We start from the raw sequence: 118,595 nt of genomic DNA, 5'->3' as shown, positions 1-118,595 counted from the left end.
TCAAAAAGGGATATATGAAATTTTAAAAATGCTTTGATTTTCATTTTATATTCAGAATAACAAAAACATAAAATCAGGAAGAGGCCCCGCCGGCCGCCTGTCTGTGGGTGTTTGAGTGCTGAGAGGTTTGTGGATTCATGTGAACATGTTTGTGTTGAAACGGCAGCTTTTGACTCAGTGAATCCAAGAGCTCCTTTATTTGTGACTTACACGCCATAGTATAGGATGTTGAAAAAATTGCCATTTGTTCAAGATGTCGTAAAAACATGCCATATGATGAAATAATGTAGACTGTGAAAAACACTATGGTAAGGTTTCCTTTGAAAAAAAAATCATCATGAATTTTGTCCAAAAAAAAACACCATAGTATAGTATGTCGGACAAAAATGCCATTTTTTCAAGATGTCATAGAAACATGCCATATGATGAAATAATGTAAGGTAGGCTGTGAAAAACACTATGTTAAGGTTTTCTTTGAAAAAAAATCATCATGAATTTTATCCAAAAAAATGCTGTCGAAAAAAAATGCCATTTTTTCAACATGTCGTAAAAACATGCCATATGATGAAATAATGTAAGGTAGGCCGTGAAAATCACTATAGAGCAGTTTTCTTTGATAAAAAAAAATTATCATGAATTTTGTCCAAAAAAAACACCATAGTATATAGCATGTCGGAAAAAAATGCCATTTTTTCAAGATGTCATAGAAACATGCCATATGATTAAATAATGTAAGGTAGGGCGTGAAAAACACTATAGAGCAGTGTTCTTTGATAAAAAGATCATCACTAATTTGGTCCAAAAAAACGCCATGGTATATGTCGAAAAAAAATGCCATTTTTTTCAAGATGTCATAGAGACATGCCATATGATTAAATAATGTAAGGTAGGGCGTGAAAAACACTATAGAGCAGTGTTCTTTGATAAAAAGATCATCACTAATTTGGTCCAAAAAAACGCCATAGTATATGTCGAAAAAAAATGCCATTTTTTCAAGATGTCATAGAAACATGCCATATGATGAAATAATGTAAAGTACATTGTGAAAAACACTATGGTAAGGTTTTCTTTGAAAAAAAAAAATCATCATGAATTTTGTCCAAAAAAATGCCATACCATAGTATGTTGAAAAAAAAATTGCCATTTTTTTCAAGATGTCGTAAAAACATGCCATATGATGAAATAATGTAGACTGTGACAAACACTATAGAGCAGTTTTCTTTGAAAAAAAAAATCATCATGTATTTTGTCCAAAAAAAAAAAACCACCATAGTATAGTATGTCGGAAAAAAATGCCATTTTTTTCAAGATGTCATAGAAACATGCCATATGATGAAATAATGTAAGGAAGGCCGTGAAAAACACTATGTTAAGGTTTTCTTTGAAAAAAAAATCATCATGAACTTTATCCAAAAAAATGCTGTCGAAAAAAAATGCCATTTTTTCAACATGTCGTAAAAACATGCCATATGATGAAATAATGTAAGGTAGGCCGTGAAAATCCCTATAGAGCAGTTTTCTTTGATAAAAAAATCATCATGAATTTTGTCCAAAAAAAATGCCATAGTATAGTATGTCGAAAAAAATGGCATTTTTTCAAGATGTCATAGAAACATGCCATATGATGAAATAATGTAAAGTACATTGTGAAAAACACTATGGTAAGGCTTTCTTTGAAAAAAAAAATTATCATGAATTTTGTCCAAAAAAAACACCATAGTATAGTATGTCGAAAAAAAATGCCATTTTTTCAAGATGTCATAAAAACATGCCATATGATGAAATAATGTAAGGTAGGGCGTGAAAAACACTATAGAGCAGTGTTCTTTGATAAAAAGGTCATCACTAATTTGGTCCAAAAAAACGCCATGGTATATGTCGAAAAAAAATGCCATTTTTTTCAAGATGTCATAGAAACATGCCATATGATGAAATAATGTAAGGTAGGGCGTGAAAAACACTATAGAGCAGTGTTCTTTGATAAAAAGATCATCACTAATTTGGTCCAAAAAAACGCCATAGTATATGTCGAAAAAAAATGCCATTTTTTCAAGATGTCATAGAAACATGCCATATGATTAAATAATGTAAGGTAGGGCGTGAAAAACACTATAGAGCAGTGTTCTTTGATAAAAAGGTCATCACTAATTTGGTCCAAAAAAACGCCATGGTATATGTCGAAAAAAAATGCCATTTTTTCAAGATGTCATAGAAACATGCCATATGATGAAATAATGTAGACTGTGAAAAACACTATGGTAAGGTTTCCTTTGAAAAAAAAATCATCATGAATTTTGTCCAAAAAAAAACACCATAGTATAGTATGTCGGAAAAAAATGCCATTTTTTCAAGATGTCATAGAAACATGCCATATGATGAAATAATGTAAGGTAGGCTGTGAAAAACACTATGTTAAGGTTTTCTTTGAAAAAAAAATCATCATGAATTTTATCCAAAAAAATGCTGTCGAAAAAAAATGCCATTTTTTCAACATGTCGTAAAAACATGCCATATGATGAAATAATGTAAGGTAGGCCGTGAAAATCACTATAGAGCAGTTTTCTTTGATAAAAAAATCATCATGAATTTTGTCCAAAAAAAATGCCATAGTATAGTATGTCGAAAAAAATGGCATTTTTTCAAGATGTCATAGAAACATGCCATATGATTAAATAATGTAAAGTACATTGTGAAAAACACTATGGTAAGGCTTTCTTTGAAAAAAAAAATTATCATGAATTTTGTCCAAAAAAAACACCATAGTATAGTATGTCGAAAAAAAATGCCATTTTTTCAAGATGTCATAAAAACATGCCATATGATGAAATAATGTAAGGTAGGGCGTGACAAACACTATAGAGCAGTGTTCTTTGATAAAAAGATCATCACTAATTTGGTCCAAAAAAACGCCATGGTATATGTCGAAAAAAAATGCCATTTTTTTCAAGATGTCATAGAAACATGCCATATGATGAAATAATGTAGACTGTGAAAAACACTATGGTAAGGTTCTCTTTAGAAAAAAAAATCATCATGAATTTTGTCCAAAAAAAACGCCATAGTATGTCGAAAAAAAATGCCATTTTTTCAAGATGTCATAGAAACATGTATGATTAAATAATGTAAAGTACATTGTGAAAAACACTATGGTAAGGTTTTCTTTGAAAAAAAAAATCATCATGAATTTCGTCCAAAAAAAAACTCCATAGTATGTCGAAAAAAAATGCCATTTTTTCAAGATGTCATAAAAGCATGCCATATGATGAAATAATGTAAGGTCGGGCGTGAAAAACACTATAGAGCAGTGTTCTTTGATAAAAAGATCATCACTAATTTGGTCCAAAAAAACGCCATGGTATATGTCGAAAAAAAATGCCATTTTTTCAAGGTGTCATAGAAACATGCCATATGATGAAATAATGTAGACTGTGACAAACACTATAGAGCAGTTTTCTTTGAAAAAAAAATCATCATGTATTTTGTCCAAAAAAAACACCATAGTATAGTATGTCGGAAAAAAATGCCATTTTTTCAAGATGTCATAGAAACATGCCATATGATGAAATAATGTAAGGTAGGCCGTGAAAAACACTATGTTAAGGTTTTCTTTGAAAAAAAAATCATCATGAATTTTATCCAAAAAAATGCTGTCGAAAAAAAATGCCATTTTTTCAACATGTCGTAAAAACATGCCATATGATGAAATAATGTAAGGTAGGCCGTGAAAATCCCTATAGAGCAGTTTTCTTTGATAAAAAAATCATCATGAATTTTGTCCAAAAAAAATGCCATCGTATAGTATGTCGAAAAAAATGGCATTTTTTCAAGATGTCATAGAAACATGCCATATGATGAAATAATGTAAAGTACATTGTGAAAAACACTATGGTAAGGTTTTCTTTGAAAAAAAAATCATCATGAACTTTATCCAAAAAAATGCTGTCGAAAAAAAATGCCATTTTTTCAACATGTCGTAAAAACATGCCATATGATGAAATAATGTAAGGTAGGCCGTGAAAATCCCTATAGAGCAGTTTTCTTTGATAAAAAAATCATCATGAATTTTGTCCAAAAAAAATGCCATAGTATAGTATGTCGAAAAAAATGGCATTTTTTCAAGATGTCATAGAAACATGCCATATGATGAAATAATGTAAAGTACATTGTGAAAAACACTATGGTAAGGCTTTCTTTGAAAAAAAAAATTATCATGAATTTTGTCCAAAAAAAACACCATAGTATAGTATGTCGAAAAAAAATGCCATTTTTTCAAGATGTCATAAAAACATGCCATATGATGAAATAATGTAAGGTAGGGCGTGAAAAACACTATAGAGCAGTGTTCTTTGATAAAAAGGTCATCACTAATTTGGTCCAAAAAAACGCCATGGTATATGTCGAAAAAAATGCCATTTTTTTCAAGATGTCATAGAAACATGCCATATGATGAAATAATGTAAGGTAGGGCGTGAAAAACACTATAGAGCAGTGTTCTTTGATAAAAAGATCATCACTAATTTGGTCCAAAAAAACGCCATAGTATATGTCGAAAAAAAATGCCATTTTTTCAAGATGTCATAGAAACATGCCATATGATTAAATAATGTAAGGTAGGGCGTGAAAAACACTATAGAGCAGTGTTCTTTGATAAAAAGGTCATCACTAATTTGGTCCAAAAAAACGCCATGGTATATGTCGAAAAAAATGCCATTTTTTCAAGATGTCATAGAAACATGCCATATGATGAAATAATGTAGACTGTGACAAACACTATAGAGCAGTTTTCTTTGAAAAAAAAATCATCATGTATTTTGTCCAAAAAAAAACACCATAGTATAGTATGTCGGAAAAAAATGCCATTTTTTCAAGATGTCATAGAAACATGCCATATGATTAAATAATGTAAGGTAGGGCGTGAAAAACACTATAGAGCAGTGTTCTTTGATAAAAAGATCATCACTAATTTGGTCCAAAAAAACGCCATAGTATATGTCGAAAAAAAATGCCATTTTTTCAAGATGTCATAGAAACATGCCATATGATTAAATAATGTAAGGTAGGGCGTGAAAAACACTATAGAGCAGTGTTCTTTGATAAAAAGGTCATCACTAATTTGGTCCAAAAAAACGCCATGGTATATGTCGAAAAAAAATGCCATTTTTTCAAGATGTCATAGAAACATGCCATATGATGAAATAATGTAGACTGTGAAAAACACTATGGTAAGGTTTCCTTTGAAAAAAAAATCATCATGAATTTTGTCCAAAAAAAAACACCATAGTATAGTATGTCGGAAAAAAATGCCATTTTTTCAAGATGTCATAGAAACATGCCATATGATGAAATAATGTAAGGTAGGCCGTGAAAAACACTATGTTAAGGTTTTCTTTGAAAAAAAAATCATCATGAATTTTATCCAAAAAAATGCTGTCGAAAAAAAATGCCATATGATGAAATAATGTAAGGTAGGCCGTGAAAATCACTATAGAGCAGTTTTCTTTGATAAAAAAATCATCATGAATTTTGTCCAAAAAAAATGCCATAGTATAGTATGTCGAAAAAAATGGCATTTTTTCAAGATGTCATAGAAACATGCCATATGATTAAATAATGTAAAGTACATTGTGAAAAACACTATGGTAAGGCTTTCTTTGAAAAAAAAAATTATCATGAATTTTGTCCAAAAAAAACACCATAGTATAGTATGTCGAAAAAAAATGCCATTTTTTCAAGATGTCATAAAAACATGCCATATGATGAAATAATGTAAGGTAGGGCGTGACAAACACTATAGAGCAGTGTTCTTTGATAAAAAGATCATCACTAATTTGGTCCAAAAAAACGCCATGGTATATGTCGAAAAAAAATGCCATTTTTTCAAGATGTCATAGAAACATGCCATATGATGAAATAATGTAGACTGTGAAAAACACTATGGTAAGGTTCTCTTTAGAAAAAAAAATCATCATGAATTTTGTCCAAAAAAAACGCCATAGTATGTCGAAAAAAAATGCCATTTTTTCAAGATGTCATAGAAACATGTATGATTAAATAATGTAAAGTACATTGTGAAAAACACTATGGTAAGGTTTTCTTTGAAAAAAAAAATCATCATGAATTTCGTCCAAAAAAAAACTCCATAGTATGTCGAAAAAAAATGCCATTTTTTCAAGATGTCATAAAAGCATGCCATATGATGAAATAATGTAAGGTCGGGCGTGAAAAACACTATAGAGCAGTGTTCTTTGATAAAAAGATCATCACTAATTTGGTCCAAAAAAACGCCATGGTATATGTCGAAAAAAAATGCCATTTTTTCAAGGTGTCATAGAAACATGCCATATGATGAAATAATGTAGACTGTGACAAACACTATAGAGCAGTTTTCTTTGAAAAAAAAATCATCATGTATTTTGTCCAAAAAAAACACCATAGTATAGTATGTCGGAAAAAAATGCCATTTTTTCAAGATGTCATAGAAACATGCCATATGATGAAATAATGTAAGGTAGGCCGTGAAAAACACTATGTTAAGGTTTTCTTTGAAAAAAAATCATCATGAATTTTATCCAAAAAAATGCTGTCGAAAAAAAATGCCATTTTTTCAACATGTCGTAAAAACATGCCATATGATGAAATAATGTAAGGTAGGCCGTGAAAATCCCTATAGAGCAGTTTTCTTTGATAAAAAAATCATCATGAATTTTGTCCAAAAAAATGCCATCGTATAGTATGTCGAAAAAAATGGCATTTTTTCAAGATGTCATAGAAACATGCCATATGATGAAATAATGTAAAGTACATTGTGAAAAACACTATGGTAAGGTTTTCTTTGAAAAAAAAATCATCATGAACTTTATCCAAAAAAATGCTGTCGAAAAAAAATGCCATTTTTTCAACATGTCGTAAAAACATGCCATATGATGAAATAATGTAAGGTAGGCCGTGAAAATCCCTATAGAGCAGTTTTCTTTGATAAAAAAATCATCATGAATTTTGTCCAAAAAAAATGCCATAGTATAGTATGTCGAAAAAAATGGCATTTTTCAAGATGTCATAGAAACATGCCATATGATGAAATAATGTAAAGTACATTGTGAAAAACACTATGGTAAGGCTTTCTTTGAAAAAAAAAATTATCATGAATTTTGTCCAAAAAAAACACCATAGTATAGTATGTCGAAAAAAAATGCCATTTTTTCAAGATGTCATAAAAACATGCCATATGATGAAATAATGTAAGGTAGGGCGTGAAAAACACTATAGAGCAGTGTTCTTTGATAAAAAGGTCATCACTAATTTGGTCCAAAAAAACGCCATGGTATATGTCGAAAAAAAATGCCATTTTTTTCAAGATGTCATAGAAACATGCCATATGATGAAATAATGTAAGGTAGGGCGTGAAAAACACTATAGAGCAGTGTTCTTTGATAAAAAGATCATCACTAATTTGGTCCAAAAAAACGCCATAGTATATGTCGAAAAAAAATGCCATTTTTTCAAGATGTCATAGAAACATGCCATATGATTAAATAATGTAAGGTAGGGCGTGAAAAACACTATAGAGCAGTGTTCTTTGATAAAAAGGTCATCACTAATTTGGTCCAAAAAACGCCATGGTATATGTCGAAAAAAAATGCCATTTTTTCAAGATGTCATAGAAACATGCCATATGATGAAATAATGTAGACTGTGACAAACACTATAGAGCAGTTTTCTTTGAAAAAAAAATCATCATGTATTTTGTCCAAAAAAAACACCATAGTATAGTATGTCGGAAAAAAATGCCATTTTTTCAAGATGTCATAGAAACATGCCATATGATTAAATAATGTAAGGTAGGGCGTGAAAAACACTATAGAGCAGTGTTCTTTGATAAAAAGATCATCACTAATTTGGTCCAAAAAAACGCCATAGTATATGTCGAAAAAAAATGCCATTTTTTCAAGATGTCATAGAAACATGCCATATGATTAAATAATGTAAGGTAGGGCGTGAAAAACACTATAGAGCAGTGTTCTTTGATAAAAAGGTCATCACTAATTTGGTCCAAAAAAACGCCATGGTATATGTCGAAAAAAAATGCCATTTTTTCAAGATGTCATAGAAACATGCCATATGATGAAATAATGTAGACTGTGACAAACACTATAGAGCAGTTTTCTTTGAAAAAAAAATCATCATGTATTTTGTCCAAAAAAAAACACCATAGTATAGTATGTCGGAAAAAAATGCCATTTTTTCAAGATGTCATAGAAACATGCCATATGATGAAATAATGTAAGGTAGGCCGTGAAAAACACTATGTTAAGGTTTTCTTTGAAAAAAAAATCATCATGAATTTTATCCAAAAAAATGCTGTCGAAAAAAAATGCCATTTTTTCAACATGTCGTAAAAACATGCCATATGATGAAATAATGTAAGGTAGGCCGTGAAAATCCCTATAGAGCAGTTTTCTTTGATAAAAAAATCATCATGAATTTTGTCCAAAAAAAATGCCATCGTATAGTATGTCGAAAAAAATGGCATTTTTTCAAGATGTCATAGAAACATGCCATATGATGAAATAATGTAAAGTACATTGTGAAAAACACTATGGTAAGGCTTTCTTTGAAAAAAAAAATTATCATGAATTTTGTCCAAAAAAAACACCATAGTATAGTATGTCGAAAAAAAATGCCATTTTTTCAAGATGTCATAAAAACATGCCATATGATGAAATAATGTAAGGTAGGGCGTGACAAACACTATAGAGCAGTGTTCTTTGATAAAAAGATCATCACTAATTTGGTCCAAAAAAACGCCATGGTATATGTCGAAAAAAAATGCCATTTTTTTCAAGATGTCATAGAAACATGCCATATGATGAAATAATGTAGACTGTGAAAAACACTATGGTAAGGTTCTCTTTAGAAAAAAAAATCATCATGAATTTTGTCCAAAAAAAACGCCATAGTATGTCGAAAAAAAATGCCATTTTTTCAAGATGTCATAGAAACATGTATGATTAAATAATGTAAAGTACATTGTGAAAAACACTATGGTAAGGTTTTCTTTGAAAAAAAAAATCATCATGAATTTCGTCCAAAAAAAAACTCCATAGTATGTCGAAAAAAAATGCCATTTTTTCAAGATGTCATAAAAGCATGCCATATGATGAAATAATGTAAGGTCGGGCGTGAAAAACACTATAGAGCAGTGTTCTTTGATAAAAAGATCATCACTAATTTGGTCCAAAAAAACGCCATGGTATATGTCGAAAAAAAATGCCATTTTTTCAAGGTGTCATAGAAACATGCCATATGATGAAATAATGTAGACTGTGACAAACACTATAGAGCAGTTTTCTTTGAAAAAAAATCATCATGTATTTTGTCCAAAAAAAAACACCATAGTATAGTATGTCGGAAAAAAATGCCATTTTTTCAAGATGTCATAGAAACATGCCATATGATGAAATAATGTAAGGTAGGCCGTGAAAAACACTATGTTAAGGTTTTCTTTGAAAAAAAAATCATCATGAATTTTATCCAAAAAAATGCTGTCGAAAAAAAATGCCATTTTTTCAACATGTCGTAAAAACATGCCATATGATGAAATAATGTAAGGTAGGCCGTGAAAATCCCTATAGAGCAGTTTTCTTTGATAAAAAAATCATCATGAATTTTGTCCAAAAAAAATGCCATCGTATAGTATGTCGAAAAAAATGGCATTTTTTCAAGATGTCATAGAAACATGCCATATGATGAAATAATGTAAAGTACATTGTGAAAAACACTATGGTAAGGTTTTCTTTGAAAAAAAAAAATCATCATGAATTTCGTCCAAAAAAAACGCCATAGTATGTCGAAAAAAAATGCCATTTTTTCAAGATGTCATAGAAACATGTATGATTAAATAATGTAAAGTACATTGTGAAAAACACTATGGTAAGGTTTTCTTTGAAAAAAAAAATCATCATGAATTTCGTCCAAAAAAAAACTCCATAGTATGTCGAAAAAAAATGCCACTTTTTCAAGATGGCATAAAAACATGCCATATAATGAAATAATGTAAGGTCGGGCGTGAAAAACACTATAGAGCAGTGTTCTTTGATAAAAAGATCATCACTAATTTGGTCCAAAAAAACGCCATGGTATATGTCGAAAAAAAATGCCATTTTTTCAAGATGTCATAGAAACATGCCATATGATGAAATAATGTAAGGTAGGCTGTGAAAAACACTATGGTAAGGTTTTCTTTGAAAAAAAATCATCATGAATTTTGTCCAAAAAAACGCCATATAAAAACCTTAAAAAAATGGGTATTAGAACACCAAAATGTCAAAAACCTGGATATGAACATGCCAAAAAAAGTTGAAAGCCCACAGATTCACATATCAAAATGTCAAAAACCTGGCTACTAACCCACCAAAGCCTCAAAAACCTGGAACACTGAAAACTGAAAGAAAAAAACTTTTCCCTGGACGAAGACAAGTGAAAACTTTCCTCTGTGTTTGTGAGCTGAGTCAGTCGGTGTCATCTGTTCTGCAAAGGCTTTACAGATTGTCGATGTGTCAGCGAAGCTCGGGACAGATGGACAGAATAAATACGAAATCCACGGATCCACCGTGGCTGCTGTTGACGCCAGGATTCATTTTTCCATTCCGGCTTCCAGCAAACACACCGACTGATCTGATCACGGGTGATGTGCTCTTAATATTATATTAAAATCAGCCAACATGTGTTTTAGAAATTTTAGAAAACGGGTAAGAGAAGTAGTTCAGATCAACAGAACATAAGGGATTTTCAAATTGAAAAGGATTATTTGATGTACAAACAACATTCTCCCAAAATATTGGATATTTATGGCAGCAGACTGAAGTGTTTTGACAATAAGGGACTGTGGGTAAAATATATGCAGCGAGAAAAATATCCTGAGATACAGACTTTTAAGCTCATTATTCAACATTTTTAATTAACATTTTTTGAACAACATACTATACTATGACACTGGATAGAAGTGTACCAACAGATGAAAAACCTAGACATAAATGTACAAATGCATAAAAAACCTAGATAGTAGTGTACCAATACATGAAAATCCTGGATATTAGCATAACAAAGCATCATGAATCTTGATATTACTGTACTAAGACTTTAAAACCTGGATATTAGTCTATTAAAAAAGCAAAAACCTGGATATTAACATACTAGAACATCAAAAACCTGGATATGAATGTACCAAAACATCAAGAACCTTAATGTTATTGTACCAAAACTTTAAAACCTGGATATTAGTTTCATAAAAAAAGCAACCTGGATAGTAACATACCAAACATAAACCCCAGACATTAACAAGATAAAACATTAAAAAAAAAAACTTGGATAAAAATGTACCAATACATGAAAATCCTGGCTATTAGCATAACAAAGCATGAAGAACCCTGATATTCTTGTCCCAGGACTTTAACACCTGGATATTACCAGATTAGAACACCATAAACTTCGATATTAAAGTACCAAACCATAAAAATCTCAATATTAACATACAAAAACATCAAAAAACCTGGATAGCAATGTAACAATACATGAAAATCCTGGATATTAGCATAAAAAACATCAAGAACCTTGACATTATTGTACCAAGACTTTAAAACCTGCATGTTAGTCTAATAAAAAAGCAAAAACCTGGATTTTGTTATATCAAAACATAAAAATCTGAACATTAACATACAAACGCATAAAAAAACTTGAATATTAACGTACCAAAACATAAACAAAACTAGATATTAACAAGCCAAGATGTTGAGTCTAAAGTCTTCATAATAAAGTACAAGTTTCTTCACAAACAAGCTTCATCATAAAAGAATAAAACATGTAAATTCCATGGACCCATGTGTCGGTTAATAAGTTCATTCTGTTGCTCTGAAAGAACTTCAATATTCCGTCTTTTCTCTGAGCTTCCCTCCGGGCCGCTCGTCTGATTCGGCTCTGATCCGTTTCTTCACATCAAAGCCTCCACACAGTTCCTCTTCAAGTCTTCCTGAGATCACACGCCTCCAAATCTGCTTAACCGCACTTCATTTGCACCGAGGAACTGAGCGAGATGTCTCCTGGAAGACCTTCCTCAGCTCCGTGCAGCAGGTTAATCTCCAGCGAGGACCTGAGGGAAGCAGAGGAACTGGATCAGGAGGATCATTCTGAGATTCCTGCTTTTATAGAACGTCAAAAAGAAGCTACTTTGAGGAGTCGGAAGCTTCGTTTTTGGCCTTAATGGAGAGAAAACTTCAACTAGAATGGTTGTAATTTGAAGCCGCGTTGGTCTGAACGCTCTCCAGCATCTTATTTTACCGCACAGATGCTTCCGGAGAACAAATGCAGAGGCTTCGGCATGTTTTATTAGAGGTGTGTATGCAAAACACCGTTGTCTAATGCGTCTTCCTGATGGCTCTCGGTGGGCCTAATTCTGACCGATGAATAATTCAGCAGATCAAGTCGAGGAGTTTGAATAATCCACTGAGCACAGAACACAGTCTGCGGTCTATTACCTCCACACCGGACCGCCGTGTTTATTAAAAGAACAGAAGAACCGGCCCGTTTCCCCAGCAGACTTATCTTGTTCCGGCTGCCGCTCACCTCTGCAGCAGCAGTGAGGGGAGATAACGGAGGTTTATCTCTGCAGCAGCACAGCTCACCCTCTGAGATCCTCTGGTTTCCATGTGGAGTCACTCTTCTTCAGCTTTTCTGTGACAAGCTCTTCAAGTAGTCCTGCAACAGACTTCACAGTTAAAAAGCACTAATTAGTTTGAGTAAGGTTTCAAGACCTTCAGTAAGGTTTGAGAAGCGTGATATCTTTAGAAAATTATATATTGACACCAGAAGCTACTATAACACAATCAGTTATTGGATTTTTAGCTTGCTTAGCTGGGTTGTGCAGTTTCCATCAGGAGAAAATCGAATCTAAGCTTGAAATCGTCACATTTGATCAAAATCTCGTCATTCGACATGTTGCATTCAAATATTCAAAGAAATAAAATGTTTGTGTGAAACAAATTCTATAAAAACAAAAACAAAAGAAGTCTGCACTTCCAAAACTGTGAAGCTATAAATGACTCAGTTGTGACCAACAGTCAATTGACAAAAAAAAAAAAAAAAAAGTTTTCGGCTGAACTGCAGGATGTGTTTACACGGAGCGGATAGGAAACATGTCAGCAGTAAAATATCAGGAGCCAGTATTTGTTGTTGGTAACACAAGTTATTTTTTTTCCCTATTTTTATGATTAGTAGCATTACAACTGTGTCATGCTGCCCACAGGACATTTGTGAGTTCTTCATCATGGTTGTTCTGTTTCCATAGAGGTGCAGAACTTTTCATAGCAGTGAAAAATGAACCCACACTGATTAAAATGTGACCGGACACAACAAATACCCAGAAACATCCAAATATTCAAAACAGCACAAATATACGACATGTTGTCCCTTTGGGGTGTGAACTACACCATTACACTCAACTGTTGGTGCAAATGGTTCCCAATAGTTATGTCAACTCTTATTTTTCATTTACAAAACTCAAACTGTCAAATGAAAACTTCAATATGGACAAGAGCAATAATAAAATTGTAGGAGTTGCAGGACCCCAAAAACACCCAGGACCTGCTTGAGGTTCAGAGTTAATAAAATATTCTCTACATTATCCGCTATCTCTGGTGTGTCCCTATGTTGTTGTGTCCATTTTAACCAGATCTTGACAAATAGAGGTTCCTCCATTGATGTTATTTTCTTAGGCTTGTTGTTTGGTGTCTTTGGAGTCATTGATTAAATGGTTTGGTCCAGCTGACTTTTAGTTTTGGTGCTAGGTTTGTTGTGGTCGTTGGTCTTGTTCTGACCTGGGTTTTTTTTTTTTTTTTAGGATGCACTCACCTCTTCTTGATCTTTAAAAGAATTGTTGATTGCCATCCAGTGTTGGACTTTTATAGGTTGTTCAGAAAGTGTTTGTTTCTGTTGTTTCTCTTTTAGGTTGTGGTGTCAAAACTACAGAGTTTCTAAAATATCCAGTTCAGTGGACAAAACAGTTCTTCAAAAAAACATTTCATTATTAAGACGGTATCGACTTACATGTCTGTTCTGTTCTTTTACACCGTCTTCATCAGCAGATAGACTTTGCTCAGGGTGCACCTTCAAGGTTTCTTGTCCATGACCTTCCAAACAGCAGCTGGTACAACACAAACACAAACTCAAGGTCCACTTACTGACACGTGGAGCTTTGCTCTGTTTCACTCAGAAAGAAGCTGGATGTTAAAGGAACCCTGTGGAGTTTGGTTTAGAGCCAGAGAGGACAGGTGTGTCCTTGGGCAAAGATGCACGAGTCTTCAACTCGTCAACAAAAGGCAGTAGAGAAACAAACTGCAACACAGTAAACAGCACGATTCAAAAATCTAATTACTAAAAGCTTTATGAGGAAGGAAAGTGTCTTCCTTTTTTTTTTTAAAGATTGGAGGATTAGGATTTATTGTTCCAACACAGCATCTCTACAACGTGGACGTCATTAAATGACCAAGAGTGTTGGAAATTATAATTTATACGGCCCAGAAATCTCACGTCAGTAACGAGAGGCTCCATAGTTTGCATCGCCATATATTTACAACGCTGAGAGTTGATGAAATGGTCGATGCTGCTTGAGAAATGCTGTCCCACTCTTCCTGAAGGACTGGGTGAAGTTGGACATTTCAGAGGAATGGGATCATGTTGTCAGACATCCAGATGTTTGACATGTCTGGAGAAACGTTTCCAGCTGTTAGACAAGGACAATACAAATTCATGTTGTCTTGTGAAACAGGACAAGATGGTGGCGAATGAACAGGATAACAATGGGAACAACGGGTGTGAGGATTTCATCTTGAAATCGTTGGGGATTGAGATTGCCATCGATGAAATGAAGACATCTTTTTCTGCAGCATACCTCTGGACAGCTGAAAATAAGATTCAAAAATGGAAGGGGCCATCCTCTGTCTTACCAGCGTCCATCCAATGTGAGTAGTCGACCACTGGACCTGATTCGGACGCCATTCTGCTCTTAGACTGAGGTCTAAGTAAGAACATGGCAAACGAACTTCCCTCAGAAGATTCTTCACGTTAAGCAGATATTCTCTGGCTGCTCAAACCAACAACTTCAACATCTCTGCAGCTGAACGCAAACAAAATTGGCAGATGGACGAACCAGGTGTAACGAACCAGATGCGATGAACCTGGCCTTCGAGGTTTCTCCAGACATGCTTGACATGTCCTTACACAAGGACAAAGCAAAATCTGGAGACATGAAGGTTCATGTTGCCTTGTGAAACATCAAATGACGGTGGCGAATGAACTGGATAACAATGGATGTGAGGATTTCATCTCAAAATCGTTTGACATCGAGATCGCCATCGATGAAATGGAGATGTCTTCTTTGTCTATAGCATACGTCCACCTCTGGAAATAAGACATGGCAAATGAACTTCCTCCAGAAGATTGCTCAGCATGACCAGACGTTCTCTGGTTACTCAAACCAACGACTTCATCAACATCTCAGCAGCCAAACAAATTTCGCAGATGGATGAGCCAGATGTGACGAACCTGGGCTTAATCTTTTAACCGAAACGCAGCATCCAGCACTTGGCAGCTCGTTTTCGCCTTTTTCTTGTCATCTCTGGCATCATGTCAGCTGGAAAAAAAAAGCTGCATTTTAAGATGGATTTTAACAGTCACTGGCTGAAGGAGTGTCTGTGTGCTGGTCACACTGTCTGATCTTTGTCCTTTTCTGCCACACCTGACCAGAATGTTGAATCACTCAGACCTCAAGAACTTGTCACAACTCAAAACTTTTGTCTAAAAGGTAAAAAAAAAAAAAAAAAGTTTTCTAACCAAAACAAAAGAAATTTCTATCTTTGGTTTTGTTTGGTTTCTCTGTTTAAAATTGAACTTTTTCTCCGATTTAGATAAGAACATTTGCTTGGTGCGCTAACATCTTTGTTCAGTGGTATTTTAAATGTTCAAATGTCAGCACATCATAAAATAAACAAGCTAAAATCATAAAGAACGTCTTGCTACAGAGTTAATAAAAGAAAATGTCAAGTTCATGCAGAAATCACCACTCTCCTGGAATAGTTCTGTAAACTTTTTCACCTTTATTTTCTACATTTGGATCAGCTCAGTGTGGAAGCCTGGACATGTCAGTTACTTTCAAGCCCCGTCGCCCACCTCCCCCCCCCCCCCCAAAAAAAAAAAAACCCCAAACAAAACAACAAAATAAACCCAGAACAAGCAATACACTCCCTTTGTCTCACAATAAAAAAACAAACAAAAAAACGCTCACACCTTCACCAGTCACTCGCTCAGACATGAAAAGTCCTCTCACTACCACGTCCACCACGAAGATGAACCAATGACGTGTCCTATGTGTAAACCCTCCCTCCACTGGAGGAAGACAAAATGTTTCTGAAGCCTCGTGCCCTGACTCGCAGCGACAGGAGTGATACAAAAAGAAGGAAAGCATGGTGGTTGAAATGAGGACGACAGCCGTCTGTCGATCTCTCGCCAAGATATGAATAGTGAAATACTGCCGGTGAGCTTGTACAAGTGAGATATGTAGTTCTGGATTAAGATATGTCATCTGCTGCTGCTGCTGTGCTCTCTGTAAATCCACAGTTCGACCCTTTCGCTCCGTTTGGCTCTCTACGGTTAATATTCGGTCCCTGATTAGTTGTCCTAAATAAAAACACCTCAGCGATGCTACTATGATATCCTTCCCTACTGTAGATATGTCCACAGGAGAGTGCGGACCCTCGGCTCTGTGTAGAAAACAACAGCTGCTAAAGGAGAAAGCAGGGATGTGCAGCCGCTCTATGCTACAGGCTGTCGGGCGAAGAGGGTCATTCCATGTAAAATCAAATCTGAGCGCCTCAGATTCGGCTGATTTTTTACGTACAATAATTTTGGCAGATTTAACAAACCCATGCAAAATTTTACCTTCATCCTATGATTAGTTTTTACAGTTACAGTTTCTAAGTACATAGAGGTGCCTCAAAAATGTTGGTTTTTGAGTTTGTGTTACTTTTTTGAGCCCTCATAACTTCATAAATACACAAAAAAAGCACATTTCAGCTCTGCTAGAAAATGCAACTAAATCAACTCCACCCCCACTTCAGGTTTTATAATCTAAAGACAAAAGCTGTTTTTTGTTCAGCGTGATTTCTTCCATAACTGACGGTAAACACAGCGTCTCGGGATGTTAATAAAAAAATGATTTAATCTGCATTATCAATAATAGATTAATACTGAATGTCCTTAAAACACAGACAAATGAAAAGCACATTGGTTATATTAGCCTCTCATTCATAGAAGCACTTATTTAAAAAAAGGAGCTCTGGCTGGAAGTCATTAATCGCCACAGAAGTCTCTGTCATGGTGCCCCTTGCAAGCTAGACCCCCACAATGCACTCTGCCTTCCAAAACAACAGCATTAAACACTTTCCTCATCCCTCATTCAGCTAATCTATTCTTAATCTGTTAAATTACCAATTGAAATTAATTAACAGTTAATCATAATTATTAAAATTCCAAACAATTTCAAGAGCAAAGCTGCATCAGTTTAACATCATGGAGTTGTAGAAACAAGCGATAGAGCTCTGAATGGTTTTTTTTGTTAATTCACTGGGAAAAAAGGTGGAAAAAGCGCATTTTGGATAAACTTTCCAAGAACGTTTCACCGCGTGGGACGATTCAAAACAAGTTAAAACAAATGAAAGGTCTCATTTTTAACTACATTTTGATACCACAGCCATCTTTTAGTCATGATTTCTCCTGTGGTATTATAAGTTTGAGTTATCTGCATGAAGAAAAACAGAAAAGTTTAAATAGCATGACATTTCCAACGACCTCAATGTGCTTGAAGGGGCTGTAACTTGGAAAATATTTGCAGAATGAAGGTAAAACTTTGCACGTCTTCAACAAATCTACTTAAGTTGTTGCACATATAATATCAGCAGATTTTGAAGGGGGTTTGGTTTGATTTTCTATGCAATGACCCAGGACTCTGCTTGCTGTAGGGAGCTGATGGACGACTGATTGACGCGTTCACACCCACTCATACATCCACACACTCCACTGGAGGAAAGAAGCCCTTGGAGTGTATTTTTCTTAAAGAGGTCATTGAGAAGAAGATATGACAAAATGGATTTAAGTAGCAGGCCAGAGGGCGACCTTTTTTTCCTATATGTATAGAGCATGTGTAGTGCCTTATGGGAGAGCTCCCTACGGTTGAACACTACATCAGGCAGTGAACATCAGTTTATATATGCGTGTTTGTATGCATGTGTGTGAGTTAGCTTCATGTTAAACTTCTTTTTAAAGACAACAGACAGACAGACTAGGGTTACTGAAACAGTAGAAACAGACAAGCCATGTAAAAACTGGACATAGAAATCTCAAGATATCACAAACATCGTATTTCTCTATCTCTAGATCTCTGCTGATGGCAGACGTCGGGTCCGTTTTTTTCGTGTTTTTTTTGTTTTAAGTGTGCTGTCTCTTGGATATTTCCTCAGCGTGGAGGCTTCAGTCTGTCAGATGAAATGCTAAGGAGCAACACCAGAGGGAGACAAACACTGCTGCAAGACTGTAGGAGGGGCTCACACGCTCACACATGCATCCTTCTTCATTTTCAAAACCCTTTACAAAAATTAAATAAAAAAAAAGAAGAAGAAGAAGAAATCAACAAAAGGAATCGAGCCCCCTTTTTCTCAAAGCATACATTCATCTCAGGAGTACACACACACACACAAATAAGTGCACACACTCTTTCAGAAGAGGCAAGTCAGTAAACGTTAAAGTGATGAGTTGAGGGGAAGCCGGTCTCGTGTTCGAGTCACTCTCCGCGGGTTAAAATCTCCTTTTAAAAAGACAAACAAAAGTGAAACAAGAGCCGTGGTCTCGCAGAGGGAGTCTTTCCTCTCGTCCGAGGAGGCTCGAACTCGCTCCTCCCTCTGCTTTCTGACAGAGGTAGTACCGTCCAGTCCGTCCTCCTCGTTTCCCCAATCCCCTCGTGGGAAGTCTTTCGCTTTGTCCCGCCGCCGCTCAACAAAACGTCCCCCCGACTGCTCGCTGTGGGCCGCTGTGTGTGTGAGTGTGTGCGTTTGTGAGTGTGCAGAGTGTGGTCAGAAGACCTCCGGTAGTGTGACGTTGCGCAGCAGCCACTGTTGGGATCTCGAGTGCGAACAGTCTCTGACGCTGGGCACCTGGCTGTCCTCCTCGCTGGCCTTGTCCAGACACTGGTTGCTGTTGACGTGGACCAGAGTCAGCTTCTGCACCGCCGGGAGACACAAACAAACAAAGCGTGTGTCGGTGAGAAATGGGATGCAAACTGGTTTGTTTGGCTTTACAGGAGCAAGTAAATAAATATTTATTCAACCCTCTCAACCCCAGGCAGTTTGTGGCCGGCTGTTTGGCTCCTGCCATATTGACATTTCAATTTGACAGTGTGAGCATTGCAAGTGTGCACATTAGATATTGTTTAAAACGTCCAAATGAAGAGTAAGAGCAGACATAACTGGGTCTTAAAGTGGCAGTGACACCTACACAAGCAGCTGTGTGCAACTGCTGACAAACCTGGCAACCCAAAAGCGACAGTAAGTCATATATTTGCTGCTCCTGTTACATTTTTACTCACTGTGGGCTCATGTTTTTTACTGCAATATAAAATCCTGCACCTCTACGGAAACAGCACAACTATGACTAGAAGAAGAGAGAACTTAAATATTTCCTATGTGCATCATGACACAGTTATAATGCCATGAACAGTCACAAAACTGAAACGTAAAGATGAATTTCTTAAAGTAATTATTTTACAAATATAGAAAAAACAGAAAAAGGTGATTCTAGATAATATAAATATTTAATATGTCCTTTTTTATAACCTCTACAAACCGCATTTTTCCTTTTATTCTGCACATCAACTGTAGAAAGACGTCTCACCGCGCTGAAAGCATCTTCCAACAACTTGTTCCTCTGTTTACTGTTTTTCAGCCATGCAGCATTTTGCATGTTTCTTCATTTTGTTGAAGAGTGCAGAATTATTATTTTTTTGCAGAATGTGGAGCTGTTAACGTTTTGCAAATGCTTAAATAAGACTACCGATGAGGTGATTTGATGAAATGTCACAATATTAATCTTCGTTTTTTCTTCTGAAAACTGTAAATCTCACATGATATGTTGAAACTTGAAAACCCAACAATGATTTACGTTTTGACGGTTTCTAGTGAAATATTAGTTTTTTTTATTTTAAGATAGCACGTTATTTCCTCTTACAAAAAGACGCTGACCATTTTCCTTTTACAGTGAGCATGGCTCTGAATATGCATCCTAAAATATAAAGTGAACAGTAAAGAAGTAAGCCCCATGAATTCCCAACACAAACCAAGCGTGACAACACACGCTTCAAAACTGGCTGTCGTTTCCGTTAGCTGATTATTTATAGTCTGCAGTTTCGGGGTGATATATCCAAACTGACATATTGCCCAACTCAACCACAGCATACCTAACGCTGCGAGCCAAAGCTACACTGAGCCTCACAATTAAAGCTTGCAAAAAGAAAGACGGAGAAATTAGAAGTTGCAAATCATGTGAGGACATCTTTGGAATATTTAACCCTGTGGAGCCTGAGCAGCTTTGAAAGGCATCTTTAACAAAACGTCAAAACTGCACCCACTTATCAGAGAACAAACTGTTAAAACAGAAGAAATGGTTTGATTTTCAATATTCTGAAAGATTCGTTGAACTATGGAGGATACATTCAGCATGGCCAAACATCTTTCTACAGTTGATGTGCTGAGGCTTTGAAAGAAGTTTGCACAGGTTCTATAAAATGTAGATAAAATATCTACAGCATGTGAAATCGCTGTGAAATGAATAATTGACGAAACTCCAATTTATTTTTAATGATATGTGGCATTATAACTTTGTCATATGACACAAAAGACATTTCTGAATTCTCTTTACTGCTAGTCATGGTTGTGCTGTTTTTATGGAAGAGCAGGACTTTATATTGGAGTGAAAAATGGGTCCACAGTGAGGAAAAATGTGACAGAAACAAAGAGTCAGAAGCTTTGTGCGGTCAAGAAAGTTAACAAATTTAAGTTTTTTGGTTGAAAACTGACAAACTTGTATCCTTTTGTGCACAATTCATTGAAATTTTTAATGTTTTAATTTCATAAGCTTAACAATATTCAGTTTTCTATTGGAATATATGAAATTCCACATTAAAACAAAAATAATGAGCCTTCATAATGTCACAGTAATGAAACCCAAAAATACTCACATTGAGGAAGGTGGAATCAGAGAGAAACACACTCCAACCACTTTTGATGAACAAAATAGCTCATAAATAACTAAACAGGGAATAAATCAAGTGATCACTGCAGCTCAACATGCATATTCTCATCGTTTCTTCCACTCACCACAGGATCGTACTCCCAGAGCTGGTTGCCTTTGAGGTGATGGCACTTGAGCATCATGACGGGTCCGTTAAGTTTGGACACGTCTAGACACAAGTCGTCCGTCCTGATCTCTTTGTTGGCCGTGTAGGAGAAAACCTGCAGAGAGATTGTAGATTTTAAAACAAATATTTTCCATCTTTCTCCTCCTGAACTTCTTTTCTTGTACTTCTGTTTCAGGACTGCTACCAGGAATGATCACACTCTTACTGGACTGTACATGTACCTGAATTCTTCTTTTGTTTCAGTAGTTATTTCCTTTAATGTCGTTTTTTTTTACACTCTGTTACCTGGTTGCCACCCATGCCGTGGCAGTTGAAGATGCCGACCTTCTCGTTCTCCTTGCGGGCCATGTTGTCCAGGCACTGGTTGGTCTCCACGTTGCGAATCTGAGCCAAAAAACGCAGAAAACATATTTAGCAATACCACTACCTGAACACAAAAGCACAATGTTACGGCCACCAGTATTGGTGTGCCGTTTGATTTCTGAGGTGGTGTCTTTTTAGGGCCTGTTGTGTGGGGAAAATTACAAGTGTGGGTTCAGCTGTGGCTGTCCCCGAGACTCTTCAACACCAGCTGTCAGCCATTCCACCTAATGGCTATGGAGATGACGACCTGCACTGCAGCCCTGTTCGCCTTCAGACCTTCCTGATCGGGCCACCCCTCCAGCTCCCGTCTGCCTCTATCCAACCAGATGCAGCCAGCACCACACCTGCAGACTATATAACTGCCACCAAGTTACTAGTCGGGGTGGCTAGTATTTATGACCAGTCCACCCTGGTGCCTCTGTGTATTGTTGTTCTGTGTGGTCCTTCGGTTTGTAAGCCCTTGTGGTGGGTGCTACAGACAGATTCGACCTTCTGTGGGCGGCTGTGGATTTGGTGTGGAGCCCTAAGTCTCAGTGGAGACTGAGGCTCCAATTCGCAGTGTGAAGAAGTAAGTTGTGTTTGGCTAGGGAGTTCAGTTGTTTAGTTTTGGGTTTAGATAATTTGGGAACTCTGTTAGCCTTCGTTTTGTTTTATTCCGTTCTTTGATTTAGCAACACTCACCAGTTTTGTGTTCATTGTCACTTTTATGTTCCTTTTGCCACTAAGCAATAAATCCCTTAACCTAAACCAATAACATCTGGTTATTCTGTTGCGTCCAGCCAACCCCTAGAGGTTGGATCGTAACACACAACTTTTGGTACAGAAGCCCTTTTCAGACTTAGGAACATTGCTGGCTTTATCAGTCTGTTAAAGTTCTGTCATTTGGTTACTTTTACCTTAACATTCCTCACAGCTTCACTGTGACATAAACTCAATGAATAAAAATAGTGTGACCTGCATCCTGTCCCCACGTCAGGGTTAGTTCATAACTTCCTGTTGCAATCTTCTTTCTTTGTAGACACTCGTGGATCCTACTGCTGTCAAATGCTGCTGGTGTTCGATTAACAGAGGAAATAGTATGAAACAACTGGAAGCAACAAACTAAACTGTCATTCTGGATGTGCCAGCTCACTTCAGCTCCTGATAATTAATTCAGATCTCCATTACAGCTCCTCACGGCTTCATTTAGACATACTCCCCACAAGAAAGATAGTGTAACTTGTTCCTTTCCTTTCCTAGATCATAGGAAAGGAACGGGGACATTTCATAAACTTAGAGGAAATAGTCCTAAACAGCAGGAAGCAACAAACATCAGATCCTGCAAATGTATTGCAGGGGTAAAAAACATCCAAGATTACATTAATTATTGGTGAGAATCTTTAATCTAAGCTTCTAGTGTCTGTTTTCAGAGCAGTAGATTTTACTATTTTAGCCTAATAGATGAGAGCAAGGAGATGCAAAGAACCTTGAAAAGACACAAAGGGTAGAAATCTCTGGCTTAATCTGTAACTGTGTTGCATTTTGAAAGCTTTTTATATCATCTATTGTGTCAAATCTGCATCTTCAAAAGATGTCGGGTAAATGTTTTGTTGGAGAAGCAGCAGTGACTGTCAGTGACCAAAACTGCCTCAGAAGCAGCAAATATTGGTGCTATAATACGGCAAAAGTTCTCCCTAAATCACTTCACACAACTCAAAGTACGGTTGCCTGCAGTTCGGACTTGTGCTGTGGTGAAAGTGATATGGAAACGTCCGATCTTGTAACATTTAATGTCTGAAAATGAGCACCGACACGTTCAGTTTCTGTCGGATCAACAGAAAGAAGTGAATGTCTGAAAGCGGCTGGATAGATTCAGTGAATAATAGTGTGATATGGGAGTGAGCACACCTCTCCCAGGGAGTAGTAGTGCCTGGGGATCTGTGAGTCGGGGTAGACGTTCTCCAAGTACCAGCTGAAGGGTTTACATTGAAGCTTTTGTCTCAGGCCAGTGCGAGACGTGATGTCACCGTAGTCCACCTTGGTCACACCTGGACACACAAACGCACAACAGGTTAGTCACTGTGACACACCGCCTGCCTTCACACAGCCCCGCGTTCGTCGAGAAGCTGTTAAATTCATTTTCCATTTAAGCTTTATTTATTAAAGATGTCAAGACTGAGCAGAACCGCACATTGATCTGATGCAGAGACTGAAACCACAGCGCTGCAGGACTCGCTTGGCTAATGGTCGAGTACTTGAAGAATCCTTCAGTGAAGCTCAGGAGCTACTCCAACATAAAGCTATTTATTGAGCATCAAATTGTCAGACAAAGCGCCGCATGCTGCTTTACAGAAGGCAGGCTTGAATCCACGACTAAAAGTTCCAGTAAAGCCAGGCCAGTCCTGCAGATAATCCACTTCCTCATTGCCAGTAATGCTGTCTGTTCCCTCAATATGTTCTAAACGCTCAGCACTAAGTGTTCGCTTTGTTCATGTCAGGCTCCATCTCTTCTTTCTGGTTTGGTTTTTAACACTATGAGCTTGAGGCTATTTTCAAGATAATTTCACTACCTTTGCTTTTAATCCAACTTTCTTTATTAATTTTCAGCATGATATACATCTTGACAGTTGTAAAATTATATTCAAAGAGAATTACATGTCTTTATAACATCAACTCCCCCCCACCCTACCACCTTACCTTTGCTTTTAAGCTGGTATCATGGTTATTAAAAGAAGTAGCCTCACATGCTGTATCTTGTTTTGTTCAGAACAACCTGAGCTAACCAGAGCTTCCATCATCTGACATGACAATAGTTGCAGATTTTATATATTAGCCTGAATACCAAGGGAAAAAAACATAAAATGCCATCAGGAGAGATATGGTTTCATAATAATGTACAGGAGATTGTCTGGAATCCGTGAATAACAAAACCATGGTGCTGGGATACTGTGTGACTCAGAAAATAGGGAAAATGTGCTTAGTACAATTCTACAGTTCCATTTAATGTTAATATTTTATCCAAAGCGACATACATCTGAGAGTAGATATAACAAGCAAGGATCTAGTCAGTAGAAAACAACCTGGATAAGTGTCATAAAAAGTGCTTAATGTAAATAAATGACATTTTCTTACTTAAAGGGGAACTTCGGTTTTTTTCTACCTGGGGTCTGTTTCCATTTGTCATTTCATACATGTGAGTGATGGAGAAATGAATTTTCAACATAGCTCCAGTATTTAGCCAGGCAGGCAGCTTAGCAGCTCAGCTAGCGAAAAGTATGGGGCAACTTGCCCCCCCCCCGTGTCAAAGTCCGCCCTAACGTGCTTTTTTCCCCACACTGACCGGCTCGGATAGTCTCAACGAGTGTCCCACAACATACGAGAGATGAGAAGTGAATGAAAACCTCCACATTACTTGGCGAGATTTGGATACAGACCACAACAAAGAGCGATCGCCAGGTAATGTGGAGGTTTTCGTTCACTTCTCATCTCTCGTATGTTGTGGGACACTCATTGAGACTATCTGAGCCGGTCAGTGTGGGGCAAAAGCACGTTAGGACAGACTTTGACACGGGGGGGCAAGTTGCCCCATACTTTTCGCTAGCTGAGCTGCTAGCTGAGCTGCTAAGCTGCCTGCCTGGCTAAATACTGGAGCTATGTCAAAAATTCACTTCTCCATCACTCACATGCATAAAATGACATATGAAAACAGACCCCAGGTTGAAAAAAACCGAAGTTCCCCTTTAAGTGTTCACATCTAGAGAGAAATTTGTGTGTAGATGGACGCAGAGCTCTATGCAGGTTGTAACTACAATTAAATTTGATATAAATTCAAAATTACTACCTAGAATTGTTGGAAAAGCCAAGTTAGGTAATTTTACTTGATATGTGCAACATCTCACTGTAATAATACTTCAAAAGCAACTCAGCTAACAAGTAGAAACATAAATCTGAATGCAAAGTTCTTCTGTTTAGCTTTAAGAGTTAAATTTCTTGTCATTCTGTGTCAAACCTGAGTTAAGAGTCTGAGTCCTGATGGGCTCACACAGTCCGTCACTCTTCAAAGCTGGGAACACATGTCTACATTTATGAGGAGGTCTTGTGACCTGACACCACCACAGAGATCAGATTACACGAGGCATAATGTTACTTACAGAATCCACTTACACCTAGTTCAAGCAGCTAACTGTGTGTTGTAGCAGTACATTATGTTGATGGTTTTATGGTTAAGATTTTCAACAGCACAGATGCTCAACTTACTGAAGTAAAGCAGTTTATTGTTCTTAAATTAAGCTCATAAACTCATGTCACAGAATAAACTGTGTATGAGACAAACTGTCTTTACTACAGCTGCTTTAATGAAGAAACGCTGCATCAACGCGTCTTTTGAAAGACCACCTTCACACAACTTTTGTCATGTTGGTATAATCACACGTTAAAACCACAAATACCATCACATTCTGACCAGTCAGCACAACTACAATAGCAGCAGCAAACCTGCTGATCCCAGCACTGTGCAGGAGAACTGATCTAATTAGGGCCTCTAAATATTAGCTGATGTTTGTCAGACCGCTGCAGAGGAGCGTCTCATTTTAATCCAGCCTGTATGTTAAACAAAACGGTGAACAAGTAGTTCAGAGGCTGTTTGTTTGACGTGTGCAGGAAGCGTGTCACGGTCACGTCACAATATTTATAAAAAAGGAGCCGTTTTAGATGTTTTTTTGTGATTACTGGTAGGTGCACATTTGTGATTTATCCATGGAGGTGAAACTGGAACAAAGCGTAAACATCGCATTAGGGTGATAAGAGGAGAAACAGCAGTTTGTACAGCATAAAACTCCTGTTCCGTTCTGGAAAGCCACAACCCATCGTCTTAAGACCCAATCAGGATGTAATCATATCAACAGTTAAACCAGCTCCTCTTTTTTTTATTTCTGCTAGGTTGACATCGTTTCTGCTTTGCTCATAACCTTGCCAGCAAGTTGATTTCTCGCGATATTTGTGAGTTCACAAATCTCTCAAGAAACCATCTTGCTCCGCTCCCGCCTTCACTTTTCGTACAGCACCAAGTTGGCACGGGCCAATCACGCAGCAGTGTTCGTGTGTGGGGCGGGACATCCGGGTGTGAAGACGACACCAAGCGCCAGTAGATCAAAACAAACATGGCAATGGAGGACAACGATCGTGTAGATGCTGCTATTAAGTCAGTTTTAGCTGAATCTCCTATTGCTTCTTTGAAGTAAGAACAACGAGAGGCGGTTTGCGCATTTCTGGATGGTAAAGATGTTTGTGCTTTTTTACCTACGGGTTTTGGTAAGAGTTTAATCTACCAATTGGCTCCGCTCGTTGTGAAGATCCCGCGATTGGCTAAAAACAAACCTGTCAGAGGCGGGACATACTGTTGCATTGTCCAATCCGTGCCTCTTTCCTCCGAACGGATTTACATGGAGCGGTCCCAGATTGATATTGTGGAGTACTATCAAGTACTACACAATTATCAATCTGGCTATTGCCAGGTTACTTTGCTCAGGGTGACCTTGGTTTCAGCTCATGAGTGCAGACGAAGAGAGGGCATGCACTTCCGGTTCAAACGCCTCATATGGGCTCCATGGGCTTCTGGTGGGTTTCCACAGGATTATTTAGTGTTGACATGTTAGGTTTTCCAATCTTATCCTTGGTTGTTCTAAAATCTGATTCCCACATCCTATTCATGCCACAGTTTCCAAAATCAGACAAGGAGAGCAAGAAACATGGTCTTTCTACTTCTTGAATTTTCACATGGGTGTGCACTGTGATTTTCTACCCCCAAAGTTGAAATGTTAAGGCAGAATTCTACTGTAGCATGCTGAAATTTACCACAAACAATCTGAACTGTAGCGTAGTAGCATGTAAGGGTTCCAATACGTTCTGTGCCCGGTCACAGCTCGACGATTTTTGGCCAAGAACACAACCGTCGCTGTCCATCCGTCCTGCTCACCAGATTTATCTCCCCGTGACTTCTTCCTCCTCCATGAAATGAAATTCAAGCTGTAGGGTTTCAGCTGATCATATCTGGTAATTCAATTCAATTTTATTTATAATTACAGGTCAAACTGTCTCAAGATGCTTTACAGAACCCATATGCCTGAACCCCCAGAGCAAGCCCAGAGGCTACAGTGGTAAGAAAAAAAACTCCCTTTTAATGGGAAGAAACCTTGAGCTGGACCCGGCTCTTTACATAGAGGACTCAACCTGCCTGCTCCCACCTCTCAGTGAGTTCGAGAAGCATGTGGTTTTCACCCAGCCAATCAGTGAAGATCATTATGTTACAGCACACTATGTCGTGGCATTTGACCAACCAGCAGAGGCCGGGAACGTATCAAACTTTCTCTTTACTCCAAAGTTGGAAAAAAGACGAACTTGCGGCTCGGTCCTCTTCCGTATTTGTGGTCGAAACGTCAAAACTAAGCGTGATCAGATGACGAAACTCAAACATTTTATGGTTGAGTAGTTGTGCTTAGTGATGATTTATGCATTTCTTGGGAGTCTTTTTTTTAAAAACCACCAACGGGCAAAGAACCATATATGGTAACCTCACTGACCTTCAACTTCAGCATGAAAATTAAATATTTAGAAAAATGTCACAAAAGTAAAAAAAATTGTATGTCCTCCAATAACACTCTTGAATTGTCAAAGCATTTTATTAAGTGCGCTTTAAAGGGTTAACACGGTTTACATGGTGTTGAGCGTGCTTACATAACAGCCTCACAGATGTTGCAGGAGCTCTGGGAGCAGAGTATCGCTGCACGAGCAGACTAGTTCAACAGCAACGTTTAGATCTGGTACACTTTGTATTCTCTATGGACACAGTTTGAGCTTTTTTGCACCTTCTATTATATTATAAAACTGATTAGATACTGGATTGGCAGCACTGCGGCTGAAAGTTAGCGTTACTAAAGAGTTCTAAGAGCCGCTTCGCATCTAAAAATACTTTTCAATTAGGGAGTTTTACTTTACTTTAGGTTGTCTCTCCATTGCCAGCTTGTGTTTGTGTGTATGTATGTGTGTGTTCGAGCAACTTTGCATGTATGTGCTCATGTGTGGAGGTTAATCTCTGTGGCAGGTGTGATCTCGCCATTAACCCGGCGACAGTGTGATATTGCAGTGGTGATCCAACAGCGCAGCACGGGGAGGCGGCGAGTAATTTCACGCTACGAAGCCCCTATTAACCTGCATGAACACGCGCGCAAACACACATATATTCGCAGACACACACACACAACTCACCAGGAGAGATGATATAGAAGAAGTTTTTAAATTCATCCATCCAGACTTCTGCCAGCCGTCGGTTGTTTTTGTTGATGATCTGCCCCGTTCCGCCGGGAAACGTGTAGGGCGTCGCCTTTCTGAACACGTGGCCCACATGGGAGCACGTGACGATCTCTAGAGTCCCGCCACACTGCCAGATCTGTGGAGAACAAGCCTCGTCAACGCCAGCATACGGTAAACCTCGTGGAATAAACACACAGCAAGGTCTGGACACTGAGCGATCAAAGGCTGTCCGACTAGCGTGATGGATGAAGCAGACCAGTCCTGTCTGTGTTGTGACAGCCTAAATTACTTTGATTGAAAGCCAGCGAGGACGACGCCTGACAAAGTATCAGTCGAGTCAACAACTTAGTCAGAGAAGTCAACCTCCAAAGTGCAACATCTGTGTGCGTTTGTGAACCCGAGCAGAAACTCCTGAATGCCTGCCAGTGCATGGAAGAATACAGTCATGTCAGCTGGCGGTGTTCACTCACTCTGAAAGAGATTTCCAGGTTCTCTCCACCCCAGATGTCCATGCCTGCGTCATACGTGCCGATCTTCTGAAAATAATCCCTGTCTATGGAGAACAAGCCGCCTGCCATGGTGGGAGTCCTGCAAAGGGAGAGCAGAGGAAATTAAATCGCTGGACCCTACAGCTTCTAAAAGCATGTTTAGTTTTAAAAATTGCCCAAAATTATACTATTTTTCAAAGCAAGAAGCCGTAACGACAGATTTCACAACGGTCCTTGAAGTAATCCACTGGGAAAATTAACCTAATCCAAGTTTAAAGTTGTGGTGTTTCATTAAAATAACTGTATTCGACATGTCTCTCTTAAAATTTGCCAAACAGATTCTGAGGAAAACAAAAAAATTCCTGCCCTCCTCGGCATAACTGAGAGCCATGAATGACTCTTTTGTGACAAACGGAGAAGTAATAAAAATTCAAGAATTTTTCAGCTGAAATGCAGAGGCGACAAATTAGAGTAAATTTAAAATGCGTGATCAGTTAAATAAATGCAGCAACGCTCAAAACAAATGTAAAGAGGAAGCTGTTCAGCAAGTTGTTGGAAGATACATTCAGCATGGTGAAACATCTTTTGCTGGAGTTGATGTGCACAGAAATGTTAAAAAAAATACAGAGTTCGTAGAAGTTAGAAACTGTTTTTTTCTCCTTTCTTCACGATTCATGTGATCGTAATTGTAATTTTTCTGCCCTACTTACTTCTAGTTATGGTTGTACAGGAAGTGTCATGCAAGACGTACAATTCCAAGACAAAAAATAAGCTTAAAATTGTGATATTTGATCATTTTCACTATATTTTACATGCCCTATTTTTTTTTAAATGCGGCAAAAAAAAACATCTGCAGCTTCTAATTTTAATTACAGGCTGTGTTTACATAGAGCAGAGCAAAGACAAGCATTGCAAAAAATAAGAGACTGAAAGCCAAATAAACCATTCCTTATCAATAAAACAAGTATAACATGGCTTAAAAATGGGAAACGGAGGAGCAAGTTTTTGGAAAATACATTCAGCATGGTGAAACATCGTCTATAGCTGATGTGCAGAGTAGTGTGGAAAAATTCTAGTTTACAGTGGTTTTAAAATTATAAGTAGTAAAATATCTACAGTAAGTAGAGCCACCATTTTTTCCGCTGTTACTAAAACCTGTGAGCACATGATGTACACGTTGATTCCAGGGTTTTCAGTCTTGTGAAATTAATGCTCAAAAGAAATTCCTACTTTTATTTTTTAGGATCTATGGCCTGCCGTATGGAAGACATTTCTCTCTACTTCCAGCCATGGTTGTGCTGTTTCTGTACAGGGCTTTATCCTGCAGTGAAAAACGAGTTGACAGCAAGTAAAAAATGTGACAGAAGCCCAAAAAGTTGCTTGGAGTTTGTAGGGTTAAGATTGAGGCCGGGTACTGCCGCTTAATTCACTGATGGCCGGCTTTCTAAAGGTCACTCGGTATCTACAGATCCCATCAGGTTTTATATTTCACCGCTCTCACCCTCCGTTCTTTGCAGTTTTCCTGTTTTTTCATTCTATTTTCTTCTGCTCACTTGTTGTGATGGTCGTGTCAGTGCTTAACGGCCTCAGTGCTCTTCCCCTTTTTCACAGGCTTCCTCCTTTGTAGAGAACACTTGTTTTCCCTTCTGCCTGTTTCTTGCTTTCGTTCAACATCCAAGTTCACTTACCAAAGCACAATACCTTGCATACAAACAGGCAAACGCGTCCTGAGAGCACGCAGGGCGAGAGTTTGTTTATAGCGAGTGCGAAATAATAAGCAACAAGAACGGAGGGGGAAAAAAAACAAATACTTGCTTGTTCAACAACACACAAATGTTGTTTAACAGTCAGAGATAATACGTGTAAAACAAAGACAGGGACACTGAGAATATAAGTGTGCTTTTCTTTTTACTGTAAACATCAGAGTTCTCTAAACTCCTCGGCTTTCAATTAAATCTCGGTTTTTACGAGACTCAAACACATCACAGTAAAACAAACCCAAAGCCACTAATTTTATGGCAAACATTTGATTCTAATTAAAGCCATTATCCAAACAGAGACTGTCTCTTACATACATAATAGCAGTGTTTATTGCTTAGGCATATCATAACACTGCAACAGGCACAAACACTGTGGCATTAAACACCAACAAAGGACTCGCAGCATCTAATTGACGCAGAGCAATTTAATACGTTCAGAGGGGTTTTCTAGTCTTTATTGGACCTTTACTGTTTGTTGTTTTTCCCCATCCAATGTAAGTAGAGAGAATCTTTTCAAGTGAGTCCAGACTTTTGCACATTAGTCTAAATTACAGGGCGGATGAGCCTGTAATAAGCAGCTCAGCTGCTGAGGTTTCCTATTGTGGCGTCAATGTTTCCTCAGAGGACAAAAGAGAAACACCTGCAGCTTAAAGTGCAATTTACCAGGCAGACATATTAGCAAAGATTTCAGTAATTGAATGTGCATAAAAAAAGTTGAAATCACATCACGCTAAGGTTATTTCTTAATGACATATTCTACATAGTTAAATATGAGATTATTCATAGCAATCACAAATCCAGATTTATAGTCAATTTTTATTTGACTAACAGGTTTCTTTTGGCTGGAAATAACAGAAACAAGTGACAAAACCCGAGCAACAAAGGGACAAATGTTGATAATAAAGTTGAAATATTTGTTTTTTAAAAAAAAACTTTACAAATTATATTCGTAACCGTTGAATTTGCAGCATTTTCAGACAATACAGTAAAAATTTATGCTCATGACATAAATGTTTACAATTTGTTGTTTTTTTAAAAAGTGTAAAAATTCCATCTCATAAAATAGTTGCAAATATTTGAGAAGAAGCAGCTTCTATATGATTCCCAACTGTCCTCGTTGTTCTGCGATGTGCTACAGTGCTCTAATACACTATAAACTGAGAACAGCTGATGCAGGAGTTCTCTATCAGTTACAAGAAACCAAAGATCTCAGTGAGGGTCTCCAGTTCCACATTGTTGCTGCTCACAAGACGTTTAAAGGCTATAAAGTCATATCAGAGTGTTTTCAAGGTCCAGTGTCCACAGTTTGAAGTCTGATGAAAAAGTCCAAGGAGTTCCACACTGAAACATGTCAAAGGGCTGCTAGAAGACAGACGTGAGCTCTGCACTGGAAGAATGGTAGAGGACAAGAAGAATCCAAAGATCAGCACCAAGAGCATCCTGATGAATGTGAGCACTTCTGGTAGCAACATGTCCATCAGACACTCCAGCAGACCGACAACAAGGCTGGTCTCCATGGATCAGACCAAGGAGGACTCCACTTCTCCAAAACAGACACACTAAAGCTCAGCTGGACACAGAAGAAAGCTGCTGCTCATCACTTCTGTGCTCGATCACAGCAGTCAAGGCCAAGAACAGCATCCCCATGGTCTAACATGACGGTGGGAATGTGATGCTTCAGGGCTGTTTTTCAGTAAACGGCATCATGAAAGGAGTATAAACACTCAGATTGTGGAGGAAAACATGAGGCAGTCTGCAGAAAAACTAGTCCGATGTGTCACTACCATCTCCAACACAACGTCTTATTGTCTTTATCACTTGTTTATGTAATTTCCAGCCAGAAGAAACTCATTGGACGAATAAAAATGCAACAAAAATCCTAATTTGTCATGGGTATGAATAATTCCGGGCCTAACCGTAAGTGCAACAGCGTTTCCATCTTCCCAATCATGTGTAACAGCTTCATGACAGAACGGGGTTTATGTAAATTAATGTGTAAAGTAATTTCCTGCCCTGACACTACAACCCATTTTTGTTTTTAGGCCACTTACAAGACACCCTTAGGAAAAATTTGTCAAGCTGATCCGTGAAAAACAACCAAAAACAGGGGCGCGGGGTGTTACGCAAGATATATTATGTGCGTGACCTTGAATATTGGCGTCGAGCACGCTTAGAAACAAGAGCAGGAAGAAGAGATGATAGACAGGCAGCAATAAGCTCAGGATTTCAGTTCCAAGGTCTGTGCCATGAGAAAGTGTACAACAAGCAGAATAACAGACCCTTACATAAACATCTCCACTTCATCCGCAGAGGAAAAGTTCACTGTATTCTTCCACGATTTTTGCCCTGGGAACATTTTGTGACTAACTGTGACAAATTGAATGGTAGAATATAATTACTCTGTGCACATCAAATTGTGAACAGCACTGCTGAAGCTCACAGGATGTGTTTTTATACACAGCTGGCTGACGGGGTTGGTGTGTGTGTGATCATGTGTGTATGATTTTAGGACTGATATTACTCCTTTCTGTCTCATTTGGGAAATTCTTTTTTCTTTTGACCCAACAGAAAGCTCAATGGAACCGGCAGGGATGCACAAACTTAACGACAAAAATCTGTTTTTATTGTGTTTTGCTTGTTCTCAAAGGCTTGGAAATGTAAACTAAAGGCTGTAAGACTATGAAGAGGCTTACTACTGCTACTACTCTAGCTTTCCCTTAACTAGGTGGCCTCCAAGCCAGTAAGAATTTTATTCAGTTTCTCAGTAGAAACTAGAAAACTAGGTGAACTATTCAAAATGAGCTCTCAGTTCTCCAGGTTTGTCTACTTTCTAGAGCTGTTTCTGCTGACTTTAAAATGTCTGAGCTATGAGCAAAAACACACCAAATGTTCTGCTGTTGGCTGAAAGAGGGAACACAAGAGTCTTCATGCTGACCTAGAATCTGAGGAACTGATATTTTTGATGGCAGTGTCACCACAACAATAAGAAAATCCTTAGTGATAGCGAGTTCTCTGGAAACTGCAACACTGAGTGACATTCAAGGATGGGTAAAACTTTAATTTGACACCAATAAACAAGGTGCAGTGTAAACTCAGCTGCTGTTTTTATCCGTTAGCTTCTCTCCTGCTGTCTGTGCTCACATACAATGCATTTTAATACAACCAAATTCACAATACAGCAGTTCTTGTGTATGTATTTTCTGGTTTTTGTGGTCAGAAAACAGAACAAGTATGAAATACTGACTGAAACACAGCCGGAGAAGACTACATTGTAATCAATATTCACCAACAATCTGCTGCTCTGCACCACTAAATTACAGATTTTATATCCGCAACGTCATCTGACAAACATCTAAAGTGATCGCTCAGAGAGAAACTAGAAGTGACAGAAAGTGCTGTCAGATTCCATGCTATAGACTCCAGATATAAACTGCCATTGCCTCTGCACATTTTATGCAATTTTTCAAAATCCTCTTCGCTAAACAACGGAAGAAAGCAACAACTACCCAGAAGCAACAACCTACATCTTGAAAATGTCAAGTTTTGCCAAGGATCTGGATCATGCAATAAGTTTGCTTGGTTCTTTTCATGAATTATCTACTTTATTGACAGTGCTCATCTCCATGCATGCTTCCACCAAAACACTTCCTCTTGACACCGTTAGCAGAGGCACCATCACTGCATGCTGGGCTCAGCTCCAAAACAGACAATCATAAGCTTTTACCCCCCTGTAACAAAATGACAAGAAGTGCTGCCTAGCTGTGCGGGTGCTGTACACATAAGTCTCACTATGTGTTGCTAGCTGCCGCACGTGAACTGTTTTGCTATGCGCTGTCAATCACAGAGGCAGAGATAGTCTTCTTCCTGAAGGGGGCGGGGACAGCAGCAGTTCAGGTGTATTTAAAGCTACAGACACTGAAACAGCCTGTTTAGGAGAGGAGTCCTGGAGAAATGAACCATCTTTGTTGTGTTCTGAGCTAAAAAAAATTAGGGCAATTTTTATTAATTTCCTAGAAAGTCACACAATCTAGGAGAGTTTCAAGGTCCATGCTGCCGTTTCTCCTACCTCACTGGCAGCGTACGGTCTCCTTTGCGTCGGTCCATCTCTCTCTGAGGCACAGGATACCAGCGGAAGTTGAGTTTCCAGTTGAAGCCTCCGTACGTCATGTCAGATCCCGCCATGTACTCAAACGTATCGTCGCTGATAACGTCGATAATTGGGCACACCACCGTTTTCCTACAGGAAGCACAAACGCATGCAAACGGTGCATCAGCCTGCTGTTCGTAGCCTCAGGTGGTCATGAATCACAAGTAAGTGCTCATCTGCAAGGTGTGGCACCTTCACAACCAAATACATTTAAACAATGGAGCGTGGCACGACTTCCCATCAGCCATCACTCAATCCCTCATTACATTGTGTTGATGGTGTCTGTGCGACTACCTGCTTACAGGAAGCAGTAAACAGAATGAGTAATTAAGCATCAGATAAACACAAGGGTGAGCCCCCCACAGGCTCAACAATAGCTTATTGAGTATTTTTTATAAAGCCTGTCAATGATGTGCGCATGTTTCGTGTATGTGTGTCTTACTTGTCTTGTTTGATGCGGGCGAGCAGCGGCTCCAGCCAACCTGTTGTGCATTCACAATGAGCGTCCAGAAAGGTTATGACCTGCAAACACCGAGGGGAAAACATTAAACAAATGCAGCAGCACCGACAGCATATGGAGAAAAGGTCAGCGGGCGCCACGTATAAACACACACCTGGCCGGTGGAGATGGACGCTCCCTTGAGGCGAGCACGAATGAGTCCGGACCGCTGCTCCATCCTCACCACCCGGACCGGGACCTCCAGCCGTCTGACGTACTGCTCCAGCGGCCGCTTTAGGAAATCTGACGCACAAATTAGAAACACACACACGACAAAAGCTGGATTACAAGCTCCTCCCAGCAGCAGCAGCAGCAGCAGACATCAAAGGTAAGTAGCGCTTGTGTTTTTGTGCCTGAGCACGTCTGCCGACTCCACAGCCCCCCCCCCCCCCTGCAGCATCCAACCTGCGGTCCCACAGGGTGAAGAGTGTGTGGTGCTGCTGGGAGGGGGGGGGGGGGATTGAGGGTAATAACAGAGTGTAATCCCTGCGGCTGGCGAATTAAGGGCCTAATCTCCCCCAAACAGGGATTAACAGCATTGCATTGGGTGGAGTGGCACACACAGCCCATATACATGCATACGCTGGCTGGCTGGCTGTTGGGCACCAGACACACTCACACCCTTTGCACACACACACACACACACACACACACACACACACACACATATACAATCCAGCAAAATCATACAGCATCTCTTGAAAAAAAAAAAAAATAGGCTAAGCCTCAAACAAGAAGCACTGAAGGAATTATCTGCAGTGTGTGTGTGTGTGTGTGTGTGTGTGTGTGTGTGTGTGTGTGTGTGTGTGTGTGAGTGTGTGTGTGTGTGTGTGAGTTATACCTCTCTCGCTGGCGTCGTCCACCAGGACAATCTCCTCCAGCAGTGTGTGCGGAGATCGGTCGATGACGGAGTGGACGGTTCGCAGCAGAGTGCTCCAGGCCTCATTATGAAATACAATCACCACGCTGGTGCGAGGGAGATTATCGGGGTACAACTTGTTCTTGCACCTAAAAAGAGAACAGAAATCTTAAATGCCACATAACTGATGTCGGTGAGGAAGCACACAAAGATTCTTCAGACTAAAACTACAACAAATAATTGATTAGATATCATATTTTCTCCATTAATTAATCAGTTTGAGTAATTTTTAAGAAAAACTGGTGAGAATTCGTACAGCTTCTTTATAATGTCAATATATTTTGTTCCTCCACCTCTATGAAAAGTAAATTGAACATCCTTGTGCTATTTATACGCGTCTCTCTATATTATAGTATATATACATTTATCTTCACATTTTTTCTGTATTTTACCTTCATTTTATTCTCTAATATTCTGTGCTGTCTTATTGTGTCCCCGTTTATTGAACGTCCATGCTGCGGTAATAATTTCATTTCCCTCTGGGGATTAATAAAGTTACCTACGTCTGTGCAAAATAAAACATGTCATCATAGGCACTGGGAAACACTATCAACAGTTTTAGCCATTTTTTGACATTTTAAAGGCTGAACAACTATTCAGTTAACCAAGAAAATAATGTGAAGATTAACCCTCTGAACTCCCAAACCAAAAAAGGCACGTTCTCTTTTTAATAGTCCACAAAATGACACCAATTTTTATTAATTTCAAAAATAGGAAGAATAATCAGATTTTCAGTTTTGTCAGTCCATGAACTATGTATTTGTTCCATACCGTTTTATTAGAAAAATGAACCAAATCTAGAATTAAAAACATGATATTTCATTATGATCGCTTTAACATACATGTCACATTTAAAATTTTGACAAAAATAAACCCTTTTGCGTGAACAAGCATCTGTAAAAAAACAAAAAAAATCTGCACTCTCCATTGCAACTAACAAAGCAGTAGTAACTCAGCTGTGACCAACAGTGATGTGACAAAAATTCAGGGACTTTTTGGTAACAGGCCATGTAGAAAGAGCAGAGAGCAGACAAGTGTAGAAATAATCTGAAAAATTAAAAATATAATAAAAAATATTGATAATACGCAGACAATCGTTGTTTCCAGAAATTCAACTTCTATTTTTTTTGACCCTTTTTTCATGATTTATTGCAATATGCACTCAACAAAAATATAAACGCAGCACTTTTGTTTTTGCTCCCATTTTTTATGAGATGACCTCCAAGATCCAAAACTTTTTCCACATACACAATATCACCATTTCTCTCAAATATTGTTCACAAATCTGTCTAAATCTGTGATAGTGAGCACTTCTCCTTTGCTGAGATAATCCATCCCACCTCACAGGTGTGCCATATCAAGATGCTGATTAGACACCATGATTAGTGCACAGGTGTGCCTTAGACTGCCCACAATAAAAGGCCACTCTGAAAGGTGCAGTTTTATCACAGCACAATGCCACAGATGTGGCAAGATTTGAGGGAGCGTACAATTGGCATGCTGACAGCAGAAATGTCAACCAGAGCTGTTGCTGGTGTATTGAATGTTCATTTCTCTACCATAAGCCGTCTCCAAAGGCGTTTCAGAGAATTTGGCAGTACATCTAACCTGCCTCACAACCGCAGACCACGTGTAACCACAGCAGCCCAGGACCTCCACATCCAGCATGTTCAGCTCTAAGATGGTCTGAGACCAGCCACTCGGACAGCTGCTGAAACAATGGGTTTGCATAACCAAAGAATTTCTGCACAAACTGTAAGAAAGCGTCTCAGGGAAGCTCATCTGCATGCTCGTCCTCATCAGGGTCTAATCAGCATCTTGATATGGCACACTGGTGAGGTGGGATGGATTATCTCAGCAAAGGAGAAGTGCTCACTGTCACAGATGTAGACAGATTTGTGAACAATATTTGAGAGAAATGGTGATATTGTGTATGTGGAAAAAGTTTTACATCTTTGAGCTCATCTCATAAAAAATGGGAGCAAAAACAAAAGTGTTGCATTTATATATTTGTTGAGTGCAGCTTTGTCATACTGCGCAGAAGATATTTCTCTCTCTCCTTCTAGCCATGATTGTGCTGTTTATACTGAGTTGCAGTACTCCATACTGCAGTTAAAAACGCGCCCACAGTGGGGTAAAATGTGACAGGAACAAGGAAAAAAAAAAACAGAAACTGCTCAGGGTTGAGAGGGTTAATTGACAATGAAATTCATTGTCAGCTGAAGCCCTGCTCCAGACGAGATAATTCAACTATGCATATGAATACAAAGGAAATATCAAATAATTTAAAAGCTGAACACACAGCAAACTGTAAAAACAACATTAAAAAACAGCACCAGAAGAGGAAAGGTGTGAACTGCATCACAAACTAAAACGGACAGTTTCTAAAAGACGGCCACATATGCAATAAGTCAAATTGCAGGCTTCGTTTGAACAGAGACGGAGGGAAAAAAACAGAAAAACAACCAAGCTGAGACTCAACAATCCAGCCTCTGTCTGATTGTAAGAGACTGCTGCAGCTAAAGTGAGTCCACACGAGAGAGGACTGAACCACAGAGAAACTGCTGCGACCCAGAAACCAACCAAAACACATTAGACCGTCACAAAATCAATCAGATCATCACTCACGGCCTTTATCAACTTCAAATAAAGAAAACAGAGGGTGAATAATGACCGTGCAACCGAGCGTATATCCCCGATTTTAGACTGAGAAAGACGTGCAGAAATAGTGGGTCAGCATGATGACAGTTGATTAGTGATACTAATTAGAGTGTGAGTCATTATCGTCGAACAACTGCCTTCTTTAGAGACAGAGAAGGATGGAAATGCCCAACAGGACAACGGGGACGAGGAGAAGATAGACAATAGTGCTGTGAACACTGAGACAGACTTGCTTAAATAGCTTTTCATAGAATTCCTTGAGGAAAAACGCCATTTAAAATGGTCACATTGGCAGGTTTTCATTGTTAATGCCAGTTTTATAGGAATACAAATGGTTTTAAGGTTGACTTTTAATGTAATCTTACAGGGCAGTCGTTCCTAAGAGTTAATTAATGTTGAAAATCAGCTTGCTAGGATTGAAAACTTGCTTGATGTAGCTACCTCAATACCACTACTTTAGCTGCTTTCATGTTTTCAGAAAGGTTCACCGCAATTGTGGTAATGCAGCAAACACTACTTTATCCAGAGTTGTAAACGAAAGTGTCTACACCCTTGTAAAAACCATGTATATTACAGCATGAGTTTCAAATGACTCCTGCACCTTTTAATTTCCTATAATGGACTTACTGAAGCGCATGCACAAAGACAGAATCGCCCGTTTGGTTTCTCTGAAAGATTTAGTACAAGGTCTTCTGGAAAACAAACTCTATTGGGTCAAAAATACACATAGCACCATTTATTACCAGTTTTGATGATGCAAAAAGCTGCATTATTACAATTCGGTCTCTTAACTTCCTGTGGTTGATTACGTTAAAAGAAAAGTAGGTTTTTGAGGTTGACTGACAACGTTTAGGTAGTTTTTATACAGATTATAGTAGATGTTCCACAGAATGTAGTGTATTTTCACAGCAAAGAAGTGCATTCAAAAGGAAGAAAAGTCATTAGGAATAATAAATATACCACATATGGAAAGATTTGCACAACGAGCAATGAGAGAAATCAAAGAAACTTAATTTGATGCCAATGGAAAATCTATAAAAACGGTCAGATGCATTAGAGTACACGGGAAAAGAAGCACACATCTGTAGGTAAAGAACAGCAAGACGATAAATGTATTTGCAAGGATCTGTAATTCAATTCTTCCTGGTCAAAAAGAGCAGAAATCCACGTAGCATCCCAGTACAGATATCTACAATTCCCCTGCATATCTATGCAATGCGAATTATATTTCCAGCTCCAGACATCAGTAGTAAGTGACCAGTCATAATTAAAGTTCCATTTATCTTCAACTCCTTTCTTATCGTAATCTCTTACATCTTAACTGAACCTTAAAACAGTCTAAATGATGCTGTGAGGTCTTGAATTGGAATTATGCCTAGTAAAAACATAAGTACAGATATTTCGAATTGACTCGAACTGAGACTAGCTGAAACAGCGTTGCAGATATCTGTAGTTGCGTGAGAAGCTACACTGAGTGGGAGGCGGCATGCAAGTCATTTTATCACCGTGATCTAAAGGACAAAGCTCAAGTAAATTTCGACTGCAAGTGTCTGAAGAAGGAAGCTTTTGTTCTCCACAAACTTTTCGCTGATGAGCACTTTTGGGTTCACAGCTTTCTCGAACCATCTTACCCACCAGTGCAGTCGCTGCTACTTCTGCTAACGTGGTTAGATGCAAGCTGCACCAACGCAATGGGAAGCCTTTAATGAGCACAGCCATGCATAACATTTCAGAGTATTCATGATGAGGATGGAGATCTCTGCAGCTGTTACTCTGATTAAACTGAACTACAGAAATCCCTGTGATTATAACTGGTCAGAATGAGACATCTGGAATAAAAAAAAATAAATCAGACTAGTCAAGATGATGTCTGAAATTTTAACTCCGGATAGACAAAATCAGTTGTTAAATGTCAAACATGTAAGCTCTTCAACATGAAACTGTCTCACGGTTTCAAAGCGCTTTCAAACCTCAGTAAGCAGCTCAACGGTCTACTAAAGACAAAACTGAAACCAGCCAGCGACTTCCTTCCTCCGATAAATTCTCACAACAGTCGAATGGAATATGATCCCCCTTCCTCCATCTTTCATAACTCTCCTCCCCTCGTTTGTGATCATCCTGAGTGCTGGAATGCTTCCTCTTTCTCTGCTGCTGAGTCCAACAGAAGGAATGCAATGGCAACAGAGCAGAGGAGGTCAAAAGCAGAGTCTGATTCTGCAGCTGCTTCTGGGGCATGTTAAAAAACATAGCAAGTCTCGGGCGCTCGCACTCTCTCGAAAAGAGGGATGAGCAAGATGATTCACAGTCTCTCAATCGTTATACAATTATTCCTCACAAAGACATGATGTTCGGTCCACCGAACCAACATGTTTCTTTGTCGCATGATGCGGATTTTAAAAACCGAGCACTTGGTGTGAGTAAGTATCAGGGTGGTGGAGCAACATTTGGCAGCAGCGACAGCAGGCTAATGAGTTACAGGCTGTTCTTCCAGCCAGTGGGTTGTGTGGATGTTTAGGATGGGCGTGCGACTGGGTCCAATTAAACGGCATTACAACATTACACTCCGCAACATCTACACGTTTAAATGTACATAACGCTGCAGTCAGCATCTAAAAGAAGGAGAAAATGTCAAGTTTTCTGCAAGGTGCGGTCATGGAAAGTGTTTTCGTACGCTGCAGATCCACCCAGACACGAGCTCAAACACACCCACACTTGACTGTAATGTCAGAGTGACCTGTCCTCCGCTCTTCCTTCTGCACTCCCAATAATGGAAACAAACCATAAGCCAGTTTCTGCTAATGGCGACCTCCCCGGCTATGATGAATTCATTCGCAGAGTTTCACCGAAACCTGCTGCTCCACAAATAAACACATGCGCGGTTACACACAAACACACACGTAAGCGCACATTCCCTTGCTCGATATTGACTGTCTTATCTCCTAATTGGAAAAGCAGATAGACGGAGGGAAGGCTGAGTGAAAACACACCTAGTAATCAACTCTCGCTCAAAGACTAAAACCCATTTCACGGATCAATGTCCTCTTTCTTTGCTGCCCGTCTAGTGTGCATGTGGCCCTGCCTGTCAGTCTCAGGTCTCTCAGTCAGTCTTTCCATCGTGCTGAAAACCTTCATTACTGATCTATGCATGTTCCTCTACTGAAGAAAAAAAGGGCCAAAGAGGGGGATGGGAGGCCGAGCTGGTTTCCACCTGCCTGAACCAACCCTGACACATCTTCAGAGCTGCTGGCTGAATGCACCGCCTGTCTGACATCTGAACAACATACAGCCAAGGGCACATTTTAATCACATTAAAATCCTGTTTGCAGAGAAGGCAGACTTCTGATTTGCACCTGAGCTTAATAATGCTGAAGCAAAACAATGTTTGGTCTTTTGTTTACATTTTCGCAATATTGCAAAGTAAGTTTAATGCACAGTACAGCAGAGGTCAAAGTGCTGTATGTCCTTAACCACGCCAACCCAAAAGGTATGTTATCTTTGAAAACACATCAAAATGACATTTATTAGAGCCAGAACCGCAAAAAATGAAAAATTCATCACATTTTCCACTTTCTGAGAGTCCTGGAATGAATCGTGTGTGATGTGCAGTTCTGTCAGGAAAAATAAGGAAATCCAAGATTAAAATCGTGATATTTCATTAAAATTACTTCATTCCATGAAACTCATTTAAAAATACTCATTGAGAACAGTTTGTACCAGATTATGTAAAAAATTGAAACTTCACAGCGCAACTGAGAATCAGTCAGAGCAAAAACTCTGAGATAAGACAGTTTTTGCACAAAAGAGATTTGGCAAAAAGAAGAAAGTACAGACTTTTTTTTCTTGTCTTTAAGACTTTTTTGCTGAACTAAAGGCTGTGCTTAAACAGAGTTGAGAGGAAACAAGTATAGAAACAAATGAGAAAGAAAATAAAACATAAATGATCATTAAAATAAATGTAGCATGGCTCAAAAACAGTATAAAGATGTTGGAAGATACATTCAGCATGGTGAAACTTTTTTCTAGAGCCTATGTACTGTCGAGTGAGAAAAGGAGTTTGCAAAAATGTAAAAAGTTTTAAAAATTTAGAGGCATAAAAAAAGAAAAAAGAAAAAACAGTAGAACCTAAAAATGATTCCAGGTCTTCTTGATATTTGTAGAATAAATAAAAGAAATTCAACTTTATTTTTTGTGATTTATGACTTTCTAACAATGTTATACTGCACAAAAGATGTGTTTTTGTTCTCTCTACTTCTAGACATGTTGTACGGCTTCAATAGAGGTGCAGGACTTTAGATTAAAAGAAAGAGAAAAGGAGTAAAAAAAAAAAGCCCAGAACTTGTCGGGCGTCCAGAGTGATACATTTCCCATTGAAGCAGGACAGTGAGGAATCAATCTCTGGGGTGAACCATCGGGCCATTAGTCACAGGGACGAAGGCAGTTTGATTTGGCAGGACCGTCAGGAAGGTGGGACTGATGAAAAATCTGTCATTATTTTATGAGTTGGATCTTTTAGAAACGCCCACTGGAGCAGCATGAAGTCATCACATAAAACCACCTATTACCAGTGTCCTAGTTCCATTTGACGCACTGATTCTGGGAAAGTCTAGAGCCTGTTGTGAGTTTCTCATTGGAGTAAACAAAGATATTCAAAACAGGAAATGTGCAAAGTTCAATCCAGTTAAATTCGACCAAGGAGGAAAATAACACATAGGTCCATCTTAGTTCTGGTTAAGTTTGTGTAAACATAGAGCAATCACTCACAATACTTTCAGGTAACATCCTGCATTATTAGGGCTACAGGTGAATGACAAATTAAAGGAAAACCTCTTTGACTCATACAGTAAGAGGATCTAGTGGTTCTGTTTTCTTGTCATGTTTTGAGTCCACTTGTTCCTTTACAGAGGGGGATAACTGCAAATCAATATGAGGTTGTACTGAGTGATCACCTTTGTCCAATTATAAAACATTTCTATCCTGATAGGAGTGGTGTTCAGGTCATTAGCGATCATTATTAACAGTTTTAAAGCCCTACTTTTGATAAAGATGCTGAGGGAAAACAAAGGTTTCATTTGATTGTACTTAGAATAACTACTTTACCTGAAAGAGTATTTAAAAAAAAAGAAAGTATGGAAAACCTGCTCTGTTCTCAAGGACCATGATAAGCTCTTTATGAGGGCGGATGCATTTTAACTTTAGGGTTTTTTATATCGTGCTTTTATGGTGATTTACATCTGATATATTTAGGTGAAACATTAAGTCAGTTAAACAGTTTGCCTCTTAATGCTGGTTGTTACTCCATCAAGGAACGCCGGAGTTATATGATGTCTGTCTGTCTGCAACATTACTCAAAAATGGACTGATGGATTTGGAAAAAAATTTCAGAGAAGGTCAAAAATGACACAAGGACCACATGTTTAGATTTTGGCAGTGATGCAGCTTATAGTCTGGATCCACAGATTTGCTAAAGATTTCTGTATCACTGCGAGATAGCGGCATGGCGTCACTGTATCCCTACCATGACTACAAGTGAACACTACGTCAGCTGCCTGCTGACGATCACATCCTACGACAAATCCACTGCTGCGGACAACAAATTTTATAAAGATTTCATCTGACGGAAATCATACAATGACTGAGAAGCCTTGGCTAAGTACTGCGCTTTCGGAGTGCTTTTCTTGTTAAATGTCTGTCGCCGGTTCACGTTGTCATGGTTTTATTACTCAGACTTAGTTTTACGAGTAAGAAAATGTGTTTTAGAGTATTTATGTTGTACATCAAATGAGGGGATATGTTTTGTTTTACTGTCCTGCAGGGTTCTCGCCAGCGCATTTCAGCGTAACGGGCCGTTACGCTGTCAGTTTAAAAGATTACGCTGTGATTAGGGCCGCTACGCTGTTATTTTGACAGATAACACCATGTGCGTTTGTTTTTATCGACTGGGTGCCTGTCTAGGTTAATTTATGTCTCCCCACCTCAGCCGTACATTCCTGTCGATTGACCCGTTCCCGTCTAAAATTAAGAGTCGCTTCCACTCTCGGGGTTACATTTCGCATGTCTCGGTTGTTTCCGTGATGCCATGTATGGTGAATAGTGACCTAAATCCCGAGCATTTGGAGCATCTGCGTGACGCTCATTGACTGACATCTGGGCCAGAAGCTCGCGAGATTTAATGAAGGCTATTGCGCACGCGTGTGCACATGTGGGAGGACCTGCCGTTACGCTGTAAAAAAATCCTGGTGAGAACCCTGTCCTGTATATGAAGATGTAAGGGAGGAACGTTTTGTAAGATGTCCTCTGCTCATTTTGATTTCTATCTTTCTTCTGGTTGGATAGAAATGAAAAAAATGAGTTGTGTCTTAGACGGGAAACCTTTTTCATGGCCGAATTTCTTTGCCAGACCTGGGATAAAAGGTAACATATTTTGTTTGAGATGTATTGCTGCAATGCCAGCATATTGATGTCTTGTAAAGCCATGAGGGTTGGGCACGCTTGTGTGCATGAAAACAAAGAAATCAATCATTTAGTGAGATTTGTGGACTGATGTGTTGAGACATCCTTCACCAACCATCATCATCAAAACACTATATGAGTAAATATCTTTTGGATAAATGTTCATCCCTCCAGTAGAGTTGAAAGACTTGGGGAATGGAGCAGCTTTCAAGCTGTTCTTTTGGTGGGAAACATCTCACTTAGACACTCATTGTTGGTTTTCCTTTAATTTAACTCATCTGCACATGTTGAAAAACCTAAATCTGGTGACTAACAGCAGGGCATGCTGCACTAATCGACTTCATGAGTGTTAATTTGTGTTCTGTGGTGTCACAAAGACCTCACAAAGAAATAACTCACGAGCCTCATCAGTATTCTTAGCCTGCAATTCAATTGCTTGCTAAGACAAATAAGTGTTAACAGGAAAAACAGAGTCAAGAAGTGCAGCAATATTATGATTAAAGTTTGGATCGCTGTGTCAGGCATTTTAGAATGGATTTAATGAACACAAGCGTAATACACCACAGGTTTAGTGCTTTTTGATCCAGATTAATCAGTGAAAATCCCTGCAGTCATGTTCTGAGGAAGATTGCTTCCTTAACAGTTCATAATTATCAGACGGATTTAACAATAGCTTTAAAATCACACCCTTGTTTTCAGGTGGTCTCTCTGTGGTTGTTCAGTCCTCATCACAGTTCATTAGACAGTGCAAAGAGTTCATACCAGAGTTTGTTGTAACCAGTGTGAAAGCACTACATAAACACCGCTGCGTTGACCGCAGACATTAATATTCTAAAGGTCACCCAAAAAAAAGAAAGGAGCTGTTTGCAGATGGAAAAAATTAAAATGAATTGTGGCAGAAACAGCATCGTTCACACCCAGAATACAAAAATCTATTATTAAATCTTTGGAAGACGTTGTGCTGTCTCGGTGTAAGGTTTAATTGGCTGTGGCATTTTAAAACTGCTGCTTGACTGACATGTTTCTGTACATGTGTTAAGAATTCTCTGTTGGAAGCGTTATGATATATTTTGAATATTAACTGCAGAACAGAATTTAATCGATACCAAACTGGGTCCTGCTGAACGTTCAGGAAGTTCAGGTTCCCATGGGATCTTTCAGGCCACCACACCCCGTCTGCTCCACTGTCTGACTATTACAGTTTAACAGCTTTTCAAAGAATACTCTGATGTGCTTTCATCTTTCACATACTTTTAAGATACGCCGTTTGTTCACTCACTAACTTTTATCTCCGTCTAGATGTTTCCTGATTCTACTTTATCTTGTCCGCCAGTAATAAGACACTTATAAATCTATATAGGTCTAAAATGTAATGTAGGCACCACAGGGAGCTACACAGATGAATTCAATCATTTCCGTGATTTAAATAGATTTTTGTAGCGTCACCGTTCCTTTCTGCAACTCAAACCGGATCATCCCAGACCATTTCCATCCAGACCAGGTCAATAAAACCACAGCTCTATTATTTTTCTCTGTCTGGCCTCGCTCATACTCCTCCAGCTCTCACATCTCCGGCCAGTGCAATACTTTCCACGTAAGATAAATGTTGTCACCACTCCAAATCTTCCTTTCTGTGTACTATCATGTGCAGCTCAAACTTTGTGCAAACTACAAGGGCAATACTAGGAATGTTGGGGAATAGTTTAAATATAGGATATATGTAGATACAGCCTACATGTATGGAATGAAGTCTTCCTAATGGACTCCTACAGACTAGAAAAGTAACATAATAGCGAAAATTACGCATCAGAATCAGAAATATTCCATTGATCCAAAGGGGAAATTGCTTGCATCGACTGGTGTGCACAGCTGTTCATGTGAGTGTCCTCATCAAGGTTTTATCCTTATTGATTAGCCATGTATGCTCCACTAACTGAGTGTCAACAAGTTTAGTTAGCACCAGCAGCTTCAACACAAAGTATGGAAGCTAATTCTGCAAGCAAAAGGAGCAAAAAGGCAAGTTAGAGCAGAGCTGCCAGCTCTACCCGGAAAGAAACTGGTTTTCTCCAGCCTGCGGTGTCAGCAAAGACTGTCAGAGCAACGATTCTTCCCCATCTGGCTCACAAAGAACTACAACTGCCAGCTAACAAAGCTGGACATCAAAGAATATCTTCAATTTTCATTTATTATGGTAACTGGTTGTACACAGGTGGAGTTATGACTGCTTAACTTTGGTAAATGCACACGTACTGATTCGATTTACAGAGTTTACCGTTAGATTTACTGTTAGTTTCTATTATCATGGTCAGGTTAGTAAGTAGTTGGCTCCACTACACTGCATGTGGACCATACAACAGCAGAACAAAGAGGTGCACACATGAAAGACTGTGTTTGCATTCATTGAGCATGCAAACACTGTCTTTAGTTCATTTTAAGCACATTTAGTTATATGATAAAGTACATGTTGGCTGGTTTGCTTGCATTGCCTTCAATAAAGGCTTTTTAATAAATTGTATATAGCTTTATCAGTACCAATTTTAAACAAAACCACTAAAAATGTGCTACTTTCTCTATAACTTTGAACTAAGTCCCATCTGATTGGTTACGTGTCAAAAGTAACAGTCGATCAACACTAAAGAATAAGTTCCTTTTCAGTTTAACAAATCTACTTCTTCAAAGTTTAGCATCACAGTTTGTATTCTAAATTGTAACCCCAATGTTTAATTTTTTACTGCATATATTTATCTGTTGCAAATTAGGTAATTACTAATGATCGATAAGAAAAACACATTGATGCCGAATGAATACTTTCTTTTTTTTTTAATTTAAAGTTGCATAAAACTAAATGCTGCCAATGTTTAGAATTTAGAACTCAAAAATCCTCCAACCAAGCTATCAATGCCATCATTTTGGCTGCAGTTATATTATCTTCTAACTAGAGTTCTAAATTGATTGTTTAGCATCTCTTAGCATTTCATTTTCGTCCATTTTTCTTCAGTTGAAGGTGGTGCTTCGATTTGTAACAAGACAGATTTATGGAGAGGGATTTAGTAACCCGACTGCACCTACAGTAATTCAAATCATTGCTGTTGAGGTTATCCTCTCTTCCCTGACTTATGTATCCATACATCTCCCGTCCTCCACGTCATTATTAATAACTAACCTTTACTGAACAGCAGTGGCTCCCTATGTGACTGATTGTACGAGTTCCAGGCGAGACATCTGGCTTACGGTTTATAATAAATCACCCCCGAGGACATTCCGAACAAAGGATGCTACCTGACAGCTATTTTAAGCAGAATGTCATGAGTGCGGTGAGAGAAAGTGACGGTACAGATGATTAGTTGCGAGAAGGCAGCTCACCCTTCCAGGCGGACGTCAGGCAGTGAGCGATTCAGAGCGATCATCTCCGAGGCCATGAGGTTGAACTGGTTGATCTTAAACATCTCCTTCATCTTCTCCTGGTTCTCCTTAGGGATCACCACGGGCTTCCCACCTTCACCGGGTCCATCTCGCGGTCTGGACAGGGCATCTACAGGAGACAGCCACACAGTTTTCAGAAAGAACAAGCATAAATAAAAAAGGTGTGTTGTAGCGTATTTTTGGTGATTAAAAACCCACCGTCTCTGCCAGGTAGTCCTCTCTCCTTCTTGTCGTCGCACTTATTGCACTCGCTGAAGTAGAGCAGGATGAACATGTCCAGCATCACCCAGACCAGAGAGGTGGCCAGAACCACCTTACAGTAGGCGAACCTCCGCATCCTAAAAAAGCCACGGGAGAAAGGACGGAATTATTAAAGATTTCTTCTCTGATTTTCTACTCACTCCACATTCATCCCCTTTTCCATCAGCGCATCCACACACCGTCAGTCTAACTCTTGACTCTTATCTGTCTGCGGTTTATCACAGCCTCGCCACACTAAGAGAGCAAAAAAGTTGAATTTCCGACTTATATCACTCCTGAAGAAAAGCAGTGAATCTGTGAGGGCACCTCTGTAAGCACACTGAACATTGACATTTGTGTTTTAGAGGAGGAGGCTTCATGATATCGCAGCGCTGCTTTAACTGCTCTAACAGAAACAGACATCTAATGTAGCGGCGTTCCCAAATACCCTGCAGTGTACCAACCAATCTATCCTTTGTACATTTAACATACCAAATCCCTGTGTGCTGAAGCGTAGTCGAACGCACACTAACAGGTAAGCACACACTCACACACAGCAGAGAGAGGAGCTGAGATAGTAATTGCTTTTCTTTGGCAGGCGGCGAGAGACAAGACACAGCCACATTAAAATTCCACTGCTCCCATTTCCTTCTCTCCTCCAGCACCATCTCTCCTCTCTGTGGCTGATTCTCTGCCTCAATGATCCCTCAGGTTGCAGCAGCACAAGCAGAGGGGAGAAAATTAATTTGGCCACGGTGATTTCTCTCGTACCCCTGGGAGGCGGGGAAGAGGGGGGAAAAAAAAAAAAAGGTGTTTGTGCATAGCTAGTTTAGCTTAGCTTAGTTTTGCTTAGCAGCCGGGGAGGACGGAGAACTGCAGAGCAGCACTTCTAAATTCCACCTGATAGGATTCTGGTAACACAAAAAGCCGTGCACAGCAGAAAACAAGAGTGAAGATTTGCCTGTTCACTCCAAGTTTGTGTTGTCTCACACTTCTGTGCCTGTGAGTCGAATAGTTTCAGTGTTCAAACAACTCAGCATTTTAACCACTTCTACCAGGTTAAAGTCATGCTTCCTCTTTCGTGAATCAGTCTAATTTATCTTTTCGGACAAGAGCATACAAAAAGACTAACATGTCAGAGTGAAAACAGGATTCTAATAAGCAATGTCAATTAAAAATATAAAATGGAAATACGTGATCACAAAAGTATTCACCCCTTTGAAAGTGACTCACTTTATTCAACACAGGTGCAGCGGATTAGCTTGAACACAATTAGTGAAATTAGGATCATCTGAGTGCAGTGGATGCGTCTCTGTGATTGTAGTAAAACCACACTTGTATCTGGAAAGTATAGTCATTGGTGAATCACTGCCCTAGCTATAACTACACCATGAAGGCCAGGAAACACTCCAAGCAACTATGTGAAAATTCTACAATTTCATTAAGCAGACACTTATCCAAAGCGTAGTACATCAGAGAGTAGATACGACACAAGCAAGGATCGAGCCAGGAGAAAACAACCTGGATAAGTGCCATTAAAAAAAGTTTAAATGTGATAATAAGACTTTGGTACCTGCAGGCGATGCGGACATAATAGGAAATGGATTTATTTATTTTTTGGTTATTGAAAAGCATAAGTCAGGTCACCAAGACATCCATGAATCCTCTGAAGGAGTTACAAGCTTCAGCAATTGAGATGTGAGAGACTGTATTTATAGCAAGTGTTGCCTGCTGTTCACCAGTCAAAGATTTATTGGAGAATAGCAAAGAGAAACCTACTGTAGAAATTAATCTCACCTAGAGATCACCAGAAGGCATGAGGAAAACTCTGCAGTCAATTGGAAGAAGGTTCTTTTGCCTGATGAGACCAAAACGGAGCTTTTTGACCATCTGACTACATGCTATGTTTGGAGAAAACTTCATCGCGAACACACTATCCTCATTGTCAGGCATGGTGGTGGCAGCATCAAGATGTGGGGGTACTTTTTGGCTTCAGGTAATGGAAGGCTTGTAAAGGTAGAAGATAAAATGAATGCAGCAAAGATTAGAGAAATCCTGGAGGACAACCTGATGCAGACTGAAGAGAACCGAGACTTGGGAGAATATTTGTTTCCCAGCAACACAGTAACAAAGCAAACCGCTAAAGCTACACAGAAAGACAACAAGGTGAATGTTTTGGATTTGCAGAGTCAGAGCTCAGACCTCATTCCAACTATGAATTTGTGGCTGGAATTGAAAAGAGCTGCACACTCACAATCACCATGCGACCTGACAGAGCACAGCCTGAGCAGTTTTGCAAAGAAGAATGGGGTAAAATTGCAAAGTCCAGATGTTCAGACTGACTGAGACCTATCCATACAGGATCAATGCTGTAACTGTAGCCAAAAGGTGCAGCTACTAAATGCTGACTTGAAAGGGATACTTTTGCAATCACTTATCTTACATTCTTAATATTTAATTGATTGACGTTGCTTTAAAGAAATCTGTTTTCACTTTGACATGAAAGCCTTTATTTTAATTCTTATCAATAAAGCCAAATTAAATTGACTATAGGGTTCAAAGTTGAAAAGCAACTAAAGAGGAAAACTTTCATTTTCACATTGCAAGAAGTGTAATGCCTGATCTGAATGCCATAAAAGCAAAAAAAAACTACCTCAGATGCCTTTGCCAGCGTTGCACCACATGAGAAACAGCAGAGGGAAATCACTGATGCGATCATTTTTCACCTCGCAAAGGGCATGATTCCAATTAACACCGTTGCCGAAGAGTTTTTTAAAAACATCATCCAGTGGCTTGAGAGGCGGTATGTAACTCCAAGAAGCACCTATTTTTTCTCAAGTTACTGTTTCAGGCCCGTATGAAAAATGCAACATAAAACAGAGTTGGAATATTATGCAGCTACAACGGATTTGTGGTCCAGCAGGCGTTCTACATAAATCTCCCCATCCGCTAAAATAATGGGGAACAACAACTGAAAAGTCGCGTTTGCAACCAGCATTTTTCTCGAATGATCATACAAGTAGGAACATCACAATGGGGATAAGAGAAGTGCTGGCTGCTTGGGGTCTCAATCAAAGTCAAGTCTGTATAACGACAGACAACGTGGTAACCATGGTGAAGGCTGAACTCATGACCAGACTGCAGAGTTTGGGCCAAATACTGCTTCTTACGGTTACACCTATGCTATATCTACAAAGCAGATTTTTCATATATCTGCAGCATCGCATAAAATCCACACCGACAAACTTCATGCTGGGCAAATTAGTTTTCTCAGAACTTGACCCAAATCATTTAAATTTGCAAGTAGATATGCACAAATGTAACCGCTAAAGAGAGAAAAGAATCTAACTAAAGCACTGCGGGTTTTAACAAGGATAACGGGAGCGAACGATGTTACATCAGTTGAAAAATCCCTGTGCTAGCAGTTAGTTACAGACTGAATAAGATTTTAGGTTTCTTCCTTGGAATCTCTTGGTGAACTGACATCCACAAGTAGAGCCATTCATTTATAATCATATGACACTGGGCTTAATTAGCATTTACCGTCTCACGCAGAACGAAACATGAGATCAAGTAAGTACACTTCTAAACCTCTTTGTAAGTACTGTTCAAAGTATTAAAAAAAAGATTTATAAAAGCTCTGATTAAAAAATTAGGTAAGCAGAGCATGACTTCAGATTGTTTTTAACAAACTAGAGATTTTTAAGTTAATTATGATGTTGGAATGATACACAGCGTGCACTCATATTTATGAGACAATTTGCCTAACTGAAATCCTGCTTCTTTTAAAATCATCCACAAAAACAACAACAACAAAAGACTCAATAGTCATTTTACAACATAAAATTAATAAAATTAGACTAATGAACAGATTGATCACTACAATAGAGGCAATAAAAGTACATTAGCTGCAGTCCTAAACGGCTTTCTTTCTAATTACGAGAACCTCACACACATTAGGCGATGATTTTAGCCTCTGGCGGGCAGCCATGTGAGTGACTGGAGGAGAATAAATGGCTTGCGAGGCTCGGTAATGGTATCATCACCTTCAGTGTTTAACAGTGCAGCGTGTTCACACTATTGATTGGACTTACGGTTCACACAAACAGGTGTTACTCTTAGTGTGGCAGAGAGAGCAGGGTGACGACAGAGTGCAAACACAAATTACCAGCTTTTCGAGTCCATTATTACATCTCTGCATATCTCTAGCCCTTTTCTGTGACAGACACAGATGAACCACAACATTAAAACTGCAGAGAGGTCAACAGCAAAACATGGATCAACCTCTCACGGTAAAATATTCTGCTGGGAAAGCTTCAGTCCTAGTGTTTGTGGATGTTGGTTTGACACGTCCCTATGACAAGCCATTTTAGCATTTAATGGCTAGCCTGGATATGCATTACAGATATCAGTAATTGAATTCTCCCAAGAACATTTCAGATATGAACACCGTCATCCTTCCAGGACAAATGACTCCACTTTTACCATTCATAGGTTTCTCATTAGAGATATCGACACTGCAGCTGCAGATACCCGCAATGTGAACAGCAGATAAGTGCAGCTGAATTATGAATGGTGGCAATTCCATTTCCAGATATCTACAGCTGAATTGTGAATAGTCATAATTCTACTTCAAGATATTTTTAATTCCCCTCAATTCAACACATTTATATTGTCTATTTTAGGTATCTTAAATTGAGTTTGAACTCGTCAGAATGATGCTGAAGTCATCTCAAACTGGAAGATGTAGACTTTCAACAGTGTAAGAAAAGGTCCATTTCTTTGCCCTAATTTTTCACATTAATTCTTTTATAATCAAAATGAAATTTAAAGATATTAAGAACTATTATTTTTTAGGAAATTCATTATGGCTAATACATATACTACATATGGAACAATTTGTACAACAGATGAAAAAAGCATGGACTTCGATTTAAAGCTAATAGAAAAACATCTGCAGGTAAAGCAATAGCTAAACTGGACATATACAGATATCTGAATTGAGTGCATCTGTAGCTGAATAATTCTAGTTCAATTTACCTTCAGTTTCCTTGAATCTCTTATCTTAATCTCTAAAATCTCACACGAAAGTTAAACTACTCAAAATTGCAGAAACCTCAAACTAGAAATGTCAAGTCAAAATAGAAGTACAGACATCCTGAACTAGAGCTGAAACAGTGTTGCAGATATCTGTAGTTGTTCTGGAAGCTACAGCTAACAGAAGGCGGTCTGCTTTTTAAACATACTACAACAGTGCAACCGTAACTGCATTTCACAAGCTTTCACCGCCACGTCAGAGCAGCCCGAGGACAAAGATTTACTAAATTCCCCTCACATGTCTCTAATGAACAAAGCTCTCCTTCTCCACAAAGTCCTCACTGATGAGCTCTTTAAATTACACAGCGTTTTCTAACAGTCTCATCCAGCACAGCAGCTGCTATTACTTCTAACATTGTTCAAGGGCTATGATGAACAAACAAGAGCAAAGTCAAGCACAATGATTCAAGATATCTGCAACTATTAAATTGACTAGTCCAAATTTAATTACAGTAATCATTGTGGTTTTGATTGGTCACAAGGAGATTACTGTAATAAAAATTCTAGTCTATACAATGAGCTTTTTTGTTTCTGTCAAACTTAGTTATTAAATGTTAAACAGATTGTCATATGTAATGCAAAATAAATAAACTATGTTCTGTCTTTTTCCACTACATCCCTGATAGACTTAAACCTTAGACAGTTTGGTTGTGCACCACAGTTTGGACTGCTGTTGGATAAAAAAAAAAACATCAGAAAAACATGTAATAAAATGAGTAAAGTATCAGTTTGGTAAATTCTCTGATCTTCACAGACATCCTGAGAGGATTTACCAGACTGCTTGCCTCCCTGTCTTGATCACTCCACTCAAAATTCTTGAGATTCCAGGACCGGCGGGATGCATGAAATTCAGCCCTCGCTCTGCAAATCTTTCCTCTTTCTGTTCGTCTGACCGCTGCTGGATTCTTCTGGCCTCGCTTGACCTCTACGCAGTAACATAACACAACCTGATAACACAGCAAAAATATTGTATGTATATATATATATATATATATATATATATATATATATATACATATAAATATATATATATACACACACACACACACCTTCACCTTTTCCGGGGCACACAGGAAGCACATAACAGCGCCCTTAGACTGACATAGAAGAACACGTCAGAGACACATTCTCGTTCAGAAAGTCCTGTCAAAATGCCGTCAAAGGGATGTCAGCAGGTTCCTTTGACCACTGTGTGATCACAGCAAATGTAAACGTAGCAGACAGCAGCCCTCCAAGCAGCTGCGGAGATCATTTATATGCATGTACACTGAATATAAGTGTGCACACACACACTTCCTCTCTGCTGTCTCCCAGCCATGCCTCCCCACTCGCAGTATTTCTAATCGGGCATGGCAGAGGACACCTCAGGTCTCCTCTGCATTCAGAGCAGCCCCGAGGCCCTACTTCTATGTGTGCGCTGCATGTGCGAGTGTCAGTTTAGTTTATGTTGGGCGCTAGTCTCTTTGAAGTCTTTTCTAAACATCCTGGCTGCACATGACATTAAACAGACACAATCCTGCATCCACCTCCATCGCCGCTCGCTCTGCCTAATCCGTTAACATATCACATTGCCTCCATCTTTCTTTCTACATCTCCATCCTGGCCATCTTTCTCTCTCAGCCACCCCACTCCCTCCTCTACTCTACCCTCATTCCTCCTCTCTCAGTGATGTCTCCTTTCAAGAACGGTTGCCATCACTACTACCCTACAAGAACACAATTTCCCCCTTCACATCCTCCACTGTGTGTCTCCTCATGTTACCCTCCTCTCCTCTTCTCAACAGGGCTTAATCCCCCTTTAGAGATTGCACAACCACCGTTTCTCACGACCACTTGTGGAAAAAAAAAATAAAAAAAACTCCGGATCTAGAGCTGCACTCGCTTCACAATTTATGACCGAGAGCGTGGAGCCTCCCTTCTGGGGATTTTATGTTTACATGTATAAAAGAAAATTAAGAGGAAGGGAGGGAGATAGTATTTGTACGAGGGAGTGCTAATGAGAGAGGAGGATTTGTGTTACTCATCAGCACAGAGTTTGTGAGGCTAATTCGTGTAATAAACCGCTCGCATAGTTTATTTGCTGGCTCTCCGTAAAGCGTGGTTTACTTTCTCACAGATGTCATTCTATAAACAACCGTGTAAAAATGCATGCTGCTATTTGAAGCATCTTCAATGAGAGAACTAGAGACGGTGCTATTCAAGTGCACGAGCTGTCCTTGGGTCATATGGGGCTGATAAGCTTAACAGTTTCCAAGACAACGCTGATGGGAGCGCTGATTTTCTGAACGGTCGTACTGCCTCTCAATTGGAGCAGAACAAGGCGCAGGCTAATATTAGGGGAGTGAAAGGGAACAAGGTGGCCTGGAGCTCTGTCTCTGTGGCTCTCTGTGGACTAGCTGAGGTACACAGGCGCTTCTGGCAAAACGGCAGGGGTCGCTTCATATTCAGATCATAACCTTGACTGCACAACACAGGCGGGTCCCGTAGAGAAAGTAAAACAAGGCAAAGACTGGGACAGAGTGAGGCGGTACAGTGGATCTGCCTGTGGCTGTATTAAAGAACGTAGTGTGCACCGTCAACCCAAAGTATATGAGTGTCTTAAAAAGTTTCCCTTTGTACTGCTTTTCAGCATTGAATCATGGTCAATTTAATTTGCCTTTCTGGACAAGAATCTACAAAAAAAAAGAAGACTTTCATGTCAAAGTGAAAACAGATTTCTACGAAGCGAATGTTAATTAGAAATATAAAATGCAAAATAAGTGATTGCATAAGCATTTACTCCATTCAAAGTGACTCACCTAATTCAACACAGGTGCAGCCAATTGGTGCTAGGAGTCAAGTGATCAGAGAAATGGAGATCATCTGAGAGCAGGGAATGTGCCTCAAGTATCTGTAGTACAGACACCTGCACCTGGATGTTCCAGTCTTTGGTGAATCAGTAATCCTGGCTATAACTATGGCATGAAGACAAAATAACAAACCAAGTGGCTCTGTGGAAACGTTACTGAAAAGCATGAGTCAGGGGATAAGTCAAGGAAATTTCCAAATCACTGAATACCCCTCAAAGTACAGTTAAATCCATCATTAAGAAAGGGAAGGAGTATAGTATGTGTGTAAATCTGCCGAGAGCAGGCCCAATCCTCAAAAACTGAGTGACTGTACAAGAAAGAAACTAGTGACGGAGGCCACCACGACACCTGTGACTATTTTGAAAGGAGTCATTAGCTTCAGTAAAAGAGATGGGAGAGGCTATGCAAAAAGAAACTGTTTCATGGCTTCTTCAACAGTAAAAGCCTTATGGGACAGTGCCAAAGAGAAAGAAACAGTTAAAAAGCTCACAATAAAGCTGGACTAGAGTTCACCAAAAGGCATGTGAAAGACTGAAATCAACTGGAAGAAGATTCTTTATTTTGATCGCACCAAAATTGAGCTTTTTGGCCATCAGACTACAAACTATGCTTGGCAGACGCCAAACACTGCACATCATTATAAACCACATTGTGAAGCATGGTGGTGGCAGCATCATGTGGTGAAGCATGGTGGTGGCAGCATCATGTGGTGAAGCATGGTGGTGGCAGCATCATGTGGTGAAGCATGGTGGTGGCAGCATCATGTGGTGAAGCATGGTGGCGGCAGCATCATGTGGTGAAGCATGGTGGCGGCAGCATCATGTGGTGAAGCATGGTGGCGGCAGCATCATGTGGTGAAGCATGGTGGCAGTAGGCTTGTCAAAAATAGATACTTCGGTACTTACTCGATCCTAAACATTGTAAACGGATATGATACTAGTTTGCCGTAGTATCGATACTATCGATACTCTGCTCCAATGGTCTGCTGCTCCCGCTACAGTCCACGCGCCCCCCTGCCCCCTCCGAACTCACCGCATGTCCAGGCTTGTTAATGTCTCGCTACTACAGGCAAAACACGATGGAATGAAGAAATATAATCATGGCAAATATCGCAGCAGAGCCTCTGCCGCCAGTCCTGGTCGACAGGGAAAAGAGTAGAAGTGCTGTTTAGAGGTATTTTGCCTACGAAGCAGATGAACGTGGAAAGGCAAAGGATATAGACAAACCGATATGCAAACACTGCTACCGAGTTGTGCCGACCACGTCAAACTTGTCCAAGCACCTTAAAGATCGACATCCCAGTCTATTTCAGGAATTTTGTGAGGTAAGCTCCCGTTTGATCATGATTGAACTGAGGTGTATTTACATCCTGAAAGGCAACGTAATGTTGCCAGGGCATTAGCCGACTAAACTAGATAGCTAGCGCTAGTCCAAAACATAATGTTACATGGGGCTTTTTGCCAGCATTAGCAGGCATGCCCGCAGCCCGAGTAATCCTAATTGACTGCTTTAATTTAACTAGATACAAATGTATTTGCATCTGCTAAGTGTGATGTTTCTCTTATAGCTCCAGAGTGACGCTGAGAGTGGAGAGAGTCGACCGGCTGCAGCAACACCAAAACACCAACAGCCTTCGCTAACAGCAGTGTTTGACCAGCTAAGAAATTATGATCCAAAGTCACGAGAAGCAAAGAAAATAAACAGGGCCGTGACAGTATTTGTGCATGGATATGGTCCCCATTTACACAGTAGAGAAATAAAAAAAATGGTTTTACAGCAAAGTACAAAAGCCTGTGCTTTACTTTGTTCCGTGTGGTATCGAAATGGTATCGAGTATCAATACTGAACTGGGTATCGGTATCGAAGCTGAAATTCTAGTATCGTGACAAGCCTCGGTGGCAGCAGCATTATGTTGTGGGGATGCCATTTGGCAGCAGACCCTGAATGACTTGTAAAGGGTAAAATTAATGCAGTAAAGCACCGACAAATGCTAGAGGATGACCTGCAAGTCTGCAAGAGAACTGCAACTTTGGAGAACGTTTGTTTTCCAGCAAGACAGCGACGAGAACCATACAACCAAAGCGACGCCGAAATGGTTTCAAAACCACAAGGTGAATGTTCTGGAGTGGTCGAGTTAGAGCCCAGACCTCTATCCAAGAGAACATTTGTGGCTGAACTTGGAAAGGACAGTTTTTGCTAAGAGGAATGGGGTAAAATGTGTCCAGATGTGCACTCTAGTCAAAAAGCCGAATTAAACCTACTATGACTCCGCGTCACAACCATTCTGTAATAGAGGAAAAAAATGCTTGTTTCTACTTCCTGAAACCAATCACAGTTATACTGGCCAGAGCTAAGCCCAGGATGCAGGAACTGTGTCCCCTAAAAATAATTGTGTTGGTGGAACATCTGCCAGCTGAGGGACAGGTTCTGTCATTAAAATTGATAATCCCTGACTGCATGATCCAAATCCTCAGCATAACATTAAATGTTAGCGACAGTAGGTTGCAAGTCTGGGAGATTGTTGATGGCCATTTAAAAGACATTTCCACTCGCATCTACATCAAGTGAGTCGGATAACAGATGTCTGTGTTTGTGCTAGCCCAGGGGTCGGCAACCCGCGGCTCCGGAGCCGCATGCGGCTCTTTCAGCCCTCTGTTGTGGCTCCCTGTAACTTTGGAAAATAAATTGTTCTGCCTTTCAGGTGTGTTTCAATGCATTTTAATATAGTTTTATTGTGAAATTACCGCTCTTATTTTGCCGTGTCACTCCACCGGATGTGTTGCTGGGGTTTCCCCCTGTGACATGAGAGCGCAAATTGATGCAGAGAAACAACACGGAGCTTCCGATTCCCACACGTTTCGTGCCTTTTTTTGTTTTACTCCTGGAGAAGCAACGCCTGTAGTTTCACATCGTTTTGTACTCAAGAATGGCAAGCCTGTATATTAAAGCTCAACTCCAAGAAAGACACGTCTTTTCTTTGAGTCAGAAGTACTCATGATAGGATAATACACGTTACTCGCAAGAACACCGCTCAATGTCCAGGCAGCAGGTCAGAGAGTCAGAGGAAAATAGGGCAGTCGTCTTGGAAAATAGGGCAGCGACTTACCGGAGAAAAGTTATTAGCTTAAGATAAATACATTTTACAAGTTAAATAGGCATTCGCAAAATATTGATTTCCAGCTAACATTATGTAACATATGAGGTCCAGGAGCAAAAATGACATTAACCAGATAAGATAAATATTAGTGGAAGGACACAATTAAAAAAATGAATCTATCTAATTAGAGGCTTTGTAATTAATTAATCACGACTGATTAACAAGGGCATAGAGGTAAAAAAGTGATATATGCAGTGCTGTCTTCATTTTAAATGTCAAAAGGATTTTGCGGCTCCCAGTGTTTTCTTTTCTGTGGGAAACGGGTCAAAATGGCTCTTTGAGTGTTAAAGGTTGCCGACCCCTGTGCTAGCCATTCGCCATTTCGCCATAGGCGAAGCCTTCCTCAGGATGGCAAAGCCATTTTTTTCTTCTTCTTTCTTTTATTTTTTTCTTCTTTTTTCCTCTTTTTTCTTTTTGTTTTTCTTTTCTTCTTTGGCGAAGCCATTTTTAGCATGTTTAGCCACGGTGGCGAAGCTAATTTTGCCTAATAAATGTGGAAAAAAAGGGTTAGCTTACAATTTTTTCGTAATTTGCCGAGCGATAATCAAAGAAAATAACAAACCGCGTCTCCTTTACTGAAGAGGGCTACTGAGTATAATCGGAAAGACCCGAATCATTAATAGATGCACACTGTCACGTGTCTCGTCTCAGCCAATCAGAAAAAAGGATCCCAACTTGTTAACCCATAAGTTTTTTTCTTCCTGTATTATTGCTATTCAGGCCTTCAGCTGCTATTTGGCTGGGAATTAATTGGTCATTTCATTGTTTTTGAATCTGTCCATTACTTTCTCAATTGAGTGATTAATTATTTGTTCTATAAACTGTCAGAAAAGAGTGAAAAATATATTGTATCAGTATTTCCCAAAGCCCAAGATGATGTCCTCAACTGTCTTGTCTTTGGTCCACAACTTCACGCGCCGCAGTACAGACACTGAAAAAGTGTCGCTAAACAAAATTCTAGCACTTTAGCCACAGTGGCTAGAGACAAATTTTCCCTCGTGCAAGCACAGGATGTTCTAAAGCCTCCAAATGGAAGCAGGTGCAGAAGTTTACTTCATTCTCAGACCATTTTAATTACAAACTCCTGAAAGATTAATCTGGAATTTCTTTAATGTAAACCCCCCCCCGGAGAAAAAAAGCCTACTCCAGCTTTTGGGCTCTTCAACAGTGTCAAAATATAAGTTGATTTCTGCAACGCTATTGCATGTTTTTAGCCCTAAAATAAAGATTTTGGTAATGGCCTCAAAAAAATCAATACAATGCAATTCCCTTATGTTAGAAAGAGAGAGAACAAAGTTTGAAAAGTCAGTGAAAAAAAAGGCACAGAGTAAAACAGAGAAGTGCCCACGGCAGCGTAAAAGTCCCAGTTGAAATTGATTACCAATGCAAAACTTGGCTCAGGAGCAAAGCAGAATTAAACACTTCAATCTCCAATCACTGGGGCATTTTTGGCCAAAATCAATACATATTAGTGTCACGGGGGGACTTCCCCTGACGGTTGAAGAGAGCGCAGCTGCCCGTCCACACCAGAAATACCACAGACACACACAGGCGTACAGTGCATGTATTAAAATAAAGCAGATACGAAAACATGCAAACCACAGCAACATGCCCGTTGGTCTGACACCAGTGTGCCGTTATTGCTCTTCGTACGACTTCACATTCCTTGACTTTATCTCCTACTCTCATAGACATGTTTTTACTTCATAAACATGTAAAGGTACAGAACTAAAGCTTTGACAATACTGTCTGTGCAAATAAATACACCAATTTACACATCATCAGACTGCGTGTTAATTGGTGTAAAGACATGCTCAAACACTAACATCCAGATCAAATCGTAAGCCATACATGCTGAACCCAGCAGGATTGAGTGTCTGGCTCTCAACTAGTAATATTACAGCAGCTCCGACTGTTGCCAACCAGGCAGGATTTACGAGACTCTGGCATCACAGCAGGATCTCACTTTAACAGTCTACTTTGATTTCTTTCAGAAGATCAAAAATGTGAGCAATGTTTCAAGAATTGCTTCACGCTTTTACTTTCCAGAAAACGTTCTGTTCCAATGTAACCATATCATTTTTGTGGCTGTATAACCCTCTGAACCCAAACTGGTTTCTGGGTGTTTTTTCATTTGTTCCCGTCACATTTTTATTCACCGTGGGCTCATTTTTCACAGCAATATAAGGTCTTGGCTCTCCAGGAAAACGGCCCAACTCAAAAGTATTAGTCCCATTAATCACATAAACAAAAGGGGAATTGCTTTAGTTTAAAAAAGAAATTCTTTAGTAAAACATTTTTAAAAAATGGACTCAAGATGTACAATATTTTTCTGAGTGCTCAAAGATGTTACCAATACTGGAAAAATGCTCACCCTAAACCATAAACATATTTTACTAGTTAAATTCTTTGTGTCCACATGTGTTGAGCTGTGTCACTTGTGATGTCACGGCTGCATCGAGGGCTTTTTAAAAAAAATCAATTTACAGAATCTGATTCAAATGGTGCATTTTTGGCACATATTTAAATGAGACTCAGTAGAATCAGTTCATTTTGCTTAAATGTTGCGACTTTAAGCTTAGATTGGGAAATGTTTCTGAATGAAACGGCATGTGACTGATGAGACGTTCAAGAGCAATCCGAAAGTTGGAAATTTAATGATTTTTTTCCGATTTTGTCAGTTTCTGGCCCTAATAAATGGTATTCAGATTCAGTCGTCAACCAAAATTTATCTAAAATAAAAAAACTTTTCTTAATGTTAAATATTGTTATTAGACAAAAAATGTGATTAATTAGATACATTTTATTAATCGTGTCCCACCACTAATTTTGAACCCACTGGTTGATTTTCGGTTTCACGGTGTTAAGTCCAAATCTTCTTACAGTTCCACAGTCATGTAAAACAATGTTTGTGAATGTATACATTAGGCTTTTTGAAATAAGATTCCATTATTAACAGAACACAGGTATGAAAGATGCACATCAACTGCAAAACTGCCCATTACTTTCCATGGCTTGTACTACTGTTCAACTGCAATATTTTGGGTACTTCCCCGGTAGCCGTTTAACATTTTTTTTCCAGAGTGAAAATCAACTAGCAGGGACATATAACACTTGACCTAATGACTAAACAGACATTGCTAAATGTCTGTGTAGTTGTGAAAGCATCAAAATGTCAGCTCTGCAGCAACATATTGTGATGCTGTTGCTTACCTGCGGCCTTATTCTATAATAAATCACAGCAGAATAATAGCTTATTTATCCGTGTGCCACCCACAAACGTTCACGCATCTTTTACAAACACTAATAAACCAGGAAAAATGTTTAGCATTGACAGGATACTGCATCAAGATAGATGCTAAGATTTCATTGATACTGTTTATCAGTATTGAGACTTCAATCAATTAATATTCTTCCTCTGATAGGATTAAAATTTTTAACTACAATGCTTCATCTGTTATTTGTTCATAAAAACTTCAAAGTGGTGTTTCTTTTAATTGCTGTTCACTGGGAGAGAGAGAGAGAGAGATAAAAGCCGATTTATGGTTGTTGATTTATGTTGTGTACAAGATCCGTTAATGACTGACTATTTAACATGCAGCTCGAGTAGGGAAAGCAACATCCAGGGAGAGTTAGTGGTCGTAAGCCAACGTCTGTGCAAAGGTAGTTCAGATGTTTCAAATACAGTACCAAATGAGATGTAAAAGTAAAAGAAATGTCAGAGCAGAGCTTTGTTGACCGGAGGAAAACAATAGAAACCCAACAGCAAGCTTAAGTTAAAACTTAATCTGATGGTGTAACCTCACTTTAATCCTCTGAAGCCCAAACCCCGCTGAGAGGTTTCAAAGGAATGCTATCTTCAAAAATAAAAAAAAATAAAAAATCACCAAATTACACCATTTATCAGAGCAAGAATCGTCAGACTTCCAACTTTCAAACAGTTGTTGAAGTCGTCAGGTTTGATGTGCAGCTCCGTTGGGAAAATTAACTAAATCTACGATTAAAATCACAATATTCCATCACTTCCTCATTATATTCTACATGTCACGTTTCAAAATTCATCAAAAATAAACAATCTGTATTAAGCAGAATCAGCAAAAAACACAAAATTCAGAGACTTTTCAAGTGCAGGCTGATTTTAAACAGAGAAGAGCGATAACGAGAGACTGAAAGAACAATAAAACACTCTGGATAAACAAAATGAATGCAAAAAGCTTTAAAAAATTATACACAGAGGAGCGAGTTGTTTGGACGATACATTCAGCATGATGAAATATCTTAAAGTTAATGTGCAGAGTTGTGTGAAAAACACCCAGTTTGTAGAGGATGTAGAAGCCTTAACAGCTCAGAATCAATAGCTTGTAAAGCCATCATTTTTCAAAGGATTTATGGCGTTATTACTGTGCCATACTGCATTTCTGAGCTCTCTCAACTTCCATCCACAACTGAACTGTTTCCATAAAGGTGCAGGACTTTAGAGTTTGGTGAAAAATGAGCCCACAGTGAGTTAAAACATGACAGGAGCAACAAACGCCCAGATAATCCAAAGCAACACACATATATAGCATACAGAAATAATATTAGATAATTAAACAGTTGTGTATAATTTACAGAAATTATGCACGACTATTCGAGCAGATGCCAGAACTGATTTAAGAATGTCCTGGCCTATAAATCAAATCCTCCAGACACAAGGGAGCCGCCCATAGGGGATGCTACAAGCAGCACAGCGAGCTGCATTGGTCAACGTTACATCCATCATTCTATTGGTGGGGCACTTTAAAAGATCTGAGAGCAGAAGCAGTCCGAGTGGAAGAGATGCGCTCCAGCTGAAGCACGGAGCATTTGTGCAGCAGCAGTACATCTGAGAGCAGAAAAACTGTTTTTAGCAGAGCAGATTTGCACCGGGGCAGAGGCTCTAGAGGAAAAGCATCACAAACTCTAAATGTAAAACAGAGAAATAATGCTCTCAAACAGAAACACCACACTCATCACAAAAGAAAGTGGGTGGTACAGTGCAGTGGTTTGCAGTAAAAGTCTTAGCAATTTTCTGTATTGAGGCATTTCATTCTGTTCAATAACATTTATTACAACATATATCTGAGACTCCAGAGCTCTTGAGGTCTGAAAAGTGTCAAAAAAAAACACATAGAATAAAGATAAACAATCCGGTTAAAGCAGTGTATTTTTGCCATTTTTTAAAAACACGACATGCATGATAAAGCGATTCTGATGAAATATTTGGATTTCAACTTTTCCGACAGGACCACACGTCACAAATGATTAGTTCAAGGACCATTGGAAAGCTGAAATCAATCAGACAATTCTGGTTTCACAGTTTCCAGCGCTCATATATTGTTTAATTTTGTAGATTTTTAAAGAATTGCTTCAAGCATCACAAAATCTGGATGTAAAAATGAAGAAATAATGCTCTCAAATTGAAATTCCACACTCTTGAATCAAGAAAAGGAAAGTAAGCAAAGGCGGAAGTACTTACAACATTTAACTGAGCCCAAAAACACATGCAATAAGAAACAGAATCTGCTGTGAACAGTTCGTTTTTGCCACATTTTTAAATGCGACATTCATCGTAAGGTGATTCTGATGAAATGTCATGATTTCAATTTTTCTAACGGAACAGATGATTAGTTGAAGGACTGTTAAAAAGTGTTAAATTCAGACAATTACATTTTACAGTTTCTAGCTCAGATAAAAGGTGTAATTTTGCAGTTCTGCTAAAAAAAAACTCATGCATTTCACACCCACTGGCAGGTTTTGAGGTTTAGAGGGTTAAGTCTGAACGTCTGAGAGCGAGGAGATGCACTTAAACCGAAGCACAGGGCATTTGTGCAGCAGCAGCAGTATATCTGAATGCAGACAGTTTTTACCAGATTTAAACATGAGCTGGGGATATTCGAGAAAGAGAGAGCAGGATTTTAAGGGAAAGCATCACAAAGTCTGAGCATAAAATGAAAAAATAATGTTCTCAAATTGAAACACAGCACTCGAGTAAAAAAAGGAAAGTAGGCAGAGCTCAGGGTAGAGATTTGGTAGCGATAATAGTCATAACGTGCATTTTCTGTAAGTGTTAAAGCATTTCATTCTTCATCATTTGTAACAACAGATATGAACCTCCAAAGGCCATAAAGTTTCAACAGCACCCGAAAACACACAAGAAAAAAACATGAAAACCCGCAGCTGAAAAATATCCTCGATGAGACACAGCGACAACTCCGAAAGTTCAGCTTTACCACGTTCGTACCTTTTTCGAGTGATTTAAGGGGTCTCTGGTCAGATGTGCAGGGCGCTCCACCAGCAGAGGAGGCGGAGCTTCAGAGATCCCACTTCTTGTTTTGCTCGTCACTCAAACATGCTCCTGGAAGAGGCAGAAGAAACGAGCACAGAATTAACAAATGTTTGCTAAGCATGCGTGCGGCGGAGAAGAAATTTTGTGCAAACACTAGACTGAGGCAGGAAACACTGTAAATGTGCATTTATGTCTGTAACGTTCACTTGGTGACAGATTTCTTTTTTCCGTCAGATAGTCTGAAAAGAGATCAACAGCGTTCCGATAGCACCTCATGCACAAAACCGCAAAGCGACCACACGAAGGCACGAGAGAAGCTGCCACCCGACAGCCTCCAACACGCATCCTCCTTGGGCAGACACAATAATCGCACTCATCTCGCTCAAATCATCACCAAGTCAGGCTCACAATGTCACCAGGCACCCTTCCAGCTCGTCACTCAGTCAAAAAAGTCTTTGGAAAAGTTGTTGTCAGTCACTTACAAACTGACAGCCAGGCTCTGTATCTCTTTGTATTGTGTTATAAATCAATCATCCTCCCTCTTTCAACACGCCTCCAAAGGTCAAACGCTACCAAAGACACTCTGCCAGCTCTGGAGTGGGGATGAAAAGAAAGCGAGGCGGAAGACAGAGGGATGAAGGGGTGCAGGGAGACGGGGATGGACAACTGTCGAATTCTCAGAACTGCTCATTGCACTGGATTAATCTGCTATTTTTGAAAAATCCACAGAGAATAAAGATGAGAGCGAATATGAGTCAGTGTGGGCATATGTGTGTCTGCGTGTCCTTCAATCTGGCCCTTGGCCTACTTTAAAGCCAAGTCATCATTCTGGTCCGCTGGGGCTTCATTTTGCAGCCCGTGTATGTGTGTGTGCATTAAGAGTTTGTATTACAAGAAGAACCGCACCATAAATCTCTTCCTGCCAGCCCACACACTCCTGCATTAGTGACAGTGAGGAGGCAGTGCTGCAGTGCAGGTATGCCTCGGTGTGTGGAGGGCCCTGGCCACCAAAGATTTCCGTCTCCTCCTGGACAAGGCATCATTCCTCATCTCCTCCTGTCTGTCGTACCCTCCAGTCCTGAGCCGTCTCTTTCTCCCTTTTCTTTACACTCCTTTTATCTCACAGACACGTCCACAAAGTTTGACTGGAGCGTAATCCGTCTGCAAATTGGGAGCAGGACAAGCAAGAGCTTCTATAAATACTCATCAGATTCCCCCGACAATCACAAAATGAACCTACAGACCCACACACACACACACACACACACACACACACACACGCACACACACACAACACTGCAGTGCAAATAGCAACCCGTCTGTCTTTGTCTGCAGCGCAAACCTCTTCCTCTCCTCGTTCTGCTTTCTAGCTGTCTCATGCCGGAGTCATCGAATGACTGTTGCATGTCGGGGAGGAAAAAGATCGAGACAGCGACCACAAAGAGCAAGAGAGGCAGACAGAGATAATGAGAGTAAGCACTGTACAACATGCTTTGTCAATACTCTACTTAATTACTGTCAAGCTAATAGGGCTGCCATTAATGACTATTTTGAATCGATTAATTTGTTAATGAATTTATTGATTAGTCCATTATTCTACATGGTAAAGTTTTCTCCAAATTAGCCAAACAACCATTTCATTTCAGTTTTTTTTGCATTTTGACAAATTACAGGCCAGGTGGTGGTGGAATCCGAATGTTCGGATCTCAAAATAAATATTCGGATACCACCGTCACGACCGAATATTCGGGTCCAGCCCTTTAAAAAAAAAAAAAAAAATCTGTCTTTTAACAGTGCAGAGCAGCAGCTTGAAAGTGACCGCTAGTTAGCATGTAGCTCTAATGACCAATGTCTCAGTTTCATACTAATTTTATTTTCTGACAACACAAACAGAAAACTCTGTAAATAAAAACAACTTATTGTCAATCCCGCTGTATTAAAATGCAGGTCATGGGAGCACAGAGAGAAGTTGTAAAATGTCTTCACGTCAGATGGAACCCGTGTTTTCTCTTCAGGAGCTAATGCATTGTGCGCAGTGTGGTGAACAAGCCCTTTGTTTTGTTCTGTTATTTCAGGAAGGACTCCTATATCTTGGAAGCTTTGATTCTTTGGAAAATTTGTCATCAAACTGAGTCAAACTCTGTTGCAGCTGCCATTTTCTAAAACTGCAGCTGACCAGCCGCTGAAGCCAAATATGACTGATGAGGAAACACATTTGCTATGAAGGATTGAAGCCGTTTAGAAAAAAGTAAACACCAAGCCGGTTTAACATATTAGTGTCAACGTCATCATCGATTATGCCAACTAATCACACCAGCCCTGCTCGCTTCTAAACCAAATTTCAATTAGAACATTTCAGTGAGGAAGAGACTCCAGATCGCTAGTTTTCCAGGCTTCTGTCCAGCAGTGCAGCAAAGGTGGGAGGTCTTCCAACATATGCTACTACCTCAGCTTTTCCTACACCTGGGCATTAACTGTACTCTTATAAAATGTAATCCCTGCCCTTGGACCTTTAAAGCCACAAAAATTTATAGAAAGCGCTGCTGTAAGACGGACCCAAATACGGTGACTTTCGACGCAATGAAGCGCACACCTTGTTCACATCAGGAGGGGATGTCGCAGTGGTCACAGATGGACACTTGGTCAGATGCAGAGCAAGTGAGCAGAAATGGAGCTGTCCAAACAGTGAGCTGTGCCAGTGAAACATGACATTATGTAGGCCAACACGGCACCGACACAAGCATCCAGAGAGACAGAAACGGGCTCTGAGAGAGTGCACTCTGCTGCAGGTTAACAGGACTGGTGCTGCTGCAAATATCCAGTTTAATCCATTATAGAAGTAACTTTCAGACCCTGATTATAAAAACACAGGAGTCTGTCCGATGTCAAGCTGATGGGCAGTCTCTGTGCGACTTATTAATCTTGTACGATGTGCTAACTCATACCGCACATTTTAATCAAGCTTTCGGCACAGCCAGAAGCTGCGACCTCTCTGCTCACACTGTACGGGTCAAACGGAACATAGATAAGCACAAAATCCTCAGTGCAATTATGGCAGAGTATATTCAAACTGCCCTGCTTTAATGATTAATATAATTATGAATATGGTGCATGATTGTTAATCGCTTAACCCCAAAACTTGTCGGCCAAAATTACACCCTTTGTCATAAAAAGAAACGGCAAAACAGAAAGAATCACTGGATTTTCTGTGGCATGTGGTTTGATCAGAAAAAATAACCAAATCTAGGCTTGAATCACTTTATTCTACATGTTTTATTTAAACATTGGTCAGAAACAAACAGCTTGCATGAGCCAGATCCTGTTAAAAACAAAAAATGTTGCCCTCCTCACTACAACAGAGAATCCATAATGTCTCAGCTGTGACATACAGTCACACGAAAAAATAATCAATTAAAAGCAGGATTCAGAGGAGCAAATGTCAGCAAGTTGTTGGAAAGTGATTTTAGCATTTCCTATTTTGCCTTCCGTGCCAAAACAAACTGACCCCAAAACCACAGATTGTGTGCACTCTGGTGCCAATACTAATAAACAAATGAAACGTCAGCCAGATGTGACTGATCCACTTTTGCTGCAGTGGGCTCACATTAATACCCTAAATCCTCAGATTAGAATACAGCAAAAATTGATCTTGTGCTCATGAGTAATAGCTAAAAAAAAATCTCCTAACTTGTCAGTTTTCTAGCACAATACAATTAAAGTGTGAGTAAAAATGAAGAGTACAAGCAGTTGAAATGCTCAGAGTTACAGTTCTAACTGACAGAGCAGTGAGTCAGTGTTAAGATATTTTTAAATCTGTAAAATAAATAAATAAAAGTCCCCAGTGCAAAGGTGGTATTCTGTTTTGGAACAAGCATTCACAATTAGGACAGGAAAACAAAAACATATCTAATTCTCTGCTACAGTCTTAAGTGGTGTCCCTTTCTTGTGTGCCTCCTTACTTCTCTTCATTCCAGCTGTGAACCAATGCAGAGAATGCAGCACAGCAGCCAAAAGGTTTGCTTCTCAGCATCCCACCCTACTCTTGCCTTTATCTCTGTCCCTACAGAAAACTCCCCGTTATTAATCCATTCAGACTTGCAGTCTCTTCTCCCACATAGGCCTCCTTCCATTTAGCCTGGATCTACGTAATTCCTGTCATAAATCCAGAACACCAGTGACGGAGGCAGACTAAAACATGGACGAGCTCATGGGTGGATGAGGCAATTTCTGCTAGCAAGCAGAACTTCAAGAAATCTTGCGGAAACAGAACATCATGAGGTGTAAGCGTGTTGACACACATGGCGCCTTGCAAAATAAAGTTGACGTGCCAATGCATGCGGCCTCTGAGGCTTCAAAGCCGGGCTGAGGCCACACAAGGTTGAGAAGCTCTGAAACAACCTCTTTTACGGACAATTTAGAGGTTAGTGTGGGAAGAGCTAAAACTAACAGTCAAATCGGTCTTTCACAATTCCCTAAGCTCAGTGTGAACACAGTGTGACCAACCAGCCATGTCCAAGCATTAAACCTAACTGTTCCGCTGTCTCCCTGAAGACTTCCAGAGAAAGGCTCAGACGAGGGAAGACACTGGCTAAGACAAGCAGAAAGGTCTCTTCTCTTAAGGCTGTGCGATAGCTTGCTATGAGCATGGATTGTGTGTAAGCATGTGGGTGTGTGTTTGGGTCCCAGCCAGGGTTTCTCTATGTGTTACGTGACTCTGTTTGCAGCGTATGTTGTAACTGAGGGAGTCCAAAGATGACATCTTTGGCATCAACAACAACAAACTGTGCTGTACTAAACCTGGGCCAACTGCACCTCCCTCCACCTCCTGCCAGCCATTCCTTCAACCTCCTGCTCTGTCAAGCCCCTCATGTCTCCAGTTGTGTGGGAAAGGAAGGCCCTGGAGGGCCCACAGCACCCCATTCATGCGCAAACACCAAATCCATGCTAAATAGGGACTAGAGGAAAGGCAACAAAAGATGACAACAACCCTATCACAGGCTGCTGTAGCTCACCATTTCTGACAGCTTTCCAGGGGAAGCCCAGGGAGGAAAAACAGGAATGCCAGGAATAGAGCATGGAGAAAATAGGTAAGGAGCAGCTGCTCCCAGCTCCCTGGACACTCCACTATGACAGACTCATCTAGAGATGAAACGCCTCACACAACAGCTTGTTTTGCTTTCCATAATAACGAAGTGCGGTGGGAGCTCGGTGCCTGTCGCTTTCTAGATATGCCGTATGCAGCCGCAGAGGGAGGAAGAAAGAGGGACCAAAGGACAAACAGAAAAGGACAGATGAAAGGAGAGAGCAGCAGACAGAAAGACAGAGATCTGCTTCCTGTTTACAGAGAGCAGAGGAAACAGAGCAGCAGGCCGCTAGACCACTGTTAACAGGCACAGCAGCAGTGACAATACAACAGACTCACTGCCTTCCCTCCTCTGCGTCCTGAATGATTACACAGACCAGATTTAGCCTAAACCTTCCACATCCATCCCTGCGTATCTTGGTGACATCTGGAGACGTCCACATCTCCGTGCCGTCTCTGTTCTGGCCGGCAGCCGTGCTAACAGGATCAGGCTTCAGTGGATGCGTGCCCCCAGCTGTGCGTTCAAACGCTCCCGGCAACATTCCCAATCCAGGACAGACTTCCTAGCAATTCTACCCAGCATGCAATCTCCCCCTCCTGTGACGCAGTGGCAATGTGTGGATTTAGCACATTTTCCAAGCAGCACAAAGCTGTGTTTTTTTTAGCTGCTGACATTAGTGATCCGATAATTTAATTGCCACGTAGCTCTTAAAAACTCATTTAAAAGATGGATAAGAGGACTTACTTTGAGGAAACATCTTAAAATCTGTTTTAAAGAAGCTAAAAAAGGAGGGAAAATAAAAAACAATTACATAATGACAATTTTTCTACCTTAAAAGCAGTGTCTAGCTGGTTAGTTGACCATCTCAATCCCAAAAACTGCGGTCGGGTTCAAAACGAATGTCATCTTTAAAAAGATCTCCAAAGTTACACCAGTTAACAGAGCAAGAAATTGTGAAAAACAGAAAGAATCCACAGATTTTCAACTGTCTGATGTTCCGTCAATGAATCCTGGCATGCATTTCAATCAGAAAAAAAAAACAAATGTAAGGTTACATTTGAACTGAGTCATCAAAACGACTTCATTTTACACCTCATTTTAAAAGACGTTAAAAATGTGTTAACGCACAGCAGAGACGAGACAACAAGAATGCCTGAGAGCAAAATAAAACACTTTATGAACAGAATAAATGCATCACAGCTCTGAAACATACAGAGGCAAACTGTCTGCAAGTGGTTGGAAGATACATTCAGCATGGTGAAGGATCTTTCCAGAGATGATGTTCAGATTTGTGTGAAAAGCACCAAGTTTGTAGAGGTTGCAAAAATGTAAACAGTAAAATAATTATAGCATGGGAGTCACGTTTTTTTCCCAGTATTGGTAACATGTGTGGGCGCTCGGAAAAATCCTGAACAGATTCCAGATTTTTCTCAAATTTTGGCAAAAATAAATAACCAAAGAAATTCAACTTTCACTTGTTCTTTTGAATGATTTATGACATAATTCCGTTATACAGCAGACAATAAATTTCTGAGTTCTCTCGCCTTCTAGCCATGGTTGTACCATTCCCATAGAGGTGCAGGAATTTGTATTGCAGTGAAAACTGAGCCCACAGTGGTGTAAAAATGTGAGAGGAGCACGATTTACTGTTGCTTTAACTGAATTTCACAGAAAGTCGATTAGATTTGGATGTTCCAACTTAACACAGTGACTACAGCAATGAGGAAGCATGCAAATAACCAAACTGAATTATACACACTCACAACAGTAAATCTCTGCCCTTCAATGCTTACACAATATGTAACACTAACATGGAGCAAAATGTGTTTAATTGGTGCAGATATGGTAGCTGCTGACAGTCTAACAAAACCTCAGCAGTCCCCGAGTTAGACTGACATTACACACTAATGCAGTCTGTTCTTCTATAGGAGAAAATGGCGTCTTTTCATATCGGTGTTCAAACTGTGCCATTAAAAGCCACTTAAATAAAAACGCCCTCTATTAGCTGTTATCCATCACTGGCTGTCGGCGGCATCATGTAACCCGCCTGTCTGTTAGCATCTACGGTTCCTCATTAATCCTGAACAAATTTAACACTACTGGCCCAGTTCAAGTGGTTTGATCTATGAGGCCATATTTCAAAAAACTGACACTCAATAGGCTATTGGCTGCTGCAAAACGCACAATCACCGGCCAAATATCTAAATTTACACATACAACTCTGCAGGCGCGCACACACACACACACACACACACACACACACACACACACACACACACACACACACACACACACACACACACACACACACACACACACACACACACACACACACACACACACACACACACACACACACACGTTTGTTTTTCTATACCGGTGGGGACTTACCATTGACTCCCATTCATATCTAACTCCTTACCCTTACCCTAACCTTAACCATCACCAAATCAATGCCTAACCCTAAACAAACGTTTTTGCACTTTTACATTTTTTATTAACAACAATATGGCCAAGAAAACGGTGTTGCCACCCGTGGGGACCTCATTTTAGGTCCCCACCGTAAGACAAGTCCCCACCTTTATAGCAAATAGTCAGGTCAAAGTCCCCACCAGTATAGCAGAAACAAGTACACACACACACACACACACACACACACACACACACACACACACACACACACACACACACACACACACACACACACACACACACACACACACACACACACACACACACACACACACACACACACACACACACACACACACACGCATTTCCTAAACAAGCTCGCACTATCAATATTTCATTTAAGCAGCTCTGTCATGCAGTCAATAGCCCCTGCACACACACAAACACACAATCCTCGTCACACTACATAACCTCCAATAAGCCTTCATTGTGAGTTCTAAATGTTCAGCAATAACTTTGGCTTAATGGCTGCAGGTGGAATCCACTATGAGCTGCAGGCATGACTAATCTGGCCATCCTCTTTCAAATCTAACCTTATTAAGAAGTCATACAGATTGTCATCTCTATTCTGCCTCTTTAGACCCCATCTTAATAAGAAGAGCCTCGCACACAGTTTAACATTCCCATGTTTGGATGTTTTTTTGCCTGTGTATGTGCACAGAAAAACGCCTGGAATGATAAAACAGCCAAAGCATTGTGCTTCGGGGTATGTAGAAATGTACAGAAATTTACAAATTAAAGATCTTAAGTGCAGGGTGGTTTGTGCTTCGCTTTGTGCGGTTGAGAAACATTTTTCCCCCTACAGCAAGCACAGAGGCAGTATCCTGCTGCTGTCTCTGCGTGGCCTGTGGAGCTGCAGCCACACTGACCCACATCCAGCCTCTGGCAGATTACACTGCAGCACATAAAAACACACACATGCACGTTCCCAAGATGCATGAGTGCAGCGCATCTGACATTTGTGGCTTGTCGAAATGCAAAATTTCTGATGGCTTAGCACACATGCCCACACATACTCTGAAAAACAATGGATGTGTTGTTCCGCAGTCCATCAGCCAGGAGTGACTGTTGATACGGCTATCAGTGTGACCGGGCCAGAACAACTCCACTCAAGGAGTCCTCAGACAAACACACACACAGACACTCAAGGGTAGCAGCCTGGTAGCAGATAAGAGCTGGAGATGGATGGCTGTGTATATGCGAACTTTGGGGGCAGTGCTGCACCTTTGTCAGGGTGAGCCTGGGGCAGATAGCTCGCCGTGTCACACAACTAAGACAGAGCTGCCACTGCAGAGCTTGTCCTTTCTGTCCTGCTCTGGTCTTTCGTCTGAAGCGCAGATACTTTTCTATCTGGGTTACAACTTGTGCGGATGAACATTTTATACGTTAACTAACCTTCATAGTGATCTTTGAAAAGCCTGGTTCTGTCTTCCCGTTATGTGCAAAACTGGCTCATGTTGCCCCCGTTTGACCCTCTGAACCCAGAGATTCTCCAGCGGCTTTGAAAAGCATGTCATCTTTTTAAAAAAATAAACAAAGCAGGAAGAATCTGCGATGTGCAAAACTTACCAAAACTGACTTTAACCCCATCATAATCACTTTATGTACCATATCTCACTCAAAAAATGCAACGAAAATTAACTGCATGCTCCGACTATATACTGTAAAAATCTAAAAATATCCACACAGAAGGTCATAACTGTGAAGCTGAACTGCAGGCTGTTTACAGAGAGCAGAGACGACACGAGACAAGAAAATAAAACAGAATGCAGCACAGCTCAAAAGCAGCATACAGAGGAGCAAGTTGTTGGAAGATACACGCAGCATGGTGAAATATCTTTCTCAAGTTGGTGTGCAGAGCAGTGTGAAGAACGCCTAGTCTCTAGAGGCTGTGAAAGAAAACAGTGAAATATGTACAGTATGTAGAGTGATCATTTTTTCCTGTCTAAGTAACACCTCTCCTCCTAGCCACGGCTGTGTTGTTTCCATAGAGTTACAGGACTTACACTGCAGTGAAAAACTGAGCCCACAGCACGTAAAAATGTGACGGGAGCAAACTGTTTGAGGTTTAGAGGATTAGATGTCAATATTTTCTGGTTTCTTTCCTCTTCTATGACAGTAAACTGAATATCATTGGGATGTGGACAAAACAAGACATTTGAGGATCTTTGAAAAACACTGATGGATTTTTTTTTTTTTTTACCATTTGACATTTTTTAAACTAAAATAGACAGATTAATCAATACTAATGATATTTAGTTGTAGCCCTACTATCGGCAGTGGATAAATTCAGAAGTTATGAAGGAACTGACACAAAATACACATTTGTTTTTTTAAACAGTACACACTATCACATCCCATACTCATTACAGAGGAGCCTGACACTAGAACGCTGTGAAAGCCTCGGCTTTTCAGAAAGATCCTCAGCAACAAACTGCACCGCACCAAAATAGCAAGCATATTTGGCAGCCAGTTTTAATCCGTGTTTGTCATCTTGATTTCTGCCGTGAAAATGAAACATCAGCTAACCACAACATAGCCTAGAGTTGTACTCGCTGGAAATCCATCTGCCATCCATTATCCCTATGGATTTTGCCGCTCGACTCTCAAAGTCCTTCTCCTGAACTAGACGTGATATTTGTTTCGTCAGTTGTTGCTGTCTGTTGATAATGGGTTTGACGAATAACTCTTAATCAGTGTCACTGCTAATCACCGTCAAGCGAGGGAAGTGACTTTATCAACAGCAAGATCCTTCTGTTAACTGTGCATTGTTTAAGCAGCAATAACCTTCAAATAAAAGCAGTGCGAGTCCATAAAGAGCTGTCATACAGGTACAAACAGGCGCTGCCACTACATTCAGCCATTAGAGTTTGACCGAGGCACTACAGAACTGGAGTTAATCTCTGTACGGAGCCTGCTGCTCCTTAACAGTAAGCCTGGATCAAACGCAGCAGACAAATATCTCCACAGAGATCAATAATGTATAACTTAGCCAGACCACCACCAGCACACAAAATACCATTACTGTTTGATTGATAGCGACTGCATTCCAGTACAGGACTTACACTACACATGAATATAGGGACCCTGATTAGAAGTTTACCTCATTATTGCAGCTTTTACCTCATATTACATTGGTGAAGCATGAACTTCAGTACCTTATCTATCAGCCACTCACTCAAGTTCTCAACTGTCAGGTTCTTGGAGGCAGTGAAAATCATTTTTCTCTGATAATTTACATTTTTCAAGACGGACTCCATGAGCTCATTATCTATGACAGCCATAATGTATGACAGCTTTTTCTCCCTGGTTCGTTTCTGCAGTAAAGACACTGGGAGATGCTGTCAGCTCGTTTTCACTTGTCATGAATTTATTTCCTCCGTGGCACCAACACTCATTACACAACCGTTCAGAAACTCCTGCGGGTTAAACTGTTCAAGTCAAACACACTTACGGCTGATCAATACGGAACTACTAACTATAAACCATTGATGTTTTATAGCCGAGTGCATACCCAGAACTCCAGTGTCCAATGCTAGAAAACATGATTTCACTTTTTCAAACTAATTTTGCTCATGCACCTGTCAAAGTCAAGTGTGCTGTAGTAACTAAGTGGAGACTAGAGGCTTCTCTGTGCACAGCTTTCCAGCATCTACCGCGGATGTGAGGCATCTATGGGACATTGGTAAACTGTAGCATCTACAAATGCAGGCAAGTTCTGCATGCGAGACGTTCCCGGGGCAACTCGAAACTGCGGCTAGCAAAAAGAACCTTGGTTACACTCCCACTCTAAACACTCACGAGTCTCTTCATGCACATCAGTCACACCGCGCCACCCACCATCACAAGTAAATCCTCAACCTGTGGGAAACACGAAGATATCATGAAACTGCCCACACGGAAATGCATTTGTTGCCAAGAGTGCGGCCAAAGCTCGACTAGGAACAGAGCTCTTGCTGTCATGTTCCGAATTTCAAAAGCAAACATGAAATGTGCTGTGACAGGTGCGTGGCCACCAGAGCAGCCTCCACAAACACAGCGAGGAGTCAAAAATGCTAATAAAAACTACCTTTTATTGACTAAGTCCAAAATCAACCTTATGAAACAGAACAACTCGTTTATCTGCACCTTTACAATCATTATTTCCACAAATGACCAATGCGGTTAAGCTAAAAATGTCTTATTTAGCACCAAAAGGTGTGGTGAGAAACGGATATAAAAAGCTTGGCGCACCAGTGGATCAAATGTAGACGTTTCGTCAACCAAGCAGCTATTTTAATGAAAACTGCTTACCTGTCCACAAGCCAAGAAAGCTATAGCTCCCAGGATTACTTCGGTATTGCTTGGCAAGAGCCACTACAGATGCGTTTGAGTATTTTACTTGCTAGACCCACCTGCAGATCTTCTACTGTCCCACAGACTTTACGTTGGAATGACATCAAGCAACTCGCTTATCAAAGGGAAAAAATGAAATGTGAAAGAACCCAACAGATTTAAAATTCATAACAGTCTAAAGCCAACCTTATTTGCAGTCTGAGGTGTTGCAGGTGTCGGTTTAATGTTTCTCTACCTGTATCTGTAGTACCACAAGCGTCCACTGAGTAAGACTTGCAGACTGAGTGGTGGTACAGATCCAGCTCCCTTTACATATCCATGTCCAGAGTAGAATGAAAACAGCTGCTGGTCTAGCAAACTCAGACATCTACATGAAGACATTTTTATTTTAAACCATAAAACTTCTACCTATAGCAACCACATAATCGGAGTTTTATGACTCCTAAATCTGTTTAGGAGTCACAAAATTAATTTCAATTTGAAAACTTCATGGATGCATTTTATTCTGGATGTGCAAAAATCGAGATTTCTGGAAAACAACAATGAAGACACTCATGTTCTCTTTCCGTTTAAGCCTTCACTGTCTACTACATTCCTTCTATTAATCGCATTCCTATTATGTGACTGTTTTCCCAGTAGAAAACAAAGACATCTGCCTTAACTAGAAGTGGTTAATTCAATTTAATAACACCTTAGGCTACCCTGTTGTCTACAAAAGCTAGCAGCTGTTGTGCAGTTAAGTAAAACTCTGGTCTTACTTTTAATGATTTCTGGTCTTCCTCTGCAGTATTTACGACAACGACACAACCAACCACCTGCTTCATGTTTAAAAAGACATCTGTATTTTCAGTGTACATGAATGATCGCATGATATGGCTTTCCAGGTACATGAATATGTGCAGAAATTATTTCTGAAATGCAACTAATGATGCAGCCAAAGACTACAAAGGATTCATAATTTTCCACTCTATTACACTGCGAGGATGTTAATGATTAACCATCAATTAATCCGTTGTTGTGGAAGATTTTACAGATGAACTATATGTTAGCTGAAAAGGTAGAAAAACAAAGCGCACACATCAGAAACTATTGTAGATTAGCTGTAGCAGTTGGTTACGGCATCAGGTGGAGCATCTTGCTGTTTACTGTAATTCCATGTTGCCAAGAAAAGAGCATTGCAGAGGTTAAGCTAGCAAGGGTCACCATGACAAAGACTTACGTGGCGGTGAATGCCTCCCAGTCACGATACATATTCATGAAAAGCCCTAGTTTACTAGGACAGCATTCCTGTAACTGAATGTATAATAAGGCCAAGTTGCTTTCATTGCAAATATGTGTCTGTAGAAAAAAATTGCTTCATCAGCATATGAAGAAAGGCGCCTTGTACGTACTTTGTTGAAACAATTAAACATTGACTGGTTGCACAGTCGACCATCAGTGGCAAACATTGTTTAAAATTTGCATCCCTAATACACTGTTACTCTGCTGATCTGATGCATGGTTACATTAAAAACACATATTTGTCAATTTAAGATCCCTGTTGCTTTTTCAAACCTAATTCAAAGAGAAAATATAGAATTACATTTGGTTAAATAGAGTAATCTATTAAAACAGGTAACCAGAAAAACTAAAAAGTCCTCTTACATTAAAGCCCTAAAAAACAAAAGCTGAGAGCTGGTTGGAGAAACCAACACACACTCAAACTGCGTGTAACTCATTACAAAAAGCACACAAACAATTATTCCAGACCAGTGGGAGCGAAGTTGTGTGTGTAAGTATGTGTCATACAATTGTTTCTTCGTGAGTCAGCACAAATTGGCAAATCCACTTTCTCCTATGGCGAGTTTCAGGGGGGATGGGCAAGAAGCACGGCTTTCACCATGGTAACACTTTTTTTTTCCCTGTCGAGTCGTATCTTAGACTGAAATAGATGCAACATAAGGACACACATGACCTGAACGCTCTCACAAAGAGGGGAATTGTTGGAGCTAAGCTGAACACCACGTATAGCGTTACTCAGCACTAAGAGCCTGAGCTGCTGCAGTCCACAATATTTCTCTCTATTGAGGTGCTCAAGGTGACTCTTAAAGCTTTAATGTCCCTGCACAGATTCTTTCTATGCAGGAAATCACTTAATAAGACAACAAGCGGTGAATTCGCCTCAGCTGGATCTGCATATTGACAAAATAGCGTGGGCATGCGTAGGTGTAAGAGAAATATCTAAAAACACATTTACAACAACAGAAACATCTTTTAATCTGAGCTGTAATCTCCTGACATCTATTTTACTTGCATTTCACTCCCATGATTTACATTCACAGTCCAGAAACTGATCAGTAATCGATCGACAACACGAAAAAAATCATTTCGATAATTGTGTCCTGATACAGTCACTTTGATTACATTCCAATAGCACAGATACATCTCAGCTCACCTACAAAATAAAAGCTCTTGCCAGAGGGCATTTAGCCTCACACAAGACTATCTCATGGTGGACCTAGGCTAGCTAAACTCCCACAATGCTCTCTGCTTACCAACACGAAACTGGCAGTACTTTGAGTGACTATCTACAGCAGTACTACTAATTATTAACAGCAATTAACCAATTAACCAGTAATCACCTGACAGTATTCTTGCTTTCTCTTTTACCCACTTAGGCTGAACTATAAACCCAACGTTGACACATTATCTGACAAACTGATGCCCTCAAATCACTTCTTCTGGCAAACACCCCAAACAACCACACACTATATCACACACCACAAACAAATGCATCAATTTGAGAGAAGGGAACCAGAAAATGGTTGGAATTTTACCATGTAAACTGACTAAACAGATGGATCAAATCAGCTGTCAATTAATTTACTCTACACCGACTAAAGCCCCCTACACAGTTGGGAGCAATACAGCTTTATAGAACTGCCAGAAACTCCAGAGTTGGACTATGATACTATAGTATGGAGTTAAACACACCGACTGTATGTAAAGATGGACAAAACCTCCTAAGGGGATTGAACCGCTTTAGGTGCCAGCCTCATTTGCACATTAGAGGAAGTTTTTTTTTCCCCCCAGTGGTTGCCGCTTGATTCATCGCTACCACAAGCTGATTTGATCAAATGCCAAAAACAGGCTGAACTGCAGGCTGTGTTTGGACAGAGCCATGAGGAAAGACGCATGGAACAAATTAGAGACATTAAGAGCAAAAGAACAGCAATATAATGAATAAATGAATTAATAAATACATAACAGCTCAAAAATTATACACCATGTGGCAGGTTGGAAGGAATTTTTTGGAAGATCCATTCTGCTTGGTGAAACATTTTTCTAAATATTGTGGAACACAGTGAAAAAAACACCCAGTTTGCAGAAGTTATTAAAATGTAAACTGTTAAATATCTACAGCATTTAGTGTCACTATTTTTCCAGTATTGATAAAACATGTGGACAGATATTGCACATTGATTCCAGATTTTTTTGATACTTTGATGAAAAAGGTGATCCAATAATCAAAATATCCGTCTTTTTTTCTCTTTTTATGATTTATGAACCCGAGTTCTCACTATTTTTAGCCGTGGTTGTGCTGTTTTCATGAAGGTTCTGGGCTTTTTATTGCAGTAAAAATGTGACACTAGCATGAGACGCTCAGAAATTGCTCAGAAATTCCCCATTATCAGTGGCAATACGAGGCATCTTGTGAGAAACAGAACACTATCCAGACACTGAGCATCACTTCCTTTAGAGAAGCAGCTTATATTTGTATTTGATGAAGGTTCAGGGTTATTTTTGCCAAATTGATATAGTCCAGTCTTAAACTCTGCTTACATCACTGTGCTCTTACCTCATGATGCCATCGCAACTCAACAACACAAGGACATAAGCAACCAAACTGAGCACAGAAATAGCCCATTAATTCCTTGTCAGAGGAGAACCAATGCAGAAAACAAGAGACTGCAGCAAAGGAGTTGAAATAAACCTCTGCTGAATACTGGGCTAAATCCTATTTCCTTATCATTAAGCCAGCAGAAACACTGTGTCCATCCAGCTGAGCCACAGTGACAGACTCTGAATCATCTGTACGGGCCCCTATATGCAGCTTAAACATACTGCGCCATAGCTTAGGGTTGCCCATGGTCGTGCCTGCAGCCACAACATTTCCATCGAAGCCATTTATGAGGAGTCAAAGTACAGCGAACGAGGCGCTAACACGCAAGGTCAATGACTGACTAACTCTTCACGTGAGGAGCGTGATTTCAACATCAACAATTAATACTTGCGAGCATGTGTTTGTGTTGGGCTTTAGTTGGTTCCAGCCTGAGAGGGAGTAGGGAGCTGGCAAGACTCCCTGGTGGCACTGGCTGACCCACTTCTACGCAACTCTATCCCTAATGTGACCCGCTGGAGAGCCAGAGGACACGCATGCACAGGCCAATCACATGCGTGTATGTGCACGTGCGCACACACTCACAGCCGAAATTGTCTGACTACAAATCCTAGAGGACTGAGAGGCAGCAGGGCAAAAAAAAAAAAAAAAACTGCTAAATGCTGCCAATCCCTCTTTCTCATCCCTCTCTGTTTTCTGTTTCTCCCACTTTGTCTGAAGATCAACCATTTAGGTCTCCGCTATCTGATCTCACTAAACTAGCTATCAACATCCGGAGTGGGTTTCAGTAAGTTCTGCACTGAATCTTGGCTGCCTGTTAAGAGTAGAATAGCTGATGTAATACTAAGGGTGCTTTCACACCTACGCCTTTTGGTCCGCTTAAAGCGGACTGGAGTCCGCAACACCTGCAAGTACGGTTCGTTTGGGCTGGTGTGAAAGCAGACCAGATTTTTTTGGTTCGGACCAAAGAACCGGACCGAGACCACCTTTGGGACCGCTACGGGCCTCCACCAGAGTTTCCTCTTTCATTTGACCCCAAAACTCTTTGTCAACATGCCTGTCAGTCTTTAATATTACTACAAGTAGTGCAAAATTTACTCAACTGTGCTTCCTGCTGCTTTTAAGTGTAGCAGTAAGTCTGACTGATGTAGCCTGATCAGACAACATTATTAAAAAGGAAAACCCGCCTTAGTAAAGTACCGGGTTAGAAAGCTGTCAGTAATCAGATCTTGCACTGACAGATGATGTTTGTGCAATGTTTTCATGTGGGATGAAGGTTTGATTTAAAAAAAACACACACACACACCGATTTCTCATAAACAAAGTCAACCTGACTGGAGCAGATAACACAAGAGGTGTTGCTACACTTGCTCCAGTCTGTTGATGACAATATGCATCCATAACAGAGATTTAGAATTTCATTTCAGGGTCCCAGTTTTTCATTTACTTGCATTTGGTCGGCAATGAATTATCAGTTCTGTTATTGTTTTTTGATTAACTTGTCAAATGTTTGGTTTATAAAATTACAGACTGTTGAAAATATTCAATATCGTGTCCTTGAGGTGATGTCTGGTATTTGTAGCAACCAATACAGCAAAGCTCTTGAGTATTCCTTTTAAAGACAACAGACAAGAAAGAGACAGGCTGATATTTTCTCCACACTGGAGAAACTGACAACAGAATTTGCCATTTTTCTGGCAAAAATCGCTGCCACCTGTGCTGTTTGAGGAGCACTAACTAAATGATTATCTGAGCATTTTCTTCAGTGCTAAGCACCTCTCAGACATGCAATCCTTTCCATTAATCTGATGACATCTGAACATGCCGGCTCCGTGTTAACACCTAGTAACATTTCCGTATCAGTTTCAACATAACATAAGTCTCGACTGCATGTCGTCGCTTTAACAGACAGACACGCACAAGCAACATACCTAGAGGTGTGCAGAGACATTTGGGGAAGGCCTTTACTACATTTCAGCACCAGTGTTGGTCCAGAAAAAGAGTTTCCTCATTTGCTCTACAGTTTCACATCTTTTACTGCCTGAATTTAAAGACCTTTGCTGTGATGAAAATGGAGACTAGCAAGTCAGATTAACAGACTCAGCAATGAGTCAATCCAGACTTTGATAAAATGATAAGAGCTGAAGTTTAGTTTGTTACTTGTAGCTGTTTGTAGGAGTTTTTACTGACTTTATTAAATATCTACAGCATCAAACACTTACATACACATGGAGTAACAGCAGTAACTTCATGATTAGCTATAAATGATCCCTGACATGGAGACAGGATGATCAGAATCTAAAAGCAGCACACTGTATGTTACTGTGGTTAAATCTCTTGTTACGTACATACATAGTCGTCCTTAGTTTGAGTACTGAGCTCCCCCACATGGGATATTTGCTATTTTACTGCTGGTAAAGCGGTAGTTAGATTAGCATAACATACAGACATGATTTTAAGTAGTAGTAAACTAACAGCAACTAAATTGCTGTTAGTTTAGATTTGTTTCTGAGTGTGTTATTGTGTATTATACACAACTTGATGAACTATCTAACCTCTCATGTACAGCAAATATCTGGCATGCACTGTGGCTCTCTCCATCACTCTGAATGCAATCATGAGGAACACTTAAAGTGAACAACGTCTGAATGACTGAATGTCGTCGTTTTAACAGATAGATGAAGCCACTGTTGCGTATCTTGTGTCTGAAAAGGTTTCTACTTAATTTTTAACCACTTCACAGCCTTTGTTCAGGTTTAAGCAAGCTGCTGGGTTAAATAACACAACAAAGAGCAGAACTGCAATAAGTTCAGCTCACAGAAATGTGTGGTTTGCAGCTAAAAATACTAACCCGCTACTCATATAATGTCAGGTCTCAGCGGCTGTGAAGGCAGGAGCCTGATGCTTCACCGTCTATTTACGTATGTGAGCAATGGCAACGCAACAAAGCAGGGTGACCTAAGTTTTGGGGGACCGGCGGGCTGGTATGAGCTCCTCCTGCATGTGTCTGTTTATGTGCATGCGTGTGTTTGCATGTGTGCCTGATCCGGCCATAGTCTGGAAGGAGGAACAATGGCATTCCTGTGCTCTGAGCTCCAGGTGGCTGTGGAAACCCAATCCCAAACCAAGCCTCGCTGGCACACACAGTGCCGGGAACGCCGAATGCTGCTGCCTCCCTCCGGAGACATGGGCCAGAATAGAGCTATTGTTCCAGACCAGCTCGGAGCAATAAATGCACCACAGCCACGCTCGATGACAAACACCAATACACTCACAAACAGAGTGGATATTAAGGGCATTTCACCTTTAGCTCTTTCATTTTCAGTATTATACACTACTGACCCACAAAGGCAAGGAAACAGCGAGTTTATAGAAGCCACTGATTTCTGCCCATTACTAAAAACACAGAATACAATTTGGTTGCATTTACACACATTACACTTTATAATTTAAAGTTTTTTAAAGATTAAATGAATTACATTCCAAAGCATGTCATTATGATGATTATAACCACTTGTATTGCCATTACCCAGCAGAAACACACACAACCCATTACTTACAGATGCCCTCTATATGAGCTAAAGCCACAGTGACGCACTTACCGACAGTGGGTTGTTCTTTCAATTTCTATACATGTGAGAACATAATGGATGTCATTCCCTTTCTAAGAGTCTACATCTAATTACGCTGTCTCATAAAATGCATATCCTAGACAGAGCTTGGCCAAAATATTCCCATTTTTGTTTAAAAAAAAAACAAAAACATCTCAAATATGGACACACAGCAGTGCATCTGCGGTGGCCTGAAATCAGTCCACACACACTCACAGGGCAGGAAACGCTTCATGCCGACTCCACGGCCTTGAAATGAGGAACATGATTCATTTCCTTTCGATGCTGGACAGTCATGCCTGAGCACAAGTTCAGACATACAGCTGTGAGGCAAGATCCTGAACATGAGACAAACGCAAGCCGAGTCAGGAGCGCCGTACAGCTCGAGAACATACGACTCACGTGCACTAAGGCTGCAAGACATTGGGGAACATGCATACATTGCAATACACAAAGATACAGCAATTTTCACCAGATTACTAGCTATTTAAAAAGAAATAACCATTACAGAACAATTGAAGTGATTTTGTAGTGGAGTGCATCTATAAATCATCTTCAAAAAGCTGCAAAAACTTGTCTGGAACCTGCTCTGGATGGCATTTAAATGTGGCTTTGCACTCATCATACAAAGCTTTGTGGTGCCGTTTTAAATAGTCAAATAATTTAAGCATGTTGCTTTGTAACACCCAGTACCTGTATCCTTTCTGCAGCCAAAATATTTGCGTACAACCGACGTTGCATTTCTTTTTGCAACCAAATCTCCCTTTTCTCTCCTGCTCATCGCTCATTTTGCTGCGCACACATGGAGCCTGTGCACGTCAATGAACTTAATCTCTTGAGAATAAAGTCAGAAAAAAACCTTAAATCAGAGGAAATGATGTTCACCAGACTTCTCTTGGAAAATAAGAGCGATTTTTTTTTTTTGTATAAAGCAGCAAAACAAAAGTTGCGGTGTGTCTGAGTCGATTTGTTTCAATGTCAACGCTGAAGCAACACATCGTGCAGCCCTGACATGCGATGAACACATTACAAGGCAACAACCACACAGTATGGTCAAGTTAGCTCTTGATTTCTGCAGGTAATCTGTGCACAATCGTCCTCTTGTTCACCATTGGACCGTTGCTACAGGTAGCAAACAAGGTAGAGGAGCTTCCCTCCAACAACGCAGCATATTCTCCTCCAGCACTTGCACAGAAAACGCCACACACACACATACACTGGGGATAAATAATAAATGCCCCTCTTTTCTCTCCCCTTAAGGAACATGACAGATTCATTTAATTGGTTCCCTGTCAATTCTACATCTTCATCAGCTCGGCTCATGCAACTGCCGACTCTTGCCGGATTGATAGCGAAACCATTTTCTTATCTCTTGAGATAATTACAGCATTGTTAATGCATCCTCGCTCATGCACACTCATTCTCTCTTCTTTCACTCGCTCAATGAGTTTCTCTTCCACACGCACATGCTTCAACCGAACCCTAAAAATAAAAAAAGGTCTCTTTGTGATTGGATTGGATTACATAAAATGTGATTAACCTCTGTTTAACTGGGGTTAAAATCTGCAGTCCACCAAAGAAGGGAAGCTTCATTCAAGCCACTAGTTTTTTGGGTTTTTTTTCCTCCTTCTTCTTCACCTTGTTTGTGTGGAGCCAAGCTAAATCATCTGACCTCTAATCAGACACTGGAGACTCAACAGCCGCCAAGCAGAGGTTAAATTCCAGGTTTACAGCTCATCTTTCCAGGTTGTGATGCAACACTGGAGCTCTGCACACTCCCTTGTAATCACTTTAATGCCTCTTTTTTCCCCCTCATGCATTCGTACAGTGAAGATAAGCAGGAAGAATATACGTGCATAGGGCAGGCCATCTGATAACTGTTTCATTTGACTAAACCGTTAGGGGAAAAAGTCGCTGCAGTCAAATGCGGCAAGTGTTGAGATAATATACATTAACCTGGCCCAATCAGCGGCACCACGGATCAACAGTCAAGGTTGAGCGCTACCGTTAGATGCCTATGAAGTGTTGGAAACGTCTGCTTTTATTTCATTGCACGTAAAGTGAGAATCGGTGTGTTGAAGTCGCATCGCATCCTCGTTGCTTGGCTGCTTCTGTCAACATGAACCCCCCCTCTCTGCCCTGCCGTAGCGCCTGGCTGCCGCTGCTAGAGAAGGGGTCAGAAACAAGCCCGCAGTGATCGTGTGGGTGTTAAAAACAGACACAATATCAGGTTATTTTGATCCATTTCAAGCTTACCTGGAGTGACGGGTCGCCTCGAACCGCCGCGGGCTGGGGAACCGACAAGGCTCAAAGTATCGCGGCTAAGTTAGCGGGTTTGGCTAGCTAGCTTAGCGGGCTAACGATGGGGGGAGTGAGGCTGCTTCTCCGTGTGTCGTCGAGACAAACCCTAAAAAAATATAATTAAAAAAACAAAAAACAAAATGTAAGCCGGCGATGTGAGGGGTTTTTTTCGCGGCTGCTACCAGAGCACCGTCCAGTGTCAAAACCCGGAGAAGAAGACATCCATTAGAGCGTGTGGCGGCTCAGTAACGCTATGCGGAGGGAAGCGCTCTCTCTGCGGGCGGACGTGCTGCCGCTGCCTCGGTGAGTCTGAGCAGAGCTGCGCTGCTGCCGAGGAGCGGAGAGGAACAGAGGCAGCATCACTGCTCATCCCTCCCTGGACTCACTCAACCCGGAAGAAATACTACCACTGATCCCATCCTCCTCCACACAGTCCCCCAAAAACAGCACTGCAATTTTTTTTGGGGAAAAAAAAGCATTGAAGAAGCTAATAATTTATGCAAAAGCTGCAGAAAATCAGAATATTGTAGCTGAACTGCAAACTGAGGGACAGTTTTTATACGAGACTATTACTCAGTGTTTCTACTGTAGACCAAATACCAGCTGTTATAATGCAAGTGTTGAATTCAAAATGTTACTCTTTTTTGCAAAAATACATTAGAACTCATTCAGAATAATGAGTTTTATTATGTAAGCCTCATTAAATGCTGATAAATTACAATTTACATTCCATAAGATAAAGCACTGAAGTCAAATGTGTCCTTGTCGTATACCATGATGTTATAATAAAAGCCCTGAATTCAAAATGTTACTTACAGGTTCCATATTGTGCCTTTTTCCAACAAATGCTGTGTAAAACCACATGAGAACTCATGGGCAGTATAATAAGCTTTATTATGTAGACTACATTTGACTGAAATCTTGCAACAGTTGTACTTTAAGTGATGATAAAGAGATAAGATAAGATAATCCTTTATTACTCCCAGTGTCCGGGAAAATTTCCCATGTTACAGCAGCATAGATCATACAGTAGAGCAACAGTAAACAACAACAACAATATAATGATAATCATAATCACAATCGCAATATGTCCAGGAGTGTAGGATGGGAAAGGTGGCTTATGGAATGATGTGAAGTATGAGAGAAAACTACGCAGATTATGTGGTAAGGGATTGTGTGAAGCAGTCTATTTTTGTGTAAACATCAGCCAGTGATGCTGGTGTTATGAAGTCTAATAGCAGATGGAATGAATGACTTGCGATAGCGTTCCGTATTGTAGGTTAAGTGTCTCAGTCTCCTACTGAAATTGCTACCTTGAGACTTCACAGTGTCATGCAGTGGGTGGGAGGGGTTGTCCCTGATGGATCTGAGCTTTGCCAACATCCTCCTCTCACCCACCTCCTCTATGGAGTCCAGGGAACAGTCCAGCACAGAACCGGCCCTCCTCACCAGTCTGTTCAGTCTTTTTCTGTCTCTCCCTGTGCTCCCTGCTCCCCAACAGACCACTGCATAGAAAACAGCAGACGCTACCACAGAGTCATAGAATGTCCGGAGTAGAGTCCTGCACACTCCAAAGGACCTCAGTCTCCTCAGCAGGTGGAGACGACTTTGGCCCTTCTTGTACAGGACCTCTGTGTTGTGTGACCAGTCCAGTTTGTTGTTGAGGTGAACACCCAGGATATTGTATGAGTCCACTATCTCAATGTCCATACCCTGGATGCTCACCGGTGCAGGCTGAGGTGCCCACCTCGTACGGAAGTCGATGGTCATCTCTTTCGTCTTACTGGCGTTGAGCTGCAGATGGTTCCGCTCACACCAGTCGATAAAGTCAGAGATCACCGTCCTGTACTCCAGCTCGTCCCCATCAGACACACACCCAACAATGGCTGTGTCATCCGAGAATTTCTGGAGGTGACAGCTCCCAGAGTTGTAGTGGAAGTCCGATGTGTACAGGGTGAAGAGAAAGGGAGAGAGCACCGTCCTCTGTGGGGCCCCCATGCTGCTGACTACTACATCAGAAACAGTCCTGAAGCCTCACGTACTGTGGTCTGTTGATGAGGTGGTCGATAGTCCAAGCAGCCAGGTGACAGTCTACTCCCGCTCCCTCAAGCTTCACCCTGAGCAGAGAAGGCTGGATTGTGTTGAAAGCACTGGAAAAGTCAAAGAACATGACCCCCACAGTGCTGCCGGTGTCCTCCAGGTGAGTCAGCGATCTGTGCAGCAGGTAGACAACTGCATCATTTACTCCGGAGCTCCACTGGGATGTCGTGAAGTCTCTCCCACATCAGCTGTGGCTGCCTGGCCTGGCTCAGCACCAACAGCTGATCTCGACTGTAAACAATGGAGCCGTGTTTGAACGGCTCGCCAGCTGAGAAACTTAAAAGTTCCGAAATAAAGAGTAGAAAAAGTAGGGGAAGCGCCATTTGTACATCCATTGCTGCCCTGTACAAATGCGATGCACCCACTTGAAGAACAGAATAAAAGGAAAGAGAAAAAAACCACGAGAAATATCTAAAAACACCTAGAGTTAACAGGAGCTGCTGTAACAGGCTGCCGCTGGCATGGCGCCATCTTGAAAAAGCTAAGATAATTACAATATAAATGAAATAAGAAAACATGACACTTAAGTCAAAAAGGGTTCTACAGTGCCAGGCTGTTATTATAAAAGTCTTAAATTAAAAATGCTACTTAAAAGGTCCCTCTTTCCACAAATGTTATGTACAAGTACATGAGAGGTACATTTGAATTTAAATATGGTAATAAGCTTTACTCTGTAAATTACATTTAACTAAAATCTGATCAATTCTGTTTATACAAAAACAAAACCAATTCACAGCTCATTTAATCTAATAGAATTTTATATAGTACAGAGAAGAAAACAGCAACCCACCCAGTCCTTGCTTGTTGGTTTCAAATTAAAGGTTTCCACCATCTCTGAATGTCCCTCAATTTCCACGGAGCTTTGACCTGAGAGCATAAGATCAAAGCTGATGTTAGCCACACAAGCTGCTAACACTATGATTTTTCTCGTTATTGTGACATTGCCATCAGTGACCAAGGTACACCACTGGGCGTTAAGTTCCTCAGATGCTAGGCATGCATGAAGACTTCTGTGTTCACTCTTGCAGCCAGCAGCAGAACATTTGGTGAGTTTTGTTCACCGTGAAGCAGTGAGGTGGCAGGGTCTCTCTAGTTGTAAGGGATTGAGGAAAGTAAGCATCTTCATATCTTAACAGCTGTAATTTTACGTCTCCAAGTTTATAGCAACCACAAAACACAATAAAAGTGAACTTTGACCAAATGGAACTACCAACTAAAAACGTGTAATCAGGAACGTAATTGAGAATTTAGATGATAAATGAATCCCGCTATATGTGGTGGAACCAGACAATTAAAGGCTGAGAGCATTCTCCTCATTGGGGAGACACAATGTCTTGTTTATTTTTATTTTCAGCAAATTGCTGAAGGCCAAACTGTCACTTTTTAGTTACTCGTCATATTTGGCAAGACGGCCACGTACAAGTACACGGGGACTCATATATAGTATTATTAGCTTTTTTAGTAAATCTGAGTTGTTTAAAAATCTGTAACAGCTGCTAAAATTAAATTTTTGTTTGTTAAAAATATACCTACATGGAAGTGACAGGTAGCAGAGAGCAAGCAGCCGAAAGAAAGAATATGATTTGTAAAAATACCAATGTTTAAGATGGATTTTATTGGCACTTTTGGTCCGATTTTGTTTTTCTGTGATTAATAAAAAATGAAAAATATGTAAAAAAAAAAAAAAAAAGATCCAATATACATTTATTTTTCAAATAAATTAAAAATATGTTTTTCAAATCAATCTGTCTTAAGCGTATCACATTATAAATGACAGAGGAGAAGCCTTGTAGTTTTGAAGCAAAGTAAGAACATCTTTAACTGCACCTCAGGGAAGCTTTAAGACTATTTCAACTGGGACTTCCTGCTCTGTAACTTTTGTTTCATAAGAGCAAAATGTAGACAGAGACTATAATAAAATGAGTGCAGTGTTTTAAAATCAACCATATGGACAACCTTATGTTAAAACTTAATGCAAATAGTCCAGCAGATGTGCCAAAACTCAAGTAAAACTCAACATCCACCCCTTACACAAGTTACAAAATACATTTTTGTAATTATGCAATCCAGTGGATAAAAACCCTGGTTTATCCTGTTTTAACCAAAAATAACTAAATACCAATGATATCTATCTATGACCCTGAGGGAAGCTGCTTCTTTCATGTGGAGAACAAGAATTTGAACTCACACATTCCAGAGTTTTTCCTTTCACTGAGGCAGAAAATATGAATACTGAGCTTCATTTCAAAACATGCCTTATGACCTTCTTGTAGCTTTTTTTGAAGTGGTACACTGAATTGTGCAAATACAGGCTCATTGATGTGTTCAACGTTTGTTCAGTTTCAGTCCACAAGACATGAAAATGAATGTTAATATCAGTGTCTGATCAAGATATTCTTAAAATATTGTTGTTGTTGTTGTTGTTGTTGTTGTTTGCATGTTTGAAAACAGATTATCTGTACGTTCTACAAGAAACAACAGTGTAGAGCTACATCTAAGCAATTTTTTAGGCTGTAGGGAATCATTTTCATTGAAAAATGTTTAAAATACAAAATTTTGAGATGAGTTTTTAAGAGGTTTATTCAGCAACTTTAAGGTTTCGTTGAAGGTTTGGACCCCTTACCCATCTATACTGTAACATACTGTATATACCATGCTCTAAGTGATGCACTTCATTGCTGTTTTGCATTTCATTTTCATAGTACTTTCACTTCATGCACCAACACTAAAGATGACTCTAATCTATCTGCAACGCATGAATCAGACATACTCTCCATATTTTGCATTGATCCATCTATTTGTCATCTAAGCTGCCTTGAATCTGCTTTCTGTTCACAAATTAGCTCATCACAACTGAAGAAAAAAAATGCTTGTTATCTGTCCAACAAGAAGATGCATTCATGTTATTGTAAGCCTTTCTGTCACAATTTGTATAAAATCGAGCTTTGCGGGACACACCTGAGCACTCAGCCAAGATCTGTCACTATTGTTTTGGCTCTTTACTGAGTTGACACTAAGAACTGCTTGAGTCAGATGATCCAACAGATTCCTAATCTTCTGGAGAAGTTGCTATAAATCACCAGTTTGCACACCTTCAACCCCAAAACAATCTTGTTTATCAGAGGTTCAATGTTGCTGGCACATTCTAGAGTGCAAATGCCATGACTCCATATTCGTACAGCCATGATGAAGTGATTAAAGTCGTGTAGAGTGTAAGACCTGCCAATACACCTCCAATAAATCAAATTTGCAAGAAATATCTTGGGTTCCAATCACCAACAAGCCCCCAACTTTGTCAAAAACTGGCTCACAAGGCCATGACAAGATCCAAGTAATTTATTAAACATGCTGAGGATATTTAAATCTAATAAAATCAGCAATATAGGATGTGTAGAAGGTGGACTTCCTAGACTGCAATTGACAAGAGAAGAGCAGAGGTCCTCATATGTACAAATTAACCACAAAACACTAATACGTAGGTCCCCATGACAGAAAGCCTGAACTTCAGTTTGTATGAGCCACTACTTTCACACAGAGTGATAAAAAGCTGAGATTTGACACGCAAAGAGTCAAACCTGCCAGCAAGTCAAATTTGCGACAGAGATTCTAGGTTCAAACCCCAAATGAGCCCCAATTTAGTCAAGACCTGGCTTACAAGGCCATGACAAGCTACACCAGTTTACCACAGTCGGGCAAAAATAATTTATTTTACACCCCACTGATATTAAAAATACAATAAAATCAGCAATATAGGATGTGTAGGGAGGTAGACACCCGACACTACAATTGCAAGAAAAGAGCAGAGGCCCTCGTATGTACAAATAAACAACAAAATACTAATAGACCACCATGACAGATGACCATATTTTCAGTTTTTATGAGCCCCTACTTGCACACAGAGTGATAAATGTTGAGATTTAACATGCAGAGTCAACCCTGCCAGTAAATCAAATTTGTGGGAGAGATTCTGGGTTCAAATCCCAGATGAGCCCCCAATTTAACTAAAACCTGGCTCGCAAGGCTATGACAAGATGCACCACTTTACCACAGTCAAGCAAAACTATTTAAAATTAAACACACTGAGGATATGTAAATATAATAAGATCAGTAATATAGGATGTGCAGGAGGGTGCACATCCTACACTACAACTGACAAGAAAAGAGCAGAGGTCCTCACAGTAGCAATATGTACAAATAAACCACAGAACCCTGCTCGGAAGCACTAATAGGTCACCATGACAGAAGACCATAAGTTCAGGTTTTATGAGCCACTGCTTGCTCACATACCATCAATCCAATCAGACCTGGGATGCAGCTAAGGGCTTGTGACATTCTGCTGTATATCGAGGATAAAAATTGGACTGAAAAAGAAGAAATAGTGGAGGGAAAAAAGCAAATCTGCTCCTCTTTCTCCCCACAAAGAAAAGCAGAGCTGTTTATGGCTAATGGGATACGCTCAGTTACCAGAAGCTATAAATAAGACGTCAACGGTATTGCTCACTATTACCTGTTCCATCAGGGGAGTGTTTAAACTGCAGGCGGAACCTTTTTTTGTCACAATTTATTACCAGAATAAGAGAAGCACTTGGGAGTGCTCAGGCCCGTTTGCAGTGCCAGACAGAACCGGCAGCCATGAGTAAACTCATTTTCCTCAGCTGATACCAATTTATTGGCTGCTCCTTGTGCTGGGGCGGTAAATTCTGCTTCTGATTGGCAATACAGTCCCAGGTGTAATTTTGTCAAGGAGTCACCGCGGCCGGCATGTGACGTGCGAGGTATGGTGTCGGTCCACTTTCTCGGAGCTACACATGCAAATTGGTTTGTGTCAGCAGCTCCTGCCAAACTCCTGCTGGCCTTAATGAAGTCAGTAAGGAGCCGTGTCTCATTTTTTTTTATGACTCAACGTTCTACCTGCACAGACAGAAAACACTCCGCCTCGACTTGATGAGACGTGAATAGCAATACAGCAGCGCTTCTAGGTCAGGTCACACCGGAATGTATTCAGGAGGCGAGATCCAACAAAGCTAGTGATTAAATATGTGATACAGCCGACTTATTTGCATTCTCCCCTGACAAGGTTGCTGTCTTGTATTAGTGATTTTACATTTGTGAAAGGATCTCACAACCTTGGTGGGCTTTTTTTTAAGCAGTTTATAATTATATCTTTCATTTGGAAACTAAATGTCAGCTTTAGATGCAGCAAATCTGCAATTAAATTTCTTGAGAAGTAAATATCCATAAGATTTCTGCAGCATTCACAGCATCAAAACCACTGACAGATGAAGTGATTATCCTGTTACAGTGGCACATGTCAGTAGGAGGGATATATTAAGCAGCAGGTGAAGAGTCAGTTCTTGAAGCTGATGCACTGGAAGCAGAAAAATTGGGCAGGGAAAGGAGCTGAGCTACTGACATGGGTCAAATTGTAGTGGATCAAACGAAACGGTGGGTCCTGAGGGGTGTTTCTGGTAACCAGCAAAGTGGTCCACGGAAAGATAACCACTGAGCCGGTGACAAGAGGCTCATCTCATTCCCTCAGTCTGAGCCTTTTTGTCTCCTCCGTCCTCCTGCCTGTGACCCAGAAATCGATCTGATCTTGAAGAGTGTCTCAATTTCTAAAATGCATCTCAGAAAAAGAGGAGTAGAAGCTCTGAGAAAAAGTTTTTTCATCACATGTGGCAAAAAAGAGGCAACACTAAGCAGGACAGTACAAACCGTGTCGATAACAGGACGGATGAATATGTGAACATAATTTAAATCACTCAGTCTTATCATATATATTCCTCTTTCTTTGTGCAGTACTCTTGTGTGCCACAATATTTGACATTTGCGTATTCTCATCACATTATACCACAGCATGAATTAAATTACAGTGATTACTATAATAGCTATCGCTGCTACCTGCCATTAATGTTGTTCTGCTCATCTAACAGATCATAAAATAAATAGGCAGACATGCAACACGTCATGTTTAACTGTGGATATCTCGGGAAAAGATGCACATTTTTCAATAGTTTTTGAACAATACATAGAAATAAGTTTTTGTTTACTCTGTTACAGACAAAAACTGTAAATATCCACAGCAAAAATCTATGCTTTTGTATATGTTTTTTAAAATTGTTTTATAGTAATTACTTGATGTTTTGTGTTTGGCTATAAAATTACACTACTTTTTCTCTGTATTTAAGTCAGAAACTATATCGTTATTTTACTTATTTTACAGGCATTTGCTGTTGTGTTAAAGAAAAACTATGTTTATTAATGACTGAAAAATGGGAAGTAGTTTTTGAAAATGTTTGACAGATTGCTCCCCAAACCCCCTCACTTCATTTAAAAAAAAATTACAGACAATATCGATTAAAATCACAGAATAAACTAATCATCATTTTACATGTTAAGTGCAAAACAGGCCAAAACTGTAAGGATTCTTTTACAATGTGGGGCTGTAGAATTACAGACTAAAATATGATTAGTTTACAGGTATTTTCCATTGGGAAGTAATTTTTGAAAAAGTGGTTTTACAGGATTCCTCATTTCTTTTTTTTACATTGCTGAAAATATCAATTGAAATCACAGGAAAAAAATTAACAAAATTGCAAGAAAAAAAAAACAGGCCAAAACTGTAAGTTATAGTTCTCTTTTTTATTTTATTTTTTTTTACAATTTATGCTGGTTAAATTACACAATTTATTACTACATCAGCTTAAAATAGGATTGTTTTACATATATTTGCCATTATTTAAAAGAAAATTATGAATAATAAGTACTGGAGAATGGTAAATAATTTAAAACTTATTTCACAGATTTTGTCGACTATGATATATTCAATATTTTCCATTATTTAAAAAAAAACATTTTAGTGTTTTTGAATATTACAGCGATTGATTTTCACAGTGGTTTATTACTTTTTTTTCTCTTTTTTTTACAGTGTTCTTAAATGCCTCGTGTCTTATTCTCTCCTCCTCTGCTCACATCTCAAACAGGACGGACTAAGACATGAGGAGAGGAGTTGAGGAACTGGGAACTGAGAGGAAGGGTCCAAGACTTACTGATGAACGTCCGGTCCATAAATGTTAAATGGTGCTTTCCTTCTTTAATGGTACTGAAAGCGCATTACAATGTTTCCCATTCACACACATGTAAAGGCTGTAGAGCTGCATGAACCTGAAGGAGCAGCTTCAGATTTAGTGCATTGCTCTAGGACACTTTAGCATGTAGAGAGACCGAGGATTGAAACACAAACCTCACAATTAACCTACATAAGTTACAGTTTTTACTTGTAATTTTCTGAAAAATGTACTTCTATTTGATAGTTTCCCCCGTTTTGTCACATTAAAAGCAATAAATTGAAGAATCAAAGACAAAAGAATACTAAAATATGAATTGTTAACCATAAATAAGGTAAAGCTGCAAATAATCCCCACATTAAAAGCATGTTTGCATTATGTTGAAGGTCTTTTACAAGGTTTGACCATAAAATTACACTATTTAAAAGAAAAAAAAATCTGTTTAAATCAGTAAATATATTAATATTTTACACATATTTGAAAGACAAAGTGATGCATTCTGGTTTAAAATATGGTAAATAATTTTTTAACCATTTAGTTTACAGATTTCCCAGTTTTGTTATATTCCACACGATAACTAGAATAGAAAAAAAAAATCTGAATTTACACATTGTAAGAAATGGAAAAATGTTCAGCACATTTACATGAAAAATATACTGTCTGATTGTAAAATTACACTGTATTTAAAGCAAATCTAAAAACATTTTACCTATATTTGCTATTATTTTTACCATTTTTAATTTGTTTTCCTGTCAAAATACTACAAAGCATTAAACATCCTATAATTGCAGACATATTAGTTTAGCTGTGGTTTCAGGCTAAACATAAGCAATGACGTTTGTTTAGTATCGACATTTACAGTTCTGTGTGTGACCCATACAGCCTGCATACACTTTCATCTGACTCTATTTAATGCTTACTCATGCAGAATAGAACCATACAAAATTCTCATTTACTCGCCAAGTTTCAAATGTACAAATGTCCTCCAGCTGAGCAGGATTCAGCAGCACACATTGCATGTACAGTCACACGTGAGAACCATCCATTCCCATTACAAACCCTGGCAGGCATCCAGCACCAGTCAGTGACCTGCTGACACAGATCAATACGTTTTGCTTCGGGCTGTGTGTTACATGTTTGCCTCTCGGAGTCACTAGAGCAGAGAATCTCCACAGACCGGCTTACATAATGTGCTGTGAAATGACACCCCGAGCAGCGTGTTTGCACGTATGTGCAAAGAAAGAGAAAAAGAAGCTTTTTTTCCTCCGGATTTTTTTGCAGAGACGGGACGGTTTCAAGCAGCCCACGGAGTAAAGAACAACACAAACCAGCTGCTTCTGTTGGATAGGAGAGCTCTGAGTGTTGTGTTTAGTCTATACAGCTGCTAAGTCTTTTACAAATTTATTAGACCACCTGTCATAAAAACAACAAGAAGAAATATTTTAGAAATCTGTCAGAAAGCTTGTTTCAATCTAAAAAATGTATTGTTATTCATTAGGCAAATAAACGAACAACTAAATAGTTGTTTTTCCACTTATATTAACCAAAAATCTTAATATTTTGTGTGATATCCTTTGGCCCTGATAACTGCTTTCATTCTTGCTGCCATTGTTTTTATGTACTTTTTGACAGTCTGTTTTGCTACTGAGTTCCAAATAGTTTGTAGCTGTTCCCAGAGACTTGTTTTGGATGAAACTTTTGTGTGATCTATTTTTGAAATCAATAAATCCCAGATCTGTTCAACAGGATTCAAGTCTGGACTTTAACTTGGCCCGTCCAACAGTCCCAGTACTCCAGATTGCTTTTTCTTGGTCCGGTAGTCTCTGAACAGCTTTCAAGTACGCTTGGGGTCATCATCTTCTTGATATATGAACCCACGACCAAGAAGGGATTCCATGATTCACCAAGATGTTGCGGTAGGCCTTCTTATTCACGATACCATCCATTTTAACTAATTTGCCGATGCCGTTTCCACAAATTGAACCCCATACCATAATGGAATCTCCACCTTGTTTCACTGTGGGAACAACGCATCTAGCATCAAATCGTCCTCCAAGACGATGCCGAACAAAGAGTTTAAACTTGGACTCGTCCATCCAGAGTACCTTCTTCCTTTTGATGTGGGCAGGCCTCAGTAATTGCTTCTTAGCAGCTGCTCTTCCCTTTAAACCTTGTTCCTTCAGTTGTCTGCTTGTGGTCATTCTGAAAACTTTCTCAGATTCTGATCTAGAAGCATTAATCTCTGGCTGAAGATCAGCAGTGGTCTTCATTCTGGCTGTAGTACTTCAAATCTTGAGATGCTTGACATTTGCTTCAGCTAACTTTTGTTTTCAGCCTCTCTCTCTTGGCACATTTTGTAAGGACGAGTCTCTGCAACCGAGTCCCAGGCATACTTGATCGCACTGTGAGAACACTTTGTGTCTTGTCCTGTTTGTCTCAAAGACCATCCAGAATCATGAAGTGCTTTAATTTGGACTGTCTCTCTCTCAGCGAGTTCTCTGTGTTTCACCATTTTGAACAGGAATGAAGAATTTCAAACTGAACTCAGCTTTTTATACCAAAAATTGAGCCGGCACACTGGAATTCTTTAAGAAGTCAGAAATCAATCAAGAATATCACACAATGAAGGCTGCACAATGACTTGGTGGTTAGCACTTTTGCCTTGGTACTAGAAGATCCCCTGTTCACGTCCCCGCTTTCCTGGGATCTTTCTGCATGGAGTTTGCATGTTCTCCCTGTACATGCGTGGGTTTTCTCCGGGTACTTCGGCTTCCTCCCACAGTCCAAAAACATGCTCAGGCTAACTGGCAACTCCCAATTATACATGTGTGATTGTCTCTATATGTAGCCCTGTGATAGACACCCGACCTGTCCAGGGTCAGCTGGGATAGACTCCAGCGCCCAATGACCCTAATGAGGATTAAGCTGTGTATAGAGAATGGATGGATGGAGAACATACAACCACTAACCCAAATTTTTCTGTTCAGGAATGCAAGCAAATAAATGTAATTTGGCCTCTCAATCAAAAATTAATGATGCACTCTATTTTTTCTGCTGTTTTGTAAAACAGTAAATTTGAAAATGCATGTATAACAACAATAATTATATTTTAGCCTTAAAGATATCATTCTGATTAAAGGGCTTGCACATACCGGCAAATTAACCATCACAGAAGCATAATATATTCTGGTAATCAGCAGTACTGTTAATTTAAGGCAGCGGTGGCAAACACCTTAGATTGGATGGTCTGATAAATGTGTTCAACACTGCATTCTGAAGCTGCTGCTGCTCCAGACAGCTGTCTATCCACGAGGTGATGTGTTCATAAGTCTCGCAGAGGTCCAGTGCCCCACAGTCACAGCTCATACGTAGTCATAACCTCGGCCATAAAACATTAATATGTGTTTGCGATTGAGCTTGAGCACCGTCTCTGGATATGCTTTATTCATGCGGCTGGCAGCGGCAGCGTGCCGGTGCTGAAAAATGAATGAGACGTTTGCTGAGACCTTCTTCTGAATCAGCATTTCCCCAGCGAGTGTGGTCCTCTCCAGTCACCGCGAGGACAAGGAAAGCAAAGTAGCAGTAATACTTCTCTGTGTGCGTCTCAATTACACCTCTGCAGTATCACACCGGCTTCCCAGAGTTCATCTGGGCCTCCACGGCGGCTCAGAGGCTGCTGTGCTGAATTCGGATGAAGCAGATCTTTGTTTTGTGGACCGTCTGAATGTTGGCCGTTGCTTCCCTTGCGGGCTGCTGCAGACGGGTGGATTTGTTCAAGGCACTTTCCCATCTAAAGGTGTCTCTGAGAAGCACTGTGACTGAATGACAAGACAATAACGGTGTACGTCCTCAGGCATGGCGGCCTACTTTAATTAACCAACAGATTACCTCAGTCTGCAGACTTACGCCTACAGGTAAGCTTGTTTAATTTCACCTAAACAGCTTTAAACAACCATGTAAAGGAGAGTTTTTCCACAAGTTATGTCAAAAGGAATGTTTTTGGCTGCTCTTATACAACACCTATGCAATGTTACTCGAATGTCAAGAGGCTAGAACTTGTGTCACCCTTCAGTAGTTGCATTATGTTTAACTAGAACAGTATATTTACTCCAAATAAAAAGCTAAAAGTTTGGATTTACTATATTAAACATACAGCCCCCATAGTAGGAACTCAATGCAGCAAAAGTCAGTCCACTGTTCATTACTTGGATTCTTTCATTTTTTCAGTACTTAAGGTTTTATTTCTGTTGAGGGATTCCAGATTTCTACAATTTCTACCATTTTTCTCGACCACTCTTTGCTGGAGAGGTTGTGTTGCTCTGCCTTTAAAATGCCCATTCTATTGGATTCAAGTCTGACAACATACTTGCCCAGGTCGTAGTTTTCACTTTGTTCTTTCAAACCTCTTGTGTGATTTTGTTTTTTGTCTGGTTCTCATGCTGGAATATTCCCCTTCTTTCAGGCTTCTGCTGACAGGGAGTCGTCTTTTCAGCCAGTGTTTTGGTTTATCCTCAGGCATCCATCTATAAATGTCGTCTCCCAACACCTTTTGCTCTCATTCAGCTCCATATCGTCACACATCTATCTTCATGCGTCACTGTCAGGACTATGCATTCACTGTGGTCGTCCTGGTCAGGTTCACCCCAAACATGCTGGACTCCACCTGAACCCAACAAATTTATCTTTATCTGACAAAAGAATGTGTTCCCAGCATTCATCGGGCTTCTTTTCACATTCATTAGCGAAGTTTAGTCGTTTAGCAGTTTTGTGTCAAAGACTAGACAAGATTTTGTTTTTTTTGCATGCTGTTTGTATAGTCTGATGTTATGGGCTGTCCTTGACTGTCTGAGCTTTACAGAAACTCTGATTTCCAGCGATAACTCCTGCATCTGTTTGTTTTTCACAGCTAGATTGTGAAAATAGTTCAGTCTGAAGTAATTTTAGGAAGACGACCACTGCAGCCCTGATCAGGACTGCTATGGCTCCTTCTATACCTCCAGATTACTGCTGACACTGTGTTTCCACTGATTTTTAGTTGATCACTGATCTTCTTGGATCCCTTTTCAGCTTTGTGAAGCCTCACAATCACATTATTGAGCTCCTCTGGAAATTCCATTCCACGTAAAGCCATGATGCAAACATGCAGACAGACACAGTTAATAGGTCCAAAACTGATGAAGTTCCGCTGTTCACATCTCATTTTATAACCATGTTCACGCAGTTAAGCTGATTGGAAATCACAGGTGGACTCAGTTTAGTTTTAGTGATCACAGCTGGATTCAGTTTTGCTGCGCTGATTTTTTACTTTGGGGCCTGATTTTTCCAATACGGTCTTTCTAAAGCATTTATTTGTGATTGTTCATATGATAAAGCACTCTGCTGATCAGCTTCGAAGTAATGCAGTTATTCAGAGGTGATTCAATTTTCAGTCTTTACATTTAAGGGATTTTGCACAGCGGTTATCATTTTTATCCTGCAGTATTATAGATATAAAAGTTCTCATAAATGATTATTAGAATGGGGTAAAAAAGAAAAGATAATTTAGCCTATTTTTCTGTTACATTTCTCTAGCCTTCCATGCTGCTGCTTTGCTACTGGATTTATGGTGACCTGCATGGCCGGTAATCTTCCCGGACAGCCTGCATTTAGGTTTCCATACATTATTTGTATAATGTGAGAGAAAATAGCAGCACAGCATCTGTAAACTGTGGACAGCAAGCCGTAGCAGGGTGAATCCTTTTCACAGTAATGCAAGTTGAGAAGGCGTGAATTACATATTTACACTGACTGACCTCCACACAGCTCACAAAACAAGACGAGGCTCTGCAGGTTCTTTGGAAAGCGAGTAAATAATGAATAACTGGATTTTAGATGGAAGTCATGCAGCTTTGCTTGTTTTTATTGTTCTTATTTTTCTAGTGCAACCTCAACAACAAGGAGAATAGAGGCAAAACAGCTACATTCTGTAAATTCTGATAGAACGCAACTACAGATTCTTTAGCAAAAAAAAAAATCCTGAATATACTTCAATATAATGAGAAATATTGCTTTTAGAAATATCAAAACATGTCTGGAGCTGAAGTAAAACTAAGAGGAGAGTGTGAAGAAGAAAACAGGCTCCTGAAGTATTTCCTTAACCCTCCTGTTGTCCTCATTTATGGTCACCAAAAATGTTGTTTCCTTGTATGAGAAAAATCCAAGCCTTCAGTAAGAAAAGTCCAATAATTCCTTAATTTAGTTTTTTTAAAAAATCATTCAAATTTGGCAAGAAAATTCTTGTCAATATTTTTTATCCAAAATGAGTAAACATCTTCCAAAAAAACCTTTAAAATATCTAAAGTGATTTTTATATGTATATATATATATATATATATATATATATATATATATATATATACATACATACATATCAGTTAAACTTCTGTTTTGTTTAAGAACATTCACAAAAAAAAAAATAAAATCCAGCAAATTTTGCTGGAATTTGTTTGACTTTATTGTGAATGTTCTTAAACATTTTTAACATTTCTTTTTTTCCCCACCAAAAATGTTCAAAGAAAAACTGATGCTACATACAGTTTTTGAGGAGTAAGTACAAACTTCACATAAGAATGTTTTTTACCACGATTTGAACTGTGAACATATGTATGTATATATATATATATATACACACACACACACACACACACACACACACACACACACACACATATATATATATATATATATATATATATATATATATATATATTTTTTTTTTTTCCCCCGTATTTTGAAACAAAAAAGAAGCCAATTTTGACTTGCAGGAACAACACGAGGGTCAAGTTGAGAAGTTAGTGGCTCAACAAAGAGCTGAAATATTAAAGTGCAATGCTAAAAACTCACTGATCACTGTGCAGCTTCATTATTTGGGCCCAATGAAAATATGCCTAAAACAAGTGTCATTAAAATGAATGTTCATCCAGTAATATGATTTCTGAGTCAACGTCTGCACAGTTTGCCTCCAGCTTTGTGTGTGCAGAATTTCCCAATAAACACAAGGTGGCAGCATTATCCCACTGACAGGATTTATGTCCTGTAAAACTGAGTTCCTCAACTGTATCAATACTGACATCAGCTTTAATAAACCAACTCCATAACAAGATGGAAGTCAAAAGAGTTGAGATATCTGCTCTCCTTCGTGCTGGCCACAACAAGTCTGACATAGCCAAACAGCTGAACATCAGCCGGATGACCATCCACAGAGTCGCGGAGAGGCTCAAGAATGGTGAAGACCTGAAAGATCTGTTTAGCTGTTTGGCTATGTCAGACTTGTTGTGGCCAGCACGAAGGACAGCAGATATCTCAACTCTTTGACTTCCATCTTGATACAACTTCACCGGAGAACAAATTTGTATCAATGACACCTGCCTATAAGGTAGAATCTTAATTTTGTTTAATGGAATTTTTCTCTCCGACATGTAAACGTCTCTAAAGATCGTGAAACCGTGTAACAGAACTTTTTCAAAGCCCGGTGTTTCTTTTTTTCTGTTTCTTCTTCATCTTTTAATCAAAATGCACTTACGCAGTGTCCCATTTTGCCGGTAGTGTATGTTCTCAGGACATATTTTACTTGAAACAGTAAATAATTCAGTGGGCCTTTTTAATTTTTTTTTCATTTATATATTTTAGTGATTATGTTAATTTTTATGTCGTCCTGTCAAGTTGATTATTCGAGAGTCTTAATTTTAAGGAAAGGTTTTATGATGTTCCTTTATTTTTAATGTTTGCTGATTTTACATGAAAAGTGTCTTTGAGTGTTCTAAAAAGCGTTATACAAATAAAATGTATTATTATCATATTATTAAATAGAATTTAACAAAAATACAACCGGAAGTAAATCCGTTCTCCGTCCGGGTCACAAGCTGTTTACAACGATGGTGGCGGACGGCTAATGCTAACCACAGAAGGAGAAAGCGGTTGTATGTTTCTTTACTAACATTTCGCTACAAATGGCTTCTCAAATCCCCATTACCGTCAGGACCCAGCCGACGGCCGCCACCTCCGCCGCTCTCCGGGGGAAGAAACGTCCCGGTAGTCCGGCGGTGACCGGGGCTCCACAGGCCACCGGGAGCAACAAGAAGAAGAAGCCTGCAGTGACAACGACAACCCAGACCCAGGTGAAGTCTGAACTGAACCACACGCTGCCAAGTTAGAGAAACATTACTGTGACTAATTATTTTACAGCGCTCTAGTTGTGTTGCTTTATAACTTCCCACTCTTTGTGGTGAACGAAGCGAGATTATTGCGTTATTAGCAGGTATGTTGAGCCTGGTGTGTCTCTATTTTAACCTGTTAGATCACCATGGTAACTGATGCTGCACAGCTGGCAGCTAATTTGGAGAATGTTTTGTTCAGAGATTGGGTTTCATATGGTGGAAATCTATATTTAGCCAGTTTTGTGGACGTTACAAACTTCAGTGAACACAATAAAAGTTGTTAAGACACGCGGTCGTTTATTTCTGCTGGTCCTTAAGCCCTCAGACAACAAGTTGACCTTCCAACTTTGGGTTATTTCATCTGAAATTATCAGAGGCTGCTCGACCATTTCTGATTTGCTAGAATCTTTTCTTTTAATCTATATATTTTAAGCTAATGATATTTAAAGATGCCTATGTGAAATCGTACTATTTTGTGAAATGTTTGACAACTATATCTCAGGATCTGTTAAAGATAAAAGCCTGAAAATGACTTTATTTTCATTTTCATGATCAAGTATTTCATATTAATGAGTATTCCATATGTTTTACTTTGTAATATTGGAACATGCAGCCACATATGCTTCAGAAAAAAATCATTAGCTGAGTCATTCCATGTCAATTCAACAAATGCTTGTTGCACCACTTTCTCAGATCCTCCCAAAATTTTTTTTGGGCTTTATTTGGGTAATTTTATGAACAAATGCAAAGTATTATGGTTATAAACATACAGTATAAGCAGTAATGATCTAATCTAATACCCATAGTCAGTCCAAACTTAATCCTCGCCTATGATTTTAGGGTTTTAAACTACTAAAAAAAGCAATTTATACTCCTTTTACATGGTCAGAATTTTTTCCCCTTCCAAAACTTTTACCCTTCTGGTGAGAAAAGTATAGAAATGAATGAAAATAAAAAAATACTGGACTGTGGAATTTCCCAAAATATCCTTATTATTTCATGGGCGACTTTATTTTGGGTTTTTCATGCCTCTATTTTAGGACTTATTCTTGTGAAAAGACATTGAAAGAATGAATTTTCTTCTTTACTAATGAAAGTTGCATAAGGTAAAAGTTTTAAAACATTAAAATAAAGCTTATTTATTGATTTATAGGCTGTTGAACTCAGGTGTAGACCCAAAATAGCCTAACTTTAGGCATTAAAAAGTGCATGTGGGATACATGGTACGCGGTTCAAATTTTTTTTGGAGGAACTAGTATGTGTGAAGTATGTGTGAACTTACTTTCATATTTGTTTCTTGTGCCAAAGATGAGCAACTGCTGAATCAATTTACTATACATTTTGATCCTCGTTTTTGTTTTTAGGAACCATTTACATGACCAACTAAAGATGAAAGATGAATCTGAAGCATCAGCATCATAGTATAAGTTACAAAGGGCATATCTGAAGTTAATTATTATATAGACATTGTTTTTTCTTTCATACAGTAACTGAATAAGAAGAAATGGCATCACTCCCAGACTGCATTCTCAGGACAGCCTCGGTATCGTATTTGACTTATCAGCTGAATTTGAAGATTTGCAAGTGAAATTCATGCACCCAAAAGGTCCCAGCAAGAAGTTCACATGGCCTAGAAAGGATGACGTAGTGTGGGTGCCTACAGCCCACATCCTCTGTCCAATCACTGCTCCTTCAACACGCCGTGGTGGACAGTACCACATATCTGGTGCAGATGATGGCCTGATTTCAGAGAAATTCAAGCAGTTCAAAGGACAGAAATAGTGGTGTGATAAGTTGGGGACAAATTACATGTTTTACATGGGACCTAAGGCAATATAACTCATTTTAACTGCAATATATTAGTTAGAATTCCTAAAAAAACGCCTATAAAACATAGTGCATTTCTTGGTTAAATTGGCCATGAAGGATTCAAGAAACAATGTTGATACTTCAGATATCAATTATTCGGATGTTTATTGTTATACAGACAAAGTTTCATGTTTCTACTCCATGTCCCACATTGGTTTCTGTGCCAATATATGTATGGTGTTTTTCAGTCTGTTTCATAAATAGGCATCGTTTTGAGGTCTATGGAGACTAGCTAGCTCTTGGATATTTTTAGGTTAGAGAGAACTTTTAAGGTACTTTGAGATTTTTATAACATATGAACCTTGTTACTTATTAAAATTTGTGAAAAAAATGCCTAAATTCTTGAAAAATGCCATTTTCGCCAAATTTTTAAATTGCCCTGTACCACAGAGAAATGGGTATATTCATTCCAAATTTTTTTTCCTGCTCTATTGTTAAGGTGTTTGAACCCTTCAGATCACTTGTAAGTCTATATCATCAGTCAGTTCCCAGTATTATCTTCCTAAATCAAGCCTTTCTACCTAACATATCAATTTCCGAGTGGAAAAATAGGGATTTAAATATTTTATAACTTAGCAAATAGCAATCATATGATGTTAAAACTTTGCAAGTAATCTATTCTTATGTTGGGATAGTTAAAAAAAAGTTTGGAGATGATCAGAGGAGGTCATGCAACAAAATTTCCTCAGATTTGTTGAAATGAGATGGAATGACTCAGCTGACTTCTGCATGATCATTTTTTGTTAATGTGTCCTCATAGATGAGACTTTTCATGTTGGCTTAAAGTTTTGTCATATTTCAACTCACCCATAAGCAGATATTATTTGACCAGTTTATCCAATATTCAGAATCAATGAAGTGATGAGAAATAACAGTGAAAATTTCAGACTTTATCTTTATTTGTTCCTGAGATATTGAGTTTCCCTTCGGGGATTGATAAAGTCATTGTATTGTATTGTGTATCGTTATTCAAACATAGCCTCAAATTTCTATGCACAAAAAAATGTGTGGAAACAGGTCAAAGGGGCATTATTAAAAATCTTGGAAAGTTTTTGATATATCAATAAAAATATATTTAAATTAATGTGAGGAAAAGGGGCACAATATGGGACTGTTTGAAGCTGTGCAGTTGCAACATGCTAACTGTTTGTGCTGCACTTCAGTATCATGCTGAAATAAATGAAGGAAATCTTTCATGTAAGACATGACAATTATTAGAAATCTGAAGTTTCCAAGGGTGTAAATACATGAATCAATCTCTAGATAGGTTTAACAAACCATCTCTTTACTGTAATTTGCTGTTTTGAAACCTTATTGAACTAGTGAACCAAACTTTATTTGTTTTACAAACAGGAAACCTGAAAAACGTTCCTGATAGAATCTCCTCTGAAGGAGTTTAGTTTGCATAATCAGAACAGATGCTGCAGCGCCTTTTGATCAATAACATCTGTATTTTCACTAATTCCCATCTGTCCAATCTGCCTGTAAATATTTTAATTATTCATTCAGGCGAATGCTATTGCATGGGTGACATTTAATTAACAGTAATGGTTATGCTATTATAGTATTCTAAATGGAGCTGCAATGATTTATTAAGTTAATCTGAAACTATTTTTAAAATCAGTTAATCAGTTTGAGTAGTTTTCTAGGGGCAAAATAGTCTAAATTCATTGATTGCAGCTTCTTAAAACTGAATATTTCATGGTTCCTATCTTCCTCTATGACAGTAAACAGAGTTTCTTTGGGCTGTAAAAAAGACATTTGTCATCTTAGACTTTGAGAAACAGTGAGCTACATTTTTCACCATTTTCTGACATTTTAAAGAAAAAAAAATGGTAGCTTAATCGACAGTGAAAATGATCATGAGCTGCATTCAAAATGAGAACGTATGGCATTACGACTGGACAAATAACAGCACATGGGGATGAGAGACGTGCAGAGCAGCAGCCTAAAAACACAAATAAGCAGTATAGCACAAATACACAGTAGAGCTGCACAATATTGGAAAACAGTTGCCATTTTGTTTTTCTGTGTTATGAAAAAAATGCAGTAATTTTCACTCTGTCATTGAAATAAAGTCAAAATAGAAACCTGAAGTCTGAATAAATGATGTTCTATTAGATGGACTTGTCTTTTCGTTTAGTCATGGGAAATGAGAACTGCGTGACTTTTCTGTTTGTACTAAGCAGCAAAACAAGTTGTTACATGATGTGTTAAAGTTCACATTGCAGTTTTTTTAAACATGACTGTTGTGTACATCATAATTTCAATGTTGAAACGATGGACTGTGCAGCTCCACTGTACGGTGTGCAAAACAGCAGTGAATACAAACACTTATAATATGTGTAATATGCAATCTTGGTGATAAAAACAGATTATGACATTGCCAATTAGTGCTTTACATGTGTTTTTTTGTATAAAAGGTTTAAAATGTTCATAAATATGCGACCAAATAATACGTGACAACCCAGTGTGAATGTAAACTATCATGTAAGCCATAAGATCTTCAAATTTCGTGTTACTTTGTATATACAGTATGTCAACTTTGGCCTATGTAGCTTAAACTGCCTGTGCTTTCTGTATGTCTGAATTAGGTGTTTCATCAAGTAGCAGCAGTGGAGATGGTGGCTGAGGTGAAGCCAGTGGGATCAGCTGACAGCGGCCCGAACACCACCACAGAGTCCACCGTGAAGCCTCCCCCATTCAAAGACCACACATTCATGGTGAGAGTCTGCTTCCTGCCTGCATTTATCTGCTTCTGTTGCTTCTCCCTCCGTTTTCATTCTCTCCGTTTTCCCCTCGCTGAATCTTGGCAGCACTCTGGGATTGGTGGAGCAGCAGCAGGCAAAAAGAACAGGACCTGGAAGAATCTCAAACAGATTCTGGCTCTGGAGCGGACTTTACCCTGGAAGCTCAATGATCCCAACTGTGAGTTTCTGTAGCTTCTGACTCGACACACGTGCATTTGTTAGCTCCAAATATTCAAGCCTTATTTCTGTATTCAGGATTCTACCATGTTCATGTCAACAACGTTTATGATTTTGTTCTTTCTTTGTCTCCGGACAACATCAAATATTTCCATTAAAGAAGAATTACTGTTTGCTCAAAAAGTCCATTTCCTGAAGACTTCTTTCTGTTCTTTTTTTTTTAGTTTTACAGACCACAGAAAAGTCATATAATCATTTTTGTATTGTTTCAGTAAAAAACAAATGCAAAAATTTCTGACTCGTATACCAGTATCTGGGCTGCACAGTGGCTTGTTGGTTAGCACCTTGCAGCTAGAAGATCTCTGGTTCACGTCCCGGCCACTCCCTGTGCTTATGTGGGTTTTTCAGTGGGTGCTCCGGCCTCCTCCCACAGTCCAATAACATCCATCCATACATTAGTTATACACCGCTTAATTCTCATTAGGGTCGTGGGGGAGCTGGAGTCTATCCCAGCTGACTTGGAGCGAAGGCAGGAAACACCGTGGACAGGTCATCAGTCTATCACAGGGCTGCATATAGAGGTGCCTGCCTTCACCCCGAGTCAGCTGGGATAGACTCCAGCCCTTAGTGAGGATTATGTGGTGTATAGATAGTGGATGGATATACCAATATTTGTCAAAAATAACTGTAATCTGATTCTTTTTTGTATTTTGTTCAGCCTTAGTTAAATTCCTGACTTTTCTGAGTTTACAGACTACAGCATTGATGCTCCTCCCTCCCTGAAACCAGCCAAGAAGTACTCAGACATCTCTGGATTGCCTGTGAGTAAAAAAATGCGCTAGAACGAATGCTGCATTACTTCAGCTAAGTCTTGTATCAAGCTCACAGTGAATAATCCGTCTCGTCTTTCCTCAGGCCAACTACACAGACCCTCAGACGAAGCTACGCTTCACATCTTCTGAGGAGTTCTCTTACATCCGTCTCCTCCCCACCGATGTTGTTACCGGCTACCTGGCCCTTCGCAAGGCAACATGCATCGTACCCTGACAGCTCAGTGAGGGCTGGAAACCTGAAAAACACCAGAACTGAACTCATGTCAGTGCAGGAGGCTGCCGGGTCGACCGGGACGGAGCCGAGAGAAAACTGCTGGAGCTCAAATGCTGCTAAACATTGGCTGTGCTGTTACTGAACCCCAAGCAGTTTCTTGGTGATTTTACTCACTGTGGACTCATTTTTCACTCCAATATAAAGTCCTGCACGTCTATGGAAGCAACATAACCACGGCTAAAAGAAGATCTCAGAAATGTGTTTCATGCAGTATAAAGATTTAATATCATAAATTAAAAAGTTTCATTTTTTGGGATTATTTATGTAACAAAAACGTAAAAATAAGAAATCAATTTGTACACCATATGTCTAGGTACCCAGAAGTGTTACAGATACTGGAAAATAAATGTGACTCTACATACCACTAATATTTCACTATTTACATTTTTTTTCTTTTAATCTGTAAACACATTTTGCTGCCCCATAGTTTTCGTCACGTAACTGTCGGCTGCAGCGAAGTCATAAGTGTGCACAGTTAGTAAAAATAAAATGTGAGCAAAAACACCCAGAAAATGCTCAGAAGCTTAAGATGCTAAATGTGTAAAATATCTGTTTGTCATTGCAGAACTTAACTGATATTGTGGAGGAGAAATGTTGCTGTTGGAAGGAATCTGTTGATTTTTCTTTGATTAATGTGCCTATTAAAGTAGTTTGTATTTTGCAATGAAGTCTCTTTTTTTCCATCCGTGCTTACTTTTGATTTTTTTTCGGGCTTTTTGTTCAAATGTACATTTTCTGTTTTGCTCATATGGTAAACTGCAATCACGTGTTACATATTAATATACAGTTGTGCTCATATGTTCTGGCAAAATCTGTGAAATACTGTCCACTTTTTAGAAACTATGTTTGATCATGGAAAAACTTCTCTTTCATTTAGCGTTAGTGGTCCGACAAAGTTATTTATTGTAATGCAACTGTATTTACTCTGTTCATTCATGTATTCATTAACACGAAAATTGCCATTTACCTTTAGCTTTGATGAAAGAATGGTACAAATTCTGCCAGGGTATGTAAACTTATGAACACAACTCGAGAAGAAGCTGCAGCCAAAATATCTACACCTACTAATGTCCTCAGTTCAGCTCTTTTGTTACATAGAGTAGTACGCAAATATGTAAACTTTGCACACGACCAGTCAAAACTTTGGACACACCTTCTCATTCAGTGGTTTTTATTTAATTACTTCATACATTGTAGATTAATACTTAAGACATCAAAACTAAAAGGATACATGTGGAAATATGCTGTAAACTAAAAAGTGTTAATGTTAAGTAGTAATCTACAATGCAGAAAAATGTACAAATAAATAAAAAGCATTGAATGAGAAGGCGCATTGAAAGTTCTTTTTTAGAATACTGTCTATAGACAGGCTTTCACTTTCACATGTGTCATATGGAAATGTTACATTGATTCTATCTGGTTTTAATTCCACAAATACATTTTATGTACAATTTCCCATCTAAAATATGGGAAAAAAACATCTCTAAATCACACAAAGCACCCACTGTCTTTGTTTTTTTTTTATTTCAGGGTGTTATTCACAAAACAGACAAAAGAGGTTTGATGTATTTTTCATGCAAATATACTGAACAAAAAATAAAAATGCAGACTGCTAAAAAAAATCAATTATCTATTAAAGATAAACGTGACTAAAGTGTGGATTAAGTCAGTGATCATAAATTGATGAGTGTTTTAAAAACTTTTCATGCACGGTTTGTCAAATTTAACAGTTTTCTGACCACAACAACATTTACATCTTTGATTCAGTATCTTAAGAAACTGAATAGAATTGAATAAATGTACCGGTAAATATGACATCAGGCCTGAGCTCTTAGAGGCTGCTGCTTTAACGTTGAACCATCTATTGACTCTGCAACAGTCTAATAAACCTCTTCCTTTTGTTTGCACAGGCTCTGAGTACACATCGCTCAGTAGGTTTCTTTGTTTCCACAAATCCTTCAGTCTTTAAGAGCAACGCAAATAATGAGCCAAATGTTTCCATTAAAGGATAATAAGGTAATGTATGAACAGTGAAGGATTAGTCTGGTGATGATCTGCGTTTATTTATATTCTTATTAACAACAAATCCGACAGAAATATCACAACCGACACTGAAGTGATCATATTAACAAGAATTATGTGTTTTAATCCTCAAAAGAACTCCATTATTGTCCAAAACTATTTAAAACACATACAGTTGAGCTAAAAAATCTGTCATATTTATGCCAAATTCTGTTAATAGTGACATTACACTTGACCAGCAGGTTACACCTACACACCTACAGGCCTTTGATGGACGTGCTAAACCAAGGTTACTTTATTTCCATCCTATGTCAAGAATGCAAAAAGAGGAGGTGCTCTAGGAAGTAGACGGTTCCAGAGACCCCCGGCCTGATTGATGTCCACGTCTGGACCATGGACCTGCAACACAAGAACATCTGCTCACTGTGGAAGATTATTGAGAGCAGCTTTTTGTGATTTCTATGCAGAACACTATGATGCTTGCTGAGCTGTGAACTATTAAATGACTTAAGAATATGGACTATTGCTGCTGTTTATTATTGTTCTCAGGTTTATTGTTAAATGTATAGAGTGCTACTTATTGTACTTTAAAAGTTGCATTACCGCACAGAACATTTCAGATTATTTTACCACAGATCAAAGGTACAGATTGTTGTTGTTCACTGTGTATTGGGTAGTACTCATTTTGATTTAGACTGATTAGTATACAGAACCCTATGATGTTTGTGGTTTACAGCTGAGAACTAGTTGCTAAAAGTACAGAATATTATCTCTTATTTTAGGTGTGATAATTGTCAGTAAACATTCTTCTTCTTCTTCTTTTCCTTTCAGCTTTTCCCTTCAGGGGTCGCCACAGCGAATCAATTGCCTCCATCTAACCCTGTCTTCTGCATCCTCTTCTCTCACACCAACCACCTTCATGTCCTCTTTAACCACAGCCATAAACCTCCTCTTTGGTCTTCCTCTAGGCCTCCTGCCTGGCAGTGGGAAACTCAGCATCCTTCTACCAATATATTCACTCTCTCTCCTCTGGACATGTCTGAACCATCTCAGTCTGGCCTCTCTGACTTTATCTCCAAAGCCTCTAACATGTGCTGTCCCTCTGATGTACTCATTCCTGATCCTATCCATCCTGGTCACTCCCAAAGAGAACCTCAGCATCTTCAGTTCTGCTACCTCCAGCTCTGCCTCCTGTCTTTTCCTCAGGGACACTGTCTCCAGACCAAACAACACGGCTGGTCTCACCATAGTTTTGTAAACATTTCCTTTCATTTTAGCTGAAACTCTTCTATCACACATCACACCTGACACTTTTCTCCAGTCGTTCCAGCCTGCCTGTACACACTTCTTCACCTCTTTTCCACACTCTCCATTGCTCTGGACTGTTGACCCTAAGTACTTAAAATCCTCCACCTTCTTGATCTCTTCTCCCTGTAACCTCACTCTTCCACTTGGGTCCCTCTCATTCACACACAGATACTCCGTCTTGCTGCAGCTAACCTTCATTCCTCTCCTTTCCAGGGCAAACCTCCATGCCTCTAGCTTCTCCTCCACCTGTTCCCTGCTCTCACTACAGATCACAATGTCATCTGCAAACATCATAGTCCATGGAGACTCCTGTCTAACCTCGTCTGTCATCCTGTCCATCACCATAGCAAACAAGAAGGGGCTCAGAGCTGATCCCTGATGTAGTCCCACCTCCACCTTTAACTCCTCTGTCACACCTACAGCACACCTCACCACTGTCTTACAGTCCTCATACATGTCCTGCACCACTGTAACATACTTCTCTGCCACTCCAGACTTCCTCATACAAAACCACAGTTCCTCTCTGGGCACCCTGTCATAAGCTTTCTGCAGATCTACAAAGACACAATGCAGCTCCTTCTGACCTTCTCTGTACTTCTCTATCAACATCCTCAAAACAAATATTGCATCTGTTGTACTCTTTCTTGGCATGAAACCATACTGCTGCTCACAGATGTTCACCTCTGCCCTTAGTCTAGCTTCAACTACTCTTTTCCTAGCTTCATCGTGTGGCTCATCAGCTTTATTCCTCTGTAGCTGCCACAACTCTGCACATCTCCCTTGTTCTTAAAGATGGGCACCAGCACACAGTCAGTAAACATTCTAAGAAGTGGAAATTGACAGGGTTGTATATAGTGCTGTTCTTGCACACTATTTGTCACTTAATTGCCCTCAGGATACTGTCGCTGAGCTCACCAGTTTTACATAACAGGCAGATGCTGCAGCTGATGATGCTGTAATTCACATGAACAAGGAAACAAGTCCATCATAATTTGAATGCTAACAGTCCAAAATGAAAAGGTCATATACAGCTTTCCTATTGGGTTAAAGAGCCAAAAAAAAACAAACATGAAAAATACTTTGTAAAAGCGAGAGGTTAGTAGCAGCTTTCACTTTTTTTTTTTTTACAACTTTTCGGTGCCCCCCCCCAAATATCTGTTGTACCCCTCTGTGCCCCCCCACTTAAATTATTCTGGATCCGCCCCTGCTGCATAACTCTTGAACATTTGAAATGACATAGCAGCTGCATTTTGTCACAAATTTGAAACAGTTTCAAGGAGTATAAATGATTTTGAACATGTATTTTTAGTGTGGAACTAGACTTTAAACGTCTTGTGAGCAGTCCGGAAGCTGCATTTCCTCAAAAACAGCAGTAATTTAAAGTCATCTGAAAAACTTCGGAGATGCCATTTTTAGTAAAAATGCAAAAAACCACACAGAAATAGTTCAAATTCCTCATTAACATCTCTAACACAGTGTCTTACTCTCTTGTTGTTTATGCCCTTTCCAGTCAGAAGACATCGATTGATCCACTAAAAATCCACTACAAATCAAATTTTGGCATGGCTATGGATGGTTTTGGGCCTAACCATAAATGAGTCACACTGTTGCACTGGACGACATGCTCCAGGAATACAAACATAAGCTATTAGCGTTTCTGCAAATGAGCTCTCTCCTTACTCTGAGTGTTGCTGCTCAGCTCCGGCGCAGCTGATGAAGGCAGTATAGTATATCTGTGAGAGTCGGAGCAGCATTTCCATTCCTGCTGTGGCATCAAAACCTCAACGTAGTGATTAATGAACGGCGTCAGGGCTTTCTACTAGCCAAGCACACGACTCAACAGAGTGTGTCTGTGTGTGCAAGCACCTCTGCTGCGTTTCCGGCCCAGAAACTACACACTAGTAGGTTGTCTTTAGATTGGAGTACAGCGTAAGGCAGGCTTATAGAACTAATGTTATTACAGACAGCAAAAGTATGATATAAAGCTGTTTGTGCACGACTTATATGAGCATCTAAATGTGAATATTTAGGGCATATGTGCATATAATTGGGCCTAAGGAGTCAAAAAAGAGATAAAAATACAAAGTGCAATGCGGTATTTGGGCTGTTTTGCACTCAGGGCTGCAAATCTTGACACCTTTTCTGTCTTTGCAGTCGCGTTTAATCTCCACCTGGGAGCGCCAGAGCTCTGCTTATTCTGCCATCCAGCACTGCTGTTGGAGTCCCACAGTGAGTCAGTAAGGTCACAGCAGTGTGCCCATTTCTGAGCTCGGATTTATTAACCGCTGCAGGAGGATTTACCCACTGACAGCTCCGACGGTCTCCAGTACATCAGCAGAGGCAGGTTAAAAGCTAAAGCTCAAGGGTAATGACTAATATAATTCAATATAATAAATGTGACTGTTACAGTTTAGCTGGCAGCAAAGCATATAGAAGCTATAATAAAAACACAAGCACACCAATTGAAACAATCATCGCTAATTTTCATGTGGACGTGGGAAGAAGCAATTTACAGCTCAATCATATAATAACCATCATTAGGAAATTGATTGTGATGTGCAGAAAAAAAAAAGCTAAAAAAAAAAAAGCTCTTCTGACTTCGATGGAGGATTCGGCACCTGCTGCATTGAACAAGATGTGTGTCTGGAGTAAACTCACACCAACTTAGCCGGAATCAATGATTGACTCCTCCGTCGATTTTTGTTTTCTGCTGAAAGTTTGTGATACACTGCGGAGACACGGTGAACTGAGGTTGCACTAGAACTCATTTACGTCCAGTCTGTTAGATTTCAGTGGCGGTGGAGATGCTATCTCCGTAAAAATGGTGTTTATCCCACATCTCAGTACGTGCAATTTTCTCAGGGCTGCTTTTCATTCTGTCTACGGTCTATAAAATGCCTGTAGAGCAACAAATGCATCATCAAAAATGAGAAATTGAACTTATACACGACACACATTCGGTTTTGCAGAACCAGTTTAAATCCATGACTTCGAGATTTGTCAGCTTTTCACAACAGATAGTGGAAAAAGCTGTTGATAGAAGCTGCACTGCATCCCTCATCTGACATGTCTTCCTTCTTAAAGTATACGAGAAAAATTCATGAGAGCTACCCTCAAATGTCAGGTCGGAGAAATGGACTAGCAGCTCTGGTGAGCTGAT

General features: G+C 39.5%; 2 protein-coding genes and 1 long non-coding RNA gene across 3 annotated transcripts; 1 reads left to right on the top strand and 2 right to left on the bottom strand.

The window, feature by feature from the left end:
* Positions 1 to 10,198: 10,198 nt before the first annotated feature.
* On the bottom strand, positions 10,199 to 15,865 carry LOC127536525 (uncharacterized). Its single transcript, XR_007945552.1, has 3 exons — positions 14,098 to 15,865; positions 12,619 to 12,760; positions 10,199 to 12,145 (listed from the first exon to the last, which is right to left on the bottom strand). It is a non-coding gene; the product is annotated as an uncharacterized LOC127536525 (long non-coding RNA).
* A 257-nt stretch (positions 15,866 to 16,122) lies between these two features.
* Positions 16,123 to 89,238, bottom strand: galnt1 (UDP-N-acetyl-alpha-D-galactosamine:polypeptide N-acetylgalactosaminyltransferase 1). The gene is made up of 14 exons (XM_022192984.2): positions 88,796 to 89,238; positions 67,113 to 67,226; positions 49,707 to 49,846; positions 49,449 to 49,617; positions 36,897 to 37,063; positions 36,171 to 36,298; positions 35,999 to 36,078; positions 35,476 to 35,646; positions 29,632 to 29,749; positions 29,117 to 29,297; positions 23,762 to 23,901; positions 21,797 to 21,895; positions 21,471 to 21,605; positions 16,123 to 19,319 (listed from the first exon to the last, which is right to left on the bottom strand). The coding sequence occupies exons 3-14, from the start codon at positions 49,843 to 49,845 to the stop codon at positions 19,173 to 19,175; spliced, it is 1,674 nt and encodes a 557-aa protein (XP_022048676.1). The 5' UTR covers position 49,846; positions 67,113 to 67,226; positions 88,796 to 89,238; the 3' UTR covers positions 16,123 to 19,172.
* Positions 89,239 to 105,878: 16,640 nt separating this feature from the next.
* ino80c (INO80 complex subunit C) lies at positions 105,879 to 112,769 on the top strand. The gene is made up of 5 exons (XM_022192983.2): positions 105,879 to 106,163; positions 110,666 to 110,794; positions 110,888 to 110,999; positions 111,752 to 111,819; positions 111,914 to 112,769. The coding sequence occupies exons 1-5, from the start codon at positions 105,996 to 105,998 to the stop codon at positions 112,043 to 112,045; spliced, it is 609 nt and encodes a 202-aa protein (XP_022048675.2). The 5' UTR covers positions 105,879 to 105,995; the 3' UTR covers positions 112,046 to 112,769.
* Positions 112,770 to 118,595: the final 5,826 nt, after the last annotated feature.

Source organism: Acanthochromis polyacanthus, chromosome 12, assembly GCF_021347895.1.
Source record: "Acanthochromis polyacanthus isolate Apoly-LR-REF ecotype Palm Island chromosome 12, KAUST_Apoly_ChrSc, whole genome shotgun sequence".
Classification (NCBI taxonomy): Eukaryota; Metazoa; Chordata; class Actinopteri; family Pomacentridae; genus Acanthochromis; species Acanthochromis polyacanthus.
The sequence above is the reverse complement of the archived record's forward strand: the minus strand, read 5'-3'. Positions and strand labels throughout refer to the sequence as shown.

What these genes read in the sequence shown, in the direction of transcription:
- ino80c (XM_022192983.2), top strand. Translation starts at nt 105,996, where the DNA reads ATGGCTTCTCAAATCCCCATTACCGTCAGGACCCAGCCGACGGCCGCC. An exon ending in CAACGACAACCCAGACCCAG is followed by an intron (nt 106,164 to 110,665) that starts GTGAAGTCTGAA and finishes TGTCTGAATTAG; the next exon opens with GTGTTTCATCAAGTAGCAGC. An exon ending in CAGACATCTCTGGATTGCCT is followed by an intron (nt 111,820 to 111,913) that starts GTGAGTAAAAAA and finishes GTCTTTCCTCAG; the next exon opens with GCCAACTACACAGACCCTCA.
- galnt1 (XM_022192984.2), bottom strand. Translation starts at nt 49,845, where the DNA reads ATGCGGAGGTTCGCCTACTGTAAGGTGGTTCTGGCCACCTCTCTGGTC. An exon ending in ACTACTACTCCCTGGGAGAG is followed by an intron (nt 21,896 to 23,761) that starts GTGTGCTCACTC and finishes TTTTTGGCTCAG; the next exon opens with ATTCGCAACGTGGAGACCAA. An exon ending in TCTGGGAGTACGATCCTGTG is followed by an intron (nt 19,320 to 21,470) that starts GTGAGTGGAAGA and finishes CCGGCGGTGCAG; the next exon opens with AAGCTGACTCTGGTCCACGT.